Genomic DNA, 142485 nt, shown 5'->3' on the forward strand with positions numbered 1-142485 from the left:
AGGAATCACCTATGCAATGGCCCTGAGGCAAAGCAATCAAATGCTTAGAGCGATGTTTTCAATCTGCAGGTTGTGCCTCATTAATTGGTCATAATATCAATTTACTGGATACCAATTTTTATATATAGTGCAGAGTCAGGAGCAGTGACTCACTTACCCAGCAATTTGGGAGGCTGAGGCAGGAAAATCGTAAGTTCCAGGCCGTGGAGGGTGCGGGGGAGAAGAAACAGTATAGAAAATATCAGAGTACATTGAAAAAAACAGTAAATCTAAGTAGCACTTTGCAAAGCTTATTATATATGTCCACCAGTTTTCATTGTAAAACAAATTTCTTACCATGGACTGCGAACAAATGTTTGAAAACTACATTTAATTTTTTAAAAATATTTTTTAGTTGTCAATGGACCTTTATTTTAGTTATTCATATGTGATGCTGAGAACTGAACCCAGTGCCTCATGCATGCTAGGCATGTGCTCTACCACTAGGCTACAACCACAGCCCTGAAAACTGCATTTTAGAAAGATGAAAAGAAGCCAGATGAGGTGACACACACCTGTAAAACCAGCCACTTAGGAGGCTGAAGCAGGGGGATAGCAAGTTCAGACTAGCTTCAGTAATTCAGTGAGATCCTGTCTAAAAATAAAAAATAAAAAGGGCTGGGGATGTAACTCAGTGGGATAGTGTCCTTGGGTTTGAAAGGAAAGTAACCATGATACTTGGAGCGACCAAGAGATCTTTATTGCCGCAGTGAATGATTGACAGGAGAAAGAGGAAAAAAGAGAGGGGGAGAGAGAGACACAGAGAGAGAGAGAGAGAGAGAGAGAGAGAGAGAGAGAGAGAGAGAGAGAGAGAGAGAGGAGAAAGAGAAAAGAAACCGGGGGAGAGCAAAAAGAGAGAGAGGTGAGGAGAGAATGAGATAGAGAGCAAAAGTGAGAGAAGCAAGAGAGAGGAAGGGGGTGGGGAGAGCGAAGTGCAAGAGAGAGAGGGTGGGAGAGAATGAGAAAGAAGAAAGAGAGTGAGAGAGGAAAGAGAGAAGAAAGGGAAAGAGAGAGATAGTGAGAGGGAGAGGGAGAGAGAGTGAAAGTGAGAGAGAGAGCAAGAGAGGGGGGGCCCAGCAGGAGAGAGTTTTTATAACTAAAATCTAATGGGGTCTCTGGGTCTGCAAGCTGCCTTGTTGGCACATAGTGATTGGATCATACAGTAGTTGCTAAGGGTGTCATCTTCTGCCTTCAGGTAGATGGGGCAGGGGCTAGATGTGGGTTTCCGTTGCACCAGGCAGTTGGGGTCCACTGTTCAGCCTTGAGTGGGGTGGAGTGTTCAGACTTGAGGCAAACAAGTGATAAGGAGCCAGATGGGTTAGGGTGAGGGTGGAGTGTTCAGCCCACCCTGCAGCTAACATTTGTTCAGCCTGCTCAGCAACTAACAGGTTCAATCCCCATTAGTGAAAAGAAAAGAAGGTCATAATAACTGAAGAGTATAGAAGGAATAAAAAAAAGGGTCTTTCTGGCTAAGATTGGAGAGCTTGGCAGGAATCATATCTCAGGTCTTTGGAGGATGCCTTAATGACAGTTATCCTAACAAAAACACTTTTGAGGTTTAAAGCAGGGAGAAGGAATTAAATTTGCATCATGTAAATAGTCACTGTGGCTACTGGGTGGATACTGAATGGTGTGCTGATGTGTCTGCCATCGTTAGTATTTTGGGCAGCGGAGGTGGTCAGAGAAAGGACTGCTCCTGCCTTCAAGGGGCCCAGATTTCATCCAGGGAAAGAACAAGATGTGACAACAACTACATTTAGCAGCACTGGGCATTTCCTTCCATCATCACACTTAGATCACAACTTACAGAATTGTAAAACCCACAGCTAGAAAACTGAACTGGGTCCAGAGACACCAGTGTGGTGTTTAAAACAGTATGACTTTAAGACTTCTACACTGAAAACTACACACCACTGCTGAAAGAAATTAAAGAAATATAAATAAATGAAAGGACATCCCATGTTCATGAACTAGAAGACGATACTGTTAAAATGTCAACTACTCAAAATATACTGTAGATTCAATGCTATCCTTATCAAAATCCCAATTATTTTTTGACAGAAATAGAAAAAATCCATTTTTGAATTTATATGGAATTGCTTTTTTCTTTCCTTTTCTTTGTGGTGCTGGGGATTGGGCTCAGGGCCCTTGCATGGTAGACAAGCATTCTACCACTGAGCTATGCCCCCAGCCCAGGGCAATCTTTTTATCAATCGATGCATGGAAAATTGGTCATCCACATGCAAAAGATTGAAGTTGGACCTGTACTTGCCACCTTATACCAAAATTAACTCAAAATGTGTTAGAGATATTAATATAGAGCATACCACTACAAAAGTCTTAGAAGAAAACAGGGGGAGGAGTTCTTGACTTTGGATCTGGCTGTAATTTCTTGTGTTTTACACCAGAAGCAAAGGCAACAAGAGAAAAATAGATAAATTGGACTTCATCAAAATTAAAAACTTTTGTGCATCAAAGGACACTATTAGAGCTAGGTATGATGGCACATGCCTCAGCTACAGGAGGCTGAGGCAGGAGAATCACAAGTTTGAGGCTTCCTGGGCATCTTGGTAAGGCCCTGTCTCAAAATAAAATTATGGTGCTGTGGCTCAGTGGCAGAGTATGTGCCTAGCATGTGTGAGGCAGTGGGTTCAATCCTCAGCCCCACATATAAATAAATAAATGAAAATAAAAGTTCATCTACAACTAAAAATATTTTAAATATATATATTAAAAAATAGGGGCAGGGGCTATAAAGCTCAGTGGTAAATTACTTGCCTTGCATGCATGAGGCACTGAGTTTGATCCTCAGCACCACATAAAAGTAAATAAAGATAATGTGTGTTCATCTGCAACTAAATATATGTAAAATTAAATTAAAAAGATCTAGGGACTTAGCTCAGTGGTAGAGTGCTTGCTTAGCATGTATGAGGCCTTAGATTTAATCCCTAGTACTGAAAAAATAATTATGCTTTGCCAGATACAAAAGGAGAAATCATGATTCCATTCTTATGAATGTGATGGTTAATCTTTGGGGATGACTTGACCAGGCCACAGGGATCCCAATTATTTGGCTAAGCATTATTTCTAAGAGATATTTATGGTTGAGATTAGCATTCGAATCAGTAGACTGAGTAAAGCAGATTGTTTTCCCCAATGTGAGTGGGTGAGTTAATCAGCTTTATGTCTCTGTGGCCAAAATACCTGACAAGAACAACGTAGAGGAGGAAAGGTTTATTTTGGCTCATGGATTCCGAGGTTTAGTACATGGTCAGTTGAGTCCATGGACTCAGGCCCAGAGTGAGTCCCACCATCATGGCAGAAGGGCATGGTAGAGGTGTGCTGCTCCATGCATGGCAGCCAGGAAAGAGAAGGGAACGGGTTTCTGGGAACATAAACCCTTCCAGGGCATACCCCCAGTGAACCACTTCCTCTACCATGCTCTACCTGGCTACAGTTACCACCCAGGCTATTCAAACTAGTACAGACCAATTAGGTAACAGCTGTCACAATCCAATCACTTCACCTCTGAATATTCCTGAAATAACCCAGGATCTTTTGAGGATGCCTCATATACAAACTATAACATTTCCACTCCTGGCCCCCAGATGCTTATCTCACAATGTAAAATACATTTAGTTCACCTTCAAGAGTTCCATAGTCTTAACAGTTTCAGCATTGCCCAAAAGTTCAAGTCCAAAGTCTCCTCTGAGACTCCAGGCAAAACTTGTGAGCCCCTGTAAAAATCAAAATCAAGTTACCTGCCGCAGTCTGGCTGGGCACAAAATCACGAGCCACTCACCACTTTGTAGATTCAAACAGCGTCATTCCTACTTGGCAATGGCTCTCAGCATCTCCCCCCTTCTGATTAATTAAACAACAAGCAATGTGGCTTAAGGACCGTGCCTGGTAGGTTGTCCAATTCAACATATGGTTCTTACCCGTGATGGGAAAAACTGACCTCTAGGCGTCAGCCTCCTGTCTTAGGTTGATACCACTGCAATTGGATCATACCCGTCACTGACTACTAGTCCAGCATACAGCCATACTTGTGGATAGGCCTATGCACCAGTGGGGGGGGGTGAGGTTCTTTTTTTTTTTTTTTTAAAGAGAGAGTGAGAGAGGAGAGAGAGAGAGAGAGAGAGAGAGAGAGAGAGAGAGAGAGAGAGAGAGAATTTTTTTAATATTTATTTTTTAGTTCTTGGCAGACACAACATCTTTGTTGGTATGTGGTGCTGAGGATTGAACCTGGGCCTCATGCATGCCAGACGAGCGTGCTACCACCTGAGCCACATTTCCAGCCCAATGTTAATGAACCTTTATTTTATTTATTGATTGATATGTGGTGGGGTGAGGTTCTTGCCTCACCTCTGTTGGCCCCCAAATTTAGCCTTGGTGCCAGTGGGGGGGGGTGAGGTTTTTTGCCTCACCTCTGTTGGCCCCCAAATTTTAGACCATCACTAGCAGAAGGGAGGAGGATACAGAAATGCCACGATACCAAGCCAGTTGACGGCTCCTTTGGAAAAATTGCATCACTGGTGACACCATCAGCAAAGATATGCCAACATTACCACAATTCGCTGCACCAAACAATAGTTCACAATGCATACAAGTGATATATAGTCCAGGCAAGTTCTGCAAGCAGTTCAAAGCAGAGGAGTCTATCAATATGTCCATTTCCTCCCAAAGTAAATCGAGTCCTTGATTGAGCATTACTTGTTGAATTATATTCATTGATTCATCAGTTGATACAGTTTACTGTGATAGCTATCATAGAAGCTGTAGTTTGGTTTTATCTTAGTCTTCACCGGCATTGGGATGGAGATGGGAATTCTGGCAATGATGCTAAAGAGACATTATCCTGAACAGGATTATTAAATATAATGAAAAGGAAAGGCGAAAGTAAACAAACAGATCTGTTAACCTCCTTTAAAAACAATCCTTACCTAATTTAAATTAGTAAACAAACAGATCTGTTAACCACCTTTAAAAACAATCCTTAACAGCTGTTTACCTAATTTAAATTAAACCATTTAAATCACGTGAATAAAAATAATAATAATAATTAGGATCCATTTTTTCATGAGCGCTCCTCATATATGAAATATGGACATACACACATACAGACATACAACACAAGACAGAAGTGTGCACACATAACATACAACACATAAGACAATAGTAAAGGCCTTGTAGCTTTACCTAGGTGAAATCTCCATTGCAATGTTTAAAAACTTCACAGTCAAAAAATAAAACTGATCAGAAAAACATTAACCTAGGTTTGTATGAGCTCAAAAATAAAATAGAACTTTATGATGTGGGAAAAGGCAATAATAAAATAAATATTGAAAAAAGCACCCTGGTTAATCAGTGTTGCAGATGTAAGAATAGCCAAGCTGGAGATCTGGATATCAGCTGTTATGGATTTGAGTCAAATCATCTTGTTTTTCTGTAGAAATTGCTTTAGTTAATCTCTCTGGAATCCAAATCGGCTGCTGTTCTCCCTGTGGAAAAACACAAACAGAACCCCAACTCCAGACAATCACTGGGTCAGGACCTTTCCATTGTCCTGTTAGAATATCTTTCCAAAGTATCTTAGGCTTATGTACATTTTTTGGATATGTATGCCTTTCCGCAGCACTAAGTCCTGATGAATCCAAATTTAAAAAGTTTAGGGTAAAAAGGGTTATTTTAAGTTTATCTTTGGGGAATATATACCCCTTAAAGATCCTTTTAAATTTAAGTCTTTCAAAAGCATTCTGCCTTAGTTTTTAGAATTACTTTAGTCCTTTTAATTTTTTTGATGTGGTTTTAAACCAATTTCCTTCTAGTTTAATGTTTTCTAAATTGGCTCTTGTCTATAAATTTTAACACCCTCATCTGAGACTTGTAATTTCTGCACCACCAAAAATTAAAATTGATGGGCTTTTTGAAAAAATCACTAATAATCTCCTTGTTCTTCTATTTTATCCAATATTTGACTTTAAACTTTTCTCTTCTACCTACTTCTATCTTGAATGTCTGTATCCAATAGTTGTCTTAGCCTTTTGCATTTTCTATCTGAAATACATTTATTTGACATTTTTAACCATTTTTATCTTGTTTCTATCTTCTAGTTTTCTTCTAAGGTTTGTACATTCACCCTTAGTTGCTTTTTTTTAATCCTCCTAGGTTTCTTTTGTTTCCTATTTTGTGGGTTTAAAATTCTTGTCTTCCTGTATCTTTTCTATCTTTCTACATCTTCTTTATCTTTTTTTAACTTTCTATACTTCTGTCTTTAAAGTTTTTCACTTCAAATTTTTAATCTTCTTTATCTAAATATCTTTTATCTTGTTATCTTCCCATTTTCATGGGTTTTTTTTCCCTCCATCATGAAGGCATCTTAACTACCTTCAATATAACCTTTTAAAGCCTTTTGCAACTTATTTAGACATTTTACAACTTTTTACTTTACAACACAAAGATTATCTCATTTCCCTCTTTTTGGTTTAATAAGCACATTTTAATAGTTTGACGAGTAAAGCAATCTTTTTTCTGCCATGAAGGTATCTCGACCACCTTCAATTTAACCTTTTAAAGCCTTCCAATTATCATCTATACTGTACTTTTAAATGTACTTTTTCACCACCTACAGCTTCACTCTTTTAAATGAGGCTTACATTCTGTTTAAAGCGCTTAATGTTAGTTTACATGGCTGCCCTTCAACTAAAGGCCTTTTTTTTTTTAATTTACTCCATTAAGAATCTTTGTCTCAATCTGCCGTGTACAAATACCTTTTTTCATCTTTCTTCCTTTCTCAAGCTTTTAAAGTAAGTCTAGTTTCCTCAAAATCTTTTTAAATGGCATTTTACAACTTTCTACTTTACCACACAGAGATTATCTCATCTAGAAACATTTCTTTTTCCTTTAACCTTTTGTATTAAAGTATATTTCCACATCTTGAATCTTTTTATCTCTTTTTTAACCATTAACCCTTTTTATAAATTCACATTCTGAAACAACCCTTATAAAATTTTTGAATTTAGACAAATTACTCCACTTTAATAAGATGAAATACTTTCATGTGGTTTTTTTTTTTTTTGGTACTATAATACTGTAATTGAAACCCACCTGAAACTTTATATACTCTTTGTATATAAATTACACTTGATAGAATCTTAACACTTAGTAACTGTTTTAGCAAAGACACAGACCAAAGCAATATTAAACCTTTTTTTCCATTTACCAATTTATGAAAACACACATAATGTTTAAATATATTACCTTATGGATCTAAATAAGTAAAGAGTACTTGATTTTATATTTAGTGGTTGATATTTTAACACTTTAGCTTTGTAAATTAATCAGATGTCTGTAAAAACCAAGATCTTAGACAAGTATAGTAAACAGAACTAGCCATCTCTTTTTTTTTAGAGAGAGAGTGAGAGAGGAGGGAGAATTTTTAATATTTATTTTTTAGTTCTCGGCAGATACAACGTCTTTGTTGGTATGTGGTGCTGAGGATCGAACCCGGGCCGCACGCATGCCAGACCGGCGCGCTACCGCTTGAGCCACATCCCCAGCCCCTAGCCATCTCTTTCTTGTTGAAGAAAAATCCTTCTACAGGATACCATGATGGTCCCATTGATAGACTTAATAACTCGTCTTTAAAAAGCCATGGGCTACATTTTTGTATTGTATCAACATATGCCCTAGCTGTTCTTGGTCTCACTGGGGTGCCTTCCTTCCTCTAACAATTTCTCTTCCTTGGTGGCGAGCAACTTCAAACCTTGAGTCAACCATTTTCCCCAGTTTGCCTGAGAAAGTCCTAGGAACAGGCAACTTGAAATAAAAACAAAATAGATCAAAACAAGAAAACATTTTTTTTTTTTTTGAAATGGTCACCCATTCTGAAGGAGAGCAATTTCACTTACCTCCAAGTTTCAGACGTTCCGAGTACGGACTACCAAATGCCGCAGTCTGGCTGGGCACAAAATCACGAGCCACTCACCACTTTGTAGATTCAAACAGCAATTCTTTATTCCCGAACTCACACCGGCCCTCTACAATCACGTTCTGGGGAAATCCACGTTCTGCCACAAAATCCACATACTCCACCAGGCTCTAATCAGCAGGATACGCCCTATTCCTGGCAGGGTACACCTTAAACCTGGAACCGCCCTAAACCCAAGGACGGGATACTCCCTAAAACCTGATCCGCCCTAAACCTGGATCCGCCCTCGTCCTTGAGCAAGGTCACCTTACTCAAGCATACATGCAATGTCACTGCAAATGACCTGAGTCTAAGACAAGCCCATTTCCACAATGGAGAGTCCTTCCTCTAAGCAACATGGGGTACGCTGGCAAGGAAATTTTGATGTGTCATTCCTACTTGTCAATGGCTCTCAGCAGTTACCTATATCCAGTATACGATGGCACAGAGTAAATATTCCCATTTCAAAAGGGAGGAATAGGGACATAGAAAGAAGGGATAGACCAAAACCAAACCAGGCAAACAAGTCGCAGAATTTGTATAGTATCTAGGTCATATGGCTGTGGGAGGGGCTCTCCAAATGGCTTAAGCATTCCTGCTCCTCTGGCCTCGCTGGTTGCAGGGTGTGTGGCCTCGCAGACAGTCCACATGACTTGCATCTCTTCATTCCTGAGGTCTTCATTCTGGCTTCACCTTCTCAGGGACAGTCTGCAGGGACTCCAGCCCTGCCTTGCTCTTCCTGGCTTCCCAGTACTTCCTTTGAAGTCTTGATGGAAGCCTTCATGACCCCTTAACTCCAAAATCCTGCATTCCTGCAGAGCCAGGGTTGCTGTTGGGATGTCCAGTTGGAAGTCCAGGTCCTTTGTGTCCTGAACAAAGAGTTGAGAAAGACACACAGAAGAAACAGTCAAAGAACAGCTTTACTGAAGGAGAAGGTCGCACTCTGTTAGGTAAAGTGGAGTGGGCTGAGCAAGAGAGGGATGCTCAAGGCCCCAGTGTCTGGAAATTAGGGTCTTATATAGTGAGCTGTGGGGCATTCTCTTCCCTTTATGGACCTGATTGGAGACTTCACCTCATCTGCTTCCATTGATTACCTTATGATACCTGGTTAGAATATTATCCATTCCCCTCTATTGGTTATTTTAGAAAACCTAATCAGAATACTGCCCACTTTACCCCCATTGGTCATTTTACAATTTAAACCTGTGGTGGGAGTTGTCATGGTGATAAATCCTCAGTGGCAGGAGTTGTCAAGGTAATGGAGATCCATGGTAAACAGGGACAGGACTCATCTCCTTGTTAGTCTTCCAGTGGCTTCTTATCTCTTATACCTTATCTCCACCATCTTGATGTTCCTGAATTCCTACCTAACACCAGCACCACGTGGTTGATGGCAAGGTCTTTGTCAGTTCTAGCTGTAGCTGAGCTCCCTGAGGTCACGGCTGCAATGGCCTGTAAGTGCCTGGAGACTGAGCACAGTGAAACAAATTCTTAGATCTCCTTTCTTTCTTCTGAAAACCCATGAGCACAGTCTGCAGTTCCTATAATCATTCTGATCTTGTGAGCTCCCACCAGAATTTCCCATTAAGCTCTGTTTACAACATTCTACAAGTTTTCCATCCTGAATCTCAAAACTTTCCCAAATTCTTCCCACACATCAGCTCCAAAGGCTTCTGGACCACATGGGCAGATTAGTCAGAAGATGACCCCACTCCTGGCACTATTTTCTGTGTCAGCTTAGAGGAGGAAAGGTTTATTTTGTCTCACAGTGTCAGAGGTTTACTCCATGGTCAGCTGAGTCCATTGCTCTGGGCTCAAGGTCAGACAGAACAGCATGGTGGAAGGGCATGCAGAGGAAAACTGTTCCATTCAGCAGCCAGGAAGCAGAGAGAGGAAGGAAAGGGGCTACTGAGAACATGAACCCTCCTAGGGCACTCCCCAAGTGACCCCCCTCTTGCAGTCCTACTCTACCTGGCTACAGTTACCACCCTGTCCATTCAAACTGGAATGGACGGAGTAGGTTACAGCTCTCACAGTCCAATCACCTCACCTCTGAACATTGCTGCATTAACATAGAAGCTTGGAGAACACCTCATGTGCCAACTGTCAGATCAGTCGGGGCAGGCAGTGGCCAAAGGAGGCAGATTTAAAAGGGCCGCTGAACAGGCTTTATTGATATATCACTCCTGGGCGGAACTCGATCAGACCCACAGAGGGGACAGGGGAAGGGTCTGAGGAGAAACCGCGTGGAAGCTCGACCCGACTGGATTTTTATGGGGCTTACAGCAGGAAGGGAAGGGCTTGGGACAGGAAAAGGTGTTCTTAGAGTCCCTTGCCCCCTTGAAGTTGGTCAGGGTGTAAAGGTAAAATTTCTAAGCTGATTCTAAGCTGCAAAAGCTTGAGTTAAAGTGTAAAAGACTAGGTATTGTTAAAATTCCTCTGCTACCCCCGGAACCTGTAATCTCTGTAGCTCTTAGGACAATACTGGAACTGCCCAGTAAATATTTCCATTGATTCCCTGGTTGTTTAATAGCTAAGGGATCCAAGTAGCCCGGCACGTAGGCATCCAGGCCCCAAAACCAATCAGTTTAAATGTGTACCCTGCTTAGAAGTGACCAATCACCCCTGCCCAGATTGTTCCCGCCAATGAATGTACTAATCATGTCTCAGAGTTGTTGTTCAATTTTCCCACGCCTCATGATGATTTGTTCTGATGTATGCAAAGCCCCCCACCCTCTCCAAAAAGTGTACTTAAGCTCTGCTTGACCTCTGCTCTGGCCTCTGGGCTGCTCTCCTTTCTTGAGTGGGCACAGAGCCCCAGTGCCGCGTCCGGCTAACTGGAACCGAGTCCGGCGAGGGACGATGAGGTTAAAAAATACACAGGACACCAAGGTTCTTCATCCAGGAGTCTCTCTTTATTCTTAACATCCTCCCCTTATTATCCCCCAAACAGCAGGAGTGGAAAATTACTCAGAAAAGGGAGGGAGAGGGGAGAAATTCGGCTACGACATCTGCCATTGTTAGACACTGAAACTTCTCTTATCAGGGAGTCCACCAGAGCAGAAAAAGGTCAAGACGTTCCTGGTGTTCCTGTGGAACACATGTCTCAGGCAGATAAGCAGGAAAACCTCAAGCCTGCTTACATGGCCTAGTGAGCTGGCCACTTTGACATGCATAACAAAGAACTGGGCGCTGGGCCTCAGGGGCCTGGGAAAGGCCTGCTACCTGGGGGCTGGTCCTCAGGGGCCTGGGAAAGGCCTGCTGGCCTGCTACCAGCACCCCAGCATGCTGGTTCAATAAAATTCCCCCCTGCTTATTGCATGAGGCTGGTCTCTTGTGGTCTCTTTCTCTGACGCTCCGCCGGATCCTTACAAGGGGAGTTGGCTGATCTCTAGGATTGGCCAGGGGGTCCTGTTGATTGACAGGCGTTAGTCAGGAGATCTGGCTGATTGACAGGCGTTTCTGCCAGCATCTGATTGATGTTCTTTTCCTGTGCGGGCTGCTTTGTTCTAAGTTGCCACTAAGTCGCTGCCACCGACCTAACACCAACCATAACAGTGGGTATTGTCTAATCCATTGAGTACCTATATCAAACAGAAAAGTGGAGGAAGGAAGAATCTTCTCAGCTTGATCTGGGTTTCTCGGGCCTTCCTGCTTGGACTAGAAGCACACCACCAGCTTTTTTGGTTCTCCAGTTTGCTGATGGAAGATTGTGGGGCTTCTTGGCCTCCATAATCAGTGGCCAGTTCCACCTATTGGTGGATCTCCTACTGGTTCTCTTTCTCTGGAGAACTCTAATACACTGAGTTACCTAGAATAGTCATATTCACAGAGAAAGCAAGTAGGAGCTAGGGGAGGGGAAGTGGGGAGTTTTGTTTAACAGGTTTATTGTTTTAGTTTGGGACGATTGTTTTAGTTTCGTGGAGATGATTACACAACAATGTGAATATACAGCATGTTATTGAACTGTACACTCAAAAGTGTCAAAATGTGTCGGGGTTTTTAGTCCCCCCCCTTCCCTCCTGACCTGTGGGAGAGATTGAGGGAGCACGCCCCAGCTAGGACAGGCCAAGAAAGGTAAAGGTCGACTGGCCGCCCACACTCAGCCCTCCCTCCCTGGAGGACAATCAGAGGTGCCAGGGAAAACTGTCAAACAGGATCTCGTTTAGTGAGAAAACATACACAGCTAATATAATGTACAGGAGCCAACCAGGGTAAAGGCCAGCAGGGTGGGGAGAGTTTACATGTGCACCCATCCTACCGGCAGTAATGGGAGACACGAGCTGTCCGAGGGCAGAAGGGTTCTGAGCCCATCCTAGAGATGGTCCGATTCTTCATCACAACCCATGGCAATGTCTTCTGGCTAATCGCTAAATGCTGTCTTAGCCACCTATGGCCCCAGGACTGGGAAGCGGGTAGCAGCCAGCAAGTTAAGTTTCCTCTTTTCTGATGCAACATGCCCCATGTTACATTCTGCCCTACAAAAATGGTGAATTTTATGTTATGTACCTTTTACCATAATTTACAAAAAGAAGTATACTTAGATCCCCCAAAATGACTTAGGCAAACCATATCATTTCCAGTTTTCTAGTCCCTACCATTCTGTTCTCTATTTGTCCCCTAAAACCACTTGTTGGCAAGTTCTGCCAAAGTAAATAACTTATACACCCAGTTTTAGGCGAATGCCCTAAAGGAAACAAGAGCGACTTTAGCTGGTTGTTTGCTGTGGCGCACCCAGTACCGAAACCAAGGGAAGCCTAAATAAACCTTCTAGCTTCACTTGCTTTCAGTTACTTGTTTTCAGTAAGCTTTGAATTGTCACTGATTTTGGAGTTCTTACAGCTGAGCAGTATATCATTAGTCTCTCACTAGCTCTTGGTAGATGACCCTCAGACACGTGGGTCATGATGATATGGTTGCCTAGGTTACTTATCAGCAACTTGAAGTCTATTTTGGAGACCTCTGACTCTTCACTTGGTCCTACACAAATGTCAAACTTTTGATGTCATGAGGCCCCAAACTCCAGCCTCAGCTCATGCTAACCTCATTTTCTGAAGGCGCATCCCAAGCAGAGCCATGAAGTTTGCTTTGCATGCACAGACTGAAAGAATTCTCCACGCAAAGACACTTTGCCGGGAGAATTCCAATTTTATTGCCAAAGGCTGTGTGCTTATATAGATCTAAGGGAAGATGGCAGGGCTTAGATAAATGGCAGGCCACCCATTTATTGGCAAGCTCTTCCAGATATCAGCTCTGGAGCCCAGGAATTAGTTTTTTTTTTTTTTTTTTTAAAGAGAGAGTGAGAGAGGAGAGAGAGAGAATTTTTAATATTTATTTTTTAGTTCTCGGCGGACACAACATCTTTGTTGGTATGTGGTGCTGAGGATCGAACCTGGGCCGCACGCATGCCAGGCGAGCGCGCTACCGCTTGAGCCACATCCCCAGCCCCAGGAATTAGTTCTTATTGGGGCTAAGTTTCCCCGCCAGCGAGACTTGAAATTGGCACCGGCGGGAGAGTTCACACGGGCGGGAACTTTTGGAGTCAGTGAGAAAAAGGGGACAGTAGGAAGAGGAGGTCGTTAGGCGCCATGTTGGGGTTTTTCTCTGGGGTGCGGCTGCCGTTTATACTTTTCCCAACACAGACCACTGACCTTTCTCCTCCAGGTCTTTTTTTCTTTCTTTTTTAAGAGGAAGGATTTATTTTGGTTCATGGTTTCAAAGGGTTGATGTCATGATTAGTCTGTTCCATTTCTTTGGGCCTGAGGTGAGTCTTTCCCCAAGCCTTAAGTCACCCTGTTACTGAACCCAAGTTCATTTACTTGCCACTTGAAAAGGCCCAATGACTTGAGGACAAGTTGTGAGGCAAAGAAAAAAGTGCTTTAGAAAATCAGCAAACCAAGAAGATAGCAGGCTATTGCCAATAAAGAGCATCTTAACTTAGCATGAGTTTCCAGCCGCTTTGTAAGGGGGAGCGAGTCAGGAGGGTCAGGCGGGGGGGGGGGGGGGGGCGGGGGCTTAGGTTACGCAAGGACTAATAACCGGAGACTTCTAGTCCCCTTTCCAGTAGTCCGAAATGGGATGGTATAGAACCTGTAGTTGGTACTCATATAATCACAAGGTCTTGATGCCCCTGTAAATCTTGAAAATATCTTGGTGCCTTTAGTCTTGAAGGGGGAGGAGAGAGATTAGGTAAATTTAGGGCTAATCAACTTTGTACTACCTGGATGAGCATCCCTTGTGACTAATATCTACATGCAGAGCTGAGCAGAAATCTGACCCGAAGGTTAAGTTGCAAAAGAGACAGATGCAATATGAAGGCAGAGATGCGAAGCTTTTCACCCTGTTTTAGTCGCCCATCAAATACTTTCACAGGCCTGAGTGAACAGTGCTGTCAGCATGAACAACTCTCAAGCCCCCACAGTGGTGCACACCTGCAATTCTGGTTACTCAGGAGGTTGAGGCAGGAGGATCTCAAGTTCAAAGCCAGCCTCAGCGACTTAGCAACACTCTGTCTCCAAGTCAAAAAATTAAAAGAGCTGGGAATGTAGCTCAGCGGCAGAGCCCTTGCCTCACATGCTTGAGGGCTTGGGTTCGTTCGTTCCCAGTACCACACAAAACAAACAAACAAAACTTCAAATGTCTGAAATGTAACCTAGGTAACCATTATTATGGCCCACACGTCAGTTTCAACTTTAGCAGAGCCTGCGGGAGACTAATAACATATTGCTCAGCTGTATGGCCTTCAAAATTAGTGATTTTTTAAGTCTACTAAAAGGAAGTGAAGCTAGAGGGTGTATTTAGGCTTTTGTTTAGTTACAGCCCTGCTTCTTTATCCCATAAGCATCCCCAAACCCTATCCTTGGGAGGTGGATTTGAGAACTGGGACTCTTCTTCTACATTCAGCTGTTTTTTTTTTAAAGAGAGAGAGAGAGAGAGAGAGAGAGAGAGAGAGAGAGAGAGAGAGAGAATTTTTTTAATATTTATTTTTTAGTTATTGGCAGACACAACATCTTCGTTTGTATGTGGTGCAGAGGATCGAACTGAAAGGTTAATAAAATAGGTACTTGTCACTCCGTTTCTCTATATGCTTAACAAAACACTGTTGAAATCTTAAGAACTCTTTGCTAATCTTGTTCTCAGAAATGTGCTGTCCCTAACTGTGGACTGTCTGCTAATCTTGTTCCCAGAATGAGCTGTCCCCAACTGCCAAACTACAAAATGTAACTTCTCTCGCTGCCCTCTCCAAGGAAAGTATATAAGCTCTGCTCAAGCTGTTCTCAGGGCTCTATCTCTCTTTGCTATGGAGAGAGCCCTAGCATGCTGGTCTCCAAATAAACCCACCCTTCTGCTTTTGCATAAGACAGTCTCTTGTGGTCTCTTACTCCGACGTTTCGCCGGACACTTACAGAACCCGGGCCGCACGCATGCCAGGCGAGCGCGCTACCGCTTGAGCCACATCCCCAGCCCAATTCAGCTGCTTTTTGAATAAGCTTCTTTAGCAAAACTCTGTCAGTGATTGGCATATTGGGCAGTGGGCAAGATGGACCTGGTTCAGGAACGATACCAGGCATGTGGCTGGCACTAAGCATTACCTGAAAGAGTATTACTGAGCCACTGCATGAGGATCTGCTCACCATCACTCTCAGTTGGAATCTTTTTAAGCAAGATGCTTTCTTATTTGTGCTGTGTCCTCTCTCAATTGAAAGCTTACAACAATGTTAATAACAGCAAAAACAACATGTTCAGCACATTTTATGTCAGTTGTATTATTTAGTAGCTTCGCATGTATTATTTATCACAAACTCTGCAAGATACACATTACTCTGCATTTTAGAACCGAGGAAGCTAAGGCTCAAGAGGCTGAGGCAGGAGGATCATGAGTTCAAAGCCAGATTCAGCAAAAGTGAGATGCTAAGCAACTCAGTGAGACCCTATCTCTAAATAAAGTACAAAATAAGGGCTAGGGATGTGGCTCAGTGGTTGAGTGCCTCTGAAATCAATCCCTGGTACACACACACACACACACACACACACACACACACAGAGAGAGAGAGAGAGAGAGAGAGAGAGAGAGAGAGAGAGAGAGAGAGAAGAGATGTTAAAATAACTTTTCTAAGATGGTGTATGGGAGGCAAGCTCAGACTCAATCCCCACCTCTAGTCCTTGTTTTCTTGGCTGCTTGCTAGGGCTATTTCTTTTTTCTTCCTTCTCTCAACTCTACAAAGACTATAGAATATTTTTACTAAAAAAGAGATTGGGGATGTGGCTCAAGCGGTAACGTGCTCACCTGGCATGCGCGCGGGGCTGGGTTCGATCCTCAGCACCACATACAAATAAAATAAAGATGTTGTGTCCATTGAAAACTGAAAAATAAATGTTAAAAAAACTCTCTCTCTCAAAAATAATTAAAAAAATAAATAAAGAGATTGGGAGGCTATGACCAAGACACAATTTGCTAAGTGCTGGGAATGTAACTTCCTCAGGCCTTCCAGGCAATCTTGTATGTGCCCTGATATGTCCTATAAAGAATGGATCTTTTCTGTCCCAGATTAGACTTTGTATAGTGGAAAACAAAGAGAAAACAGTAGAGGAAGGGGAAATCCTACCAGCATCTTCAAGGGATACAATAGCATTAACTATATATTGACTATCAGAAAATAAATTAAATACAGAATCTTTGAACATCACAAAAGCTTGTAAAACTGCATTAAGCTCTACCTTTTGAGCTGATTGTTTGGGTACTAAAAATGTAAAAGTTTGATCGGGGTAACTACTGCTGCTGTACCATTATTAGACCAATCAGTGAATATATTTGGAGCATTCATGATAGGTGTTTTTCTTGTCATTTTAGGAAAAACTACAGGATGCTTAGACCAAAAAGACAACAAAGGATTAGATGGTAAATGATTATCAAATGAAACATTAGATTTACACATGATTATTGCCCAAGTATTTAACTCATTAGCTAACTCATCAATTTGATCCATAGTATATGGAGTAATAATTTTATTGGGAGAAATTCCAAACACTCCCTTTGCTGCTCTTATTCCTTTGAGTATTAATTGTCCTACAGCCTCAGGATACCTAGTAAGAATAGTGTTAGGAGAATAAGATAAATGTATCCACAATAATGGACCTTCTTGCCAAAATACTCCTGTAGGAATATTTTTTGTTGGTAGTACAATAAATAATAAAGGCAAACTTATATCAATTATATCCAAATGCATATTTTCCATATATGTCTCAATAATTTTTAATTCCTTTCTAGCTTTAGGAGTTAACATGTGGGGTGAATTTGGATCTGATGGACCTTTTAGAATATCAAAAAAAGGTCCCAACTCTCCTGTTGGTATGCCTAGATAAGGCCTTATCCAATTTATGTCTCCCAGTAACTTTTGAAAGTCGTTAAGTGATTTGAGTTGATCTACTCATATTTCAATTTTTGGTGAATGGACCATGGTTGAGGATAATAGAACTCCTAAATAATTAATTGGAAAATTTAATTGTATTTTATCTATTCCTATCTCTAGATTATAATTTTTTAATAAGTTTGTAAGTGTGGCATAACATTCCAGCAATGTGTTTTTATCTTTGTGTGCTAACAATACATCATCCATATAGTGAAATATTTGTAGTTCAGGATTTTGATTTCTAAGTGGCTGGATTGCTTTGTTAACATAGATTTGACACATAGTTGGACTGTTAGCCATTCCTTGAGGGAGTACTTTCCATTCATATCTCTCATCAGGACCTTCATGATTTAGTGCAGGGATAGTAAATGCAAAACATGGACTACCCTCAGGATGAATTGGAATCGAAAAAAAAACAATCTTTAATATCTATAGCTAAAACATGCCAGGATTTTGGCAAAGCAGACAATTGAGGAATCCCTGATTGAGCAGGTCCCATAATAACCATCTCATTATTAATGGCTCTTAAATCTTGCAATAATCTCCATTTACCAGATTTCTTTTTGATGACAAAAATGGGAGTATTATGGGGAGATACAGAAGGTTGTATATGCCCTTCCGCTAATTGTTGTTTGACCAGATCATGGGCTACTTGTATTTTTTTCTTTAGTCAGGGGCCACTGAGGAACTCACACTGGTCTTTCTGATTTCCAAGTAATTTTGATTGTCTCAGTGGCCCTTTCTGAAAATACAACCCATGTCTGTCTGTTCCTTGATCTATTTGAATTGGTGCTGCTATACCTTGTTCTTGTTCTCCTAATCTTTTTTCTTTCCTAAAACCTTGTCTAGCCCTAGTAGTGGGCGCATTAGGATTGATGTTATTTGTTAACATCAAACCTAGTTGATCTAGGACATCTCGTCCCCATAAATTTATAGGAAGATGATCCAATACATATGGCTTTATAGTTCCTTCACATCCTTCAGGATCCTTCCAATCTAAAATCATTGCACTTCTATGGGGATTAGTCGCCACTCCTAGGCCTCGAAGCGTTTGAGTGGCTTGTTGTAATGGCCAATGTTTTGGCCATTCTTGACAAGATATGATGCTAAGGTCAGCACCTGTGTCCAGTAGCCCATTAAACTCATGTCCTTGAATACTTAGTTTTAGCATTGGGTGAGAATCTAAATTTAAAGACAGCATAGCCCAATCTACACCTGTGGAGCCTAATCCCCTGGAACCTCTTTCTACACTACGACTAGAGGATTTATTATGTAGGTTGGGTATTATTAACAACTGTGCTATTCTATCTCCAGGTGAAATTACTGATATACCTCTTGGAGAACTAGCTATAATTTTTATTTCACCTACATAATCGGAATCAATTACCCCAAGACTTATCATAAGTCCTTTTAATGTAGATGAACTACGTCCCAATAATAAGCCTACTGTTCCTTGGGGAAGAGGTCCTGTGGGAATGATTTGAACTCCCATCTCTGGAGTTAGTACTGCTCTGGCAGAGGCGCAGATGTCCAACCCTGTGCTCCCTCGGGTTTGTCTGATGAGAGATTTAATGGAAAATGTGTCCTGGGCACTACCCTGATGGTGTTGCTAGGTTCCTCCACTGCCCCGTATATTTGTGGTTGTGGGCCCCAGAGCATTGGGCTCCCCAGTCCGTTTTTTGGTAATGGAGCCTGATGCCTTTCTCCATGATATCGTGGGTAAATGCCTGGTCCTTGTCCGTTTTTTGATAAGGGAGTACCCTCTATGGTGGTTTGAGAACAGCATTCATTAGCCCAATGTCTCCCTCTATGGCATCGTGGGCAAATACCCGGTATTCTATTCCTTTGATATCTAGTTTTGTTAAACCCTCCTCCTATGAGGCAACTCCTTTTAAAATGTCCTGTTTGTTCACAATTATAGCATGTTTTTGGTGGTATCTAAAGCCTGTTGTACTGAAGCTGCCAAGACTTGCCCTGGTTCATTAATATCTCTACATAATTTAATATATGTGTTTAAATCTTCATGTCTCCATGGTCTAATAACCTCTCTGCAGCAACGATTTCCTTGGTCATAAGCCAGTTGTTTTATTAATGGCTTGTTCTGTATCCCCAAAAATTCTGGCAGCTGTTTGAATAAGACTATCTACAAAGTCAGTGTAAGGTTCATTAGCTCTCTGTATTACCTTAGATAGCTGACCTTATAAATCTCCATGTCCTTGTAAAGTCTTCCATGCCCTAACTGCGTCTGCAGCAATTGTGCGTATATAGCAGGATCATATTCAATTTGTTGCCGTTGACCCTCATAAGGTCCTTTTCCTAACAACATATCTAAATTTCTTTGAGGGTAACCGGCTGCTGCATTTCGCCTAGCTGTCTCCATGCAAAATTCCTCATTGGCAACCTTCCATAACAAATATTGTCCTCCATTTAGCACAGATTTACACATGCTAGCCCAGTCTGCTGGCGTCATGTCCAAGTTAGTAATGAACTCGACCATGTTTACCGTGAAGGGAGCTTGGGGACCATAGGTTGTTACAGCCTCCTTTAACTGCTTCACTGTTTAAAAATATAAAGCACGGTGAATTCGCTGTCCTCCTACCTGTTCAAGTACAGGGCATGCTAATCTTTGAGGTCCTGTATCAGGATTCCATTTGTCAACTACGGGGTTTGAGGGCCACTCAGCTGTCTCCATCGGTGGGGCTGTTGGTTGAATTATGCCCTCTGGTGATAAAACGGAGTTAGTAACAGCCTCCTGTTGTGGCCTTTTTCCTAATAACCCCTTTTCCTTTAAATTTTCTTCCTCTGTCTGACTAGCTCGAGAGACCTTCTCTTTTGCTTGATCTAAAATGTCTTTCTCCATGGTCTGAACCTCTAACAATTTACTTAACACCTTTTCGGTTTGTTTTTTTACTAATTTCTAATCTACTATAAAGATAACGCAACCCAATAAGATAACACAAAACAAAACCAAAACTGAATGAAACAAAACGGAATAAAAAATTGTTGTATCAATTTTCTCTTCCTCAGGGCCGACAAACTTCAAACCTTGAGCCAGTCATTTTTCCCAGTTTGCCTGAGAAATTTCCAGGGACAGGCAACTTGAAATAAAAACAAAGTAGATCAAAACAAGAACACATTGTTTTTTGAAATGGTCACCCATTCTCTCGCCTTCCCTCAAGGGCGAGCAATTTCACTTACCTCCAAGCTTTAGACGTTCCGCGTACAGGCCACCAAATGCCGCAGTCTGGCTGGGCACAAAATCACGAGCCACTCACAGCTTTGTAGATTCAAACAGCAATTCTTTATTCCTGAACTCACACCGGCCCTCTACAATCACGCTCTGGGGAAAAATTCACGTTCTGGGCAAAATCCACTACTCCACCAGGCTCTAATCAGCAGGATAGCCTTATTCCCGGCAGGGTACACCTTAAACCTGGTACGGCCCTAAACCCAAGGACGGGATACTCCCTAAAACCTGATCCACCCTAAACCCGGATCCACCCTGGTCCTTGAGCAAGGTCACCTTACTCAAGCATACATGCAATGTCACTGCAAATGTCCAAGACAAGTCCATTTCCATGAGTCCTTCCTCAAAGCAACGTGGGGTACGCTGACAAGAAAATTGTCATACCTACTTGGCTAATGGCTCTCAGCAGGTATGGGGTTTCTTTTAAGAATGAAATTGTTCTCTAATTATTATGATAGAAGTCTAATCTGTGAATATACTAAAGACCACCGAATTGTACATTTTTAAATGGGACAATGTTTATTTCAGTGTTTATCTCAGTGTTAGTTACGTCTCAAAAAATTGTTTTTAAAGAATGGTAAGAGGGCTGGGGATGTGGCTCAAGTGGTAGCACGCTCGCCTGGCATGTGTGCAGCCCGGGTTCGATCCTCAGCATTACATACCAATAAAGATGTTGTGTCCACCAAGAACTAAAAAAATAAATATTAAAAAAATTCTCTCTCTCTCTCTCTCTCTCTCTCCTCTCTCACTCTCTCTTTAAAAAAAAAAAAGAATGGTAAGAAACATGCTTAAATAAAGGAGAAAAAATCCCAAAATAACCCATCAGAGAGTCCCCTGGGCCTCCATGGCCCAGTCTTTCTGGTTGCTTGAGGTTGGCTCCACCAGTACAGGGTCTGCACCAGTACAGGGTCCTGGGCTTGACAGTCTCCAGGCAGCCACAGGGGCAGGGCTATCTAGTCCTGGGAGCCACACATGCAACATTTCCAGCCCATTAATAGATTCATGGGAGTCACATTGATAGCTCCTCAATACTAGGCAGGATCTCATGGCAAATTGGAGTAAGTGGCCTCCCAAGGTCCCCAGGTGAGGAATTGAGACACACCATGGGCCTGTTATGTAAGGGTTTCCAAATTTAGCTCTTCACTATAAACTGTGCTGACCTTTTCTGGTAATTTCAGTACTAATGACCTCAGACTTTCGGGTTGATGGCAAATCTTGTAAGGCATTCAGTTGACTGTTGCCACTGAGAAAGACCCTCCCACAGGGATTTAGGAGATGCAGATTTGCTAGAGACATCTGTACAGTCTGGAGCGCTGGAGGAGGGTACACCCCTTGGACTTCTGTTGTGGAAGTCTTCACAGCAAACCATCCAGGCCTGTCACCCTCCACAGACTCTTCTCCTTGATCAGGGAGGCTGAGAGGAAGAATCACACCGTGCACCTGGATTCTGTGAGGAGTTGGACCACACTTGTCTCCCACTTAACCATTCTGGAATCTGGAATCGGGATCCAAAATCACGGATTTACTTTAGACTGGAGACGCAATCTGGTCTTGTCGACTTGGGGAACACAGTTGGGGACTCGATTTTGAAAGGAGTTAGATCTGTTTTTATAGCAGCCTTTCTCAAGCAATACCCAACCTCTCAAATGTACCCATCTATATCCTTGGAGCTACGTTTTGGGAATCATTTTTTAAAGGAACTGAAAAGCCATCCGTGTTCATAGCAAGCACCCTGGAGTAACACCGGGTGGCGCGGATTTACTTACGACGCGATGCAACACTGAGGTCTTGCTGAGCAGGGGCCGGCTTTGCGATGGAATCTTCCAAGAGTCAGAGCTACGGTCCTGCAGGAACCATGCTGGACTCGCGCCCCCCAAGCGCTCCAGACATTTGGTACCTGCTGGAAAATGCGGGAGCTGGGGACACAGCTGGCGCCGCGAAGAGTTACTTCGACTGTGGAGTCACTCAACGGGGTTGAGCGAGACGTTCTGTTCCGGGCAGTCCCTGCGCAGAGCCCGAGCATGAGCCCAAGCCCCGGGCCGAGCCCCATCTGCACCTACTCCCTTGAGAGAGGGCTGTTGGAAACTGGAGGCCGTTGGAGTGCCACGGTTGGAAGTCTCTTGCTAATTTTGTTTTAGAGTCTTGAAGTCTTTTGTTATGGTACATGGGATCCCCTACCCCCACCCCGGTTTCCTAATTCCTGGATTGAAGAAGTGCAATTGATTTTTATTGATTCAACGACTCGTTTTCTGTGTGGTTAACATCATCCTTGCTGCTCCTTATGCCCCTTTGTCTTTTACTTGTTTTACTGCATCTATTAGGACCTCCCCCCAGATATGGAATACAGTGATAGGGGACACCCCACCATATTCCCGATTGCAAAGACTTGCTTCTAAATATCTTTTAGAAAGACTTGCTATGTCATCTTTTTATAAAATCACAAATATTTTGAATATTATCAAAATTCACAAAATGTGAAGGTAACCTTGAATTCCTGAAGTAGCCAATTGTGATGTGATTTGTGTGTGTGTATGCTGCTGGGGTCAAACTTGGCTTCTGCTGGCCAGGCACGCGCTGGACGTCGGAGCTACATTCCCAGCCCTGATTTCGGATGTCATGAATATTTCCTGGATTCAGTTTGCCAATCAATATTTTGCCTAGAACTTTTTGCATTATTGTTCATGTATGGAGAGGGCTATTCTTTTATCTTACTCTCAGTATCTTAATTGTGGCATCAAAATGATTGTATCATGAGAGTTGTTTCCTTTTCCTACAGTCTGAAAAGCTGTACAACTTCCAACTTTGTTGCAGGTTCCTGTGGCTGACCTGTGAAACCTCCTGGGTCTGGTGTCTTTTTTATGAGGAGTTTTCTTTCACCACTTCCTTTTGAGTCTTCTGTTAGAGATACTTCTGCCTTCTTCGGTGTGTTCTTCCTAATTTCTTTGTGCTGATACTACACTGCTCGTTATGTTTCAGACTTGTTTTCGACGTTAACCATTAAAAGAAAATGAAACATTTTCCTTAGGAAGATTTTTTCCCCAAGTTATTATTGTCCCATAAGCATGAACAATGACAGTTGTAAAACCACTATGTGGGTCATTTGATACTACTTTTTTGGTATTTTAGATTCTTTTAATTTAAAAATAAATTTTTAAAATATTTTCTTAGTTGTCTATAGATCTTTATTTTGAGAAAAATATTCTTTAACTGTTGGGTAAAGATTTCTAAAGATATCTTAAATAAAAAAGAAATAGAAACTGGGTGCAGTGGTGCCTGCCTGTTATTCCAGTGGCTCAGGAGGCTGAGGCAGGAGGATTGCAAGTTCAAAGCCAGCCTCAGCAACTTAGGGAGGCCCTAAGCTACTTAGTAAGACTGCCTCAAAAAAGGGTAGGTGGGGAGAGCTGGGGATGTGGTTCAGTGGATAACTGCCCCTGGGTTCAATCCCTGGTACCAAAAAATAGAAAGATTGACTAGATAAATAGTAATGCAAGAAGCTGAACTGGTAATCACTCAGAAGAAAGATACCAAAAGCTAGCAGCAGGATGCAAAACCACAGGGTTGCATTCTTTCTTCTGCATTTAGGAGGCCTGACAAGTTTTTCTTTCTTTAAAATCAACCAACCAACCAGAAACTGTTCATAAAGCTATCAGCACTCCAAATTGAAACAAGGGAAAGAAAGCTACAACATGGTTTTTGGTAAAAATGATTTGACTTATAAATTTATTTGATCATATTTAAAAAAGCAGGGCAGAATCACATTCTTTCTCTTAATGGTACCACTGTAAGCATACTCGACTTCAGAGCCCTTGGTTTGCTCAGAAATGTCTGGAGAGTCGACCACCAGCAGCCTGGCAAGTCTTTCCTTTCTCTCCTGTCCTTTTGGGAAACAGTTTGGTGACACCTGATGCTGGCCAAAGACCAGGTGGTTGAGCTTGCCAAACCCTGCCCGCCTCCTCCCACAGGCAGCAAGTGGCTTAGCTTATTCTCTATGTAAAATTCTGAGTAAGTGGAAGGTTAAACCAAGAATGGAAGGAAATTTCCATTGTAGATAATCCCCAAATATAGGAATGGGTGATCTTGATTTAACTGTCCAGTCCCTGCTTTTGCTGACCAGAGAGCGAAATGTTAGCAATGGATCTCTGATCCATTAATCACCAGTGTAATGTGATCAGTTTCCTGGATTAGAACATTCTGGAAAAGCCATCTCTGGATAGGGAAGAAATTACTTTATTATAATGATGGTACTATTAAAAAAAATCAAAGCAGCACACAGCAGGCAGAGTCCCCGGCCTCTTGAACTCCTGCTGTCATTCCACTCCTACCAGCTTTATAGTCCAAGCAGACGCCATTGGGAGAGCAGAGGGCAGCAACAGGGGCAGAGAGATGAGGAGACCTTCGTCCTGGCGTTCGACCCATTTCAGATCCCCCTGGATTCCGAGCATTGATATCTGCAGGAAGCAAAAGGGAATGGGAAACCCAGTGATGCCCTTGCCCGCACAGACTATGGCCTGAGTGTGGCTGGCAGTGCCATGCTGGCTCGGGGCAGGGAAGACCTCTGACGGGCATGGATACAGGAGGAACCTGGAGAATACAGGAGGTGGAGAAAAGGCCTGCCGGTTCCTTTAGAAAAAGGTACATCTTAGAAAGGACTGAGTGGGCTCTTACTTTTGTATTTGGTGTAGTTACGGGGGATACGATGTTTAAGATTCCATTTTCTGGCCAACGTAAAAAAATGGCATAAACAGCTAATTCTTGTGAGGTATACCTGGGACGAAAAGAGATATCATTGTCAAAGATACCTGTTTTATCACCTGGATAATCTTATGAATTCTGCTTTCAACTGCTTACCAGATCCAAGACCTTGACTCTCACTTCTTCTAAGAAGCACCAATAATGCAAAACAAATTAAGGGCTGCAGGAAGGCAGCAGTCTATAAAACTCTTTTGATTATCTTTTCCCCCCTCTACTAGATTGTATATATATTAGTTTTAAGTGGACACAATATCTTTATTTTATTTTTTATGTAGTGCTGAGGATCGAACCCAGTGCCTCATGCATGCTAGGCGAGCGCTCTACCACTAAGCCACAACCCCAGCCCTTGAATTTTATTTTTATTGATCTCTTACACTAGTGGTTTTACATTGAAGCCATTTATTTTCAAATCTTTTTTTTTCAACTCCAAATTCATGAGAAAATAGGGAATAGAGCAAGGGCAAGGTTTGCAATGAAGATGAGTTTGTTGTCCTGAGATTTCAATATGTTTAGGGAAGAGGGTGAAAATCACTAAATAGAAAAACTCAACCAAACAGAAGGAACAGTGTGTTTCCCCTGACCTGAAGACCCAAGCTCTTTGGCTCTTTGGTACGCATCAGAGGTTATGTTTTTTTGAACACTTATAGTTTGCTGGGTGCTTTATACATATTAGCTCATTTAGTCTTAAAAATAATTTTTTTTTTTGGTACTAAGGATTGAATCCAGGGGTGCTTTACCACTGAATCACATTCCCAGCCCTTTTTATTTTTTCCTTTGAGACAGGGTCTCACTAAGTTGTTGAGGGCCTTGTTAAGTTGCTGAGGCTGGCCTCGAACTTGCAATCCTACTGCCTCAGCCTCTGAATCTCTGGGATTACAGGTGTGCTCCTTTACACCCAGCTAGTCTTCAAACAACTCTACAAAGGTAAGTATCATCACTCCCTTTTGCAGTTGAAAACACCAAGGCTAAGATCAAATCACTAGCTTCTGAAGTCCAAGTATGCATGGAAACAATTTAGAATGGAGCCCTGTGCATGCAGGTGTTCTATGAGCATCAACTAGTTCGATTTTAGAAGGCAGGGTCTTCTGATATGGACATGTGATGTCCCCCAAAACCTGTGTTAATACAAGAATGTTTAGCAGTGGAATGATTAGATTATGAGAGCTGTGACCCAATCAGTGGAGTGCTCCATTTGCTGGATTAGTAACGCGATGGACTACTGGTGGTAACTACAGGTCCCTGGGGGCACGTCTTTGGGGTCTGGACTGAAACTCTGAAACCATGAGCCAAACTACACTTTTCCTTCTCTAAGTTGTTACTGTCAGGTATTCTGGTCACAGCGACAAAAAGCTGACTAACACACAGGGCGAGAATCACAACCAAACTGACCAATGCACTGTGGCTCCTTCCTGTCTGCCAGACCCCACCTGCCTCCCCAGCCTGCCATCCTGGGGTACTAAGACATAACCCAACTGGGTCACAGAGTGTACTGTACTCAGGAGCCGCTGGTTTCCTCACGACCACTTCTAGCCTGGCAGGTCACCGTGGACTGGGCCACAGCCTGTTCCTGTGCGCAGCACAAGATGAGACTTACCACACAGAGGCGTTCTTTTCGAATTGCACCCGCCAAGGTTTGGAGGAATAGATGGCCTCCCCGTTGACATTCATCCACCTGCCAACAGAAAGGAGCCTTTCTTGGAAGATGGGGTCGATCAATCCATCTTTGGTTGGTGCGATGTTGAGAAGATAGTTGCCTCCCAAACTCACAGTCTGAACCAGTTCCTAAAGAAGGACATGATGAAACCCTGGCTTAATGCTTAGAATACACACCGAGCCAGAGAAGAAGACGCGAGGGCACCTCCTTCCTGCCTTGCAAATATCCCTGAACATTTAAAAATCATTCATATTTTTGTTGTTATAGAAGCAGGACGGGCTCACATGAGAAAACAAAGATCCTGCTGTAACATGGAGAACATGTTAACTGAATTCAAGGGCGAGGTCACAGGCTCTTCCCGTGAGACTGCGCTCTCATGGTGCCGGGCACAGCGGGAAGGGTTGGGTCTAGTAGCACAAGGAGAGAGTGGGGCAGGAGAGGAGAACACTCTGCAGTGGCCCGATCCACAGGAGTGTGGAAAGACAGACAGACTGACAGGGAATACAGGGGTCAGACAGGAGAGATTCTGAATGGCTGCTGTGGACACTGGGCTAAGAGACATGCAAGGGACTTCAGGATGTTCATCATGTGGGCCAGAGGGTACCCCTTTGGGAGGACTGCTGTAAAGAGAGGTAGTCCGCGAGGCTCCTGCACTGGGGCCTGTGTGTGTATTCACTCTGACCTCAAGCAAGTGCCCTTCAAGGTTACAGAAAGACTTGGGTTGGATACACAATATTTTAAAAAGGAGAATCCAGCCAGGCGTGGTAGCGCACACCTGTCATCCCTGTGGCTCAGGAGGCTGAGGTAAGAGTTCAAAGCCAGCCTCAGCAATATCAAGGCATTAAGCAACTCAGTGGGATACTGTCTCTAAATAAAAGACAAAATAGGGCTGGGAATGTGGCTCAGTGGTTAAGTGACCCTGAGTTCAATCTCTAATACCAAAAAAAAAGGAGAATCCATTACAGCCCTCCAAAGACTCCACACCACTTACCTAGGCTAGCTCCTTTCAGTCTTTTTCCTGTGCAGTTAATCTTATCTTTATTTTTAGACTTTTCTATTTTTTGGTACTGGGAATTGAACCTAAAGTTTCTTAACCACTGAATCACATCCCTATCACATTTAAATTTTTTTTTTCATTTTGTAGTTGTAGATGGTCAGCATGCCTTTATTTTATTTGTTTATTTTTATGTGGTGCTGAGGATGGAACCCAGTGCATCACAGGTGCGAGGCAAGCGCTCTGCCACTGAGCTACAGCCCCAGCCCCCACTAGCACTTTTTGAGATAGGGTCTTGCTAGATTGCTGAAGCTGGCCTTAAACTTGCAGCCCCAAGTTGCTGGGATTATAGGTGTGCAACACCACACCTGGCTTCATCTATTTTTATTGATTGGTTGATTGATTGTGGTACTGGGGATTGAGTCCAAGGGCACTCTACTCTCTTTTAATTTTGAGACAGGGTCTCATTAAGTTGCCCACATTGGCCTTAAACTTGCAAACCTCCTGCCTCAGCCTCCTGAGTATCTGGGATTACAGGCATGAGCTACTGCACCCAGCTCCCATGTGGTTCCTTCTGTACAGCTACAATACATGATATTTTTTCATTCAGTAACTGAGCAATAGCCGTTTAACATTTTACTGGTTTAAAAAATTCTCAAATTTACTTAATTATCTCTTTATGGCTGCAAGAAATTGAAACCACCCATATGACTAAGTAAAAATAATCCTGGGAGCACATTTCTATATGTAAAACTTTCTTCGGTATTTGCAATTATTTCCTTAGGACAGGTCTCTGTTCCTGGGTTCAGTAGCTCTAGAGGGTTCTATCAACCTGCCCTTCTATCCAGATGCTTCTATCCCACTTGAGGAAAATAGTTAAAAAATAACTTGGAGGGCACTTACCCATATGATTTCAGATTCACTCAAGATATCCGCCATGATCATGTCCCGACGATAGCCCCAGGAGTTCTTGTCGATGCTGGTGCACATCTCCCATTTGTGGTCCAGCAAGCTCTGGGGCCGGAATTTATCTTGACAGTTGTAGAACCCTCCATGGTGACAGGACGTGTTCCTACCCCATCGGTCATTTACCACCACCTTAGCCTGAAGGAGGAAGGGCTGCGTCATTGGAGTAACACCACCTGGTTCCTCCGCAAGACGCAGTTTGATAGGAGAAGAGTCTACTTGGAAGTAGGCACAGTGAACCTAAAGCAGAGGGTCTCAAATACGGACAGATCTGTCCTGGCGGGGCATCTGGGAAAGATCAGAGACATTCTTGGTTGTCCCACCTGGGGTGGTGCTGCTGCCTTCTGGTGGGCAGAGGCCTAGGATGCTGTGACATACCCTATAGGGCACAGGATAGCCCCCCAAACAAAGGAACAGTCAGCCCCAAATGTCACCGGAGGCTGAGGATGAGACCCTGTCCAGAGACATATGATAGACAGCAGAGCCAGGAGAGGCTGCTTTGAGGACCAGCCACTTTCACAAGAGGAAGAATATAGAGGAAAGACTCATCTGAGGTCTTGTCCCTGGGCAATTTCTAAAGCTGGGACAAGGAATTAGGCATCTGAGTCCAGCTCAGGTCACCTACTATTTCACAACCCTAAAGCCAGCAAATAATCATTTTCTTCTTTTAAGATTTAGCTGATTAAGAGAAATCACTACACAGACTATCTTACTGTGACATTTAATATATAGCAGTGTATTTTAATAACACTATCAGCTCTATTGGCAGAAGGACATTCAATAAAAACAAAATTCTACTTTCTTGCCTGATTTAAGGCCATTCACATTACTATGGACATTCTTCCTATGAAGCTAGTTGAGGACCAAAGCAAAAGAAAACATTTGTTATTTGTAGCTAATTTGATTCAAGGTCCTATGCTCAATTATTAATATCCGGACATCATCAGAATTGAAAGGGTCAAGAAAAAAACCAACAACAACAAAATCCAAAACTCAAAGGGTGGGTTCACCAGGGGCTCTGAGGGTCCCACCTGTGAGTCAGAGGAACTCAGGCAGGTGATTTTACCTTGTAAGTCTAGTTATCGGTAAAAACAAATGAACGAAATGTTCAAAAAACAAAATGTTCAAAAAACAAAACTCAACTAACTACAAACCAACCAAAGGAAAATTACCTACCTCCTGGGGACTTTCAAAAGGATAAAAATGATAGCATCATGGCCCTGGCACAGAATGGCTGCTCAGGAAGTCCTCATTCCTGCCTCCTTTACCTCTCAGCCTGAGAGGATCTGCACCCCTGTCTGTATACTCGGTCCTTCAAGGACAGACACAGCCTTGAACTTCTTCATACTCACAGTCTAACTGGGTACCCCACGCTTCTGGCGGATTGTGGGGACTTAGGACACACCTCTGTTGTCTTCCTGATCACCCTACAATGCATCCTCTCACTCTCTTCAGACTGCAGTTCCTTGAGAGCAGAAACCGTCAATTCTGAAACTCCAGGGCTCCACATTCCGTGTGCCATAAAGCTGGCTCCTCATCAATCCTTGAGGAAGTAGGGAGCCATCTACAGTCCCATGTATCTGCAAAGCTGGTGTATAAATAGGTAGAGACACGTCCACGCCAAACGTTCTGTTTGCTATGGAGTTGCTATGACAGCCCAAAAGACTGTCCCCCTGACTGTGTTGTTGTTGTTGTTTCTCCCAGCACTGCTGAGGATCAAACCCAGGACCTTGTACATGTCAGGCAAGTGCTCTACCACTGAGCTGCACCCCAGAGTCTTGATATGCTTTTTTTTTTTTTTTGTATTAGGAATTAAACTCAGGGGTGTTTAACCACTGAGCCATGTCCCCAGCCCTTCTTTTAAGTTTTTTTTTTTTTTTTTTTTTTAATTTTGAGACAGGATCCTGCTAAATTGCTTAGGGCTTTGCTGAATTGCTGAATTGCTCAAACTTTCAATCCTCCTGAGCTGCTGGGATTATAGGCGTGTGCCACTGTGCCTGGCTCAATGGTTTTTTTTTAAACAGCCCTGAGTTGATATTTCTTCCCTTTTCTAATCCTACATCTTTGCTTAATCTTTTTTCTTTTTGTTGTGCTCCTGAACTGCAGAAACTTGACAGTAACCCCACATAGCAAATGACCTGGCTTCTTGGGTATACACCTTGAATGTGTATGTAAAATCCACTTCAGAGAAAAATGGGGTGTTGGCTGGGCATGGTAGTACACACTTATAAACCCAGCTACTTGGGAGGCTGAGGCAGGAGGGTCCCAAGTTCAAGGCCAGCCTGGGCAACTTAAAAAGAAAATAAAAATAAAAAGGGCTGGTGATATAGCTTAATGGTAGAGTGCCCCTGGGTTCCATCCCCAGGACCCTGGAAGGAAAAATTTAAAAAAAGGAAAAAAAAAGAAAAGACACCTGAGGTTTAAACCATCTCCATTCTTGGTTCAGCAGCCATCCACTCATTAACTATTTACTCAGCAACTAGTATAAGGCTCAAACTGTGGCAGGTCCTGGGGTATCTAAGGTGACTAAAATACAGTTGTTGCCCTTAAAGATTAAGCAGAGACTTACAGGAGACAGGTATGTGGACAATTATGACATCATGTCAGTTAATTATGTTAATTACCTAGGGTTGAACTGCACACCTAGGAATCCCTACATTCCCCCTGGAAACCATTTGTAATCTCTCTGTTCACCACACAGGGTCTCTTTCTTCTTTTTCTTTGTGCCCATATTCTAAGTTTAGTAATAGCTACCCAACAAGATCCTTAGAGGCTTATGAATCTACTAACGAATTTTAACTCAACTTTAATTTTTATTTTTTGGTGCTGGGAATTGAATCCAGGGCTTGGTGTATTCTAAGCACTCACTACAGCTACAACTGAGCTACAACCAAGCCCCCAAGCTGGTTTTTTGTTTTTGTTTTTGCAGTGGTTGCTGGGAATTGAACTCAGGGCCTCAAACATGCTAGGCTAGCTCTTTACCACTTAGTCACATTCCCAAAACTGGTTTCAGATTTCAAATTTTTTTTAAAAAATCTACAACAAATCTAGAATATGAAATATTGAATTTTCTATGATCAACATTGAGATTTCTGCTGCTTTGTAAAAGCACCACAACATAAACCATAAATGAGCAGCCATCATGCACTGGCTAATAGTGTTGATTGTGGGGAGCGAGTCAGGGTAGCCAGTATACCCACCAAAGTTTGAATACGAGGGAAAGGACCTTGCCCCTAGAGAATTAAACTACATAACTGATGTAGGGTGGGTGGGACCACAGACATGCACATTTTATTCTCATCGCTTAATTTTTGTTACATATTAATTTTGGGTTGTTCTCATTTATAATATTTGTTTGATAAGTTTATTTTTCTCTGTAAGTGGCCTGAGAACTCTATATGCTATTTCCATTCTACCTGAATTAAATGCCACTTAAACCTACGTTATTAAAACCAAGAATGCAAGGAGAAGAGGGCAGCTTGTTCTCCAGGACTTGAGGGTAAAGGAGGAAGGTTTCACAGCTGTAAGGCGCCCAGCCCTGCCAGTATAGCTCTTCGCCGTTGCTGCTGCTGTTCCTGTTAGTGCTCCTGTTAGTGTTTTCTTTTATCCTAACAGATAAATAAGTCCTGCAATCACCTACCTTGATGGGGCTATCATTGTAGAGCCAAGAAAGAAATCCGGTGGCGTTCCAGTAAGTATCGGGAGACTCCCACTCCCCATCTGACCAGATGATGTCAGGCTTGTAGCTGGAAGACATGTGATCAAGAAGAGGTTACTGTCTGAGTGCATCCATCTTGTGGACTGACCTTTGTTACAAATATTTTAAAAGTCTGAAAGTACCATATAAGTGCTGCTGTGTGGATGATGTAGAAAACTAAAGAGACAGCGACCACACATCAGTTTGTCATCATAACCACTGATTAAAACAAAGAGCTCTCTGGTATGTCTCCTCCCAAACTTTTTCTAGAAAAAGGAGTTGCAATATGCCATCTGGTTTCCTTCCAGCAACTAAAACAAATTAACAGTGGTGCTCCAGCTGGGTGCAGTGGCACACACCTGTAATCCTAGCCTTTTGGGAGGCTGAGGCAGGAGGATTGTGAGTTCAAAGCAGCCTCAGCAACTTAGCTAGGCCCTGAGCAATTCAGCAAGACCCAGTCTCTAAATAAAATACAAAAGGGCTGGGGATGTGGCTCAAGCGGTAGCGCACTTGCCTGGCATGTGTGCAGCCCAGGTTCGATCCTCAGCACCACATACAAAGATGTTGTGTCTGCCGATAACTAAAAAATAAATATTAAAATTCTCTCTCTCTCTCTTAAAAAAAAAAAAAAGAGTTTAAATAAAATACAAAAATGTCCAGAGATGTGGCTGAGTGGTTGAGTGCCCCTGAGTTCAATCCTCGGTACCAAAAAAAAAAAAAAAAAAAAAAAGAGTGGTACATGTATTGAGAAGCCAGGCACGGTGGCACACACCTGTAGTCCCAGCAGTACTCAGGAGGCTCAGACAAGAGGATCATGGTTCAAAGCCAGCCTCAGCAACAGCGAGGCACTGAAACTCAGTGAGATCCTATCTCTGAATAAAATACAAAGCAGGGCTGGGGATGTGGCTCAGTGGTTGAGTGCCCCTGAGTCCAATTCCCAGAACCACCCCCAAAAAAGATGTATTGAGAGAAGGGTGTGGTGGTGCACACCTGTAATTCCAGCGACTCTGGAGGCTGAGGTAGGAGGACTGAAAATTTGAGGCCAACCTCAGCACCTTAGTGAGACCCTGTCTTAAAGTAAAAAATACAAAGGGCTAAGGATGTAGCTCAATGATAGTGTCCCTGGGTTCGATCCCCAGTACAAAAAAAAAAAAAAAAAAATTGTACTAGGCAGCTTATACTCACTAATTCTATTAGTTCTCATGACTCTGTGGTGTATTAACTCCATTTCACAGATAAAAAATCTGAGTTCTAGAAAAATTGCATAGTTTATTCAAGGCCATACAAGATTAGTAATGTCCAGATCTGTCTCTGGACAGGCCCTCTCTAGGCCTCCTACAATGATACTGTTTCCTTAGAGAAGTTCTCAGGGTAGAATCAGACCCAAGACATGTTGTTATTGTCATGGTTCTGAAATAGAGTTCAGACAGAGTGGGCTGCCCCTTAAGTTCAAGGGTCTACCATCTGGTATGATGGCCCCAGGTACAATAAGGGCAACTGGGGATAAACACGGTGAAGACTAGTGGCAAATTCTGAAGTGGAAGGGGCCTCTCTCTCCCTCTCTCTCTCTCTTTCTCATTTGCAGTTCTGCAGACTGAAGCCAAGGCCTTGCACATACAAGGCAAGAACTCTATACAGAGTTATAGCCCCAACTTTTAATTTTTTTTGTATTTGTGGCACTAGGGATTGAAACCAAGAACACTCCACCACTGAGCTAAACCCCCAGCCCTTTTTCTCTTCTTTTCTCTTTTTTGGGTACTGGGGATTGAACTCAGGGGTGCTTAACCATGGAGTTATACTCCCAGCCCCTTTTTACTTATTTTATTTATGAGACAGGACTTTGCTAAGTTGCTGAAACTGGTCTTGAACTTGTGATCCTCTTGTCTACACTTCCCAAATCGCTGGGATTACAGGTACGTGTCACTACACCCAGCACAAAGAATGATGAGCTCAGTAACCTTTACTCAGTCCCAGGCACAGTGACGGATGTATTCAATGTATTATTCTTAAGTCCTACATAGAAGGAATTATTATCACTACCTTACTGAGAATCTGAGACCCAGCAGGGTGACCTGTTGAAGGCTTCTAAAGGACAATAATACCCAATTTGTTAGACCACTCACCCCCTCTCCAAGGTCCTTAATGTAATGAAAATGGAAAGCAAGGAGGAAAGAGAAGTCCTGACTTACTCCCACTCTGGATTTTGGGAGATTGTTTCAATTTATAAAGACAATATAATCACATTACAGAAGTTTCAAAAAGTAGGAAGAAAAGTGTATTTTGCCCTAATAATACAACCATAGCCACCACTTTTACTGTTTGAAATTTTCTAGATTTTTTTCATACCTGCCCTCATTCCTCCTTTCTAAAAAATGTTTGCAGTACTGGGGACTGAACCTGGGAGGGCTCTAAAACTAAGCGACATCCTCAGCCCTGAGAAGCAGGGTCTCACTAAGTTATTGAGGCTCACCTCCAACTTGTGATCCTCCTGCCTCAGCCCTCTGAGAGGCCACTGGGCCTGGTCCCTCCTCCTCTAACAGCCTCCTACAGGAGCTCTGATTTCATTGATAAAGTCACAAGGCCGAAAACATTTCTGTTTCTGTATGTTAACATACCTGTTAACAAGGTGGTACAGCTCTGGAGCTGTTTTTACATTGACAAAATTCTGAGTTTTGAAGCCATTTTTCTTATCCAGTTGGTAGAGTGGATGGAACCACTCTAAGAGTGAGTGGTAGAGGCCGTAGCGCAGGTTCCTTAAACAGAAAGGCAGATGGAAACCGTCATTAAGCAAAGGACAAATAATTTGTCTTTACATTTTTTTAGTTGTCAATGGACCTTTATTTATTTATATGTGGTGCTGAGAACCAAACCCAGTGCCTCACACATGTTAGGCAAGCGCTCCACCATTGAGCCCCAGCCCCAGCCCCAGCCCCAGAGAAATCCACTCTTAAGGGCATGCAAGAGAGAGACCCAAACCCATTTACTTCAATTCTCTCTTCCCTTTCCCTCCCACTCTTTCTTTCTTGTAGGGCTGAGATCAAACCCAGGGCCTCACACAGGGTAGGCAAGTGTTCTAGCACTGGGCTACATCCCCAGCCCTTAGATTATTTCTCCTCATCTACTTAAGCAAAAATATTGGGGTGTGTGTGTGTGTGTGTGTGTGTGTGTGTGTGCACGTGCAAGTGTGCATTTGGGGATGCTAAGGACCAAACCCAGAAGCTCATGTACTTTTTTTTTTTTTTAATTTCTTTTGTTGTTGTTGCAGATATTGTAGTTGGACACAATACCTTTATTTTACCTATTTATTTTTATGTGGTGCTGAAGATTGAACCCAGTGCCTCACATGTGCTAAGCAAGCATTCTACCACTGAGCCACAACCCCAGCCCCATGTACTGTTTTGATAATAAACATAACTACTTTTACACATAGATACCTTAACACCAAAATATCACTTAAGGCTGGGGATGTAGCTCAGTGGTAAAGCACTTGCTTAGAAAGTTCAATGTCCTGGGTTCAATCCCCAGCACCACACACACCCAATCAAAAGTCATTTAAACTATTTTTATGACAATTATTTCAGTAACATATATTCCTTTAAAAAAAAAATGTTTTCAAGCCATGCGCACTGGCACATACCTGTAATCCCAGAAGCTCAGGAGACTGAGGCAGGATTGCAAGTTCAAAGTCAGCCTCAGCAACTTAGCAAGGCCCTAAGAAACTTAGCGAGACCCTATCTCAAAAATTAAAAAAAAAAAAAGAGAGAGCTGGGGATGTGGCTCAGTGGTTAAGTACCCCAGGGTTCAATTAAAAAAAAAAGTTTTCATCATTAATCATAAATATCTATATTGTAGAGAAATTGGAAAATAGTGAAAAGCATATAGAATAAAATTCCCCAAATACTATCACTCTGAAATAATCATTTGTAACATTTTCTACGTAGTTGAAATGTATGAATGTAGGTTTATTATTCTATTTATCTACGATTTACTAATAGTTCTTAACATACCCAAAATAAAATATGGTTAGAATAATCTGTTTCCATATATAAGAAATATTTTTAATTTTTTTTCTAATTTGTCATATATGACAGCAGAATGCATTATAATTCATATTACGAATATAGAGCCCAATTTTTCATATCTCTGGTTATATATTTATATATTTTTTGGTCAGTGCTAGGGATGGAACCCAGAGCCTCACACAGGCTAGGCAAGTGCTCTACTGAGCTTCACCCCACACTGAATGAAGCTTGGTTTGGTTTATGAATAGTGAGTTTCATAGCAGAGAGGAAAGAGAGGGTACTAAGCTAGGAAGGATGGGGATGGGAGAAAAAGAGGGGCTGGGTAACAGGTACAACATCTAGCTAATAAAGAGGAGGAAGTTCTGGTGTTCCCCAGCACAGAAGATGCCTGCGGTTCACAATAGTTTATTACATATTTTATAAAGAGCTAGAAGAGAGGAGTGTGACGCTCCCAACACAAAGAAATGGTAGACATTTAAGGAGATGGGATTGCTAGTTACCCTGATGTGATCATGACACACTGTACACATGCATCAAATTATCACACTTAAACCCATAAAGATGCACATTATGGGTCAATTAAAAAAAAAAGAATGGTTCCATCATGGTGCGAGGAACTTGGGAGGTTGAGGCAGGAGGATTCCAAGTTCAAAGCCAGCCTCGGCAACTTAGCCTAAGTATAGACCTAAGGTCTTAGCCTAAGACCCTAAGTATAGCAAAAGCCTGTCTCAAAAAATAAAAAGACTGGAATGTAGCTCAGTGCCCTGGGTTTAATCCCCAGTACAAAAAAAAAAAAAAAGTAGTGTTACAAAAACATCATGCTGCAAATGAGAAGAAAGGTTAAGACTGTAATGCACAGGTAAGAACTGAAGTTAGGCATATCATCATGTGTCTTGGGACCAATGGCACACAGAAGATAAAAATCCTGGTCTCCAAAGTTCATATCAAATCAATATTTAAGGTCTAATCAACACTGACATCAGGATAAAAGCATAGCATCAGGAACTGAATATGAGTAGTTGACAGGAATCGGCAAACTTGCTCTTAAAGTCTAAGTAATGTTTTAGGCTTTGCAAGCCTGTGGTGTCCAGCTCAACTCTCAAAAACTGTACCTTGAGATTGTCTAACAGGGCATAAATGAACAGGCTCAAGAGTATTCAAATCACACTATGCTTTATACACAATAGCCAACCTACCCCTCAAACAGGACACCACATTGCCAAATCATAGCACAGCTAAGGCTGAGCCCAGCACAAAACCACCTTTCCTCTGTACAGGACTGTAGGATACAAAGTGCAAATATCTGGATTCCAATCCCCACTCCGGGGCTGGGGGTGTATCTCAGTGATAGACTGCGTGCTTAGCATACAGGAGGCCCTGGGTTCAACCTCCAGCACCCAAGAACAAGAAAACAAATTCCACCTCTGCCACTCCCTATCTCTTTGATCTTGGGAAGCCACTTCTTATTAAGTGGCAATATTAGGGAAATTAATTAGCAGCTTTAGCTAACCTCGCCACCCAACCTGGCCTATCATCATCCAAACCCTTCCTGCGTAAAGCTCTATGCTGATGGCTAAGGAGGACACAGAGATGAGAGGCCCAGTCCCTGGTCTCCACCAGGCATTGGTAAATGCCCTGCACTGGAAGGCTTCCCAGGAGGGATCCTCTGCAGGATGCACATGGAGCACTGTAGTCTACGCTGGGTGTGCTTCACCTAACCAGAAGCCTCCATGAACTTCTCCAAAGGTGTCACTGTGGCCATGTGAAAACTGTTAAGACTTAAACACTGGCAATTCAAAGGCTAGAAGCTCTTCAGTCTCTTTGTTAAGTGCAAACTTAGAATACACATGAGCATATTAGGTACAGAACTCTGAAAGAAAAGAGATGAACAGGGTAGCTGTCCATAGACACACACCTACTCCGGACAGCTGCTCCCAACTCACCAACCAAATCACGATGGGGCCCCACGTCCTTAGAGTTCCAATTCCAAGACACAGGACTTGGCCAGTTTGTGAAGCCTTCGTGATGTTTTGTTGTGAAGACCACATACCTGTGAATGTCAAAACCAAATGAGCAAAGGAATTGGCCAACAGGTCACAAGCATGAACTTGCCCAGCCTGCCTGTGGCTTTTAAACTGGTCAGGAGAACTTGACCACAGGAATCGTACTGGGATGGGTGACTAAACTAGTGATACCCGGATGTTGCTGCGGTCACAACACCCTTGGGTATTATTCCAGGACTGAAGCACAGCTGACAAATCAGAGTCTTTGTCTCCAGCCAAGGAGGAGGCCCAGAGGGAGGAGAGGAGTAAGAAAAAAAAAAAAAAAAAGTATACCTCAGCTCTCAGATTCTTCAACCCTTCTGGGTATGAACAATTAGCTTTATTTAACCCTTTGCCCTAAAGGAGAAGGGTCTCTATTGGCAATGGCAGATGGGAGAAATGTAAGCTGTATGTTTTAGCAAGCCTATAGAACCTCTTATGTATAGAGGTAACAAAGACCCAAAGGGCCAGGGAAAAGGGGCAAGTATCGAAACAACCAAGTGATTAAGTATTTCATTTACTTTTATGGCAGAAAAATAGATAATGCTATCACACGATGCATCACTGGAACTCCTGGACTTTGTAGGCCAGATAGTGTTTTAGGCTCATGAGCCACATTCTTCTCTTCTTCTATTACAGTCCTTTGCAAATGTGAAAACCATTCTCACTTTCTCGGCCTTAACAAAAAATAGGCAAAGGACCATTCCGTCTGGCCAGTTTGCAGACCCCTGATGCAGTGGAAAAAGTGTTTACCCTGTAGTCCTAAGGTTTGCAGTCTAGGACATTAGTCCCCTTCCTCTGTCTCTGAGCTACTCACCTTATCCTAGGGGGTTTGGAAAGAGGCTGTCTCCAGATGTTAACTTTATTGTTGTTGTTGTAAATTATGGGTATCTAGCATTGCCAGAAGACAGATTACACTGGCTCTGCTTAAAGCCTTTTATTCCCATACCTTTATTTGGAAACATTAAATGCCAATTGTAATTTCCTTTTAGTATAAGAAAACCAAAAGAGAAACTGAAGCATGGCAGATGACTCAGGAGGGGAGATTGGTCTAAGCCAGGACAGAGGAACCTCGCAGCTTTGGCCTTACTCTATTCAACCCACTTCCCTCTCAAAAAGCAGAAACTATTTCCAGAAGGTAGGGAAGCCACTTCCCGACTTAGCCCGGGTCCACTCAGGGGCCCTCAAGGCTTACTTCTTCAGGATGACCCTGCCTTCAACAAAGAAATGGATCCTCCACCCCTTTCCCACATAGGGGCTCTCCAAACTTCCAATTCTCTGAACCAGCCCACCGCAAGCTCCAACAGGTTTTCAACACAATTCAGACCATTTGGAGCATTTTCTATGAGCAAGGTACTGAGAAGAGCTGAAGAGGGAGAATCCATGCAGCATCCCAAATACACTACACGCTGAGGAGCTGGGCAGCAGACTCCCTTCCCTCTTTCCACCTTAGAAACATTAAACCAACCCGTGCAGTTTCCTTCTGTCACCATCCAAGGAGGCTGCAGGGAGGCTGAAGTTCACAATGGAACTAGGACCTGATCCAGACCACTGATTTAGAATCCCAGTTGTCTTCCGGATCTGGAAGGGGCGTTAGGTACCGACCCCCCTTTGGATAATACAGGTGTAGATACCGAGAGCTTTCCAGACCATCCGGCCTGAAATCTTTTATTTTTAAATCCTCAACCACAAGCACCTTCTCCTTGGGATCAGGTGTGCCACGTTCAATCCTGCATCCAAAACACAAGACCTGAGGTACCTTGAGGTCAGGCAGGCCCTGGGCAGGCGGCCCGACCCGCCACCTCCTGCTGCCCGGGTCAGCCCAGCACTCACTTGGCCCCCGAGGCCATAAAGAGGTCGGCCCACTTTTCCGGTTGGAAGAAGCGCGCTGTGAACTGCGGTCCGAACTCGGGGTAGCTGAAGCCGGGCGGGTAGTTCTCGTTCATGAAGCGCCGGTACTGGGGCAGTCCCTCACCCTGCCAGTGCCACCAGAACCACTCGCTGCCCCAGGCCGGCACCGAGTACACGCCCCAGTGCACAAACACCCCGAACTTGGCCTCATCGAACCAGACCGGCAGCGGCCGGGAGTCCAGGCTCTGCCAGTCGGGGGTGTAGCGACGCGCACTGCCCCAGCGCGACGACTTGGCCACTTCGAGCAGTAGCAGCGGCAGCAGCAGCAGTGCGGCGACACGGAACCGCCACTTCTCCGCCACCTCCGGCATCGCTGCTGGTGCACCCTTACCGACCCCGCTTAACGCGCAGAAGCTGACGAGCGGCCCCACCCCTCTGACTAACGATTGGCTCGGAAAGGAAAAGGGGCGGGCCGACCCAGACGGGCTGTTGAGCCGCTTCCTCCACGGATCGCCCGTTCCTCGAGCGCCCCCTGGCGGTCAAAGGGTGAAAGACGCAAGCTGGTAGGTGTTGAGCTCGCTCCGCTGATGGAAGAATGACAGCTTTCCCCCCAGGGGTTTCACTGCGAGGTTAAATCATGGAGTTTGGGAAAGCTTAGGGGAAAAGTGGGAGTAATTCACTTTGCTGCGGGTAATCTGGCAAGGGTAGGGGAGTCCGATCTTGAGTTCTGTTTAGTGGGCAAATGGGAACCATAGGGGGCTTTTGAGCTGTATTTCAAAGAGAAGCCTTGAGAACATACCAGATTGGAGAGGTGTTGAAACAGCCCTGGCAGAAAAAAACGAAGTAGAGGGATGATAGAAAGAAGCATTATGCAGAGAGCAGGCTCTGCCCTGTCCAGAGTTTCTCCATAGTTTTCAGGCTATGCCTAAACCTGAGTTACCTCATTTTGTAAAGCAGTAGTTTGCCATCAACTACTCCTAAGTGCTGAGGTGGAACGACTCTACACCTTGTTTGTACAAGTAAACAACCACCGTCATCCCAGCACAACCCAAGAGCGAGTGCTGGTAAATCAGTGTGCTAAAGAAAATGACCACCTGTGGACTCAGTGAATTAATCAGAAGCACAAGGATGCATGGGCATACCCAACTCGAATTGGAAAAAACAGACCACTGAATGCAACAGTGACCTCGCTCAAGGTCCACAAAAGGAGGAGTACCAGGAGACTGGACAGAGCAGCACCCTGACCCCGTCACGTGGTCACTCCTCAAGAGCTTTGCCCAGGAAAATCGCCACAGCGATAAAAATTCAAATCTCTGTCTTTGGGCTTTAGCAGAATGGGGTTTCTTCTCCCTGGGATGACCAGGCACTGCCTCAAACTGACACTCCAAGATGACACCCTGAAACTGCCTTCCCTCTGGATCTTTGCCTAGACTAGAATAAGTTCCTGTGCTTTGACAGCTCTGTGCCCTGAAAGAGTTCTTCTGCGGATTCATAATCTTCTCTGACAACCCACAGTGACAGTTTGCTTTTGTGTCTGCTCTCCAGCTTCCTGAACTGCTGTGGTTGCTTTAACCCTTTCTTAGCCTTTCTGTGAACACACACACATACGGTGATGTGTGACTTGAGTGTTATAGATACTAGAAATTAAGGCTGGAATAGAAGAACCTGTGTTTGTCTGGGTTATGACTACCAGGTGACCCGCAGGTTTTCGGTAAACTGCCACAATTCTGCCACTGTGGAAAGACACAGATGTGTTTGGTCTCTGTATGCCACAGCTTGCTTGCTACACCTTCATCAGGGGGTGAGGAGGGAGAAGAGTGGGCATTGAGGGAGAAGGAGCAGGTGTGACCGTTTTGCTGTTGAATTAGCTTGCTTTGGGAATTCTGAGGCATTTCAAAGAGTTCAGATCTAACTATGAAAACGCAGCTGGGTTGTAGCTCAGTGATAGAGTTCTTGTCTAGCCTAGGTTCAACCCTCAGCACTGCAAAAGCAAAACCAAACATGACCCATGTTCAGGTTGCCATCAGTTACACTGAAGAAAACCAGGTTCAGAAAAGTGAGAGGCAAGACAGTGACTCTGGGCGGCTCTGTAGGAACCTTGCCTGGCAGGGAGATCACCTAGGTCCTCTACTGTTGGCACACGTTACACATGCTCAGTCAGGTGGGAAGTAGGCCAGTCAGAAGTCACATGATCCCACGTGGAAGTCAGAAGTCCCTGGTCCCATGTGGCAAATCAGTCCCCAGATTGTTATAGGGCTGGGGCCTTGCATGAAGCTGAGGCAGCAGAGAGGCCCTCCTTTGAACCCCAATTCTTGTATAAACAGGCCAGAAAGATTTCAGACAAGTTGCTCATAGTAACCCCATGATTCTATGAGAAGAGATAAGACAGTGGGAAAGGGGACACTCTCAAGGTAGACAGTGGGTCCTCTCGGAGAGGAGAGGGACGGCATGCCCCTCCTGCCATCCAGTTTTATTGGGGCCCCAGGGAAGTTTCTAGAGAGTTGCACTGAGGTCCACCCCTTGACTTTTGACTATCAGCAGGATGATATCAGACTTTCAAGTTCCCCACCATGTGACAATTCTAGGTCACTTGGGTCCATGTCGACTGGTTCTAACCGGAATGCGTTCTTACAGATTTTATGGTTTGGAGGGATTGTCCTTTTCTTCTTGAGTTCTGGGATCTGGTCTGTGTAAGAGTCATAAACCTGCCCTCAGCCTTCCGCAGGGTAACTCATATTCTTCTCATTTCAGACCTGAATTTCTCCCGCAGATAAGAGATTGTTTACTGGGACTGAGGTTAGGGCTCAGTGGTAGAGAGCTTGCCTCACACATATGAGGAACTGAGTTTGATCCTCAGCACCACATAAAAATAAATGCAAAACTGAAGGTATTGTGTCCATTTACAACTAAAAAATATAAAACAATCACATTTTAAGAAGAAACAAGTATCTGCTGAGGACTGCCACGTCTCCTGTGAACTTAAGCCAGGCTGGGCTGTAGGTAAATTGCTTTTTAGAAAAGAAAGCATGTGGGCTCAGGGAAGCGGGCCCATTTCATAGACTTATTCCTTTAACCTCATATTCCCACCACAACATCAGTCAGTCCCCCATCACGATCAGCAGGAGAACAGCAGCAAGCCGGAGCTGGCCTTAAGGGAGTTTATAGATCCCCGCCATCATCCCTTCCACACTCTTCCCATTTTACAGAGGGGGAAACAGAGGCCCAGAGAGGAGAAGATCAGAAGCTCATTGGGATCAAGAGTGGGACCACCAGGCTGAGGATGTGGCTCAAGCGGTAGCGCGCTCGCCTGGCATGCGTGCGGCCCAGCACCACATACAAACAAAGATGTTGTGTCCACCGAGAACTAAAAAATAAATATTAAAAATTCTCTCTCTCTCCCTCTCTCATCCTCTCTTTAAAAATAAATAAATAAATAAATAAATAAATAAAGAGTGGGACCAGGATGCAGATCTTCTCGGAAGTAGAATCTGTGCCTCTGTCCCCCTGCGGAGGAGGGGCCAGAGCCAGTGTTGACAGAACCAAGCACTTCCTTATTTGGGGAGCAAAACAGAACTACAATGGCTGTAGTATTTTCTTTATTTTTTGTGTTCTTCCTCTGCAAGGTTATGTTGAAATTCTGTCACAAGAGTAAGCACAATTACCTTAAAAAAAAAAAAAAAACCCATACATCTAGTGATGAGAGCATCCTGTGGCCTTTTGTTTTTTAATATTTAGTTTTTAGTTTTAGGTGGACACAATATCTTTATTTTATTTTTATGCAGCACTGAGAATCGAACCCGGGCCGCACGCATGCCAGGCGAGCACTCTACCACTTGAGCCACAGCCCCCACCTTCCTGTGGCCTTGAACAGACAGAACTTGCCTTGGGGGAGAAAAAAATGGAATACCGTGACCTTCATTTGTCCTTACCCACATAACCAAAATGCCAACCCGAGACAGGTGAGAGGCATAGTGGGGCAGCGGGCAGAAGGGCATGACCAAAAACCTGGGATTCTTGCACTGGGCACTGTGCTGGTCTCCTTGGGCAAGACTTGTCCCCTTGTCTGGTTCTGTTTCTTCCTCTAAGCACAGAGGACAACTCTCAGGGATATCCAGGGTCCTCTTTCCTGTCTCTCTCCCCCCACGACCTCTGCTTCTCTACTTGGTAAAAAGGAAAGAAGAAAATGGTGTGGAAGTGCGCTTGATTGAAGGACTCCTAAAATCTAGTTGTATTCATTCAATAAAAATTTACTGAGTGCTGGGCTGGGGATGTGGCTCAAGCGGTAGCATGCTCACATGGCACGCGTGCAGCCTGGCACTCGGCACCACATACAAACAAAGATGTTGTGTCCGCCGAAAACTAAAATATAAATATTAAAATTCTCTCTCTCAAAAAAAAAAATTTACTGAGTGCCACTTTCTGTCACGTACTTGGTCATTTTCTTTGCTGAATGAGGGGGGAAAGCCACCAATGAAAAAGAGAGACATGCCACAATAGGGAACATAAGAAATCACTTGAAATTTTTGTGTCATTTGCAGGGGATGCAGCTCAGTGGTAGCGCACCTGTCTAGCATGCACAAGGCCATGGGCTCCGTCTTTGGCACCAGCAAAAACACAATCATGGCATTTCTTTGCCATAATGTGAGTGAAAATAAAATTTTGGTTTTCCAGAATGCATGTTGGAGCTTTTCAGAGACAATGCAGTTCTACAGATGTTGACCAGGTCCCTTAAGACTCTCTGACTCTTCTCCCTGAGCACTGGGGACACAGAGGCAAGCACAGAGCTCAGCTCCAGAGAAGACAAGCTAGTGATTGTCATTAACACAGCCCAGAGGGGTGGACTTTGTCCCTGGTGGTTGTACTGAGTTGAACATTTTATAGTGTTCCCCAAAACTTCACATCTACATGGAGCCTGTGGATGTGACCTTATCATGCTAGATTAGACACCAAGAGACAAGGGATAAAAAGGCCATATGAATGGGGCTGGGGCTGAGGCTCAGCAGTAGCGCACTTGCCTGGTGTGTGTGAGGCACTGAGTTCGATTCTCAGCACTGCATATAAACAAATAAAATAAAGGTCTATCAACAACTAAAAAAATTTTTTTTTAAAGATCATATGAAGACAACAGACAGAGATTGCCACAATTTAAAGACACTAGGAGCCAAGGAAGTTAGAAGAGGCTAGGAAAAATCCTCCCCTTGCAATTCTGGAGGAATCATGGCCCTACTGATTTTGGACTTGTGACCTCCAGAATTGGGAGGAGATAAATTTCTGTTTCTTAAAGTCACCCAGTTCATGGACATTTGTTATAGGAAATTAATACAGGTGTACAGAATGAAACATGTTAAGAAACAATGCTGAGTTAGGGTCGCAATGGTCTGGTGTTAAAGAAAACTACCATCGTGCCTAATGATCAGTAGCCAAGACAAATCGGACTGAACTAAGCTGAGAAGGTCATGTGTAAGGAGGCAGGCTTTGGAGTAAACAGAACCAGACTGGAAACCCCAGCTCTGGGAAATCAGCTGTCCTTAACCACTGGTTCCGCGTGTGTGAATCCAACAAACCACAGATTAAAAAATAAAAAATAAAAAAAGTTTTTTTTTTTTTTTTTAATTTTATCTGGCCGGATGTGGTAGCACAGGCTTGTTGTAATCCCAGTGATGTGGGAGGCTGAGACAGGAGAAGTGCAAGTTGTAGGCCAGCCTCAGCAATTAAGCAAGAACCTCCCTAATTTAGTGAGACCCTGTCTGAAAATTAAAAAAAAAAAAAAAGATAACAAGGGCTGAGGATGTGCCTCAGTGGTAAAGCTGAGCCATCCCCAATACCCCCCCCTCCACACACACACACCAAGTATGAGGGAGAATGCACGCAGGTTATGTGCAAATACCCCTCTTATATAAGGGCTTTGGGCATCCAAGGACATTGGCATCTGCAGGGAGGGGAGGAGGCCCTGGAATCAATTTCCCCCTTGGACACCAAGGGACAATTACATTTGTTAGCAGTGTGACCTCAGACAAGTGACTGCCTTTTTGAGGCCACTAGGCCCTGTTTGTCAGATTATTATGCAGACTAAATGAACCGAGGCATCTCAAAGCACTTACCCCAGGGCCTGGGACATAGTCATGGCCTGTACACACAGTAGGTCTAGTCTACTTGAAGTCCTCCTGTCCCTTGCTGATTTCCTGTATTGTACCTCCTGTCATTTTTTTTTTTTTTTTTTTTGCTGACTTTCTTCTTATGCAGACATGGAACACAAGCCCCATGAGACTTGGGGTGGAGTCTTGTGGCTGGATTTCCTCTCCCAAGCACGGAGCCCAGCACTTGTTCACAAGATGGATGGGACAGAGGGGGGACGGGGAACATGTTGTCTTGGATAATTAAATGGAAACACGGTTAGTCAATATATTTTCTTTTATTGCATCTGTGTTCCCAAATGACTGCGCCTGAATTCCTTTGCATCCTTCATGCCGCCAACAATTCCCCTTGCCTCCTGTCTGACGCCTGTCTGCTGGGAACCCAGCCTCACAGACACGTAAAGTACGGTCCCTGCAGACCCTCCTAAGCCTGGGTCAGTTCTTGCTGTGGTTCATAGACTGAAAAGTCAGCCTTGCCCCCTCCCACTTGCTGGGCATTCTAGGTGTCTGGTGCAGGCAAAGGGGCTGCATTGAGTGGGGACTGAGAACACTCTGGGACTTAGAGAACCTGTGAATAGCTTCCTTTTCCCTGCAGCTGGGTTACCCTGGAACACTGCTTGCTCCTCATAGCACCACCAAGTGGATGCCGTGGCTCAGTATGACTTTTGGAAGTATCTGTGTCTCCTCCCAGGGATCTGGGGGTAATCATGGCATGAGCAAGGGTGTCAGGGCCTCAGGAGGGCCTTTACCCTAACAGGATGCCCTGAACTGAAGTCTTGTCATTTGTCTCTGCAAGAAGTGGGTCAACCCCCTTGATCCTCATCAACTCACAACTTCTTGGGCCTCAGTGGGAAAGGGTGACCTGATGGAGGGGCTTTCATGCTTCCAGAACAAAGGAGGCCCCGATGATCAGTCAGACACGAGCCCTGGCTGACCATCCCATCTGATAGCCAAGGCCCCGGGACACACGGTCCTCCTCGCATTCCCTCTGAGCCAGCCGAGCCAGATGCTCCCTCCTTCTGTGGTCCCTGGGGGGATGCAGGCACTAAGCCACTTGTTGGGAAGGTTTTCCTGACCCGACATGAAGTGAGCCTGTCCTGGGCCCTGTGCCTTTGATGCCTTTGTCACTCTTCACAAAGCCCCAGACTTGTGCAGGTGGACACGGCCAGGCCACCCTCCAGGAACCAGTCCCAGCACTCCCCAGCACAAAGGGGTCAGTTCCAAGTCCTGAGGCTGGTTTACAAAGGTCGAGAGGGCCAGGACCGCGCTCCTTCATCCGGGGAACAAAATGATTTCTGACTTGGGTTAAAAATGGGAAGAGGCCTCCTCAGCAATCTGAGCAGAATGGACCTCTGACCTGGGGTCCTTAGGTGATTTTCATGTCAGCCTCTGTCTCGGTGACGGAGGACTTGGGGGCTTCTTCCTTTCCTTCAGGACCACGGCCTCTCAGGTAGCCCTTCCAGCGGGCCAGGCTATGGTGGGCCGAAGAGCGGATCTCCCGACTCCGCAGGGCGTAGATGACAGGGTCGACCATGGCGTTGACGAGGCACAGCAAGGAGCAGAAGGCAAAGACCTTCTTGACCTGGTCACTCAGCGGGGCCACCAGGCTGTGGGCTAGGAGGGCCAGTACCGGGAACCAGCATATGACCAACACAGCCAGCAGCAGCCCCAGGGTCTTGGCCAACCTCACATCCAGCCTCATGCGGATCATCCCTGGCAGCTGTCTGTCCTGGTGCTCGGCCAAGTTGACTGCATGCTGATAGGCCTTCCAGAGGACGTGCCCGTAGGTGTAGATAATGCCGGAGAAGAGAATGGCAACCAGCAGGAGCCAGCCCAGGATATAGTTGTCGGGGACCAACGGGATAAGCTGAGAGCAGGGACTGGGACAGCAGGTCCACCCCATGAGAGGCAGGTAGGAGACCAAAGCTGACAAGACCCACATGATGCCCAGGGTTGCCAGGGCCCTCCCATGGGTGAGTAGAGTTTTGTATGCAGGTGGGTAGCGCAGACAGAGGTAGCGGTCAATGGCGGTCAGCAGCAGGCTGCCCACTGAGGCGGTGAAGGTCAGGGTCACACTACCGATCTTCAGCAGGAAGACGGCCTTGGAATCCACGCTGTGGAAGACGTGGAAATTGATAAAGTTGCTGGCGAAGATCACACTGGCCAGGAAGTCAGCTATAGCCAAGCTGCCAATGAACAGGTATGAGGGCTTCCTGCGGAGTCGGCGGGAGGACAGAATCAGGTAAAGCACGGTCAGGTTCTCCAGGGCACTTAGCAGGCTCAGCAGGGTGCACAGCACGGCAATCGCCACCTGCTGAGGACGGCTGAGGACCATGTAATCCTTCATGGGGTTGAAATTCAAGTCATTCTTTGAGCCATTGACTGCCTCCGTCTCCAGGCAGAACTCCATGGGTGGGGGCCCTTCTGTGTCCACTGGCTGGTCCAGAGGGCTCCGCTGCAGGACAAGGGAAAGAGAGAACTTTTCAGTCAGTGCAATCGTCCGACTGACTCCAGTCCAACTTGGGCCTGAGCGGATGCAACCCCTGTTGAAACATCAGCTTCCACTGTGGCTGTATAGGTCGCCCTTGGTCCATTCAAATGGACAGCCAGCCAGGACCACGGGAAGGCGACAGGCAGAAAACCCTCATCTGAACACTTCCTTTCGAAAGCAAGGGGAATCCCCCGGAGGCAACAACCAAGAGGAAAGCAAAACCCCAAAGAAATGGATTCTGGAGATGATGTAAGGGGGTTTCCATTGTGTGTGTGTGTGTGTGTGTGTGTGTGTGTGTGTGCGCGCGCATGTGTGTGCGCACGCACACACACGCCAGTTTTGAAGTTTTAACAACAGTTTGGGGAAGGGAAATAAGACTATTTTTACCCCAAGTGGTGGGAAGATAAGCTATAGAAGATAAAATATTTTATATAAGATAAAATATAGAAATCCAATGAAGCTGGTTGTGGTGACACACATCTATAATCCCAGCTACTTGGGAGGCTGAGGCAGGGATATTGCAAATTTGAGGCCAGCCTCAGCAATTTAGTGAGACCATGTCTCAAAATAAAAAATAATAAGGACTGGAGCTGGGGTTGTGGCTCAGCAGTAGAGCACTCGCTTATCACGTGCGGGGGCCCTGGGTTCGATCCTCATCACCACATAAAAATAAATAAATAAAATAAAGGTATTGTGTCCAACTACAACTAAAATACTTTTTTAAAAAAATGATAAGGACTAGAGATTGAGCTGAGTGATAAGGCACCACTGGATTCAATCTCTAGTACACAAAAAAAAATTCAGTTAAATTTGAATGTTAGATAATGAATCTTTTTTAATAGAAATGTTTGTGATATTGAAGAAAAAACTCAGGACATGTAAATATTGTCTGAGACACCATAGATATAATTAGAAAGCAAGCTAAACATTTTTATAGAGAGATATGCTTACGCAGCTTGCACAAAATTACTACATAAAAAGGCCTGTGGAATTTGGGCTCGACATGTAAAATTTCACAATGTGTGAAAGCAACAACAGCAAGCATTAACAGGAATGTCGGATAACAGAATTACCCTTCCAAGAGCTTTGTAAAGTATAATTATTAGGTAAAACTTACAAAAATGTGTTTGGGATAATTAGCAATAATTAAAAACATGAGCATAGAATAAGAGACTGTCTGGGTAGACATTTAAAAAAATTATTTATTTTTTGGTTGTAGTTGAACACAGTACCTTTATTTCACTTATTTATTTTTATGTGGTGCTGAGGATCGAACCCAGTGCCTCACACATGCCAGCTGAGTGCACTACCCCTTGAGCCACATCCCAGCCCCCTTTTTATTTATCTATTATTGTACTGTGGATTGAGTCCAGGACCTCACACATGCTAGGCTACATCCTCAACCCCTCTTTATTTTTCATTTGGGGACAGGGACTCATCACATTGCCCAGGCTGGCTCTGAACGTGTGATCCTCGGCCTCCTGAGTAGTTGAAATTACAGGTGTGCACCACACCCAGCCTATTTTTTGAGATGAGGTCTTGCTCAGTTGTCCTCCTGGCCTTGAATTTCTGAGCTCAAGCTCCTCCTGCCTCAGCCTCCCAGAGGCAAGACTATAGGTGCATGTCACTGTGCCTGCTGTGGGTAGATTTGAAAAAGAATGAAATAAAATTTCTGGAAGTGAGGGCTAGCCATGTAGCTCAGTGATGGAGTGTCTGCCTAGCATGAGCCGGGCCTGGGGGAAGATCCCCAGCATGGCGGGGTGGGGCTGGGAATCAGGCCTCATCCCTTCCCAGGGTTAGTGCGGCAGCTTCCCACCTGGGCTCCCTGCTTTCCTCCAGGCCCATTTCTGGTTTGATTTTCAATACATCAACCTGAGCGATCCTTCTAAACATGTCAGATCATGTTGCTCCTCTGCCCCAAACGCTACTGAGTTCCCATGTCATTCACAGCTAAAGTCTTAGTCCTGACAGTGACCTGATAGGACTGTGTGTTCTGGTCCTTACCTCTCTGACCTCCTCAACCATATTTGTCTTGGTCACTCAGCTTGAGCCTTGTTGGCTGCTGCTTTGCTTCCTTCCTTCCTTCCTTCCTTCCTTCCTTCCTTTCTTTCTTTCTTTTTGGCAATACTAGGAATTGAACCCAGGGGTGCTCTATCACTGAGCTACATTCCTAGCCTATTATTATTATTAATATTATTATTAATTATTTTTAATTTTGAGACAGTTTTTGCTCAGGCTGGCCTTGAACTTCCAGGGGGTGAGCCCACGGCCTTGTACATGCCAGGCACTTGCTCTACCACTGAGTGATATCCCCAGCCCTGTATTTTTTTGTGTGTGTAGTTACTGGAAAAATCCAAGTGACATGGGACTCCTGTCGTGTCATCGTGGGCAGTGTGCCTGCTGCCTGCAGCCAGCCAGGTAGAGGTTTTCTTCCTCACCTCAGCCCGGCTCCAGGAGCTGACTCCAGTTCCCCAGGAGATTTGCTTTCTGGCCTCCAGATCTTTTCCCCAAGATTCCTTTCCTGGCTCACCTTCCTCCTCCTCCTCCTCCTCCTCCTCCTCCTTCTTCTTTAAATTTTTTCTTTCTTTTTTTTTTTTTTAGTTGTAGATGGACACAGTACCTTTATTTATCTTTATGTGGTGCTGAGCATGAAACCCAGGGCCTCACACATGCTATAGGCAAGTGCTCCACCACGGAGCCACATCCCCAGCCCTCACCTTCCTTCTTGACCTTCCATTTGGGCTCATCTCCTGCCCAGTGAGGACTCTCCCAAGCCCTCAGTCACATGCACAACTCCCAACCGTACTCTGTCCTTCCAGCATGTATGGTCAGGGACCACCACAGGTACATAAGACAGAAAAACCAAGCCTTTAGCTCCTGACCCCATCGTCTATTAAAAGAAAGATATGCAGAAAGACCAGAAAAACATCCGGGACCTTAAACTCTTTTTATGGTTTGCATCTAGAATGTTCCACAAAGGCTCAGAGAGAGAGAGACAGACAGAGAGAGAGAGAGAGAGAGAGAGAGAGAGAGAGAGAGAGAGAGAATAAACTAAATGATTACTGATTTTTATCTTCTACAAAGAAGAAATTCCTGAAAAAAAAATACTATACTCATGACCAGGGGAAATTACCAGACCTTAGTACTGTATCTCCTCTCTTGAAATAAAACCCTACAATTGAAGCTTTCTCTGTGTGTCTGTACCCCTGGCTGATCCCATACAAATTCCATATAGAATATTTTTTTCTATCCATAATCTAATTTCATCTACCTATGATAGAAGATTCACAGGTGGGTGGGGAAAACTATGTTACATGTATATATTAGTATTTCAAAATGAACCCCACTCTGCATCACTAAAATGTACTAATAAATTTGTTTTAAAAGAGCAATTATGTTTGGGGCTGGGGACGTGGCTCAGTGGTTGGAGAACTTGCTCAGTATGCACAGGACCTAGGTTCCATCACCAGCACTTAAAAAAAAAAAAGTCTATTATTCAGTAGTTTTTCAGATTTTTAAGGGAGCAAACACTCTGAAAATTGTAGGACCCCTATTTATAAAACAGGCCACTATGTTGGGAGCTCAGGTTCATCTGTGGAACTGTCAGGCTCCAAGGAACAGACTGAAAACCTCATTTCATCCATCACCATCAACTTATCATGGAGCGAACAGAGAACGGTGGGATGTGATTTGCCCAAGGTCACCCAACAAATCAGTGGCAAAGCTAGAATTGGACTCACACCTCCTGACTCTTGTGCCGCAGGAACAGAGATGTCCCGACCCAGGGAGGCTGGAAAGGGGCATTTCCCTGAGACAGATGCTCTTGACAGAGTGTGGTTAAGGTCAGAAAGCAGCGCTAGCTGAGCTCTCCACCTGGCCACAGTGAGTGACAGACAGTGCCCAAGTGGTGCAAGCTTCCTCAGCTCCATGTCCTGGGCCGCCACCTCAGGGGACAGAGATGCGAGAAGCCCCCTGCACCTCGTGGCTCTCAACAGGGACTCTCTTCTCTTCTTTTCCTTGAAAAACTGCCCCCTCCACCCCGGAATGGTTTACCTCCCACCCCACCCCCAGAGCCCAGCCTGGAAGAGAGACGCTGGGGGGGTGGCAGTGGCTGGCATCTGTGCCTTGCTCAGTTCCAGTGTGGCTGGCGACCTATAGCTACTGTCCAGAGTGGGAAAGGGCAGGAACCGCAGGTATTTGGATGGAGGGCCTTAGAAGACAGCATCTAGCAACAGCAGGACACCCAGGGTGACAGGAAACCCAGCTCCCTGTCCACTGGCCCTTTGGGCAGATAGAAATTCTGGAGTCACAACATCTGGCTTCTAGATGTAGCTGCCTCTAGGCAAGGACAGGGGTCTGGATGCCTGCTGAACGGGGTGACTGCGCCAGTCCCACCTCCGCCACACCTGTGCAAATCCCTGCAGCTTTCTGAGCCTCTTTTCTCATCAATGAAGTGGCAGTGGCGATACCTGCCTCCTCCAAGGTCGCTGGGGCTGACTGATGATTTGTAACCCCCACCAGGGGTGGGCTCTGATGGGGTACTGATGATCCTCCCCAAGTGTATGACACATCTGTGCTTTTTTTTTTTTTTTTTTTAAGGAAAAGGATTCGTACATTTTGTCAGTGCAGGTCAGGGCAGTGTCAAGATGAAACTTGTTAGGAAGCAGCTAGGAATGAGCAGCAACGGGGGACCCTAACGTAGCAGGTCACATGAATTGCCTTTCAGGAACAACCAGGTAACACAGAACAATGGGTGGACTAATCCTGAGGATAAACAGGGGGACACAAAGAGAGCCAGTTAAGAAGTACGTCAAAAAGGAAAGATCAGTGGGCTAATTCCTGGCAGGGTCTACTGAGGTCACTGTACAGCCAGGAGTCATGGTCAAGGTTTCTCAATGTATTTCAGAAGAGAAATTTCTTTAATAGCACAGGTGCACTAAGGCAAACTGTCCAGCCACTGACCCGGATACCCACATTAACATGGGGTTGAGCCTGGTGCCGTGGTGAATGCCTTTCACCCCAGCGGCTCAGGAGGCTGAGGCAGGAAGATTCAAGTTCAAAGCCAGCCTCAGGAACTTAGCAAGGCCCTAAGTGACTTAGCAAGACCCTCTGCCAAAATAAAAGATAAAAAGAGCTGAGGATATGGCTCCGTGGTTCAGCACCCCTGGGTTCGATCCCTGGTACAAAAAAAATGGGGTTGACTTGCAGATGAAGCCCCCCTGAATAGGATGGCTACTACTGCACTGCCCCATGTGAAAGAGGAGTCGAACGCCGGATTGGTAAGGCTGCAGCAGGTGATCCTCAGTTCTGCTAAACGTCAAACAGGAATAATTTTGGAAGCAGAACGGTTTCCTCTGCTGTTCTCTGCTCAGACCACCCACTCTCGCTCTTGAGAGAGCCCTTTGCTGGAGACGACTTTACTTTCACTCATGATAAAATACTCCTACTAGACTATTTTTGCGGGGTGGGGGGGTGGTACTAGAGATTGAACCCAGGGTCCCTCGCCCACTGAGCCACATCCCCAGGCCCTATTTTTATATCTTATTTGATTTAGCAACTCTCACTGAGTTGCTTAGTACTTTGCTTTGGCTGAGGCTGGCTTTGAACTCACGATCCTCCTGTCTCAGCCTCCTGGGACCGCAGGCGTGCGCCACCGCGCCCAGTGTCTTGCTGAACTTTAAATTTTCTTTCATCAGGACACAAGAACCAAGGTTTGGTGCTTCAGCTCCCCCCCCCTCCTGAGACACACCTGATAAAAAGAGCCATGAGGTATGCAAAAACATTTTGTGATCCAGTGCTGTACAGATTAAAAGAGAACCCACTGAGTGTGTTCTCCACTAACAAAAAGTCAAAGGCCAGGAACCGCCTGCGCTCCTTCCCCAGGGGGGCGTCTAGGCTGGGCCTGCCCTCTGGGGGCTGCAGCCTGGACCGGGCTCCTGCAGGCCAAGCCTTGGGAGCTGGGCATGGGAGGCTTGAGGCCTGGGAAAGGCTCAGGAGAAGGTGTGCCTGGGGGTTTTCTGACCTGAAGTGAAAACGTGAAGTGAAAGAAGGTGGCAGCTGCAGACTGTGTGTCAAGTCCTCCTGGAACCCCCACCCCGCCGTGGGAAGCTGAGGTTCCATGCACCAGCCTCATGGGGGGGGGGGGGTTGGTTTGGGTTTTGGTTTGGTTTTGGTGCTGGGGACGGAACCCAGGGCCCGGGGCACACTGAGCATGTGCTCCAGCCAGTCTCCTCTCCCTGGGTTCTGATCACTGCTCTGTCACCGAGTGGTTTGGGGCAGGTCCCTTCTACACTCTGAGCCTCTCTTTTCTCAGGTGGGTTAAGGGGGCTGACTCCTAGGGTCTTCACCTAGAAATTCAGCATGTTGAATCCCAATGTCATGAACTTTGAAACAAGACATTCCTGGACTCAAATTTGGTTCTGCAATGAATGGGCTGTGTGACCTTGGGCAAGTTACTGCATTTCTCTGTGTGACCTTGGGCAAGTTACTGCATTTCTCTGAGGCTCTGTTTCATCACCTATAAATGGGGAGAAATACTACTGTAGAACTTTGTGCAGATCAATGCTAGAAGATTACTAAACTCACAGCAGTGTGCCTGGTGACAGTAGGAGCCTAAGGAAGAGCAGGAAATGCTCACTAGAGTTACTTCATAGGATCCTCATAGGATTCTGTGCCCAAGTCATTCCGGAACGAGGCAGATAGAAAGACCCCCACTTATACGGACTGACGCCCTGTCACCATAGAGGCCAAACCATCAACATTTGGAAACCGATTTGACCTGCGACAATAAGCCATCAGTAACAGATCAAGGTGACCTCTGGACCCGCTACTCAGCAGCGCTGGGTGCTGTCTGTGGACAGCCCAGGAAGGGTGTCTGGGGCTCCCTTCCACCTTTTTCCTTTCTGTAGTGCTAGGGACTGAAGTCGGGGCCTCAAGCATGCCAGGCAAGCACCCTCCCACTGAGCTACATCCCTGGCCCCCGCACTTCATCTTCTAGTCCCCTGGTTCTTGGTTGCCCTTGATCACAGTTACAATAATTTTTTTCTGGGGTTTGGGGTTGTAGGCTGTGGTCCTTGACCCACATCTCATCTATTTTTATCTGTGGATTATGGCTTAGTGGTGGGATGCACGAGGCCCTGGTTCCCTTCCCCCCCACCACAAAAACAAAACAAAGCAAAAAAAAAAAAAAAGTGCCCCCTGCCTCCTCCAGGAAGCTTTCCCTGGTTTCTCCCACGGCTGGCCAAAGCTTGTGGAGTCCTACCCCCTGGATCTCTGTCCACTTTGTATTATTTATGTCCATTCTGCACCTTGCTTTCTGGACAATGAGGTTCTGATCTTGAACTTTCAATTTGGGTCCGGAAGTGAAGTTGTCACATACCCCTAACATTGTGCTCGGCAGCATCTTTTTGGGAGAGAGGGGTATGTGATTTTGGAGGACTTTTTTTTAGCACCAGGGATTGAACCCAAGGACACTTAACCACTGAGCCACATCCCCAACCCTCTTTGTCTTTTATTTTGAAACGGGGTCTCAATGAGTTGCTTAGGGCTTTGCTAAGCTGCTGAGGCTGGCTTTGAACTTGTGATCCTCCTGCCTCAGCCTCCCAAGCCCATGGGATTATGGGTGTCCTCCACTGACTTGGTGGAGGTCTTTTGAGGAGGGGCCAGAGCAAAGCAGCCGTGTGCCCGCAGATGAGGGGCACAGCCAGGTGAGGGGACTAGATGGCCCCCGAGCTGCCACTCCTGGACCCCGTGCCCACGGCAGCGGTGGCTCAGGAGTCCTCCTTCGGCAGAGCTCTAAAGCAGGACATGACCTTGAAGGTCAGCAGCTGTGCAGACTCCTTTGGCCTTGGGGACAGACCACAAGGACAGTCACTCTTCAGGTGGATCCGGCAGAGGAGGGGGGAGAGCATCGCGGGGAGAAGGCACTTGAGATCTCTTCAGTGACATAAGTCCCAGAGGGTATTAATGGAGAGCCAAATACAGAACCTGAATCCAGAGCTGAGGAGCTGCCCCAGGGCTGGCTTTCCTAATCAATCCCTTTAATAAACTCCTTCTGGGATTTCCAACACCTGAGCCAGCAGCAATACTGGGGAAAGCAAGCACTTAAATACTTTTAAATTGATTTATCAAATGAATAAATGAACCAAGGCCTGGTAGGGAAATAGCAGGATTTCTCAGGGAAGTTCTGTGTTTGTTCCGCAATGCCGGGGATCCACCCAGAGCCTCAGGCATGCTAGGTAAGCACACTAACACTGAGCTCCATCCTCAGCCTTTTTTATCTTACTTTGAGACAGAGCCTCACTAAATTGCTGAGGCTGGCCTCAAACTCTCGATCCTCCAACCTCAGCCTCCTGAGTCAAAACCATGGCCTGTGTGCATGCCAGGCGAGTGCTCTACCATAGCCACATCTGCAGCCTGAGGAGGTAGGTGGCTTTTGAAACAGATACAGACATAGATATAAAAATGGATGCAATGTGGGTCAAGGACCACAGCCTACACCCCAGAAGAAAATTATTGTAACTGTGATCAAGGGCAACCAAGAACACAGGGGACTAGAAGATGAAATGCAGGGGCCAGGGATGTAGCTCAGTGGGAGAGTGCTTGCCTGGCATGCTTGAGGCCCGAGTTCAGTCCCTAGCACTACAGAAAGGAAAAAGGTGGAAGGGAGCCCCAGACACCCTTCCTGGGCTGTCCACAGACAGCACCCAGCGCTGCTGAGTAGCGGGTCCAGAGGTCACCTTGATCTGTTACTGATGGCTTATTGTCGCAGGTCAAATCGGTTTCCAAATGTTGATGGTTTGGCCTCTATGGTGACAGGGCGTCAGTCTGTATAAGTGGGGGTCTTTCTATCTGCCTCGTTCCGGAATGACTTGGGCACAGAATCCTATGAGGATCCTATGAAGTAACTCTAGTGAGCATTTCCTGCTCTTCCTTAGGCTCCTGCTGTCACCAGGCACACTGCTGCGAGTTTAGTAATCTTCTAGCACTGATCTGCACCAAGTTCTATGGGTAGTATTTCTCCTCGCGCCTCCTCTCGAACTCACGATCCTCCTACCCCAAGCCTGCGCCCCTGCATCTGGCTTCACCTGCATTCTTGCCGTGCAGCTTAAATAATCATTAAAATGACTGAGCAGTACGGGGCTGTCTGGTGGAACTGGAGAGAATGTGTGAGCCCACAGGAGGAATCAGGGGCTCCCAGTTGGAGCCTGGGCTCTGGCGCCGGTGGCTCCGTGGAGAAGCCCTTTACCCTGTCTTGTTCCCACACTGCCATCCAAAAGGAGGACAGGAGGGTTATGGTGATGGGTCCTGGGCATTGAATTAGCTCTGTCTATGTACTGCCTCCTGTAAGCCTCAAAACAACCCTGCAAATAGGTCTTATTATTATTTTCCATATTTTATAGATGGGAAAGTTGGGGCCTAGAAATATAAAGAAACTTACGCCCAGAGAGGTAGTGCATCCACTACCTGTAATCCCAGCGGCTAGGGAGGCCGAGGCAGGAGGATCGCAAGTTCAAAACCAGCTTCAGCAAAAGCGAGGCGCTAAGCAACTCAGTGAGACTCTGTCTCTAAACAAAATACAAAATAGGGCTGGGGATGTGGCTCGGTGGTCAATGCCAGAGTTCCACCCCTGGTACCGCCCCCAACACACACACGAAAAAGAGATATGGAGAAACTCGCTGGTATCGTTGGGCTTAATTCCTCCGAAGCCCCAGGATCCCTTCCTGTGATTCTTTTTCTCCATTCTCCCCTCTCTGTCTCCAGACAGACGTTGGTGAATTGACTCACTAGTTCAAGATCTGCCCACAGGATGGTTTTGACACTTTTCAAACACCTTCTTCCTCTTTCTGCTATCTTTTGTGCTTCTGCAACTTCCTTTTCGGAGAACAGCCTGATGGAGCCTGCGACCATATCACACTTGATCATTGACACCCCAGCTGTCCAGTGAACCAAGCACCTCTCCTCAGCCAGAGGGGTTCAGAGGGGGAAAGTCATTTACCCAGACACCCACAGCAAGCGGCAGTCTGACCTGGTCATCACCCAAGGTGCAGAGGCCGGCGAGGGGCCCAGCCAGTGGACGCAGACACGTGTTGTCTTTGCTCCCAGAGGAAGATATCACATCCCTCTTCTCTTTTTTGACTCTTTCTTCTTTTAACCAGTTTTGCTCCCTCATGCCTCCCTAGACTTTAGTCCTGTCCCCGTCAGCCTGAATAGAGTCCTGACCTTGAGGATCTGCCTGGGCTGTGGGGCCTTGGAGTCGTGGTTCCGACAAGTTATCATTAGCTTTGTACCCTCGGGTAAAGTCGCTCACTTTTTTCACCTCTTTCTCTCAGTTTCCTCATCTGCAAAATGGGAGCAGCCGAGAGACAGACCTTGCCTCCTGGGTGGCGGCGAGGCACAAGGATTAATGGAGACAGTGCCATGCTTTCCTCAGGGGCGGGCACAGGGAGCCCTCCCCGGCGACGGCTCCAGACATCTTCTGTAGAAGGCATGCTCCTTACGGGCTTCCCCTCCGGGTCCCCAAGCTGTTTGCTGGTTGATAATGAGTGGGAGTGACCCGTCATCTCTGTTGTGCTCTTGGGCTGCAGGGGGAGGGTCAGAGAGGGAAAGGAGAGGTGGCAGGGAAGGCTGGGAAGGCAGAGGAAGAGGATCCTGTTTCTGGGGAAGCCTGGCGGTGACCAGGTGGGACGCAGTCAGCAGCCACCCGCACACCGCAGCAGTCCCTTCTCACCAGGGCGGGTTTCTTTCTTTCTGGTACTGGAAATAGACTCCGCGGGTGCTCCACCACTGAGGGAGGGTGAGGCGCTGAGCACCCCAGGGAGGCCCTGTCTCTAAATAAAATACAAAATGGGGCTGGGGGTGTGGCTCGGTGGCCGAGTGCCCCTGAGTTCAATCTGCCACTGAGCGACTTCTCCAGTGCTCCTTTAGTTTTCCTTTTGAAATTGGGTCTTGCTAAGTTGCTAAGGCTGGCCTCAAACTTGTCATCCTCCCGCCTCAGCCTCCTCCTGGGTTGCTGGAATTTCAGGTGTGCCTCTAGGAGAGGCTTATTTGATGAGCTCTCAGAAGGTCCTGCCAGTCTGGAGGTGGTGTGGTCAGCCACAGCGGAGGAGCTGGCCGGGAAGAGGAGGGCATCATTGCCTGGAACCCCCACTGTGGCCTCAGCCTCCTTTGCCACCTTAAAGTTCCCCGGATGGTACAGTGCTTTTGCTGTGGGTCACGCCTGTCCGTATTGTAAAATCAAATGGGTGATTTAAAAATACCTTTAACTATTAACCAGACATCAGTTCTGGTTTAATAGCCTTAGACCTTTAGAGAGAGTGGATCTCTTACTCTGGCAGAGATCAATATTGGAATTGAGTGATAGTTTGTTTATTTGACAAGCCCCCTTTTGGGGAGTTTGGTGGGGGAGACAAATAGACCCCACCAGCATAATGTGGATAGAGTTTTTTCATTTTTACTCGACTAAGGGAAACTGCTGGGGATTGAGAATACTCCAGCATGGGAAGAAGGAACCTGCGTCTCAGGAACTCGTCTTTTGGGTGTGCACAGCTTTATAAGTTGGCCATAATTCTACTTTAAAAAAGTTTGACTTGTGTTCAGTTTGATAACCATATCCTTGGCCTCAGTGTTTTAAAGAGGTCTCATCAAGCTTCTACAAAGACACGAGGCTTCCGACTTGTACAACCTAATAGTCTCTGAGCTCAGACCAGAAATGTCTGAGCTCAGAGATTATTCTGAGCAAAGAAAATAATGAATGCATACTTATTTAAAGTAATTACAGTCAGAAATGGGTTTAATTTTAACATGTAGCATGCATCCTTTAGCAGTTTAACCTAGACAAACTGGCTAAATCAGCGTGTTTTATTTCCATACTTGATTACATTTAGTTTCTCTATGTTGAAAGGAAAATAACAAAAATCTTTCAAAAGTCCTAAGGGTATAATAGGAAATGGATTATTTTGAATTTCCTTTCCTGTTATTTGGTGGGTCTGGCCAGCCACTTAAAAGCTTTTGGAGTTGGGATGTATAAATTAATGGGGGTGTGTATGACCAATGTGATTCTGCAAACTGTACAATCAGAAAAAAGAGAAATTATACTCCATTTGATTCAAACATATGAAATGTCAAGACATTTCATGTGTATCTAATGAAAATAAAATAAATAAAAAATTAAAAATAAATTAATAGAGGTGTTATTTTATACTACTTTGCATTGGCTTGTAATGGATTTATGGGGAAAAACCTCTTGAGCTGTGAACTTTGATTATAAACAATGTCTAACCATTTCAAAAGCTTTCCTTGCTTTTAGCAGAGAGCCTGTGTACATTTACACGCGACGGCCAATGGTTTAAAAGATTTATTTTAAAAAGTCGTTGCATGTCTTCATGCAATTTGGAAAATTGTGTACTTCAAAACTACAGATTCACAATGAAAAAAGACCTATAAAAGTATATGTTTGAGGATTTTCATAATCACAATAAATATTCAGCATTTTTTCTAAGGAAAATGAATTTTGTTCATGAATAAAAGTATGCATTTTAAAAACCTTCCAGATTTATGCTTCTTATGTGAAGCTGCTGAACTAAAAGTAAAAGGAAGGAACCAAGTGTAGACAGTCCAGAGGGGTGGGGTCGAGGGAGGCAGTTAAGCACACTAAGTTACCTCCTCCAGAGGCTGTAGGCTCCCATATGAGATGGTAAGCCCTTTGAGGACAGGCTATTGGATTTATCTTTGATTCTCCCCCAGCACTTAGCATAGTGCCTGCACATGATAGGCATCCAATAAGTATTGATAGTGAAAAAAAATAACATTTAACAAGCCTATTTCTGTTAATAGAAATAACATTTTTTTTGAAAAATACATTAATAGAAAATAACTCTGAATCTCTATCTTGCCTGGCTTAGGAGAAGGCAGCTGGATTCTGCTTCTGAGTTCAACTCTTTTTTTTTTTTTTAAGAGTGAAAGAGAGAGAATTTTTAAAAATATTTATTTTTTAGTTTTCGGCGGATACAACATCTTTGTTTTGTATGTGGTGCTGAGGATCGAACCTGAGCCGCATACATGCCAGGCGAGCGCGCTACTGCTTGAGCCACATCCCCAGCCCTGCATTCAACTCTTGTTGTGGTTAAAGTATAAGAAGAAATTGAGTCTGCCACTGTGCGCAGGAGTTTCCTCTGTGACCGGTACCTCTGCAACATGCTTATTACACACTTTGTCTCTCTTCTCTCCTGTTCAAATCTATATTATATATCTTTCATTTTTTAAAAATTTTACTTGTAATTGATAAATGATAATTATCTCTCTGGAGTACCAGGTGATGTTATGCTACATTTATCAAAGTTGACAAAAGAGGACTGAGCGCAGATAGTTTATGAGTAAAAGTATGCATTTTAAAAATGCCTGAGCGCAGGCATAGCACACTCCAGGCTCAATTCCCAGCACCAGGAAAAAAAAAAAAAAGAATGTTCAAAGTTTTTAAAAATCTTTTTTTAGTTGTAGTTGGACACAATACCTTTATTTTATTTCTTTATTTTTATGTGGTGCTGAGGTTTGAACCCAGCGCCTCACACTAGCTGGGCGAGTGCTCTATTGCTGAGCCCCAGCCCCAGCCCAGCGGTGGCCTTTCTCAGTGGCCTGTGGTTTCCCTGCAGGCTGATCTGCCTCCTCCTGGCTTGGCCAGATCCCCACCTCAGTCACGATCCTGCTCTGTTGTAGGGCTGCAGGGGGAAGGGGAGGCTGTAAGGCAGGCTGGCTCCCCCCACAGAAGTGGACAGTGGGGAAGTCATGTGCAGAGCCCTGGAGGGAGACTCACCCTGAAACAGCCTGGTGACAATGACCTAGTAGCAGCTGGATGAGTGTTCACTGTGCACTAGCTCAAAATCTTCACTGCAAGACAGGGAGGGCTTGGCTATCACCTTCCGTTCTCCACCTAGTGAGGAATCAGGATCGGTGGAGGGGCTGGCTCGCTGGGCTCTGGGTAGCTAAGATCTAGGAGTGGTGATGACGGGGCAGCAAGGATGCTCCAGGTCGCTGGACAGAGGTCGATGGGTGAACTGATCCTCGAGTGGGTGCTCACACCTTGGGAAGATGAGCAAGGCATCTGGGTGAGAGTCAGTCCTCCTGCATGTTCCACCTGCCCCTTCATCACAGAATTAATGTGCACTTGTGGGTCTGTTTGGATTTTGGTTCTTGGGACCATGAAGAAGGAGCCTGTGACAATCTCTGGCCTGGGATCTGGGATCAGACCCAGCTGTCTTACTACCTTGCAAGGTGGCCCGGTATGGGGCTCCAGCTTGACATGACTACAGCCATCTTGGCTGAAATGCCATTTTGTCTGTCAGGTGACCCTGGCACACATCCCAAACCCTAGAGGACAAACAAAGCTGTTAAACTACTTAGCTGTTGGCTGGGGAGGTAGCTCAATGGTAGAACACAACCCCAGCACCATTAAAACACACACACACACACACACACACACACACACACACACAAAACAAAAGAGAAACCAAAACAAAAGAGAGTCAACTGAGTGTCCTGTGCTGGCCATTCACACCTACACTGTTTTTAAATGGATATTGAACCTGTTGATAACTTTTGAGAAAGGCCAGGTCCATTCCGGAGAACTGTGGCCCACCTTCGTCAGGCTTAGAATATAAACCTCTTTCTTCTGCCTTGGGGCGCAGGGATCCTATCTTGCTGGCACCCAAGACACATGTCTGTCTGGAAGTCCCTAATAAACTGCACTGTGGGCCATCCTGGACTTGTCCACTTCTTTCCTCCGTCTCATGGTCCCTTTGGCCTTCTCTGACTGGCTCTCTACACCGGGATCTAGTTTTTCTGAAACACCTGGATCTCAATTTGCTGTTCCTCCTCCTGTTCTATGGTTCATAGCTGAGCATCAACTAAGAATAAGAAAGAAAGAAGTAGACAAGAGGTTTAAGCGGCAGCTCGGAGCACAGTTGTGAGTTCTAATTCTGCTCCTTATTACTACTGCTGTGGTCTCTTGGACCAATGGCCTTGCCTCCTTGAGCCTCAGTATCCTCATCTGCAAAATGGGCATAATGGAAGTACCTCTGCTCAGGGCTGTCATGAGGATTAAGTGGAACGGAAATGAAGAAATAGAAAATGCAGAGCACCGTCCCTGACTGGCACTTCCATTAATAGCCATCAAGGGATATGTTGTTATGATAGTGTCTATGAGTGCATTTCCTTTCTGGTTCCTTAGCAATTGTTTTAAACCTTAAAATTATATACATGCCCTATGAAGCCAAAGTTTGGCCTCTCTGCATTTTACAGATTCACATGCGTTAGGTTTAACTTAAACTCTTGACAGAAGAAAATACAGGGCTGCTCGACAAATTGTAAGGTGACATTTTATTTGGGACTCAACGTATACTACGGTGGACTGAAATATAACTCAGGAGAGAGGCCTCCTTCATGACCCGAGGGTTTGACAAAAATTTTTTTGTATCTGTTGCTGAAAAAGTTAATTTATACCTTTTGAAAAATAATTTTATGTTGTTACAGGGAGAGATAAAGTCGGCCTTTGGTCCCTAATTGTGAGCACCTCTGTGTGTGCCTTGAAAATATAGATCAAGGGCTGGGGATGTGGCTCAAGCAGTAGCGCGATCGCCTGGCATGCGTGCGGCCCGGGTTCGATCCTCAGCACCACATACCAACAAGGATGTTGTGTCCGCCAAAAACTAAAAAATAAATATTAAAAATTCTCTCTCTCCTCTCTCTTTAAAAAAAAAAAAGAAAAGAAAATATAGATCAATCCTGAAAATTGCACGAAGTTCTAGAATTTCCCTGATATGTCGGGATACCAGGGATATGATGTGATCAGAGAAATGCGACTCATGACTCTTGAGGCGAATTTCCAAAGGAATCGCCATCTTCCCTCTCATTTCCTGGAATTCTCAGCCTCAGAGTTCCTATGCTTCTTATGCTTCCTGCCTTTAATCATTGGCTCATTAAGGGTGTAAGCTAAACAACCAAGAACAAAAACAATGGGAGGTCAAACTGAACCAAAGCCACTCGGGCGCAAATCATTAGCCTCTGGTTGAGTCATGAGGCAATGATTTGTTTGGTCACCTTTGACTGTGGCTTTTGTGAGTAAGCTTTCACATTGGCAAAATATCTTTCTTTTTTTTTTTTTTTCACCTTTTGATGGCAGGCCTGTCCCAGGCTAGCAAGCGCTTTACCACTGAGCTACACCCCCGCCCTGCCCCACATGTTTAAATATTAAAATAATGATTCACGGATTTTTTTAGGCACTGGCAACAGGTGCCGTGGGCTTCGAATGATATACACCTTATGGAGCATCTCTCTGTGGGGGGAAAGACGGGGGAAAGAGATTTGGGCTCCTCTGAGGTCCGGCATTGCCTGTTGTTTCTGAGCCCAGTGGCCCCATCTGTCCAGTGGGCATTAACACTGGCCACGTGGGAGGGAGGACTGAGAGGTTGGGAGGCAGCTTCCTGTGCCTCCCTTGTAGGGCTCCGCCTTGACATGACTACAACCATCTTGGTTGCATTTGCCATTTTGTCCGCCAGGTAACCTTGGCACCCATCCCAAACCCTCTAGGACAAACGAAGTTGTGAAGACGGCCAGCCGAGCGCTTTGTGCTGGTCACTGCCCCCTGGGTTGTTTCTTAGTTGACGTTTGCCTTGCTGACGCCCAAGCCAAGTCCTTAATGAGTTGCACTCCGGCAGTCCTGGATCTGTCCACCTCTTTCTTTGATCTCTTAGCTCCTCCCCCCTCTGGTGGCCATTTCTCAAGCACTAGTTTTCCTGAAACGTTCCTGGTTCTCAGCAAGGGTCTGATCCCGCCTCCCCCACCCCCACCCGGCCTCCAGCCCTATCAGGCTGCCCAGGACCCCAACCCACCCACGGGGAAGCACAGAGGACAGACTCAGTGCGTCCCACCAGAGGCAACACCACACATGCAGCTGCGGTTCTCAAAGAGGAACTATGGGGTGGCCACAACCCCTGGGGAGACAGGGGAGCCGCCAAGAGCAGCAATTTTGGTGTGTGGGGGTTGTCTCTGGTACACTGGGCAAATAGACTACCCCAGGCCACCCCTGCAGTGGGAGCAAGTGGGAAGGAGAGGAGGGGACAGGAGAAGCCACAAAGCTCTCAGGACACCCAGCCGTGAAGTCACTCCTCCCTGTTTGTGTGGGATCCCAGCAGCCCCCACTCCCCCAGCTCCAGCACCACCATGAGGCCCCACAGATCTGCCCCTGTCACTTTCTCTCTTTGGCATTTGAGGTCTTTACTGCATGGGGTAGGGACAGGGCACTTGGTGGAGCCTTTTCCTCCCCAGGATATGGAGGGAAAAGGAAGTGTTTTTGCCCCTTCTGGGCTCTGCTGGCAGACGCGGGGACCCTGATCTTGGTAGGTCACTCCTGGGTGAGCCCCAGGGCCGAGGTGGGGGCTCCGTGCCCTGCTGCGCCAGGCCTCTCACTGTGTGCCCTAGCTCTTTGGTCTTGGCAAAAAAAGTCCCTCTGGCTAGTCCTCAGCTCCCCTGTTTACGTCTGGGGCAGAAGGAAATGCCCTGGTAGGTCCTGGGTGGGGATGACATAAGATAACGCCAGTCGTCCCTGAGCACAGGCAGCCGGACGGTGGAAACGTGGGATCTTCCAGTCAAATGACCAGAGCCTCGGGGCCTGGCATGGAGCAGACCGCACGGTGCCTGGGGATGAGACTGTCCAGAGCTGGGAGGAGGACCTAGGCTAGGCTCCCCTCCCACCCCCAGCTCAGGGTCTCGGGATGTCAGTGCTGTGGTGTCTGAAGGGACAGGAAAGACAGTGACTGTCCTTGAACCTGAATGGCACCTTTAGCACCTGCCAGGTGTTCTCACCACGGTGCAGCAGGGCTCTGGATCCCACCACCCACCAGCTGTGTGGCCCCGATGAGGCTGAAGCCCTGTGAGCTTCTCTCCTTGCAAGGGACGGGCTGCGGGGAAGACCCCGTGAGACCAGCATCCACAATCATGAAAGAGGAAAACGAGCTCTCCTCCTAGAGATTCATTTGGAGTCTCAGGTTCAGAATGTGACGTGACCTGCCCGAGGTCACCCGACTTAACTGGGGAGGGCGTTTGGGGTCTTGGAGTGACCCAGTGGTTGACAGCACCAGCCCTGGACTCCAGGAGCTGGTCTCCATTCACACTGGCTCCTCTCTTTTCTGTCCATGTGACACTGGCCAAGTCACTGCAGCTGCTGAGGCTGGCTTCCCTTATCTATGAGATAGGGCTGTCTCCCTCCCTTCAAAGAGTGCCCTTTGCGCCTCTGGTCGCGGGGCATTTTTGTAGGTGTTGAGGTGAAAGCAGAAGCTATTTGAAAAATAACCCTCTTCCTGTCCTTCATGAGACCGAGCTCAGGGGGAGGGCCAAGACAGAGTGCCAGGGGGCAGGGAGAGAAGAGCGACCAAAGAGAAAGGAGAGATTGCCCTGAGACCAGGGAGGGAGCACTGGCCAGGGCCCCTTGAGTGTTGGGGACCAGGCTCTGCTCCCTGGAGAGAGAAGGAGACCTCGTCCTCCAGGAGGAGCTGCTGGGTGACACAGCTCCAAGGTCAAGCACAAAGCAAGGTGGTCTCAAGTCTTGGCAAATAATGGGGGACCCCAGCGAGCCTGGGAAGTGGGCATAGCCCGACTCCAGGGGATCAAGCCCGGAAGGACAATGGGCATCCACCAAGGGTCCGCATTTGATGCTGGGGCTGGGCAGAAGGAGGTCCAGCATAGACCCAGGCTCAGGTTCCCATTAGCCCAGTAGGATGAAGTCTCCCCCTGAACATGATTCCATCGGAATAAATAAAAGGTTTGATGTCCATTGAGGGCCCAGAGTGAGAGTAAGAAAGGAGGAGAGAGGAGAGGCTGGTGCTGGCGTGACAGGCTCAGCTCGGCTGAGGCCAGCTGCCATCTCGCCCACTTTGACTGGCCAAAGGGAAAAGGGACAGCTCACTGGCCCAGACCGGACCTGTGGCTTGGGGCAGGTGAGGGCGCCACCTCCCTTGAGCCATGAAATGGTTACGGAGCTGGGACCAGGCCCCCTCCCCGGGCTCCCTGAGCTCCTCCTCAGCCCTGTGCTGCCTCAGTCCTGGGCTTCGCGCCCTCAAGGTATCTACCTGCCACCCCTTCTAGGGAGAGGTGGCTTCATCTTACCCTCACCCCTGATCCACAGCAAGGGCAGATGGGGTGAGGTCACAATCTCCACCACAGCCATCACCGAGTCCAGCACAGGTGCCCTCCCCACCGCCACCGTCACCTCACTGTGCCCACGTCCTGGGAGGGATATTCTCAGTTCCATCTTCCACAGAAGAGGAAGCGGAGTGGGACAGTCGCAGAGTGACTTGCCTGAGACCATAGTCACTGGTGGCGAGGTCAGGATTCAATCATGACCCTGGCCCCAAGGTGCACTCATCAGTACCCCTTTTTTTTGAGGGGGGGGTACTAGGAATTGAACCCGGGTGCTCTACCACTGAGTCATATCCCCAGCCCTTTTTTTTTTAAATAATAACTTTTTATTCTATTCATTTATTTTTATGTGGTGCTGAGGATCGAACCCAGTGCCTCACGTGTGCTAGGCAAGCCCTCTCCCACTGAGCCACATCCCCAGCCCCCCAGCCCTTTTTATTTTGAGACAGGATCTCACGAAGTTGCTCAGGCTGGCCTCAAGCTCGAAATTCTCCTGCCTCAGCCTCCAAGTAGCTGGGATCACATCACGTGTGCTGATGCTCTTATTTGATGCCTGTGTGACTTTGGGTAAGTGGCAGCCCTGCTCTGCAGAGTGGGCGATAGAGACAGGGCTCACCATGGACAATCATGAGGATCAAACGAATCCAATCACGACAGGCCCTCGGAGGCATGCCCAGCACGCCACGCAGCTGTAGGAGAGGGTCTGGTGAGACAACAGTCCGTGCTGACTCTTGATTTTGTCTGAAGAGGACCCACCAACCCTGTAGGTATCCTGAGGTGACCTCACCCGCTGTCCCAGACAGGCCCACCCAGCTTCTTCTGATTCTGGAGGGAGTGGGCAAGGCAAGAACACAGGCTTTCTGGGATGAGAAAGATGTCTAAAATAAACCAGCTAAAAATGTGACTCACGTTTGCTGGTGGCTGGACCCTGGGAGCTGGTTTTTGTTCACCCCCAAGTCCTGGTCCTGGGTCCTGTCCGGAGGTCCTGTTGAGCTGCTGCCCTCAGCCAGGTTTTTCTTGCATTTGCACTTGTCACAGATGAGTGAGTGTGAGGAGGTCCTTCCGTCCCTGTTACCACTTCCCCTCTGGGTCCCTGGTGCCACAATGCTCTTGCCCCAGTAGTTGACTTCTTTTTCACAAGGAACTCTGGACGGGGTGGGGCCTGTGCCCACGCTGTGCCCACGCTGTGGAGTTGAGGGACTTGGCTTCTGATCTGGCCTGGAAGTCACGACACTGAGCAGTTCACTTAGCCTGCCAGAGCTCAGTTTCTTCATCTGCAAAATGGGGATAATGGGCCAGCCTGACCTAATTCACCCCAAAGGACATTCCTTTCACTCCAGGACCTCCTCCCTATGAGTCCAGAGCTTAGAAGTGCAAATGCCGACAGAGGCCAGGCAGATACCATAAATGGGAGATGGGTACCAGCAGGGGACAAGAGGGACTGGTGGGGACTGTGGGCAATAGTGGACTACAGGTGCCTAAGTGAGCAGGTACCTCTGCTCCTCCGCCTGGAAGTACCCAACTGCCAGATATTTCAAATTTAATTCTAGAACAATCAGGTACAAAGTCAAATCTTTTAAAAATGCGATGTGAGGGGTTGGGAGGCATTGCTCAGTGGTATAGCACATGCTTAGTATGTGTGAGGCCCTAAATTCAATCCCCAGCGACCCAAACCAAAAACAAAACGCTGTGCGATCAAATGAAAAACAAATTTCGCCAGGCTCGGTGGTGCACACCTGTAATCCCGGGGGGCTCAGGAGGCTGGAGCAGGAGGATCACAAGGTCAAAGCCAGCCTCAGCAATTTAACAAGGCCCTAAGTGAGTGCAAGACCCTGTCTCAAAATAAAAAGGGCTGGGGATGTGGCTTAGAGGTTAAGCAACTCTGGATTCAATCCCCAGTATCAAAAACAAAAACAAAAGCCCCAAAGGAAAAGTTCTTCCTTGTTTATCTGAAATTGAAAGTTACTTGGCCCCTGTACCCAGAGCATTTAGCCATGCTCCGAGACATTTTTGGTAGGGGGGGGGCGGGGGTTCTACTGCTGTCTAGTGGGCAGAGACCAAAAATGCTGCTAAATATCCTTCAGCGTCAGGGAACCCTGATACAGTCAGGACTCACCCAGCTCAAAACGTTACTATGCCAAGGTTGAGAAGCCCTGCTCCAGGCCTAGGCTTGGTCCCTTTGGTGCAAACCTAGTGCTGGGGAGTGCATTAGGAAAGCCTCAGCTCTTGTGCCTCTACCAAGAGCAAGGAATCGACGGTGAGGAATGGGATAGAGAGCCCTGGTGTGCCAAGAGAGAACAAAGAAGACTGGGAGACCCGGACTAGGGTCCTCCTGCAGCTGACTTCTGTAGAAGCGGCAGAGTGGAGACACCAGAACGAGTGGGATGAGATCTAACAGATATCGCGGCCTCCAGGATCCTGATCCCACACCCCAGCTGTGAGGAGGCCCCCCCCACCCCCGTGCTGAGGAAGAGTGTTGAGGACCCCCAAGGCCGGCTCTCCATCGCAGTCTGAAGTGTGCGCCTGCAGCCTGGGTGCAGGATGAGCAAAGGAATGAATGAGGGAAGAAAGGAGGAACACCACCGTGAACCTGAGTCCTTGGGCGGTCAAGTTTTCTTTTTGTCATTTCTTTTTGTCTGGAATCAGTTTCCCCGTTCCTAGAATGAGGAGGTTGAAGATAAGAAGTGCTTCTCAAACTTCCATAAGCAACTGAATCAACCAGAGATTGACCGGTTAAAACACCCTGGGGGCCCTGCCCCCAGAGATTCTGATTGATGCTCTGGGATGAGACCAAAGAATCTGTATCCCTAACCAGATCCTGGATGAGGCCGCAGGTCCTGAGACCCACCTTGGGCAGCGCTAGACAGTGTGGCTGGTGAGGGTGCCCCAGGATCTCCAGGTCCCCTGAGTGCCCTGGCAGGGCGGATGGGCCCACACAGGAAGCCTCTTGTCTTTTCCCTGGCGCTTTGGCGTGTGAGGGTCCAATAGTTGGTCAACTGCAGGAAACCAGCCTCACTAGCCCTTGTGCTGGGAGACGCTGCCACCTAGTGGATGTGTCTGTACTGTGCGGGGCCCAGCGGGCGGCCAGTGCCGGTTCCTGACTGAGGGGGGAAAGTTCCTGGGAGGTCCACTTTTCCTATCAGGAAGCAGCCTTGTTCGTGTCTGGGCCATCTGACCCCTTTGGAGTCCGCTGTGGATACTGATGCCTGGATTATTTGGGGAAAATAAAACAAAATGAGGCTGCAAGCCTAGGGGATCGCTTGCTAGGGGAAACTTGGAGTATAGCTGAGCATAGTGGCCACCCCTGTAATCCCAGTGATTTGGGAGGCTGAGGAAGGAGGATCGAAAATGTGAGGCCTGCCTCAGCACTTAGCAAGGCCCTAAGCAACTTAGCAAGATCCTGTCTCAAAAAAATAAATAAATAAATAAAAAGGGCTGGGGATGTGGTTCGGTGGTAGAACATAGATCAGCACACATGAGGTTCTGGCTTCAACCCCCAAGACCAAAACAGAACAAATGCCTGTTATACTGTTATCTCTCTCTTGAAAAACTAATTGATCTTTGTAATTACAATTTTATTTTAAGAAAGGAAGCATCCTAGACAGCATGATTTCTTGAAATAAATGTACATTATGGAATGGCTAAGCTAATTAACGTATTTGCATCTCCTCATGTACTTCCCATCCTTTTTTTGTTTTCCTTTTTGTAGTTGTAGATGCCTTTATTTATTTTTAAAGAACAGCATGCCTTTATTTATTTTTATGCGGTGCTCGGGATCGAACCCAGTGTCTCACACATGCTAGGCAAGCGCTTTGCCACTGAGCCACAACCCCAGCCCCACTTTTTAAAAATGTTTTAATTTTTAAATTTTTCAAATTTTGAGACAGGGTCTCCCTAAATTGCTGAGGCTGGCTTTGACCTTGTGATCCTCCTGCCTCAGCCTCTCAAGCCATTGGGGAACCACACACATTGTTTTTAACCCAGTCACCAGGTGCACAGTAGATGTCTTGAACTAATCCCTGCTAACTGAAATGCTGTGTCCCTTGACCACCCTCTTTCCATTCCATCTCCTAGTTATCTTGATTTACTAAACATAGATGTTCGTGGGGGATGTTTCTATGGAAAAGGATTTGTGTGTCTTTACATATTTTTGCTACAGATCCTCTCCAAGGGGCTCCATACGCCAATTTTGTTGTTGTTGTTGTTTGTTTATGAGGCTGAATCTCACTCTGTTGCCTGTGTTGCCCAGGCTGGCCTTGAACTTGCTATCCTCCTGTCTCAGCCTCCCAAGGAGCTGAGACAACAGGCACATACCATCACTAGGCCTGGCAAGGCACTTTGAAAATGTTGGTGAAAATATGATATGTCAAGAGCTTTGTAAAAAAAAAAAAATGTTGGTGATTCACTTATCCAATTAGGAAAAAAGGAAAAAGAAAACAATAAGAATATTGGCGAGTATGTGAAGAGGGGAGAAAGACCTTTTGTGTGTGTGTGTGTGTGTGTGTGTGTGTGTGTGTGTGTGTGTGACTGAGTTGCTGGAGCTGGCCGTGAACTCCTGGATGCAAGTGATCCTTTGCCTCCGCTTCCCAAGTAGCTGGGACCACAGGCACCCAGCAAGAGAGAGGCCAGGTACATGCGTCCATGGGAAGGACCTCTGGGAGGGAACTCCCCCTGCAGCCGCCCTGAGCTGGCTGGGGACAATCCAGCTTTGTTTCACTCTCCACTTCTTGGACCTTGAAAGAGGAACTTGGAGACTGTCAAGGGTTCTGAGTTTAATATCATCAAAACCACCTGGAGAGCAAGGTGATTTTCAGTCACAGACTGAGCAAGGCCTGAGATGGGCCTGAAAGTCCCCTTTCTAACCAGCTCCCCTGTCCCAATGTGACCTGTGCAGCCTTGACCCCTCTTGAGCCCCAGCTTCCTTGTCTGGGAAGCTTCGAGAGTAATGTAGGTATCATGTGAGAAAATGTGTATGAAGTTATTGCCACTCCCTGAATGGTTTTAAACATGTCCCTAGCATCGAATCTGTAATCGATGGGCAGAAATCTTCATTAAGAAATTCATTGTATGATCAAAGATGTTCACAGTGGTATTATTTATGATAATGAGAACCAGGAAATAGCCTAAATGCCCAATAAGAGAAGAATTATTTAATTTAATAAGTCATGGTATACCTACATGTTGGAATATAATAAAATTATTAGAAATGGCATTTTTTCAAAAGAGCTCTAATGACTTCAGAGAATGCTCACAGCACTTTTTTTTTTCTTCTTTTTTTGGTACTTGGGTTTGAACCCAGGGGTGCTTTACCATTGAGCTATGTCCCCAGCCCTTTTTTTTTTTTTTTTTTGAGACAGGATCTCACTAAATTGCTGAAGCTGGCCTTGAACTTGTGATCCTCCTGCCTCAGCATCCTAAGTCCCCGGGATTTCAGGCATGTGCCACCACGCCTGGCCACAGCATACTTCTTTTTTTTTTTTTTTTTCCCCTAAAGATTTTATTTATTTATTTATTTATTTTAGTTCTCGGCGGACACAACATCTTTGTTGGTATGTGGTGCTGAGGATCGAACCAGGGCCACACGCATGCCAGGCGAGCGCGCTATCGCTTGAGCCACATCCCCAGCCCTACAGCATACTTCTTAAGGACGTATTCATTTACTTATTTATTTCGCCATGCTGGGGATCCACCCAGGATGTTAAGGATCCTTATCAACCCAGAGTTTCCCCAAATGGGGTCAGCTGGGTTGGGGGTAGGAGGACAGCAGATAAAAGAAACAATCCGTGGGGGGGGGGGGGCCTGGCAGAGTGCAAAAATGGTGAGCCCTAGACTGAAGGGGTCTACTTAAGAAAATAAAGTTTCCCCATAAGGAAGTAATAATTATAAACACTTTGGAAATTTCAAAATAATATAAGGAAGAAACCCAAACTGGCTCCTGTTGTCAGTCAGCACCGGGTGAGGGGACGGTTAGCCACAGCCAGCTTTATATGTGTCTCTCTTGGTGGCCACCAGCTCAGGCCCTAGGGCTCAGGGCTTAGCTTGCTGGTGGGGGCGGAGGAGAGGAGAGATGTGGCCGAGATCCACTGGAGAGCCGAGCCATGGAACCCCAGTGTGGAGCCAGACTTTGGGCTTCCAGGATCTGAAACCTGCCCAAGCCAGACACGTGGGTGTAGTGCTGCCCCGCCAGCCCCACGGTCAGCTCCAGGGACAACACCCGTGGGCTGACCTGAGCGCAGACGGAGCTCTCCGCTTGGACTGTCACCACAGGGCTCAGACAGCAGGACAGAGCACCCTGCCCTCCAAAAGGGTCTGTGGTTGGGGGTCTTCATTCCTGAGGTTAGTGAGACAAAGCACAGAAAACTCAGCCCAGGACAGAAAGATTGTTAACCTTGTTTCCCCCAAAGGTTGGAGGTGGGGAGAGAGGAAAAAGAGGAAAGGAAAAAACCAAGTCAGTTTTAAAATAAGCCACTAGTGGGCTGGGGCTGGGGCTCAACGGCAGAGCGCTTGCCTAGCATGTGTGAGGCACTGGGTCGGATCCTCAGCACCACATAAAAATAAAAAAATAAATAAAATAAATGTCTATCAACAACTAAAAAAAAAAAACTATTAAAAAAAATAAGCTGCTAGTGATCAAGCAAGGTTTATATTTAAAGCATGAAGTGGATCCCTGCAGAAGATTGGATTTGGATTTTCAAAACAGGTTCTGGCCCTGAGAGTCCACGAGGCCCAAGGGCTAAGAGTCTGGGCCTCTCTTGTGGGTTACTTAATGTCCTTAAAGTAAAGCTCAGTTTTCATAATACTTACACTGTCTAGCCATCAAATGTCAAAAAAGAAAAAAGAAAGCACCAGATAGATAACAGGGATTAATGTAAACACAAGATAAATAAGATCCATGCAGACACTTCTACTTAGACTCCTTGTGTTTTCAACTGGGTGTGGACTTTGGCTCTGTCCTGTCGTGGTCTGCCCGGCCCCAGCCATCTTAGCAAAGAATCCTGCTAAACCATCCTGGAACAGGGTCTGCTTCATGCTTTAAATAGAAACCTTGCTGCTTGATCACTAGTGGCTTATTTTAAAACTGACTTTTTTTTTTTGTTTTTTCTTTCCCCTCCCCCCATCTCTAACCTTTGGGGAAACAAGGTTAACAATCTTTCTGTCCTGGGCTGAGTTATCTGTCCTTTGTCTCACTAACCTCAGGAATGAAGAGGTTCAGACCTGGGGGCTGGCACCAGCAGAGGCGACTCTCTAGAGGACAATTATGACTCCTGATAGGCACACTTGGAGCTTTTTATCTTTGTGTGTTTAAAAACCCACCGTTTCTCCAGACAGAATCACAGCCTCTGAGACGTGAGCCCACTGCCTTCTCCTTTGCTAGCAAATCAATAAAAACTTCCTTCTCTTTTTTTCCCCAAAAAACCTTGTCCTCGCTATTGGATCTGTACCAGGAACAAGGATTGCACTTTCCATACCAATCTCCCCACCATGATATCATGTTCTTCAAGCCCCTCCTTTGATGTAGAAATCCTTGGCCTGTCTTTAGCAAGAGTCCCCAACCCCAGATGTCTACAGCTAGTGAATTCCATCCACTGATCCCTCACTCTGCTCCTTGGCTATGAATTCCCACTGGTCCTTGCTGTATTCAAAACTACAACAGCCTTTGACAAAGTCTCCTCCTCCTCTTCCTCCTCCTCCTCCTCCTCCTCCTCCTCTTCCTCTTCCTCCTCCTCCTCCTCCTCCTCCTCCTCTTCCTTCTTCTTCTTCCTCCTTTTCTTCTCCTTCTTATAATGCTGAGGAGCAAACCCAGGGCCTTGCACACGCTAGGCAAGCACTCTACCACTGGGCTATGTTCCCAGTACTTCCTGATCATTTAAAAAAAAAAAAAAAGAAAGAAAGAAAGAGTAATTTTTCCTTAGCATTCCCAATCTGAACAAAGACTTAATTAAACCAAATTAAATCAAAAGAATTAAAATCAAATTAAATAATTAAATACGTTAAATAGATTAAATTAAATAATTAATGATTAAACCAAAGGAAAACTAAATGTCAGGCAGTAAGTCCTGTATCACTGTTGAAAATTCCATCCTACCCAGTACGTGGCACAAATATCCAAACTTTGATAGGATCTCAGAACATATTGGTTGAATGAATAGATGCTGAGTATTCTTAAACAGTTAAAAAAAAATAAGTAATAAAAGTCATAGTATTTAAGAGATCACTCTTATCTGTTCCCTTAGTGCAGAAAGGTGGGAGGGAATGGAGAGAGAGTCCTGAGAGAGACCCAAGTGATTCCTGCCCTAGAGTTAGGCTCTCCTAACCCTGCCTCTGAGTCCCAGTCCCTGTCTACAGAATGAACAGGCTGGGTTCAACAGGAAGTTAAGAAAATTTTCATCAAGGAAAAAAATTAAAGTTTCAAAAAAATTTTATATGAAAATTCATTTTAGTAATGATTTATATATATATATATATATATATATATATATATATATATATATATATATTCTGCAAAATTGCAACATCAATTTCATGAAACTACAATAGTCTTACCATGTAGGATAGGCTATATTTTCCTTGCTATTTTTTTATTTTTAATATTTTTAGTTATAGATGGACACAATACCTTTATTTTATTTATTTATTTTTATGTGATGCTAGGATCAAATCCAGTGCCTCACATGTTCTAGACAAGCACTCTACCACTGAGCCACAACCCCAGCCCCCCTCCTTGCTATTTTTTAAAATATTTTTTTAGGGGGCTGGGGATGTGGCTCAAGCGGTAGCGCACTCACCTGGCATGCGTGCGGCCCGGGTTCGATCCTTAGCACCACATACCAACAAAGATGTTGTGTCTGCCGAAAAACTAAAAAATAAATATTAAAATTCTCGATCTCTCTCCCTCTCTCTTTAATAAAAAAAATATTTTTTTAGTTGTTGATGGACCTTTATTATTCATTTATTTATTTGCTTATTTATTGATATGTTATGCTGAGAATCGAACCCAGTGCCTCACACATACTAGGCAAGTGCTTTACGACTGAGCCATAACCCCAGTCCCTTTCTTGATATTTTTATTCTTTTCTATTCTTTCTTTCTTTCTTTCCTTCTTCCTTTTCTGCTGGGGATTGAACCCAGGGGTGTTCTACCACTGAGCTACATCCCCAACCCTTTTTTTAAAAAAAAATTATTTTAAGACAGAGTCTCACTTAGGTCGACCAGATTGGCATTAAATCTGTGATTCTCCTGCCTCAGTCTCCTGAGTCTGTGGGATTACAGGCCAAAGAAATAATTCTTATTATTCACCTATGGATCACAAACTGGAATCTGGAAGTGCTTGTTGGAGGGCCCCCTCTCTAGGTCTGGGGTTCTGATCTGCCTTACTTCTACCTCCCACCTTCGTTTTCGTTTGCAGTGCCCTCTGCCCTCTGCCCTCTGCCAATCTACTTGGCTTTGACTTCTTCCAGGCCTGACTGGTTCTTCCTCTTCACACATCCCACTTTTCAATCCCTTTTCACTGGTTTGTTTCCTCCGTTGGCCACAGCTGCCCTTTAGCTGGGGGGTATTTATTTATGGCAGCTGGGGTGCTGGGGGGAGACAAAAAGGTGCAAGATGTGTTCAGAGGCTCAGGCCCCTAGTGGGTACCATGAGCAAGACACAGAGAACGGGACAGGAGAAGGCAGCCCCCAGGGGGTGACCACCCCTGGACATCAGGAGGGGTGGCTTTTCCTTATATGCCCCACATGGACCCCTGCAAGAACTCAGAGAAGTGGAGGGAGGATAAAGAGACTTAGGGCTGGGGACAAAAGTTGGCCCAAATGGAAGGGAGTGGCAGAAAGAACCTTCTTGAACAGAGAGGCCAGAATCCAAGTCCCCACACAGCGCTGAGGGGAATGGGTCTGAGGGAGGCTTCCTGGTGCTGGGCTGACTGCGTCAGTGGTGACCGAACACCCTGTTTCCACTCTGCACAGATGCCCACGGGTCCAGACTGGGCACTCCTGACCAGAGTTGGCTAGGGGAGCTGCAGAAGGTTTATCTTGAAGAGGAAAAAAAAAAAAAAATTCAGAAAAAGAAAGTTGCTTGAATTAGTTCATGGTTTTACTTCATAGTCTACGAAGGGAAAAAAGAGTCTGTCCTCAACCAAACTGTCCTCAGAATACCTGAACTTCCCATCTAGGCCTGAGCTTCTGGAACTCTGTTTGTCTCCACTGCGGCCAAGATTACCCGAGAAGCTCAGGTTCTTCATCCTCCACCCCCGTGCCCAGGCGCTGTCCATCACCCTGGCCTGCAGCAGGATCCTGAGAGACCGATTCAGCCAGAACCCCCTGCCCCCCGACATTAGTTTACCAACTTTCCATCCACCGACCCCCTACCCTGCTTCTTGGCTGTGAGTTCCTATTGCTGGTGCTGTTCTGGGGTTGAGCCCAGCCTCTCTCCTGCACTGCAAATCCCCAGTGCAGTGTGCCTGACCAAGGCCAAAGTTCTAACTCTGACTCTGCCTCGGGCCAGCCACGTGACCTTGGTTTGTTTTATTTTGGGGACTGAACCCAGGGGAGCTCTACCAGGAAGAGATATCCCCAGCCCTTTTTTTAATCTTTTATTTTATTTTGAGACAGGCTCTTGCTAAGGTGCTGAGGCTCAACCTCCCAAGTAGCTTGGGCTACAGGTGTGAGCCACTGACTCTGGCTGTTTGAGTCATTTCTGTATCCTCTGGTGTCTGGAACTGTGCTTGGTACACAGCAGGTGCTCAGCTATTACTTGCTGAATGAATACATGAATGGATGAAGGAACGAGGTGAGTCTCAGAGAGGTTAAATAATGCCACTAACCCAATGCTATTTGTTAGCACAAATGATGCACACGCGACCCAGGTGAGAGACAGGAAGCAAACCTCAGATCAGCAAGCTTTTCTTCATTCGGTGTTCAGGGGGGCGGAGGAGTCGATTCGTGGAACATCTGGCATGGCTCATTTTCAGGGCAGAAAATGGTGCAGGGCTGAAGCAAGGGTCTGGGTTATATAGGCTTCATTTAGAGTGGGACAGGAGAGTATTTTGGGGGGTTCATTGTATTGAGGTGAGGGACAGGAATGCTCATAGGGAATTTCCTGGGGCTATTATATTGGGGTCAGCTGATCCATGGGGGGGCGGGGGTCAGGTGCCAGTTCCTTTTTTCACTCTGGCTGAGACCTGGGATTTTAAATGATTTTATCCTAAGCTTTAAGCTTAGGAAAAATGTCCTTGGTCTTATTTTCCATTATCCAGCCAGCAATTAGGCGATAGGAAATCCCTGGAGTTGATTCATTTACTTCTAAATTCTGTCTCTTTCAGTCAACAAATATTTACCAAGACCCTCTGCATTCCTGGTGGGCATTGTGCTAGGTGCTGGGGACAGAGCAGTGAGTACAGCACGGTGCTTGCCTCCCAGGATCCTCCCCCGTGAAAAGAGATGCAGTGTCACAGGACCCGGGTGCCAGGCCCACATACTGACACTGCAGTTACCTGTCCATGGCAGACCTAACCAGTCAATCAAGGCCACACACTTTATCAAAGAGGAAGCCGCCCCAGAGGTGCTCAGGGATGCATCCTCTGAACAGCAGAGCTGGATTCAAACCTGGGCTGTCTCACCCTCCACACCACATGGCCCCAGCTCCGGTGTCGAAACTCCCAAGAGATTGTGCAAGTCCAGGAACAGGCTCTGTAGAGGAAAGCAGGGCCGTGTGCAGAGGCGAGGATTTCCCGCACAGTACTGGGCAGGGCCTTTTTTGAATCCTTCTGGCAAAATTCCTTAAAGGCAAGGCCCATGTCTTTTTTTTTTGTGTGTGTGTGTGTGTGTGTGTGTGTGTGGTGCTGGGGATTGAACAGAGGGCCTTGTGCATGTGAGGCAAGCCCTCTGCCTACTGAGCTATGTTCCCAGCCCCAAGACCCATGTCTTAATTCACCTCTGAACCTTGCTAACATCTAACCCAGTGCTGAGAACTCAACTGGAGCTCAGGGAAAACATTTAAAATGGACTAGATTCCTCTTTGAAGTTGAAGCACTAAGGCAATTATATCTGCTCATAAAAACATACTTGAAAACAAGATCACCTTTAAAAAACACATTTAAAAAATTCCCAACATTCCCGACACACTTTTAATGCGAGCTTTCTATTTGGGGCTTTAAATCCAACTCGACATTTTCTTTCTTGAGAGTTTGCAGATGTGGTCACCAAAGAAGGAGGAGAAAGAGAAGCAAAGAGTCTTGACCGGAGGCTCCCTTGGACCCTCCCTGACACATTCCTGGGGTGGGGGAGGAGGCCTCCCACTTTCTAAGTGTGAGATTCTGACTGGAGGGGAGACGGGGAGGGTAGAGTTATTTGAAACCAAAACTCTGTGGAAACTTGTTTTCACAAAGTTCTCTTGTGTGACCTGACCCAGAAACTCTGAGGAAGTCTGAGTGAGATTTTGAAGTTAGGAGGCAGCTGTCCATGCAATGAGGCCCAGAAGCTTCCTTCAGACGGAGGCCCTTCTTATGGAAGCCCCCCCCAAAACATAAATCGTTCCAGTGTGGCAAGAAGGGGAACTCCCCAATGTGCTTGTGCGAGTGGGTGGCTTTGTCTTTCCTTTTCCACAGTGGGTAGCAAACTTCCAGAAGCTGATACTGAACTACAATCAAGGGATTGCTCCAATCCATTCGACTAATGCTGTTGCTCCCCAGAAGAAGCTCATTGTACTTTCGAGCACTAAACTGAGACTTTTGCAAAAGGTATAGCAAAGCTCTAAATTATAACGAATAACATTTCATGTTCATCTGACATATTGAACAGCATCTATGTGTGCCACAGTTTAAAAGCAGAGTTTTTTGTTTTGTTTTGTTTTGTTTTTTTTTTGGAGACAAGGTCTCCCTATGCTACCCAGGTTGGCCTTGAACTCCTGGGCTCCAGTGATCTTCCTGCCTCAGCCTTCCAAGCAGCTGAGTGTACTACAGTGCCCCGCTGTGCCTGGCAAAAATACAGCTTTGGAGTTGGGCAGACTGGGTTTGAACCCCAGTGTTATCATTTTGCAGGTGCAAGGCCATAGGTAAATAGTCGAATCTCTTTAGGTTTCAATATCCTCTATGACTAACTAGGCATAACAATCGTTCCAGATTCATGGGGTTGTTGTGAGGATTACGTGAGTGTGCATCCACATGATTCAGTATGTTGAATCACCAGTACATGTTAGCTCAGTGGTAAGTAGCCTCTGAAACGTCTCTCAATGGTCCTCGTCTCCTGGGACTCACATCCCTTGTGAAAGAAATCTCCTTTTGAGTGGACCTAGTGACTAACTTCTAGCAAATACAGTCTAGCAAAAGTGACAGAATGTCAGGGACCCCAAATTGCCAAAAAATATCTTGAAAAGAAGACCAAAGTTGGAGGTCCCCTATTTCCTGATTTCAAAAATATTACAAACTACAATAATCAAAACAGTGTGGTACTGGTTAAAGATGGACACGCAGACCAGAAGTATAGGCTCCCTTACCTTTTTAATTTTTTTTTTTTTTTTTTTTTGGTGGTACAGGGGATTGAACTCAGGGGTATTTTACCACTGAGCCATATCCCCAGTCGTTTTAATTTAACTTTTTAAAATTTTGTTTTGAGACAGGGTCTCATGAAGTTGCCCAGTCTGGCCTCCAACTTGTGATCTTCCTGCTGCAGCCTCCCAAATCATGGACACATGAGCCATGGTGACTGGCCTTTACTTCCTTTCTGATTGCAATGACATATATGTGTCCTGGGCTGATGGGAACCTGGACCCAGAGGGTGGCTGGCTCATTCCAGAGCCAGCTGTGTTCTGGGCATCTCTGAGCCAGGCGACTCTGAAGATTGTGCTCAGGCAGCAGAAGGGTTAGGAACAAAAATTTCAGTATCACAGCCGGGCACAGCGGCATGTGTCTCTCTAGTCCCCACTCCTCAGGAGGCTAAGGTGGGAGGATCCCTTGAGTCCAGGCTTCCAGGCTAGCCTGGGCAACACAGTGAGACCCCGAATCAAGAGAAAAAAAAAAAGAGAGAAGGAAAGAGAGAGAGGGGAAGAGAGAAAGGGTGATTTGGGGTGTTTTAGTCAGCTTTCTCACCACTGTGACCAAAAGAGCTGTCAAGAACAATTAGAGGAAGAAAAGTTTATTTTAGGGCTCACGTTTCAGAGATCTCAGTCCCTAGACAGCTGGACCCATCCCTTGGGCTCCAGGTGAGGCAGAACATCATGGCAAAAGAATGGGGTGGTGAGAAGTGGCTCACATGATGATCAGGAAGCAGAGAGAGAGACAGCTCCCTCTACACGGACAAAATACGGGTACCCCAAAGGCCTGTCCCCAGGGACCCACCTCCTCCAGACACACTCTACCTGCCTTCTGCTACCACTCAGTTTATCTCTACCAGTGGATTAATTCACTGATTGGGTTAAGGTTCTCATAAACCAATCATTTCACCTCTGGGTGTTCTTCATTGTCTCACACACGAGGCTTTAGTGGATACCTCAGATCTAAACCATAACATGGGGTAAATCACTGAAACTACCACTCTGAACCTCAGTTTTGTCCTCTGTTAAATGAGGAGAACAATACTGCTGAGCTCAGGGGTGTGTGGAATGCACACAAGTTGCTTAGTCTTGCCCCTAGTAAAGTGCTCAGTGCTTACTGCTGTTATCTAACGAGCAGCCTTTGTAATATGTGGAAGACGGATCTTATGAACTGCATAAGTAACAGTTTTAACAAAGTAAAGACATGCCGGTCAAAGGCAAAGAGACAGGTAAAACTCTTTTCCCATTGAACTGGAATCAAGAGATCAGACTGTCCTTCACCTCCCGGTGCCTTAGAAGCTGTTGGCTGATGGAAAGTCTCCGGGGTGGAAATCACACCATGGTGTCTACTAGACTGAGGGCTTTTAATCATCTATAAAGCCCCCTCAATATGTTTTGTTTTGTTTCTGCTATGACAAAACACAGGCCATTGGGCCATGGAAGCTTGATTCACAGCCTCTTCCCAAACGCAAGCAATGAGCCAGAGGACAAACACTGGCCTGCCTGAGTCAGTGGAAAATTCCAGATGTTTGTGGCTCATTAACTGCCAAATTGACAGCTATGAAAGCTGTCAACTGTGATAAGTAAGTAGACATTATTAGCTCCATGTTACCCTGAAGAAAGATTTGTCCCACAGGCATATTTTATAAAAGGACCATGTATAACATGATCTTGTGAGTGCGTGTGGGGAGGGGGTGCTGGGGCTGACTATACCCGGGGCCTTGCACAAGCACTGTACCACCAAGCTACATCCCCAGCCCTTTTAAATTTTTATTTTGAGACAGGGTCTAAATTGTCCAGGGTGACCTTGAATTTAAGATTCTCTGCCTCAGCCTCCCAAATAGCTGGCATTGCAGGTATGCACCCCCATGCCAGGCTAACACGCATTCACCAACTTCTCTTACAGATCCAATGTCAGAGAAGCAGTAATAAATCACAAGGAGGGGAACAGCATCCTCAAAGCCGGAAACTGGGACATGATTTATACCCAGATGATGGGGACCTCTGTGGATAGGTAGTCTCTAGAAGAAGACATATTTGGGTAATAGTTATCAAAATCCTACTTCCTTATCTACTTACCTTGTGACCTAGTAATGTCACCTTTGGGAACTTGTTTAAAGGAAATTTATTTTAAAAAATGAATATTTGTGTAGGACCAGAGAAATGAAAAATTGTGCTTCATTTGTGTACTATGAATCGAAATGCATTCTGCTGTCATGTATGACAAATTACAACAAAAATTAATTAATTAAAAATAAAATAATATAAAATAACAGCAACAACAAAAAGAAATGAAGATTTATCTATACGGATATTTCACTTAGCATGTAATAGCAAAAATTGGAAAAGTGGAAGATAATAAAATAAATAACAGATAATCATAACAGAAAGTTCTGTGCACAACCACATACATATGTATACATGGAAACGTTCACAATACATGGAGCTTCAAAAGTGAACAAAAACAAATAACAAACAATTCATACCATTTATTATCTTCTTCTTCTTCTTTTTTTTTTTTTTTTTTTTGGTACCGGAGATTGAACTCAGGGGCACTCGGCCACTGAGCCACATGACCAGCCTTATTTTGTGTTTTATTTAGAGACAGGGTCTCACTGAGTTGCTTAGTAGCTTGCTTTTGCTGAATCTGGCTTTGAACTTTCGATCCTCCTGCCTTGGCCTCCCAAGCCACTGTGATTACAGGTGAGCGTCACTGCACCCAGCTCTTATCAGTTTTGTAAAGAGAAAAAAAAAATTCAGTAATCCAGGGATTTCTATGTGCTAGGCATCTTGTGAGTACTTAAGTGAGGTTGATTTAGTTCATCCTTACACTAAATGGTACTCAGTGCTAGGTATTGTTTTTATCCCCCCTTCACAGATAAGACAATTGAATCATAGAGAAGTTACATGTTAGGAAACCAGAGCTAAGACTGGATTCTGAACAGGCTTCAGAGTTCAGTCAACACTTTTGATGCTGCCTCTCAGCATGTTGTAGGGTCAAACGAGGCAAGGCATCGAAGACAGCAGGAAACAGTTTTATTTGGCTGCAGCCAGGCTCAGAGGGCACAGCTTCTGCTGTAATCAATTAATCCCCTGAACCCTGAGTTCAGGGAGTTTCAGAGTTTTATCCCCAGCATGTAAGGGGAGGGGCTCAGAAGTTCACAGTCTGCAGAAGTTCACATAAAAGCAGCTTTTTCGTTCACTGTTTTGGGCAAGTTAACTCTTTAAGGACAACACCAGAGGAGGGGAGAGCTTCTTCTCCCCTTTCTTTCCTCCCCCTGCCAGCTGTTACCATGGGCCCAGTTGTAAATTACCTTAAAAATGTAGACATCTCTGTGAAGCCCAGCTCAAGGCCAGAGGCCTTGTTTGCACTTTTCTACAAAGTACTATACTGAATATGTTTGTGAAAAACTTGTAAGGGAGTGTCCAGCACCTGGAGCACTGGTATCTTCTCAGCCAGTGGCCAAGTAAACAGGGTGACATGAAAATAGGAAGTTTATCTACATTGAACTCTTTCTCAGAGACTCTTTTGCTGACAGTCCTAAAATCAGCCATGGAGAAGTGGGCTTTTCCGTGGAGAAAGGGGGTGCCACTTCGAGCACAGAAAAAATGCTGGAGGAACATTTCTTCAAAGCACCAACAATGGGGCTGGAGGTGCATCTAGTGGTGGGGTTCATGATGAGCGTACATGAGGCCCTTGGTTGGCTGTCCAGTATCCCCCCAACACCCAAAAGTTTAACCATGGTTATATCTGGAAGATGATATGTTGAGTAAGTTTTATGTTATTTTTAATCTGCCTTTTTATAGTTAAAGTGTTATTTAACAAGGCAAAACTTTAATGAAAATGTTTTAAAATACAAGATCTCTGCTGCAGACTTCAACCAGAATCTCTGAGGGGCTGGGGTTGTGGAGCACTCACTAGCACATGTGAGATCCTGGGTTCGATCCTCAGCACCGCACAAAAATAAATAAAAATGAAATGAAAGATATTGTGTTCATCTACAACTAAAATACAAAAAAAAAAGAATCTCTGAGCCTCGGTTTCTTCATCTGTAGAATAGCAGTCACACTATTGGGTAGAGCTACCAGTTGGACAGAATAAAATGATGGATATGAAAGCACTTTGAAGGTGTAGATTGAGAGCAGGTTAAAAGCACAGGGGCTATTACAATATTAAGTAGAAAGTGATAAGCAAATATGTTTCCAAGAATTCAGAGATGGATACTGAGCAAACACTGGTAGCTTGAGTGGTGCCTCCCACTTTTATTTTTCTTCCTTTCTTAATTTACCTTTTAAAATTTTCGGTGCTGGGGATGGAACCCAGGATCTCACATATGCTAGGCAAGTGCTCTGTCACTGAGCTGCATACCCAGCCCTGCCCCATTATTCCTGCACTGGGGATTGCATGTGTCCTCCTTCATGCCATAGGTATGAACAGGTGGGAGACAGGCATTGTCACAGTCTTACACATAAGTAGATGACTCCTCTATTCCATTTTTGTCCCTCTACCAACCTAGTTGCCAGTCTCAGTTTTTCTTGGTCATTCGTCTCAAGTTTACTGCCCAACTCTGGGCTCACCTAGCTTCTGGTCTGAAGGGCTAGATGCTCAGAATCAGAAGTGGTTCAAAAAATGAACAACAGACTAGCAAGAAGCTGATGCAGAGCCTGGGAGTTCACCTCTGTGATTAACACTTTTCAAAGCAAATCTAAACCAGGCCCGGTGGTTATCCCAGTGACCTGGGAGGCTGAGGCAGGAGGCCAGCCTGGGTAGTTTAGTGACATCCTGTCTCAAAATAAAAAATAAAAAGGACTGGGGATATAGCTCAGGGGTAGAGTTCCCCTGTGATCAATTTCCAGCAAAGGGGGTGGGGGATAGTCTAAATAACCCAGGATGTTCAGGAGCTATTTTGTCACTCTCTTGTTGTTTGAGAATTACAGAAGAGGGACTTTCTCATATATGCAGCACTGCACAAATTACCCTTAGAAAAGCTTAGAGCAGTAGTTTGCAACTAGAACAAAACATTGGGAGTAGTGACTTAAAATACCCATGTGCACATCCCCAAGGATTCTGATATTCTGGGATGGTGTTTGAGCCTCAGAGTCCTTTGAAGATCTTGAATGTTGAACTCCTGGGTCAGAGTCACAGGAAGTATGGGAGGTGAGCACAGACTTCCTGTGTCCCATGGAGTAATTGGATTGAGATGATTGTCATGGCCGAAAACAGATTTGCAACTTCTTCAGTGAGTGAGCTTATAGAAGGGAGCCGCAGATGCTTCCCCAGGAAACAAACTCGTAATGTGGGGAGGGATGTGTGTTTTGATACCAGTTTGGCAACAGAACCCAAGCCCTGAAGCTCATCCAAGTATGGGGCAGGTGTTCCATTTTACCCTTTGGCAGATTCCAAGAATTTGCTGCTTCTAACTGAAATAAGCCATCAGCTGACAGACTTGCAATCATTCAAAGTTGACACTCAAAATTCATAGATGAGTTTGAGGAAGAAAAAGGACCAAACCAGCCTTTATTTTGGAATAGACACACTCACAGGGAAATGACCTAGCCTGAAAGCTGGTTAGCCTGACCAGAGATCAGATACCAAGGTGTGACAACCTGGCACTTGTGGTGTCTCAAATAACAAACACTGCAACTTGCTTCAGCTTGCAACTTGCCCATCCTCCAAAGCTGGACTTTTAGAAACAATTTCTTTGTGTCCAACTTTTTTTGTTTTTCTCTCCTTCCTTCCTTCCTTCCTTTGTTGGATGTAATACCTTCATTTTATTTATTTATTTATTTTTATGTGGTGCTGAGGATGGAACCCAGTGCCTTGCATGTTCAAGGCAAGTGCTCTTCCACTCAGCCCCAGCCCCAGCCATAGCCCCTTTGTGTCGGGCTTCTACTTACAGACTAGGTAATGTTGATGTGATAGTTTCATTGATTTTTGACTCCCACTGATACATAATTACAACAGATTCTCCTATGACAAATTTTATCAAGTGCGTGAGTCCCTTCCTTTTAACTCTGTTCCATGGGGACAGAGGTCACAATGTCTATAACCTGCACCTCCTTAGCATTAGCAGGTTAACTTCTAACTCCAACCTGCTAACTCTAATTCCAAGTTAGCAGGTTGATTTGCGTGTTTACTGTTCGCATTGCCTATGCTTGATTCTCAGGGAAGAATGGAGGAAATCAATCCCCAGGCACCAGCTTCCCTCTCTGGTAAATAAGAGTTAAGGGAGCAGCTTTTGATCCCCTTTAGGACCCAGTGGAGCCTCATTCACTGTTGTGTCCCCAGGGCTTGGCAGAGGGCCTGGCACAAAGGAGGCTTGAGATAAATCTTTGCTAAATAAATGCTTTGTATTAAACATGCATATTTATTCTGCATTTAGCTCTCGGTATTGATGATCTACTCCCCGAGGCTGTATGTTTTCCTATTTGAACTGAGAACCACTAATTGGATTGTGTTGGTGGAACTGATTTTAGAGAGCAGCAGGGGACAGGCAGAGGCTATATTGGATGTCCTGAAGAGGGTATTATTTTTCTGCCATCTCTTCAGCTCTGAGCTATTGTGGGTACCTGATAAATATTAAAGAATGAGCTGGAGCTAATTGAGAAGGTGCTAGGAAAGTGGGACATGTTAAAATCCTTAACAATGATCTCCTGAGGGCCATCTGACTTTGACCTTGTGGCAGAGCACCTGGCTCAGCCAGATGGCAGGATGGAGACTTCATTCTACCCAGTTGACTTTGGCAGCCAGGCAACTGTCAGTTCTTCTGGGCTGGCCACAAAGCACCTTTTGGGTGCTGGGAAGACAGATTCTACAGGGAATATGGAACCTGGGCTCTGGAGTCTTAGTGTGTGGCTTTCAGTTTTAAAGGGTCTGAGCCCCAGTTTCTTCTTATGTTATGTGATCAAAACAGCACATACCTAAAAGTGAGAAGTAAAAGAAGTGGCATAAACAAAAAAAATCTGGCCAAGGGAAGGAAGCAGAGTAAGTCTGATAGGTGTTTATAAGATGCCAATGTGTTACATGTGTGTTCATGCATGTAATATTCAGAGGTGATTGAAGAGGTGATAGACTTATTCTGGATGGCAACAGACCTGAATAATTTTCTAAATATTTAGGTTTTATTCTGTATTACAATTTGGAGTCACTCAGTGTTTTTAAAAAGAATAGATCAATAGATCACAATCAGATCAATGGATGGCAGAAAGGGCAGGATTGTGTATATGGGGATACATTTGAGAGATACTTGAGTAAAAAAAGACTTAGAAAAATAAAGTACTCACACTGAACCCAGACTGACCACTTTATAAAAATTATTATACTAAAAATGTTGTAAGGGCTTTTTATGATTTTTTTTTTCCCCAATTTTGAGACAGGGTCTTGCTAAACTGCTGAGGCTGGCTTTGAATTTGCGATCCTGCTGCCTCAGCCTCCGGAGTCACTGGGATTACAGGTGTGCGCCTTCACAGCTGGCCAATGTGAGTCTTGAAACTATTTAAATATAAGCTGGTTATCTGGCCGGATGTCTAAGCAAGCTTCTTGAATTGGGGGGAAACAGATTACACTTTCACTAAAATAGTAGTTGCTTTGCGGTTTATATCTTATTTGAATATGATCAACACCAAAAATTCCCTTAAAATATCTCAAAAATATCTTGTCTTACCAAATTACATTAACGAATTTCATCATCAGAGATGCAGTAACTTTTCTTAAACGCCATGGCTAGAATATAGGGGTCTGGGTTAGATTGCGAGGTGGGGTGGGATTTATAAGTCAGTACCAATAAATTCTGTTAAAAAACAAAACAAAAACAAAACTGTAGTTCTATCTAGATACGCGTGTTCTCACATCCCCTCACAAACGAATTATAAAGTGGTGAGGTTAATTTTGCACCATTCACCCCAAAACTGTTCATATTCGTAGAGAATAAGAGTTCACTTTTACAACGTTCACTTTGGGTTACTTATAAATTCATCACAAACAAGTTGTCCTCTGCCCTTCCCGGCACCTTGCTGGCATATCAACGCAATATTTTCTTTCTCCCTCTTTTCACTAAAAACAATGAGGCAGCGTAGGCCACGAGGGCGCTGCCGTCACCCTCCCACAGCTGGTGGCACACTCAGTAACTTGGCGGTTTTCTGAGCGCAGTTCGAGGCGCGGAGCTCAGAACGGCCCCCGGGTTCGCCCCGATGAGTGCGGCGGGGCAGCCGCGGGCCTCGCAGGGCAACGAGGCGAAGGCTCTGATCGGGCCGGACCCGCGGGATCCGCGGGACCCGCGGGAGGAAGTGAAGGGCGCAATCGAGCGTCGCCGACGCCTCCGCACGGCCCGGCGCCGCGGGCTTCGGGACGCGCAGGAACCATGGGACAGGAGAGGCGGTGGACGCAGGGACCGGCTTTCTGAATGTCTCCCGCCTGTTAGTCCCTCCGCGACGCGGGGACTCGGCTCCGGAGCCAGATCCCCTCCCGCGGCCCTCCGGGAGGCTGCGCAGGCGGCGGCTGCGCCCCGGGGAAGCCAGCGGCCCGGGTCCCACGCGCGGAGGCCTCCGCGGCCGGGCAGTTACTCCCGACATGCTCCTCCCGGAGGATTTCAAACCCTCACAACAGCCTCCCCGCCCTCGCCCCCGGCCTGCCCCAGCAACAGGCGGCGGCCCGCTCCTCATTGGACGGGCCCCGCGCCGCCGCGCGCCGATTGGCCGCGGAGCTCCGGCCCCGCTTCTGCGCTCGCCACCACCTCCATTTTGTTGGTAGAGGCAGAAGGAGGTCGGCTCTCAGACGTAGGGTGGTCAGCAGCCAGCTCGTCGGCTCTCGTGGGCTTTGTTCGATCCTTGCCTCATCTCTCCCTGGAAAGGGAGGGAGGCCTCGACGTCGAGAGGGAGCCGCCGCAGTCCGAGCTTGAAGTCGGTGAGTGGCGGCGGCGCGGCCATGTTGGCTGCCGGGCACCCCATTGTTGGGGACCGAGACGGGGAGCGAGCCGGGCGGCGCGGACTCGGGGGCAGCCTCCCCACCCCCCGGCCGAGCGGGCCGCAGCCGGGAGTGACCCTGTCCGGAACTGTAGTTTATGTAGGTCATTAGAACTGGAAGGCCCTGGCACCCTGGTGGAACGAAGGGGCGGTTTGGTAACTTGGTTCCCGGACCGTCACACGGAAGTGAAGCCCGGGTCAGCTGCTGGTGGACTGGCGTGTGTACGTGTGTGAACGTACGTTGTGGCTTGGGAAACTAGTTATGGGAGTGATGGCCAAAGGAAGCACCTTGTTTGACGGTGCGGACGGTGACGGAGGGGCGGCAGGGTGGTGTCAGAGACTGGGGCTGAGCCCGGGCCTCGCAGCGCCAGGCCAGCCCCAGGGAACTTCAGAAGCGTGGTCTTGAGAAAATCACCCGTAAGCGAGTCCTGCTGTGGCCAACGCCACTCTAACATTTTGGTCACAAATATGTGAGTGAATCTTCTGGGAAGAAGATAAAAACAAAAGGTCGTGAACTTGCACCAACACTTATAAAATTTCTGAGTTCTTAAAATGAAGAAATAATCAGAGACAGATTATTTTCTTGAAAACTTTTTGTTAACGAAGTAGCATTCTTTTAAACAGTTTGTTTAGTGAATTTAAATGATCACTTTCTCTTGTTTTTTTGAATTGAAGTAATCAAGTAATCTTTACTTTTCTAGCTAGGACTTCTCTCAAACTTGTGTGCTGAGGAGACTCAGATGTTGGCCTCAGCTCCTAGGCTGAACTCAGCAGATTGGCCCATGAAAACTTCTGTATTGAGACAAAGGAAAGGATCCGTCAGAAAACAACACCTATTATCTTGGGCTTGGCAGCAAGGAAGAGGACAGGTAGTGGAAATCCTGCAATCCGAAAAGCAGACTGAAAGGTATAAAGCTCACATCATAATGGAGCAAACCTTTTATGATGAACCCATCCTAAACCATACTTTTTGAACAGGTTTTCATACTGATCTGTGGGTAAGCTCATCCTTCTTAGGAAAGGATGTGCATATAATAACGTGGGATTGCTTGCTTTAATTTTTGAGTTAACAACATTGGAAGTACAACCCAGAGGACCAATTAATGCAAAAGGTGTAATCTCTTTTGTAACATCCCCTTAAGCATGTTTTAGCCATTTTCAATCCTTCCCAAGATTTCTGGAGTTTAAAAGAGCTTGAAGATACTTCTTAGTGTTTGAACTTTTCTTACTGAACTTTGACTCAGTATTTGTTTCCACTTAACAGGTGACAAAGAAGCTGAAGATGGGTGGTGGAGAGAGGTATAACATTCCAACTCCTCAGTCTAGAAATGGTAGTAAGAACCAACAGCAGCTTAATAGACAGAAGACCAAGGATCAGAATTCCCAGATGAAAATTGTTCATAAGAAAAAAGAAAGAGGACATGGTTATAACTCATCAGCAGCTGCATGGCAGGCCATGCAAAATGGGGGGAAGAACAAAAATTTTCCAAGTAATCAAAATTGGAATGCTAGCTTATCAAGTCCCACCCTACTTTTTAAGTCTCAAGTTAATCAGAACTATGCTGGAGCCAAATTTAGTGAGCCACCATCACCAAGTGTTCTTCCTAAACCACCAAGCCACTGGGTTCCTGTGAACTTTAATCCTTCAGACAAGGAAATAATGACATTTCAACTTAAAACCTTACTTAAAGTCCAAGTATAAACTAAGATATAAAGTACTAATGTTTAAATTTAGTTTATAAAAAGTTGTCAGTTGGTCTGAAACAAATTACAGATTCACTAGGGAGTTAACCAATTTATGTAAAACTGCTTATTAATGTATGAATATTAATCAAATTTCATCTCATTTGTTTTACATATTGTGTGCACTGTAATATAATGGTGGTTATCAGTGCAACTTAAAATAATTGAACTTGATAAGTGTTCTCAATTGAATAGCTTTTAAGTGAAAACCAAGTTTATATTGAGAATGGTAAAGGAATCAACTTTTTATATTTTTATTGGGGGAATATAGTAAAAGATTCATGGATAAGAAGATTTACTTGTAGTGGATCAGATTAAGCATCTAGCTGAGACAAGGATTGAAAACTAGGTGGACATTTGAAAGTTTAATGTCCCAGAAAGCCAAATTAGTAACACGCCAACATCATAATGCACTGCCAAGAGAATGTGAATTTTTAATAGTTGTATTTTACTAAATGCACAGTGATGAATGCGTAAAGGGCACTTGGGGTTTATTAGAATGAGGCACAGTATACAGTATAAGGTGCCCTGTTTCTTAAATCGCAATGGATAGGTGTATGCCAATAGATGCACCCAAACCATTTTTTATAGAAAAACTATTGAGCACTTGATAGCTTTCAAAAAATACTTTTTTTTTGTATTACAGAACTGCAAAGCTATTCTGACAGTGATCTGGCCTCATATCTCTGCAAAGCTTAAAGTGGGGAGTTGTATAATGTGAAAGTTCAAAGTACCTAGGGGAGAAGAGCCATGTAAATACATGTAATAAATTTGTAGCATATATGTAAAGTCTTGGCCTACAAAAATATGATATTTTAGTATGAATTTGCTGAATGTAAGACCATGGACTGTTTTTTTATACTATGGCCTAATTTTAAAGGTCCAGAATTGTTTTTAAAGCTTGCCCTCATGCTAAAGTGCCAGTGTATGTGTTATGATTGATTTGGTTGTAAACTATATTACAAAGTAAATCCTAATGTAATTAAGTTTTGTATTATAACTAAGAAAGTCTAAGCTGCTAGAAGATTTCCTACTTTTAGGAGGTGTAAAATGCAGTACAGGATTCCTCTACCCTCCAGTCTATAAACCCAAAGATTCATTTTGGCTCTCACCAGTTCTTGTAACCAATGATACAAATCTAAATTGTATTTGGTGCCAGTGAGTTTAATTTTTTTTTTTTTTTTGGTCATAGTAAGTACAACCCAGGGAACCGCTTAATGCAAAAGATGTAATCTCTTGCATAACACCCCTTTAGGTATGTTTTCACCAATCTTAAGGGAAAAATGCTAAATGACAGCCTAAATGGCAAGTTAGAAAAGTACATGGGTCAATTAAAAAGTCCTGATAATGCCCTACTTTCTAATTTCGCGTCTTTGATATAACTATATATTTCACTAAATGAATTTAGACGAACTATTGCCCAAGCCAAATATTGAATATACTAAAGGCAAAATTTATGTAGTACTTATTGTACATGATACGAATTTGAAACATGAAATTAAAAAATAAAAATTTTCTCCCCAGTGGCTCGTTATTATCTGTTATGACTGCTGAATCTTAGAATGTACATAACTGAAATTCGACAGGAATGTTGACTTGAAGAGACTAATATACTGTTTAATAGTTGGTTTGACAGTTATGCAATTTTTGCTAGTTGGACTGAAGCCCCCAAAACTGTACTTGCAGGAACTATGCAAGTTTTGAAAGCCCAGTAAAATAGATCTTTCTATATTCTAAGATGTTTTCAGTTTGCAGAGTAAAATAGGACAAATGAGCTCAAATTGGCAGGAATCCATGTATGTGAAGGAACCCTTTGAATTGGTTTTCTAATGGACAGGCTCCCAACCTATATAGGGTGCCTTAAACTAGTTCAATAATCCCAGTAAAGGCACAGCTGTAAACAAATTTGTAAGTAAGGTACTCATTTTCTTTTTTGTGCATAATTTCTATGAAAAATAGTGCCAAGAACTGCCAAGTTCTCTGATGTAGCACTACAAATGGGGTTAGCAGACTCAATAATGTGTGGGAACCTGAATAAAAAGTCAATGATAATATGAGCATTTCATATTAGAGCTAGTTAGAAAATATTAATTGTGGATAACCTTCAGAAAGTGTGCTGGCATGAAACCAATATCAAAGCTCATGTGAAAACCAGAAAACAGTTTACAGATTCAGTTATACTTCCAGTGGGTCTTTTAATACATCTAATTCCAGTTTGTCCTATGTTTTGATAGTGGGCATGTACAGTAAGTTTAATGGAATTCAGGCCCATAACCTACCTTTAAATCCCAAGTAGTTTCTTCCCCCAAAGAAGCATAAAGTGGCAGTAGGGTGATAAAGGGTTTTAGGCAAGTTTCCCCCAGTGTGTTTTATTTGAATTCTCATAGGCAATTTCTTAAAACCCAAGAGAATATATCTCCAAAACTTCTTAAAACAAATGAGGGGAACGTCTACCACGGTAGTTGTATCTGTAAGGCAGAGCAAAATCTAAAAAAAACAAGATTTGTTGGCTCCTAGACCAGTTTATTATTTCACTCTCCAGCATTCAAAGAAATGTGATCTGCAAAAACTAGATACAAAGGCCTTTTACTTCTTTACAAACTACTGTTATCAATGAAATGAATTTACATGCCTTACTTTTTATTCCAAAAGAAAAAAAAAACTCCATCTTTTAACACAAGGGTGAAACTGCTTTACAAATACACAGAACATCATAAAGATAACCAACACTGTTGGAAGAACGGGTAGAGGAAAAGACCCCAGAAGGCACCTTTTCCAGGACTAGCAGAATGTCTTACAGATGTCAACAGCCGAAGGAAGATAAACAGGTTGCTTACTTCACCTATTAAGTCATCACTATTTAAAAAATGAGTATTGTTCACGCCTGGGGTTCCTAAAAGCCCCGAAGGTCCACTTAGTAGGATGTCATTAATTTATTCCAAACTATTGCTCAAGTCACAGCGTTCCCATTTCAAAATAGAATCCTGGGACTTTGTAAACAATAACATGGAAAAAAATAAAATACAATGAAAAATCTCTTTTGAGACTGGAACTTGGAAAGTCAGGCTATTATGAGTCTGACCCACAGAGCCTGTCAGATATAGCAATCTAATTTATAAAAGTTACCATTAGATTACAAAATTGAGAAATGAAGCAGGGTATGCAAAATTATATCACATGGAAGGTATTCTGTAAATTGACAACTTTTTCACACCTGCAAAATGGGAATAGCATTCATTTTCCAGGTATGTTTTTGGGGTTAAGCAGCAGTATATGAAAAACATATGGTTTGGCAAATTAGGTGCTTGATATTGATAAGTTTTAAATATTATATGGGAACAATCACATATAACAATGCACTGTAATTCAAAAGGTGCTCAAACCACATGGACTTTTTTGTTTTACCATATTTAAAATGCTATTGAGTACTGTTATTACTTATGAACAAAACAAAACCAAAGACTAGTAAAATAAGAGAGGTTATGTGGCCACTAATTTTTTTTTTTGTAAAGGGAAAATCTCAACCAAATATGCAACTTAATTGGAACCCATCAATTCAAAAGCAAATGGAGAGGGAGGTAGAGGACAAAACACGCAGGAACTACACAGATACTGTTTTGAAAGATCACACAGGACCTCTACCCTTAAGAATTACCAATTCAATGTTCAACACTAATGATAAAATTATGTAAGGGTATAAGATCTCAAATCTGTAATCTTTACTTGAAACAAACTCTACATTCCATTATCACTTTTTATCTCCTTGAAAATAAAGCTGCTTTAAGAACATTTTCCAACAAAAATAATCCAAGTCAGAATTTATGGACTCTAACCTGAAATTTTAAGTTCCTGGGCAGGTTAAAACAAAATTTTTCATAGGGATAAAAATACCTCAATTTTAGACCTCCTTTCAGGCTTGTATAGTCTACCATATTTTCAAAATTCTTCTAAATTTAAAGGCTTAAATTCCATTTCCAGATTTCAAGATGAAAATTAAATGTGAGGGAATCAATATGACAAACTATATCCTAATAAGGAACTAAGGAATCCAAAACATTTTGTGACACTATAAAAGGTATTTATTCACTATACACAGAACATGTCCCCTGTAAGATGTACAGGTAAATGACTAAGAAGTATAATTTGGTGAACATTTTTTCAATTACAGAACATACTAAATCAGCTGGGGTAACAGCTGTCTGCCTCCAAATAATCTAATTATAGCACCCAGGATCTCCTTTATAGCTAATGCAAAATTAAATATTTATTTTTGGGATTACTTCCTTATATGTGTGATTGAGGCAGAGTTAACAATTTAGTAACTAGTATATTAACAGTCACTACACAATAAATCAGTTTATTACAAATTAAAACATTTTTCATTATTTGTATTAATGGGATGCAAACAAATATACTTGTAAAAGGCTGAAAACCATAAAATTACTTATCTTTGATAGTATACTGGGCTTTATAATTATATTAGGATATGAATGGTGTAAAATATTGTTATAATACACCCCAAAACAACGAGGCCATATTATAACAATTCACTAGATTGTGCTCAGTAGACATTTATTGAATAAAGGAATTATTATCCATTCTTTCCCCAATTATCCAGTACAATGCTTTGCCCATGATAAGGGCTCAATAAATATTTGCTGAACATACTGACTATGAAAGAGGTGAGAAGAGATGGGCCCTCTCAGTTGGATGTCAAGTATAATTAGAATTTACCTGGGAAACAGAGTGGTTAAAGAAGATGTAAACTGCATGTGGTACAAGTAAATAAACTCAGATGGCAACAAACCAAACAAGCAGAAAACACTGGCACCAGAATAAACAAAGGCAAGACGTGCCAATAATGGCATAAATGGAACTGACTTTTAAGAGATAACCAAGAAAAAGTTTATATTGGACCATACCTTTTCCCACCCAATTCAGTTCGAGACAGACCAATAGAGGCACTGTAAGAGACTATGGCTGTCTTCCTTGATATTCAGACATCCTAGTTTCCAATAATTTATTATGGACCTGTTACCCATGAATCAATATAAACCTGTTCATATTTAGGGATTAGTTTCCACAAGTACAAAGTTGAATTTCCTTTTATTTGTCCTAAAATGCTTACTTTCAAACTCGAAGGGACTTCAATTATTCCATGTAGTTTTCGATAATTCTTTTATCTTTTCAGACCAGAGTCAAAATATTCGTACAGTATTCATACTGCAGCACCTTCCACCCACCCTTTGGTCGCTTGAACTGCCCTTCTTTGGTTCTTTTTCCGCTTTCAGATCTTTCTTGAAGTGTAGTAAGCAGAACTGTACTGGGTATTCCAGCTGCAGTTTGGTCTTAAATAAAAGAAGGATGTTTGTCAGTTTGGTTTTCTTTATTCTTCTCTGTGGTATACAGGATTTTGTTAGTTGAACTGGATGTAGCAGCTTACTGGGTCAAATTTTCAAGAGAATAGTACAGTAGTTCCCAGGTCTCTCCCCTAGGTTGTAACTTAAGAGCTCATACTCTATGTAGCACTATCTCTTTTCTTCTTGCTTACTTTGCTTTAAAAAATGCAGAGGGGTCTCAGGTAAAAAGAGGTGAAATGTTAGCCTCACTTGTGTGTTGATATGACTATTCAATATTAAGCCCAGTGCCAGACACAGAAGATTCTCAGTAACTGTGAAACCCATCAATGATGTGACCCAAAATTAGCTCACTGGTGCAAAAAGATCCTCACTACATATAAGTAAGATCCTAACTATCCTGAGTTCAAATGCAGTATAATCCTTGTGAAGCTGTTAGGTAAGCTATTTAAAAAATAATATAAAAGCTTCTCAAGAAATTGGTGTTGAGTCTAAAAATAAATTAACAAAGAAAATTAAAACATTAGGCCTTCTAATTCTAAACAGACTGAAAAATTTCATAGGCTCTAACCAACTTCTCTCAAATTATAGTCTGTTTAAATCTAATCCTGACTAGTCCTTTACTGCCTTTTCTTTGTGCCTTAGTTTCCCTATCCGTGACAGAGAGACAATAAGAGCATTTTTCTTCTCATAGGGTTTTGTGGAGAGTGAATGAATCAACACACAGGCCCTTGAACAGTGTCTGGCACGTGGTAAATACTTAATTAAATAAATTACCTGCTATCAATGTAAAAGTAGCCAGAAATCAACCCACATAACACCTGCACTATTCCCCCACAGTGGTTATCACTTAATAAATGCTCACCAACATTCAATGAAAAAGAATTTAAAATATTGTCATAAACATAAGGCCCAATGCATCTTGTTTAGGAAGGGGGGGGGAGAGAATTATTGATCCAGCCATCAATGAAAGTATAAATTTAAAACTAGCAGGCCCAAATTTAATTTTAATATGTATCTTAACATTATCAAAAACCTCTTAGGTTAGAGGCTTAATGAGCAATCATGAATGACATACACAAGGAGGCCTTAAATACTATGTAAAAGATGTAGACTTCTGATAAGTCCTATCATTTCCAAAGTAAGTTATGCCTAGTGCAACACTGAATAAAAATATTCCTAAATCTACAAAGGACTGTTTTTATTTTAGAATCATATCCAATACTATAATAATTCCAGTTAATCATTATTTCCTTCATTTTGTTTTTATTATAGCATGTTTGCTTAATTTACAGCAAGCAGAAAATAAGCTGGGTCTTGTTTTGATCCAAACATTGATGTTTTTAAAGGTTGTACACAATATTTGTTAAAAAGAACATATAAAAATACCTTTTTAGAAGCTTCTATAAGAAAGAAAATACAAAGTTTAACCCCACAACTTTCCTCTTTGCTAGAACTGCAAACTACTGCTACAGTTTTAAATAGACTTTTTGTTGTTTAAACTATACATCCAGGAAAATCTAAAAAAATTAAAGAAACGTGCATATAAATGATTGCATAGCAGAACATGAACATTAACTGCAAACAGTAAAGAAATGAAAGTTAGAAATACTATCAAATATACAAAGGTTGTAGAATCAATCCTTTAAACACATTCCACAAACAGTATTTAAAAACCATCTCTTTTGTTCTTTACAGGCTAGGCCTAGATTTCTAAAACCAAAGTTGAAGAAAATAATTCTCTAAAGGAATTGTTTCCCCACAATACTTCTTACTTCTGCAAGCAAGCAAGCAATCTGAGATTTTAAAAGATGCTAGCTTTTTACTCTGAAATGAGACTGGACACTTCAAGTCACTTTTAATTGCCTCCAAATGATCATTCAGAGAAATACTAGAAATTATAGTTAATGATATTACTTCTCAATTTTTAGTCATGTATGACATTGATAATCAAAAACTCAAGAGGTGGCTCTTGCTTAAAACTAACCCCTTTTCCAAAATTATTTTAAATTTCATGGCACCACAGAATCATCTGCCTAGAATGGGAGTGTTCTCTTTCAATTTGCCTCACATTAAACAAACCAAGGTGTGAAGAGCAAGCCTCCCTCATAAAGAGGTAAGCTAATTCTGATACAAATGCACAAGACTAGGGCTCTAAGCATCAAAATTCATTCTTTTACGCTATACACACGCACGTGTACATACACACACACACACCCACACACCCCTACTTTGAAACAATTTACGTGCACCTAACAGCAGTAAGAAAACTAAGCAACAATGCCTCTTAAATTTTAGAGTAACTATATTAAGAACATTCTTTTCCCCTTAAAAATTATTTGTCATCATTGACCTGCTCAAATTTTAAGGGGAGCTTTTCTGATGTTTTCATGTTCCAAACCTTCATAGAAACCAGAAAGGAGGAAAAAAAAAAAAAAAAAAAAGCAGTGAAGGCTCCATGTTTCAGTCAAAAACTTAATCTCCCTGAAAATGTTACTTAACCAAGTTGGCATCATTCCCCAAGACAGTGGGGTTAACAAAAGAACTATTCCACACTGTATCATAAATAAACTATTATCACGGGCCTAGACATCTTGACAAGACATAAAGGTCCACCCTGAACCTAAATGTGTCTGAGCAGTCAGTGTTGTACTGTGGCTACAACTTCACTTTTGTATCATTCCATCTTATTAGCAAGCTACATTTCTAGGTTAACAGTTCTACCAAATATGGATATGAAAGTTTATTTTTAATAAGACAATGTTGCAAATTATGGTCAACCAACATCTTTCCACCAAATACTTCAAGCATAAAAAAATGAGAATCTTTACAAAAATATACAGAGACACCACAAATTGGTAGCTGCCCATAACATTAAACAAACTGGACTCTTAAGAGTGGCTTCTCAACAGCATATCATTTTAATTATAACCATTGCCTGGTACAGGGAAAACTAACAAGTGTTTTTTTACGCATCATTGCAACATTGTATTCCTGATAATTTAAGTATACCAAACTATGAGTAAATGAATGATACATGCCTAAAAATTATCATGGTTTATACTATCAGTGGCCACTGGACTTAGGACTAGTCCAAGACCTTGATCTAGATTTTGACCTAGACCTAGACTGTGATCTTGACTGAGATTTGGATCTAGGTGGTTCTTTTTTCCTTGATTCCTTTTCATATCTTGAGCCAGACTTATAATGTGTTTTGGAATCTGTTTTAGAAGTGCCTCTAGTTTTGGTGTGAGATGCAGACCTAGAACGTGATTTAGCCTTCATTTCTTTCTTGGGCTGGGACTTGGACCGTGATCTTGAATTGGATTTAGATCTTGAAAAAGATCGATTTCGGTGTTTGAATCTTTCAAAACAGAGGAGAGATACAATTAGAGTAAAAATTAGATTCTATATTAATCAAATTTGTTATTTTTAGAGCAAAAGTTCACTCTGAATTGAAAAACATGAGTCTTTTTTCAAAGCAAAGTTATTTACCTATCATTGTCGGAATGGCTTCTGCTACGCCGTGGTCTTCCAGTCGGTCTACTGCTAAAAAGCATATCAGAAAAAGCACACAGTGACAAATGTCTACTTATAGGTCTTAAAACTTTTCAATCAAAACACTATTTTAGTCTCAACAAAGTACTCAACACATAAAGCATACAAAAAGATAAAAATGCTAACGAACACACCCTCTTTGTTTTTGAGACAGAATCTCATTATATTGCCCAGGATGGCCTTGAACTTCTGTATTCAAGCAATCCAACTGCCTCAGCTTCCCCAGTAGGTGGGACTACAGGTCCATGCCCCCATTCCTGACCACGAACACATCTTTTTATTAAAAACAGATCACTGTACAAACTTACTTTCTAGGACTATAAGATCTTCTATAGTTGTAATCAAAAGACCGACTTCTTGACCTCCTCCTTTCATAACTTCGGCTTCTAGAACGTCTGTATCTGTCATAATCATCATAGCGCGAAGAACTGTACACATTCCTCCCTTCCTTGGCTTTCATTTGATTTGGTGCTAGGAAATACACAGAACACAAATATTCAGAAACATTTGAAATTTATTATTTACATCCTTAAATTGTAAGGGGGAGGGAAACAAGCCCACATTCCCTTCTCTAATACCAAAACAAAGGAATAATGTGTTTTGCAATCTGTCTTAGAGATCCCTTTAGTTTTGGTAAGATGCAGATCTGAAAGATGACTGATTGAGCCTTCTTTTCTTTCTTGGGTTTGTTCAAGGTTACAAATATTAATCTTGGGTATTTATTTTCAAAGATGTGTATCACAAGACTACTTTATGTAAAAATGACACCATAATTTCCTTGGCTTATGCTTATTTATACCTATATCTTTGGCCCTCAACTCTTTTTTTTTTTTTTTTAAAGATAGAGTGAGAGAGAGGAGAGAGAGAGAGAGAATTCTTAATATTTATTTTTTAGTTCTCGGTGGACACAACATCTTTGTTGGTATGTGGTGCTGAGGATCGAACCCGGGCCGCACGCATGCCAGGCGAGAGCGCTACCGCTTGAGCCACATCCCCAGCCCCGGCCCTCAACTCTTATCTCACTCAATTCTACATAGAAACTTTATGTATGATTGTATATGTATATATAAAAAACAGGGACTATCTAGGAACCTATCACCCCATTCCAGAACAAGAGAATTAACAACTTATGACTACCTAAGTGCTTTTTTTTTCTTCCAGTTTTAGGTAGACACAATATCTTTATTTTTTATTTTTATGTGGTGTTGAGGATCAAACCCAGAGTTTCATGCATGCTAGGCTAGTACTCTACCACTGAGCCACAACCCCAGCCCTTTAGCAGCTCCCTTAATCTGTATCCTCTAGTATCTTTTCCAGGATCAAATAATGGTTCAGCCACAAGGAAGTCTACTTCACCCGTCTATACTCCTACCTCATTGAAATACAGCTAAAACCTGGTATATGCCTTCCATAATAATAAAAACAGAATACTAAAATAAGATCTATTCTAGGTTTAATCTGGATAGCCCCTCCCAGTCTATCAGTTCACTTCCATAGCCATGCACTCACATAACAATTATACTTTGAAGATCTTTTTTTTAAAGCTTCATTTTTCAAAATACCTTTGGTACTGAGAATCAAACCCAGTGCCTTGCATGTGCTAGGCAAGCACTCCACCACTAAGCGACAACCTCAGACCCCTTTGAAGATCTCTACAACGAAGAAAATGGCTTAAGAGATCCAAAATGTTATAAATTTTTATCCTTCTCAATTTCACTCCCAGTATGTCACAGTTGATAGTGGTACTGATCAACTTTTGATCTTTTGGGGTTGGAACAGAATATATTAATTGCAACAATGGTTTTCTAGAAATGATTTAAACTTATGTTAGGCATAATGGTACTTACTCTTTCGATCTCCCTGTGCAAACTGTATTTCGATTTGACGTCCACAAATCCATTTTCTGTCCAAATTATGTAAAGCATCTTCAGCATCACGAACATCCTCAAATGTGCTAAATGTTAAGGGGCTTGGGAAATTTTGCAAACTTTGATAATGAATCAAAGTTCAGTTGGTAGGTCTGGAACAATTCATAATGTCCTAATATTCTAAAAAAAACCAACCAAATCTTACTTGTTACTTAGGTTGATTCAGCCATTAATATGCTTCACAACATAAAAGTACTTGTGATTTCTAAAGCTAATCTTTTAGAAAAAACACATGAATACATGTTATCAGATCTGTTAGAGCTAAATCACCAAGTTATCCTATTAAAAAATTCCCAGAGTTTTAAGAATTAACTTTATAAAACAAGAAAGAATAAGAAAAACAAGCCAGTGGATTCTATCCTGGGTGCCAAAAATTTCTTGAAACCAAAATAGCTTTCACATATTTGTTTTAAAGAAAAAAAAGGGAAAAGGCCAATAGTTCTTGTGTAAGCAAGCAATATATGCCTTATCTTAGAAAAGATGAAAGCATAATTTCAAATGTATATTGCTATTTTTCCCCAGTTATATCTAATATTATTATTTCACATAGTTGTCTTCCTTGAGCTGCACTAGGAAGACAGGCTGCTAACCACTTGTGGGTATCAAGACAGTCAAGCAATACTCAAAACAATCACTATACCAAATGCATATTACATCCATGCAGATGGTAAAAGCATGCTATCAAGAAAAAACAGAACATGATAAGGATTCCTAAACTGGAAAGCCCCAGCCATGATACTAAATATATAGCTTCCTGCAAAGTAGTTTTGTTTCTAACTTGATAATTTCAAGATAACATTTACCAGTGTCAAATAGGATCTGCTGGTATTCATTTTTGATCTGAGAAGCTAAGTTGCTATGTCTTTCCCACTCATGTCAGCAGAACTCTGAGGGCTAGTTATTCTGTTCAAATGTAGCTCCTTTTCTAAAATCATTATTCTAACAGAAGTCAAATACACATTCAAGGCAGTGTTTGATATAAAAGGTTTGGAAAGGGAGCCAAGTTTTGATTTGGATTATCATTCTACCCCATCAATAAGTAATTAAGTAAGTAAGTAAATAAATAAATGTCCTTAAGTATGTCCATTTCTATTTCTTAAATTTGAAAACATTAGCACACAAGATTTGGAGAGCTTATTTAGTTAGAATTAAAAACATTCCTGAAGTGACATATTCAAGACTTATAATGAGTGTACTTTAATTTCAGATGAAATGGTCTGCCTCAGCCTTACTAGACTTCTCTGTGTTCTGAAAGGAATTAAGGACTGTAGTGGGTCCCCAGATCGCTCTTCCTGGGGCCAGTGTGTAAGTTAAATGGAAGGAGGTTTGCTCAATTTTTAAATAACCTGGCATTTCAAAATGAAAAGGCTGATGAAGAGACTCAGGACCTATAAAGGTTAATGCAGTTGGGATCCAAACTAATCAAAAGGAATAAGCTCGCTAAGGGGTATTCTACTTCTACTTTGCCACCCCAAGAGAGAATACTTAACTTAAAAAGGGCTATAAAAAATTATGGGCTGGATGGCAAGGTTCTACACTGCTCCTGTTAAGCCACGGATAGGAAGAGAAAGCCAATTGGGAAGAGTCAGATAGGAGAGAGCATAGCAGGAGGGGTAGCCAAGTATCACTCTGATGCCAGTTACTAAGAAATTTGTACTTCAGGGTCTTTCCAAACATGAAACTGATAAGCCTGAGATGTATTTCCTTTTTAACTATTTTAAGACCATAGTCAAGACTTACTGAACATGTATTTAAAAAATTATCATTCTTTTCGATTCCTTTGTATAACCACACTTTTCTAAAGGCTCAAATATCACCACTTGAGACAAAAGTACTGCTGTTCTTGGTTTTCACACCATCCCAAGCCACGTAAAATCAGATCAAAATTATAGGTCAGAATGCATCACTACCTTTATTTACCAAGCCATCCATATATAGATATATCTTCTCTTTAACAGTTTTGCAACTAAATTCCACACTTGCTAGCCCTGCAGGAGTAGCTTTGGCTTTTCCCTGTTAATACTTACTAGGACTCTAACTAGAAAGTTCTAAGGGACTTACTGAATATTTTAGTAGTAAGAATTCTTTCTGACCTCAAGTCCACAGCCCAAACCTTTGTTTTTGCAGGGAGATGATTTCACTGAAGGGAAGAAGCAAAGTCACCTGAAACTCTGGGTCAAGGATAGATTTCCCATACATCCCGGTTAGGTATCCATACTAGGGAGAAGGCCTTCTGCAACCCATTCAAGGCTAACTGATCATATGTGCTAAAGCAGTGCAGGGCCTGCAAGCTTCAGAGTTAAGCTCCAGAAGTTAGGAATTTGTATGTTCCCGGAAGCCATTTAAAAATCTATAAGGTGTTTCTAGTGGATCTGACAGTATGTGACCACCAGAGCTGTTTCTAGGTAGTCCCCAATGCATGCACTTGTCTCCCTTTTAAGCAGGGCTCTGTGGCTTGAGCCCAAAAATTCATGCTACTTCAAAGAGCCTCTGACCACCTGGTCCAAAACCAAAATATGCCGAATTTAAGCTTAACAATGTTACATCCGGTTACACTTTAACTTGATAAGCTAAGAGAGAGTGCATTTATACAAGACCACAATCACAACATCAAAGGCCCACACAAATCAAGTTACAGGTTTTGTCACTAGACCAAACCAAAATAACTTTTGAAAATTAACTGCTTATAAACCATTAAAAAAAAAAGAAAGAAAAAGAAAAGAAAAAGGAAAAGTTATTCTGTAGGATACATCAGGTATGACTCCTTTAATCTTGGCCATCATTCAACTTCATCTTGACCTTTAACTCTTTAAGTGCTTGTCAGAAGGACTTGTCATGAGATGCTTGGCCAAATATGACAGATGGCTTTATCTTTAACTTTGAAAAACAACCTTTTCCCCCTTTGTAGATAAAGCGAGGCTTTGTCTCCCATTAGGCTTGTCCTTCTTCCAGCTTTTCTGTATTTTTTCTTTTCCCAAACTCTCCCTTCTCTTCAAGCCTGATCCTTAAGAGGTCTTTGGCTTGTCTACTTGCCTTAAGTGTTGAATTCTACTCTAAAGGTTCTTTCATGCTTTCTCTTTGGGGTCGCCATAACTGTACAGCTTTACATTCTGAGGTAACAACAGAGGACAGCAAATTAGGGGACAATATTAAAGAAGTTTACCTCATTTTTATACAATTTGTTTTTGATCAAGTGATTCAAATTAACAAACAAGAATACTAAACTTTAATTGCTAAGCACAAGAACATATTAACTTTTAATTTGACTTACATTAAAGGTGGTAGCAACCAGAGTGTATTCAAATTTAAATCACACATTATAATCACTGATTTGAGTTTCAGCATCATGAATGGGAATTTAAATATTTAACTATTTTTGGATTAATAAGAAAATAGTAAGAGCAATGTGAGTCAGAATTAATTTTCAAAAATTTGAAGACATAAGACATTTATTAGAGGACAAAAATAAACTGCTTTTTAGATGTTACCACTTACATAAACTTGAATTTCAAACTTCAACACCCCTCACTAATCAGCATCTGAAGAAAGGATATTGAACATAAGCAAATCCTCTTGGCCGTCGAGTGTAGAAATCAAGTGGAACATACACATCGACTATAGGACCATAGCGACCAAATTCACGCCGTAAATCTTCAGACCTAAAACATCATGAAAAGAACTCAAATTTTTATGTTCATGCCTTTAAAAGAGTTTTATAAGTAGTAATTATTTTCCAATATTCTTAACAGAAGAAACTGTTATTAGTAACACTGTGTGACCTTTGGGTCTCAGTTGTATCCCTGCCCTAACTGACCTGAAACAGACAAGCATTCTAAATTTTGACATTAAGAGCCAATTGTAGGACCTGGGGACATAGCTCAGTTGGTAGAATGCACAAGGTCCTGGGTTCAATCCCCAGCACCACAAAAGAAGAAAAAAAAAGCCAACTGTAATACATAAAATGTAATGGCAATATCTTTTTGATAAAGGAAAGCCAGGATCCAAGCATTTGAAAGATAAATGCAGCTTATGAGTCCATTTATTATTTTACATCACAACAGAAAAGACATGTAAGGAAACAATCAGAATTCTTAAATCTACAGCCTTCATTTTTCACAAAAGGTAGAGCGGTAAGGTTCTGGGTTTTTGGTTTTTCTTTTCTTTTTTTTTAAACGGTATCAAATCAACTCTAATACTCTGGAAAATACCGAACAAAATTACCCCCAAATTATAGTGAGTCAATTAATTAGTGGTAGATAAGGTGAGTGGGGGGCAGAAACAAAGCCTCAAATAAAAACAACTTTTAAACATTGTGAAAATGACAAAGGAGAGGTTCTTCTAGATGCTAAAAGAATTATTGCTTTTCTCCCCTACATTTTTAAGACAGAAGAAAGTAAATCAAAAAACGCTAACCGAAAAACACTTTGTTTGCAGGTTATTTGTCAAATATTAAACATCCTCATGTAATAATAGCTTCTCCAAAAAAAATTCTTTAGGCAATTCGAAGCAATTAAGGGGGTTGCTGAAAACAAAGCCTATTTAAGCCCAGTCTCTAAACACTACAAATACATGTATAACAGCGGCGGGGGAAAAAGGATAGCAAATGCTTTCCTCTCCCTCAATCCCGTTATTACAATGCAATTTTCTTTTTTAATTAAAACAAACCAACCCACCCGGCTGCTGAGCGAGGGGGCGTGCACCCCGCGGAACCGAGCTCCCAGGCAGCGGGCGGCGGGCAGGCCACGCGGCCCGCACATCCCGCGCGCCCTGCGGCCGCCCGGCCGGGCCCGACGGCCCAGGGCGCCGCCTCGCTCGGCGCGGCCTAGTTCGGGCGCCAAAGCGGGCGCGGGACCCGCCATCTTCACCCCGCCCTTTCCCCGGCCCGCCGCCGCTTGGTTCTCGGCGTGCGCCCGCGGCCTCCTCGCGCAGGCCCGGAATACCTGCCCTGTACCTACCTGGTGTCGTCGGCCACGTTCCTGACGAACAGAGACGTGTTGGGGGGGCGCAGGTAGCGGGACATGACGGCGGCGCGAGTCTTGGCCAGAGGCAGTAACGGGCTCAGCAAACCGTCCGCGGCTCCGGCGGCGGCTCCTCAGACACAGACACAGACACACACACAGCCAGAGGACTCCGCTACGGCAACCACCCTCTTCTCGCGAGACTTCACTCCCGCCTCCACTCCTCTTTCCACCACGGCGCAACGCCGAGCCCGGCAACGGTTCTTTCCCGCGAGATTACCAGGCGTGCGCCTGCGCATGCGGAGGGCTGGAGCGCGAGCTGCAGCCTCGGTCTCGTTCATTGGCTTCTAGCTCAGCCTCTTCCCCTCCCTTCCCAGCCCTCTCTTTCTTTCTTTCTTTAGTGATTCTTTTTCCCGCCTTTACTGGATTGCACCGCCTTCTCCTCCCCCAGGAAACAAATGGCTTGGCCCCTAGGCCAAATTTTACAGTTATTACTAAATGGACAGAGGTTTTAGCTTTAAAATTCAGAGAGACTGCCCTGTTATGCCTAGGCTTTTATTGGGTTCCTGACCACCAAGATACGAAATTTATCGCTTGTATTGAGTGTGCAAACTTAGGAGGTGTATTCTGTTGTCAGCAGTCTTGGGCACACTCCCCGCGCAGCGGTGCTGGATTGCGTGCAGCCCACACCTTTCTGGGTCGTCTCCACCTATCCCCGCAGTTTCCTCCTGACGTTAGGCCGACCAGTCCTTACCTTCTAATCTCTGTTATCATGTAGACTGTATTGGCTGCTAATGGCTTCCTGGGTGTGCAAAGTTCCTGTGTTGTAGTGGTTCTCAAACTTGTTGGGCTCCTTCACACCCGGAAGACCCCAAAGATAGTTTCTTTTTTTGTTGTTTTTGTTTTCTGGTGGTTGGTTGTAGTTCTGGGACTTGAACTCAAGACAAGGGTTCTACTATTTAGCTACACCCCAGCACACCCTCCCCCCATGTTAAGGGTTTGTTGTATCTACAATTACCGAATTTGAATTTAAAATGAATATGTTAAGACATGGTAACACACATTCCACTACCCTTCATCAAACATCATATGTAGCCTCAAAAACTCCATTCTGCATTTGTGGAGAATATGCGCATGAAAAATGCAAATAATATTTAGTCTACTTTTCACTTCCGAGAACTCCTGAGAATTATTCCTACTCTTATCAGACACGAGGGAGGGGCCTCTTGTTAGAAAATCCCTGGCATGCCAGAACCAAGCAGATAACAGGGACTCAAGTTTTAATTAAATGAACTTTTGTTTTAGATAAAGGCCCATAAAAGAATTATTTTTGCATCAATTAGTATCCAAGGCAATTAAGTGACTTGACACAGGTGGTATAGAGCTCTGTAGCAGAGCTATTGTTTCTACATTGATGTTTCCCCAGAAGCTTTGGCACTTAATTTATTAAAATATTTATTAATTTTAATAAATTAATTAAATTTAATTGTCATATGTTAGACGCCAGAAATTCAGTGATAAACAGCATGCAACTTATGTTTCTAGGGGATAGATAACCGAAAATAAGCAGGTAAACAACTAAAGTAGTTGTAGATTGCAATATGAAGGAAATGGTAATGGGTTTCTTTGTTTTGTTTTTAACTTCTAAAACAGGGGGCTGTCAGGAAGGGCTTGCTGAGCTAATCTTCTCTGGTATTTTATTACATGTTTTTTAGTGGCAAGGAAACAGACTTGTAGCTGGATGTGGTGGCGCATACCTGTAATGGCAGTGGCTCTGGAGACTGAGACAGCAGGATCTCAAGTTCAAAGCCAGCCTCAGCAACTTAGTGATGCCCTAAGTCTCAAAATAAGATTTTTCCTAGGTATAAGTATTATATGGTTATTGTTAAGATTTGGGGAATTAAAAACATTTTTTTTCCTCTGGTACTGGGAATTAAACCAGGGGTGCTTTACCCCAGAGCTACATCCCCAGCCCTTTATATTATTATTACTTTTAAAAATTTTTTTGAGACAGGGTCTTGCTAAATTGCTGAGGGCCTATGCTAAGTTGCTGAAGCTGGCTTCGAATTTGCAATCCTGCTTCAGTCTCCTGAGTTCTGGCAGTATAGGTGTGTGCCACTGTGCCCAGAAGGAATGAATAATTTAAAGAAAAAGAAAATCACCTGTGATTATATTCACAGAGCTAATTACTATTATGTGTTTTTGATGTATTTCTGTACACTTACATAATTGTTAAAATTCAAATCATACTACATGTACAGTTTTGTCGTTTTCCCCAACCATATTTATAAAAAATGTCTTCCCGTGCTTATTTCAGCAGTACATACACTAAAGTTGGAACTATACAGAGAAGATTAGCATAGCTCCTACCCAAGGTTGATGGCAAATTCTAGAAGTGTCCCATATTTTTCAATAAAAAGATGAAAAGAAACATATCTTCCCTGGCCATTAAATAGTTTAATAAATATAATTTTTAGCCCCTAAGTCCCAAGTTTTAAATTCTATGAATATTTCAATGACATTGATACAGGTAAATTAAAATGCATTTGAAATTATAGCCTGCAGCTTATTATATAATTCATCATCACTAATATTAATGATATAATGTTCATTGATATAATTATTAAATAATCATTAATTATTAATATGACTATGGTTATCAGTTTTATTGCTGTTATTAATTATCGCTAATCATTCACCTATTACTTTTCTCTAAACAACAGGATTCTAAAACCAAGGTTACTTCAAAGTAACCATAAGTGGTAAATTTGTTGCTTAATTTAAGTTTTTAGGTGTTCCTTAAATGGGACAATGGGACATAATGGGTTCATAGTGGCTGTATCAACTATCAATTGAGTTCAATTTCTAGCAACAAAATCCTGGAATAATAATAGTCTTGATCCTGTTAGCTAACAGGGAGAACTAAAGGACACAGCTCCTTCCAAGGGCGAATGCACCCCAGGACCTTAGCTACTAGCTGCCAGCTACTAAGAGAGAGGGGTACCCCTCCCTCCTGGGGTACCCTCCCTCCCTTCTCACTCTCAGCCCATGAGCCTCAGAAGCCAGGTACATCATGGAGGCCAGAATGCCCTCGCCATGACCCTCCAACGAACAACACAAAGGACAGAAAAGGGCCACCAACACAGCACATTCCCAGGGCCCTTCACTTCTTGGTGGCAAGACTTGCATTTTCTTCCACGCCTCAACTATGTGTTCTCTTAGCAGCTGCAGGTACACATCCTCATCACAGGGCAAAGACAGACTATGCACCTCCGGATGGACCCCTCTCTCTCCATGCATACTAGACAAGTATGAAATTATACTTGCCTAGGACCTGCATTAGAAAACGTGCCCAAAGCCAATTAGAATCTCTAGACTCCAGCCCACCCCAACAGTCCTCACACAGCAAGAAAAACCAGCTCCCTTCTTTGTCCAGAATTATCTAGACACGTTCAAGGTCAATGCTGTGTCTCTTTTCTCTAACAAACAAGAAATCCCAATGAAGAGTCTGTCCTATGAGGAATGGATCTTTATCCAATTCTTCTGATGAAGAACTTGAGAAACCACTCAGCCGGTAACATAGATGCCAGGCATTTTTCTACACAAAGGGCGAGGATGGTGATCCAAGATGTAGTGGGAGGCTATGGCTTTGGAGGCCATCCTGTTCATAGCTTTCAATTATTGTTATTTTAAGAGGTAAGGATTGTAGCCCAGTGGTAGAGTGCTTGTCTAGTATGCATTGGGCCCTGGCTTCCATTCTCAGCACTGCAAAAAATAAGAAGGAGAATGTCTTGCTTTGCTGCCCAAACTGGGTTTAACTCAAGTGATCCTCCTGCCTCAGCCTTCCAGGTCAATGGAACATAGACATCTACCACTGTGCCTGACCCTTCCTTCTTTATTTATTTATTTATTTATTTGGTACTGGGGATTGAACCCAGGAGTACTTTACCACTGAACCACATCCTCAGAACTTTATATTTTTTATTTCACCCTAAGTTGTTTAGGGCTTCACTAAGTTGCTGAGGCTGACCTCAAACTTGAGATCCTCCTGCCTCAGCCTCCTGAGTTTCTGGAATTACAGGTGTGCACCACTGTGCAAGGCCTTGTTTTTTTTAAGTCACATATATTAACCCATTTAATCCTCACAACAAATTTATAAGCTAGATTATTGTTATTCTTTTTATTTTATAGAAGAGGAAACAGGTCTAAATAAAATTAGGAGATAGAGTTATTTGTTTGTTTGTTTGTTTTTGAATAATGAGAAATCAGAAATAGAGTTCAAGACTAGTATGGCAGCTCTAGTATATGGTAAGTGTCCAGTCTCCATCCAAGCTTCTGTTTGTCTTCATCAGCTCTGTTCTGGAGTTTATATTCAGATTGCCTTGTTGTCACAAAATAGCTACTGGAGCAGCAGGTGTCACATCTATATTCCAGGAAAAGAGAAAGAATAGGAACAGGGTGCAAAAGGTACATGGTGCTCAGTCACCATTTACCCCTTATATGTAAGGAACACCAACAATTCCTGCTTATACTTTATTGACCAGAACTGAGCCTCATGACCCAGTTTATACTCAAGAGAAGCTAACCACCGTTACCCTCAACAAAATCAAAGTTCTGCTTATTAGCAGGAGGAAAGAAGGGGAGGATTTTTTGAGCAGACTAAAAGGGTACATTTCATGTCATGCTTCTGTAGTTGACTTGCATAGAAATGGGGATGATGATGATAAATAAAAGGTAACATTGAATAAGAACTAACATACCAAATACTGTGTTAACTATCTTATCTGCATTGTCTCATTTAATCTTCACTACTTTGCAGTAGGAACTATGACTTCATTATAGAGAAGAAAAAAAGTCTTCAAGACACTATGAAGCTTTCTGATAATATATAAGGTTCAGGGAATAAAAGATAAGAGATTTCCTGTGTTTTCAAGGTGTGTTTGCATCAGCAAAGAACGTGTTATTTGTAAACAAGTTATTTTAAATTAAGTTTCCATAGTTCATAGTTCACTTTGCCATTTTCCTCCCCAGTACTTGGAATTGAAGCCAGGGATGCTCTTCCACAGAGGTAGATACATCTCAGTCCTTTTGATTTTTATTTATTTTGAGATAGAGTCTCACTAAGATGCTGAGGTTCTTGCTCAGTAGCTGAGGCTAGCCTCAAACCTGCAATCCTCCTTCCTCAGCTTCCTGAGTTGCTGGGATTACAGGCGGATGCCACTGTGCCCCGCTCACTCACCAATTTTAATATGGTTAGTTTTAATACCGCTAAACTGCCTATCGTGATTAGGATCCAACCTCAGAGGATAACCACAGGTCAAGTACAAAGGATTGTCTTGGGTTTACTGAAAGGCATCTGTTCCTTTTATGAGTGCCCCTAGGCCTGGGGTCAGAGACTGTTTGAAACAAACACAAAAATTCAAGTTTCACTGACTTCCCCTTCCCTGACAGCAGGAGCAGGGAGTGAGTGCAGTCAAATTCAAGTGCTCACCTCCCTGGTATCCAGCTTAGACCGCAGGGGCCATGATGGCTTCCTAGCCAAGGTCCCTTGCACTCTCTGACTTCCCAGTCCCTGGGTGGCCCTGCCCCAGCAAAGCCTCATTCCCCTCACACCACTGTCTTCCTGCCTGTCTCCAGCCTGAGAAAACCCACGTCACAGGAATTGGCCTCTCACTTTACATTTAGGTCCCAAGTGAGGGCTCAGCACAGCCGGAAGGTTCTGGGGCATTTCCCTCCAATCACTCCTGTTTCCCAGGGTTCTCTTCCCTTTCTTTCTAGCCTCAGATTTCCAAGGCTCTCTGCATCCTCTTCATTCTCAGCTGAATTCATCAAGAAAATAGAAACAGGGGCAGAGGAGCTCCTGTTGCTGCCACCAACAGCACCCCCAGGGCGGGAGCCCCTCGTCCTCTGCCTGTCCTTTTCTTGCAGAGAGGGACTGTCCCTGACATGGAAGGCCAACTGCTTCCCCAGCACTGTGCCCCTTAAACTCCTCTTTCTCCTGCATCATCGATTTCCCTTCCCTTCTGGGTCACTTCCATGAGCAAAAAATACGCAGCCAGGCCAGGTGCTGGTGGGCACACCTATAATCCCAGCAGTTCAGGAGGATCATGAGTTCAAAGGCAGCCTCAGCAACGGCAAGGCGCTAAGCAACTCAGTGAGACCCTGTCTCTAAATAAAACACAAAACAGGGCTGGGGATGTGGCTCAGGAGTCGAGAGCCCCTGAGTGCAATCCCCAGTACTTTCCTGCCCACCCCCCCCCCCAAAAAAAAAAAATAGAGCCATGGCTCCCAGCTCCAAAGTGCTAGAACCTAGGTGGAGCAAGAGAATCTGATTTTGGAGCTAGATTCTGACTTGCCCTGAAACGTCTCCCTGGTCTTCCTAAAAAGTGGATCAGGGAGGGTTTAGAGAATGGGCGGGGCTGGAAAAAAGGGCAAGAACTTTCGTCTTAAAAGATATTACAGAATTGCCAAGGGTTACTGGTTACCTAGGCTGACATGTAACAACTTGTATTGTGCAATAAAGCCCAAGCCAACGGCCAGAGATTTGTGGCTTTAGAGGTCACCCTGTCTAGTCGTTTTGGAAGCCACAGAGCTTGTTTATATAAATTCTTATCAGAAACCAAATCTATAAAGCCATCCCTGGGGGGCTTTCCTCCCATACCTGTTTGGGACCTTCTGTAGTCCAAAAGGCCACCAATCTAGTTCAAGCCCCCCACCCAGCTTTAGAGGCAAGGAAATAGGATCCCAGAAAAGGGAGGGACACGCCCCAGCTGTACACCACTGTGTCGGAGAGTTTGTTCTGGGACAACTGGCAGCCAGTTGTTGGAACTACATATTCATGTTGACTTCAAACTACAGCTTCTTTGAAGAAAATTTGTAAAGGCCCTTAAACATTTTGTGATGAGTTTAGTTAAAATTAGATATTTTAACATTAAGTTTATTGAACTGTAGTTTGCATATGACAGCTTGCACACATTTCAAACATACCTTTCAAAGAGTTTTGAAATTTCTTTTTTTTTAGAGAGAGAGAGAATTTTTTAATATTTATTTTTCAGTTTTTGGTGGACACAACATCTTTGTTGGTATGTGGTGCTGAGGAACGAACCCGGGCCGCATGCATGCCAGGCGAGCGCGCTACCGCTTGAGCCACATCCCCAGCCCCGAGTTTTGAAATTTCTATACCTGGGTAAAAGCTATCTCGATAAAAATAAGGATTTTTTTTTTCCCCCTACACTGGGATTGGGCCGAGGGCCTCGAACATGCTAGACAAGTGCTCTACCACTGAGTTATAACTTCAGTCCTATGAAAAATTTTATTTTGAAACAGTGTCTCACTAAGTTGTACAAGCTGGCCTCCAATTTGTGATCCTCTTGCCTCAGTCTCCCCAGCAGCTGGGATTACAAACCAGTCCACCAAGCCTAAAGCAATGTGGGATATTCCTGTTGCCCCAGAAGCCTCTGTGTTATGTCCCACTCAATTTCCCTTCTACTTGTGGCCCCAAGGAACAACAAATATACTTTCATTTATTATGGTTTTTTTTTAACCTTTCATGACATTTTGTATGTATGAAATCATACAGTATTTTTGTTCTTTTGAGTTTTGCTCAGCACATGCATAAGATCCATCCATTGATCTGTACATATCTGTCATTCATTTAATTTATTCCACTGCCAAGTGGTCCAATGTATAGAGAGGTGGTTATTATATGTGTCAACTTGGCTGGCCCTGAGGTTCCCAGACATTTGGTGAAACATTTCTCTCTGTCTTTGAGGGTGTTTTTGGAGGACATTAACATTAGAATCAGTGGAAGAGAGTCACCCCCATCCAATCAGTGAAGACCTGAATAGAATAAAAGAGCTGAGAAAGGGGAACTCTGACTATCTGAGCTGAGAGTCTACTGTCCTTGGACAAGAACCACACCATGGCTCCCCTGGGTCTGTCTTCAGATCTCGGGAATTCTCTGCCTCCATAAATGCATGAGCCATTTCTTGTAATAAATCTCTTCCTTTCTCATGTTTTCTTCTGGTGTTGGGGATTGAACTCAGGAACACTTTACCACTGGGCTACATCGCTGACCCTTCTTATTTATTTTGAGACAAGGTCTAAGTTGCCCAGAGTCTCATTAAGTTGCTGAAGCTGGCCTCCAACTTAGGATCCTCTTGCCCCAGCCTTCCAAGTCTCTGGGATTCCAGGTGTGCACCACTGAACCTGGCTTTATAATAAATCTCTTTAGGTCTATCTCTACATTCTGCTGGTTCTGTTTCTCTGGGGCAACTCTGACTGCTGCATAGGGCTGTGTTCCAGTTTGTTTATCCACTCACCTGTTACTGGACATTTGGCTTGTCTGCAGTTTGGGGCTGCTGTGAATGAAGCTTCTCATTACATCCTTGCAGTCTTTCTGTGGATTCCTACTTTCCTTTCTCCTGGGTAAATATCTAGAGGTGGAGTTACCAGGTTGCATGGTGGTGGGTCCTCTGGGAAGCAGTTCCCCAGAGGGAGCGAGAAATTCAGGAGACCTACTGAGGTTCATGCCCACGAAATAAAAAGGGGAAAGGGAACAGGAGACAGGAGGGAAGATCTTCAGACCAGATGTGACCTGTGAGAGGAGGGGAGGAAGGAAGAGTGTGCAGGACCCTCAGGGTTTGGTACAGCTCTAAGGAGGTTTCACCAACTCAGAGGCAGCCCTCAGCGAAGCTCACCCAGTGAGGAGTCCTAGGCTGGGTAGGAATGCCAGGCCTAGGACCCCCTCAATCTCTGGCTGGGCTGCCAGGGAGGAGCATAGCCCCAGTCCAAATGTGCCCGTGGACCCCAAAGATGCCGCTGCAGTGCTCTTAGCTGACTACACACCTCCTGGTCGGGCTCTTGTTGAAGGGAGACCTAAGAGCTAGCCAGAATTCACGCCTTGCTCCATGCAGGTCCACTTCTCTTTATGATTGGGGAGCAGTCCCTCCGGGGGTCCCATGAGTCTCTCCTCGAAGGGGGAGGTTAGTGGGATGGACGGCAGTCCCCATAGCTGCCCTTGGTCTCAGATCACAACTGGTATTCATCCTCTCAGTTCTCCATTATCCTCACTACCTCCTGTCACTCTTGTGAATCTTTTTCTTGCGGGGAGGGGTCCCGGGAATTGACCTCAGGAACACTCAGCCACTGAGCCACGTCCCCAGCCCTGTTTTGTGTTTTATTTAGAGACAGGGTCTCACTGAGTTGCTTGGCGCCTTGCTTTTGCTGAGGCTGGCTTTGAACTCATGATCCTCCTGCCTCAGCCCCCTGAGCTGCTGGGATTACAGTGTGGGCCACTGTGCCTGGCACTCCTGTGAATCTTGATGTCTTACTTGGTAGTGGTGGGAGCTCCTGGTCACCATGCCTTGGAAGTGGTAGGATATGCCACCCCCCCCCCATGTCTCTTTTGCATAAGGTTTATTTTGAGCTAAAGGCACTTGAAAAGCATCAGGTGCAGGTGGGGCTCTCTGACCTTCCCTCAAAGCCAGAGAGGAAACTCTGGTATGAAAGATGGCTTCCTGAAGCAGGAGGAAAAAAACATTCTTCTCACTTGAGGTGGGGGTCAAGGGTAGGAGAAATCTATATTGTGGAGGCGCCTATGTTTATGTAAAAACATTGTGTGCTTTTCTCCTATTTAGCTGTCTAATGTCAGTTTGATTTCTAGAAGCAGCTGGACACCCTGAGAGAGAAGTTCTGCTCCCCTTATTTCCTTCTCAGGCCAGAGTTTCTGTCCTCATCCCCTGCTGTGCAGTTGGCCAAAGGGTAAAGATAGTCCCCCAAACAGAACAATAACTCTACCTCTTTCTGCTGACAAGGGCCAGTTGCGACAGGTTATGAGGAATAGTATAGGGGCTCAGCATTGATTTTTTTGTAGCAGCTAGACCAGTGTTAGTAAGTGGGAGTCTATACCAGAGTCAGAAAAGTAGAGCCAGGCAGAATCCAATGCAGCCTGCTTCTGTATGGTTTTAATGTTAACAATGGGTTTTATATTTTTTTAAGAAGTTTAAAAAAAAAATCTAAAGACGAATCTTTCTTTTTTTGTCTTCATTACCTGACTTCTCCTGTTGAATGTAAGTTTCTTTTTCTTTTTTGTGGTGCTGGGTTGGAACCCAGGGAGGGCCTCATGCATGGGAGGCAAGTCCTTTCTTAAGTAAGTTTAGTAGCAGCGGGAACTTTGTTTCATTCATGACGGGACAATCTGGCACAGCCAAAGTGGGCAACAACCTTTTTTTCCCTTTGAGACAGGATCTTGCTGGGTTGCTCAGGCTGGTCTCTAACCCCTGGGCTCAAGGATCCTCCTGCCTCAGTCTCCTGAGTGCAGGGACAACAGGCACACATTGTCACCCCAAGCATGTAATAATGTGTTAATCTACGGAACCCTCATGCGTTGACAGTGGGAGGCAGATATTGAACACTGCTGGGCAGTTCCTCAAGAAGCGAAGCATAGAATTACCATATGACAAAACCATTCCACTCCTGGGTGTGTACCCCAAGGGAGGGAAACAAGGGTTTGAATAAATACTTGGACGTAATGTCTATGACAACACTATACACAAGAGTCAAAAGGTGAAAAGTGTCCAAAGGGCCATCAGTTAATGAATGGTTAAATAAAATAAGGTGTAGTCATACAGTGGAGTATGATTCATCCACAAAGGATTCGAAGCTCTGTTACATGCTACAACAGGACGGAACCTTGAAAAAGTTATTCTAAGTGAAACAAAGTCAGACACCAAAGGACCTGTGTTATATGACTTCATTCATAGGAAGTATCCAGAACAGGAAAATCCACAGAGACAGAAAGCAGATTGGTGGCCACCAGAGGCTGGGGAGAAAGGAACACAGGGGCAAGAAATTTTCTTTTGGGGTGACAAGAAAGTTCTGACCAGATAGAGGTGATGGTTGCATAATACCATAAAGACGATTGCCCCCTGAGAGTACACTTTAGAATGGTTCTAATAGTAAATTGTGTGTTATATGTACTTTACCAAAATTCTAAAAAACAATTTCTATAAAAATAGAAAAAAAAAAGATAACCTGTTATTGAATGTTCAATGCTTGACTGTTTCCAACTTTCAATATTAAAACTAAACTTGATACAGATGCAATGGTGCATGCCTAAAATCCCAACACTCAGGAGGCTGAGGCAGAAGAATCACCAAGTTCAAAGCCAGCCTCAGTCAATGAGCGAGACCCTAAACAACAGGAGACCCTGTCTTAAAAAATAAAAAGGGCTAAAGATGAGGCTTAGTAGTCAAGTGCCCCTGGTTTTAATCCCCGGTACCAGACAAACAAACTAACCAAACAAATCTATGTTTACACAATTGCTCATGAATATGATGGCTTTTCTTGGCTTATCAACCATTTCTATTTCTTCTTTTGCTCATTTTTTGTAAATGTTTTTCTTAGGAGTCTGAAGATTCTTTTTATGGTAAGGATAACTATTCCAGTTATTTTCATGGCAAATGTTTTGCTGGCTTGTAGTTTGCTTAAAAATCTTGTAGAACGTAGTTTCTTTTTCTTTTTCTCCCCCTCCCCTTTTTTTGGTACCAAAGATTGAACACACTGGGTTCAATCTGGGTGCTTTACCATTGAGTGACATTTCTGGCCCTTTTTATTTTGAGGCAGGGTATCTCTAAATTGTTGAGGCTGGCTTTGAACTTTTGAACCTCCTGCCTCAGCATCCCAAGCTGCTGGGATCACAGGTGTGCACCACCACGCCTAGCAGTAGTTTCATCTCTGTTTGTAGAGATACAAGTTCAAGAAATAATGGGTATTAAAAAATAAAGATGAAACCTTACATGTGTATGAAATTGAGCTTAATCAGAACTGTTACCTATGGCTGTCTGGTTGTGCACAACATAGGAGTTTAGTTTACGTAGATTATACTGTGAATGGGACTTCTGGATTTGTCCAGTGCACAACTCTAGTAGTTGTATGTGGTGACCCCTACTTTGATAGGCAATAAATGGTCTTCAGTGAATAAATGGTCTTCAGCATGTTTTGTAACAAGGAGAGCAGAAAGCCATTAAAGATGGTTTTGGATTTTATGATAGAAGGTCCCTTGGAGATTATCTATCTAGTTCAAACCTCTCATGTTTCAGTTAAGGAAACCGAAGATCTAGTGAGAGAAAGTGCCATGATTCATTCAGGACAGAATAAAACCCCCAGGTTTATAAACTCTTTGCTAATTTCCTTTTTTGTTTAAGAACAATATTCACTGCTGGCAGGAGTCAGCACTGCAAATTGCTTTTTTTTTTTTTTTTTAATGCGCAGGGCCAAACCCAGGGCCTCTCATCAACCAGACAAGTGCTCTACGGTGGAGCTGCACCGCAGCCCTGTAAATCACATCATAAAGCCTCTATAGAAAAGAAAAATGTACAACTATTTTGCTTCCTCTAATCTTTGTCAGGAACAATCCCAGGATGCCTATGCAGAAATTGTTTAGCTCTGGGTCTTTGCTTTTCAGCGTCTTCAAATTTTCTCAGGGTGAACAATTCCTGTTCAAGGAAACCCTTGAAAGCATTTTGTTTGCTTCTGTCCTGACATTAGCTGGCAAGCTGTGTGGTTTAGCGGGGTCGTTAGCTTGGAAGTAATCTGAGAACAGTGTCTCTGGAGGCCTGCTGAAGTCTTTTGAAGTTTGCAATGTGGAAATGACAGATTGCTTCAAATTATAATTCAGAATCAAGCAGGGCCTGCGTGGGCACTATGGGAGGCCACAGGAAGCCGTTGCTGGGAATTAAGTGCCTTGGGCTTCAAATTAATAGCCAGCTGCATATTGCCGATTCATTTTCCCCAGGCTCCACAGCCAAACAGTGGTCAGTAGATGGATATGCGGGAGAGGCCGTGCGTGCCCCAGCGTGCTGTGCCCATGCCAGGAAGAAGCCACCCCAGGGAGCCTCGTGGAGAGGGATGGCGACTCTGGGTGAGGGCAGTGTGGCGGAATCCAACCTGAGCCAGGCCTTGACAGCCGCGGATCTGGAGCAGAGGAGTCAAAAGAAGAGATGGGGGAGGCCTTGTGGGTGAAGAAGGTGACAAAGCCTAACGACCTAGAGGAAGAAGCCTAGGAGGTGTGTCTGGGAAACATGGTACGGAGCATGTCATTTCAGTAGTGAGAAGTTACGAAAAGAAGTTCAGTCTAGCTTGGTAGGTCCCTAGGTCTCCAACGACAGGGAAGACAAGGCGGGTGTCTGACTCCAATTCAGACCGGGCTAGTGAAAGACTATCCAAATGGGATTGAGATGGGGCTCAGGAGGATTTAAGTCATCCAGAGAGAAATATTACATGGATTCATTTTTTTTGGGGGGGGGGGCGCCTGTTCTTAGTTGGGAAAGCATGAAGTTGTTACAGTTGTTGTGCGAATATAGATGGATGTGGATGCCGGGGGAGCCTGCTACTCACTTGCCAGTTGCTCTCAGCCCCCATCTGCCCTTTCCGCACTCTGCTGTGTATCAGAGAAAGTCAAATTGTATTTCCCAGTTTCCCTTGTGAGCTGGCTTTTGTTTAGGTTCACACCGAAGGCGTGGGTGTGATAACTAAAAAATGCAAGGAGGAGAGGATCCACTCCCTTTCTGCCTCTGGATTCTGGTGTCCTCTTTGGCAGCAGAAGTAAATTATGGTGACCGCATTGGCTCCAGTGGGCCACAGGGACAGGAACAGTGACTTGGAAATATAGGCTCCTAGGTTCTTGCTCAGACACCTGAACTCCAATGGCAAACAGAAGCCTTAGGGACCCTGTGCCTCTGAGCATTTTTTTTTTTTTTTTTAGGTGCAGTTAGACATAATACCTTTATTTTATTTATTTATTTTATGTGGTGCTGAGGATCCTATCCAGCGCCTAACACGTCCTAGGCAGGTGCTCTACGGATGAGCCACAACCCCAGCTCCGCCTGTGAGCTTTTGGAAACATTTTTGCTCTTATGTCCCAGGTTGATAGTGATTTCCTGAATTTACTAATTTTTCTATCCTTTACCTCCCCTCTTTTGTTCTTTCTAATGTTCTTGTCACCAGTTCCATTATTAATCTGTTCTATCTAAAATATCTACTCTTTTTTTTTTTTTTCCTTTTCTTGATCTTGATTAGTCTGGTACCTACAGAATTTCTTCATTTGGCTTCTAGGATACTACCAGGCTTTCCTTCCATCCTTCTGGATGTCCCTTTGAAGTCTCTTGCTAGATCACACTCTTAAGTCTGACTCCAAATACTGGGCATGAATATTGTTAGTGATTTTTCATGTTAAAAGTTAGTTAACTTTCCAGTGATCCTAAAGATCTAAAGATCTATCCTTAAGGGTTGATGATAGAGCTCAGTTGGTAGAGTGCTTGCCTTGCATGCACAAGGCCCTGGGTTCAAAACCCAGCACTAAAAATAAAATAAAATAAAATAAAAATCTAGCCTTATCTGTAATAATCTAGGCCCATTGGCAAAATCTCATTTTACTTGGGGGCGGGGAATTGAAGATTTTTTGTTTTAACCCTACAGATTATTTCATTAATCCTATCTTTTTTTTTTTTTTTTTTTGTGCTGGCACTCAAACCTAGGGCCTTGCACATGATAGGCAAATATTCTACTACTGAGCTACATTCCCAGCTCCTCCTTAGTGCTATCTTTGTGTGCACGTGTGTGTGTGTGTGTGTGTGTGTGTGTGTGTGTGTGTGTGTGTTGGGGGCCAGGCACTAAGATTGAACCTAGGGATGCTTTACCACTAAACTATATCCACAGTCCTTTTTATTTCTTATTGTGAGATAGGATCTTGCCAAGTTGCCCAGGCTGACCTCAAATTTGTGATCCTCCTAGCTCAGCATCCTGAGTAGATGGGATTACAGGTGTGTGCCACCATGCCCAGTCCATTAATGCCATTTTTAGAGGTAATTTTACATGTTGATTTTTTTACCTCTGAGGCACAGACTTTTCATTTCAGACCGTTATAGCTAAAAGGAGCCCAAGAGTTTTGCTCACCGCTAAGATATTACCTCAATAAATACTCCACAATTGAGCTGGACGTGGTGGTGCACGCCCGTAATCCCAGCTGCTGAGATAGGAGATTATGAGTTAAAAGCCAGCCTCAACAACTCAGTGATAACCTGTCTGTAAATAAAATGCAAAATAGGGCTGAGGATGTGGCTCAGTGGTTGAGCACCCCTGAGTTCAATCCCTGGTACCAAAAAGAAAAAAAAGTCCCATAGTCAAGGTTCTGGTTATCTCCTTTGCAGGTTCAAAAATATTCTTTTTTGTTGAGCCCACCTAAAATCAATCAAATTCAAGAAAGTACAGTAAAATGTTTATACTTTTCAGATGTTTAAAATGAAATGTAAACCACCATTTGAAACAATAAGTTCCTGAGGAAGGGATTCGTGGTTTTAAGGTAACTAAAGAACTCCAATGATATTATTTGTGTCCATGAGCATGGTATATCTTCATTTATTTAAGTCTTCTTTAAATTCTCTTAACAATATTTTGTTAGAGTTTCCAGAATTGAGGTATTTTAAATGTTTTTAAAAATTTAAGGATATACTTTATGACTTGTGAAGTTGAGGCAGGAGGATTGCGGGCTTGAGACCAACCTCAGCAATTTAGTGAGGCCCTCAACAACTTAGGAAGACCCTGTCTCAAAATAAAAAAGTAAAACAGGCTGGGGATGCAGTTCAGTGGTAAAGCATCCCTAAGTTCAATCCCTAGGATGTCCCCCCAAAAAGAATATATTTAAAATATTGTATTGGTGCATTATGATTATACATAATAGCAGGATTTATTATGTCATATTCATACATGCACATAACATAATTTGATCAACCTCATTCCCTAGTATCAAAATAGACTTTTTTTTTTCTATTTTCTTTTTATACCAGGAATTGAACCCAGGGGTGCTAAACCACTGAGCCACATTCTTGGCCCTTTTTAACATTTTTATTTAAAGACAGGGTCTCTCTGAGTTGGTTAGGGCCTTATAAGTTGTTAAGGCTGGTTTTGAACCAGCAATCCTCCTGCCTCAGACTCCCAAGCTGCTGGGATTATAGGCATGCAGTATTGTGCTCAGTTAGAATATTATACAATTTTTAAAAATCTGGCTTTTCTTTGTCTTTCTTTTAGCATTACTTGCAAAGCATCTTACCATGTCTCTAAAGGATTTTATTAACACGAGTAATAGCTGCATAATTCAGATGGCAACTTTTAAACTACTACTATTACTTAATACTTTTTACTTAATACTTTTCCTTAATGATAATGTCTTCACTATGTTTTGTAGCATTTGCTTCATTGTGTTAAATAGAAGGTCTAGTATTTTACTGGGCCCCTTGGGGAATGTAGTTTAGAGTAACGGCAGACTGAGTTCCAAACCCAACACACCAACTAAAGAGGGTTTTCACTGAAAATGTCAGTTTACTTTGAATATTTCCCCATCATGTAATCAGTCTTCATTTCTTCCCAACAATCAATATATTATTCATTTGCCACCTCTTACCTCTTTTAGTTTTATTCCAAGGATTTTGGAGGGGAGTGGGGGTGACTATTGATCAGTCTTAAGGCAAATTTATTCTTGAATTTGATCACTCTATAATACTCCACATTGTTACATGGCTGTGCTAACTGCCATCACAAATAATATAAAACATATCTATCATTTATTCATTTATTTCATCAACAAACACTTTAGTGAGGTGACATCTAGTATGTGCTGTAGGAATCTGATATATTCAGCTCAGTTTCAGAGCTGAGTAAACATGGTTTCTCCCGCCCAGGGACTTTCAGGCTATGGGATTCCACTAGAAACAAATCTTTGCAGCCACTGCTGGCCGTTGCTGGTTGTTCCTGGAGGGCTGGGTCATACCTACTTGCTTTTCTCAGCTTCCTGCTGTATCCAACTGCCAATAGAGTCCTGGAGACTAGATAGGATGATCACTGGGCAGTTTGCCTTGATGAAAGCATCTTCCAAAGCACGCCAACTTAGGACAAGACCAATTTCTGCCAGAATGTTCTGAACCTCTCCCCTTCCCACCAACATACTTCCTGGATTCTGTGGAAGCTTTGTGGCCAGTTGAGTCTGCCTTCCCCCACAACCCTCAGATCCTTGCTTTAATCTCCAAAACACAGGTCTCCCCACCATCTGTCTTCTTCCACACCCTCCTCTGCATTTCGCTCCATGTTGCCTCTTCCTGTTGCTTTGCTCCTCTCAAGTTTCCACTGCACCTGCTGCAGCCTCACCCCATACCAAGCTTATCAGGAATGCGAGCTCTCCCGAGAAGCTCCCCTCTACCTCCTTGTCCAGCAGACACCCAACTTCTCTGAGTTTCTCAACCGCTCTCTCATGAAGATGTGCCTAGGTGCCCACTTCTCAAATGCCCAAGCTCAGGAGTCTTTTCAGGGATGCCTCTGAACCATTTCTAAACTAATCCCCTTGGGGAGCTTCCTGTTATTCTTCCAATCAACTTTCTCTTTCATCCTTTAAATCTTCTTCATTCTCAGATGTCCCATAGGACCTCCTATGTGTTAACCCGGTGTCCTGCCAAGCCCCATTGGCCGGCATCTGGGTAGTAGGGGCCATCAGAGCCACGCCCAGGGCCCCTAGGATTCCTCCATAGTTTGGGCACACAGTTCCTCTGTGCTTTCACTCTCCGCAGCCAGCACTCTGTCCCTGTCTGTGGATTGTCCTTAGGTCCCCAAACTCAGAGAACCAGAGTGGCTCCAATTTACATCTTCCCTCTCCTCCAGGGCGGCTCTTACCCTTTCACTGATGGGTTTAAGTACCTGGGCAATTGAGGCAGGAGACTCCCCTGAAGGATGAGCCCAAGTCAGTGACCCTTCAGGGGACTTTGCTGTCATTGTATGCTTGCTTGACCTCTCTACCTTCCTGGTTTTTTATTCCACTTCACTACAGGTTTTTCCTAGGAGAGATATGTATATTATACTGGAGATTGGAACCAGAAGCACTTTACCATTGAGCCACATCCTAGCCTTTTTTATTTTTTATTTTGAGACTGTCTTGCTAAATTGCTTAGGGTCTCACTAAATTGCTGAGGCTGGCCTCGAACTTGCAATCCTCCTGCCTCAGCTTCACGAATTGATGGGATTACAGTATGCGCCCAGCTTCTGGAATTCTTTCTAATAACTCACTGTGCAGGAATGCTCACCTAAGAGATGGCTTCTGAGACACCCAATCTCAGACAGTCAACGCCTAGGTCGTCTCCAATGAGGTCTCCCTCATTTCTTCTACTGTGGAAGAGACACTTTCCCTTCAATACATGACCCAAGTACTAGCCTTCTCCCTCCTTTCCTGCCTCTTCTCTGCATCAACATGACCTTCCTAGGAAATCGTATCTAATCTCATTGCTGCATGTGCCTTCTGTATTAGTTTCCTATGGCTGCTATAACAAAATAACACAGACTGAGTGGCTTAAATAGAAGCTGATAGCCTGACAGTTCTGGAGGCTAGAAATCCATGATTAAGATGTCAGAGGGTTGGTCCTTCCGAAGGCTGTAAAAGAAAGTTCCATTACTCACTCTTAATTTCTGGTGCGCTGTTGGCAATTGGCATTCTCTCACTTGCAGATCTCTGCCATTGTCTTCATGTGACATTCTCCCTGTGTGTGTGTCTGAGTTCAAATTTCCCTTTATTATAAGGACACTAGTCATATTGAATGAGGCCTCACCCTAACAAACTCATTTTAATCAAATTATCTCTATCAAGACCTTATTTCTAGCTGGGGGCGGGGGGTTGTACACCTGTAATCCAGCTCAGAAGGCTGTGAGGCAGGAGGATCAAGAGTTCAAAGTCAGCCTCAGCAACTTAGCAAGGCTATAAGCAACTCAGTGAGACACTGTCTGTAAATAAAATATGAAAATGGGCTGGAGATGTGGCTCAGTGGTTAAGCGCCCCTATGTTTAGTCCCCAGAACAACAACAACAACAAAAAAAGATCTATTTCCATATATAGGTCACATTCTAAGGTACTGGTTTGAACACAACATACACATTTAAAGGGGATATAATCCAAACTATATTATCCCTAGAGAGAAATTGAATAATTATTCCCTGCTCCATGGGTCAATATCCCAGAGAGGGGAAAATAGGGTTTTGGCATGGTAGCTACTACCCATGAACCAGGTATTGGTTATTTGGAATTTGTTGGAGACTGTTCTGCCCAATCCTTGCTGCCTGTTTTGTAACACATAGCTCAGCCTCGTTGTGTCATGAGCTGTGTATAGTAACATTCAGCCTCTCCTAGGTTTCCCACATGCTCAGGTTAATTATAATGATTCCAACTTCTGTCTCATGTCCCCTCTCACCATGCAGACTCTGAACCTTGAGTCCCATTGGAACAAAAGTAAAGGGCAGGCCCAAGAGAGGAGTTTGCTGTGGTTCAGCAGGAGAAAAGCACTCAGGTTTTACACGTGCACGGGAGGTCCAGGTGAAAGGGACGACCCAGGACAGTGGCCAGGCACTGGGCTGAACAAAGAGAAGCATTCGTGGGAATTTCATCTCCTGCTTTTAAGAAGAAAAGGGAGTTGGGAGCACGCCTCTGGCACCTGCTGTTTCTCAAGAAGTATGTTCAGCTCAAAATAATCCTGAGGCCAAAGTGACATATTTTGAGGTAGCGTATTCTGCCACCCTGCAGTCACCTGCTAAGGTAGTGATGGTTAGAATGTCAATAGGGGTGGGGGGAGTGGAGGAGGCTGGGGTTGTGGCTCAGAGGTACAGTGCTCACTTAGTGTGCTTGCCTAGCATGCGTGAGGCACTGGATTCAGTCCTCAGCACCACATAAAAATAAAATAAAGGTATTGTGTCCACCTATAACTAAAAAAAAAATAAATAAATATATTGAAAAAAAAAAAGAATGTCAAACGCTGAAATTTTGGAGATGTATGAGTCAGTCCATATCTGTTTCAGTCTTGGGCTTTTTTTTTTTTTAAATTTTTGTTGTTGATAGATTTTCATTTTATTTATTTATATGCAGTGCTGAGAATTGAACCCAGTGCCTCACACGTGCCCGGCAAGCGTGCTACTGCTGAGCCCCAGCCCCAGCCCCAAGGGTCTTTAGTTTTTGCAACTGAACAAATTCCTAAGTTGATCCACATCCAAGATGCATCTCCTTGAAATCTCCTTCTCTTCTGATGTTTCCCGGTCAGTGTGTTTGACCTTCATCTACTCAGAAACTGGAGAGTGTCTTCTCTAAGAAGCTAAAAATAATGTGTTTCTCAGCCTCCTTTGAAGTCAGAGGTGGCCAAATGACACATCAGCTTCGAGTTTCTGGGAATGTTGACCTCTAGTCTTTAATCGTCCCTCCCCCCACACATAACCAAACTCTGAGTCTTCTTGATGCTGTTTCTTAAATCTTTCTGTTATGAGGTGAATTTTGGTTCCCAATTTTTACGTTGAAATCCTAACCCCCAGTATCTCACAAACAATTCTACTTGGAAGTAGCATTGCTGATGTAATTGGTGAAGATGAAGTCATCGTTATTTTCTGAACGTTTACACTCCCCAAATTCACATGTTGACATCCCCCCTTCTAAAGAGGCCCCTCCTCCACGGAGGACACAGTGGCGAGGTGCTGCCTATGAGAAGACGGACCCTCAGCAGACATCAAATCTGTTGTTGCCTTGACCTTGAACTTCTCAGCCTGAGAAATAAATTCCTGTGTGTATAAGCGCAGCCCAGTCTCGATGGTGTTTTGTGACCGTAGTCCGAAAGGTCTGACAGCAATACTGGAGCAGGGTGGACCTAAAATCCAGTGTGCCTGTATCAGACACGTGAAGACCGCGAGAAGGCCGTGTGCCCACAGGGGCAACACTGGAGTGAATGTGGATGCAGGGACCATGGCTCCCACCAGAAGCTACACAGAGGGGAGGAAAGATCCTACCCAGAGTCCCTAGGGGCCCTGTTGACACCTTGACTTGGGAACTGTAACCTCTGGAACAGGGAGCAAATACCTTTCTGTTGTTTTAAGGTGCCTGGTTTGTGGCCCTCGGTTACTGCAACCCAAGGAGAGCAGCACTCTCTAATCCGCTGGTTCTCTCCCTGGTCGCCAGGCTCTTGTGATCCTGCAAGAGCCTCTAGAATGGTCTTCCCGCTTCCTGGGTTGTTTCCTTTCCGTTCCTTCTCCAGCAGTTTTCTTCAGCTCCAGTTACTCCCCTGTGTACCCACCTTCCAGGGGCCTCTCGGTACCCCAAGATGGATTCTGAAGCCTCTTACCCCACACACACGCCCCCCTGTGCCCTTACGGCTTCACCCTGTCCTAGATTTTTCTGGTACTCTCAATGACTGCAATGCCCCATTGTTCCTACTGGCTCACCTCTGGCTTTCATTTCCACCTGGGAGATGTTCCTTCTCCCAAGAAGCTGTCCCCAGCTCCTCAAAAATAGTGCCCATGCTGAATGCTTTTGTAAAGCCTGGCTCTTGCCCCTTCAGAGGAGAGATGCCACTTACTGTGACGCTCGTCTGTCTGCCTCCCTAGTCCTTGAGCTGCCCACAGGAAGGGGCTGGGTCATTCTAGTATGTGACATCGGTGCCTCGTGGTGACTGGCGCATTTCGGGTGCTTGATCCATTGAGGCAAACAGAAGGCTATCTCTTTTTGTCGTCTTCTCCTCTGTGTTAGCCACCTTTCCCTCACTATGACAGATTCCTAAGACAATTGACTTATAAAGAAGAAAGGTTTATTTTGGCTCACAGTTTTGGAGGGTTCAGTACGTGATCAGTTGGGCTGTTGCTTTGGGCCTTGTCAGGCAGCGCATCATGGTGGGAACTCATGGCAGAGCAAAACTCTTCACTCCTGGCCAGGAAACAAAACAGGAAGAGGAAGAAGCCTGCTCCTACAGTGTGCTTCAAGGGCAAGTCCTCAGTGACCTAAGGACCCCTGCTCAGCCCTACCATCTACCCATCATCCTGGGGACCAAAGCTTCAACATATGAAGCTTTGGGGCACATTCAAGATCCAAACTATAGCATCCTCTACCGGTTTCACATTTTGAAAGATCTTCACCATCAAACACAAGTTATTTATTCATTCTTTTCTTTTCTTTCTTTCTTTCTTTTTCTTTTTCTTTATTGGGGATTGAACCCAGGGATTTGCAAGTGCTTTACCACTAAGCCACATCCCCAGCCCTTTTTATATTTTATTTTGAGACAGGAGCTCACTAAGTTGCTGGGGCTGACCGTGACCTTGAGATCCTCTTGCCTTGGCCTCCTAAACCTTTGGGATTACATCCAGCCTTTTAAAAAAATGTTATTTTGAAACAGTTGCTCAGGATGCCCTCAAACTTGTGATCCTCCTGTCTCTCGAATATCTGGGGCACAGGATGCACCCCTGTAATCCTAGCAACTGGGGAGGCTGAGGCAGGAGAATCTTAAGGCCTACCTCAGCAACTTAACAAGAATCTGTCTCAAAATTTAAAAAAATAATAAAATAAAAAGGGCCAGGGATGTAGTTTGGTGAGAATGCAGTTCAGTAGTAAAGCATCCCTGGGTTTAATTCCCAGTATCAAAAAAAAAAAAAAAAAAAGATTGAATACCTGGGAATACTAGTGTACCCTTGTGATTGACCACAATCTATGAAATTAATCTTTGTGGACTTATCAGAGAAATTAATTTATTTTTTCTATCGAAAATAGTTGGAATCCTCTCTAAGCTGTTTTCTTTCAGGAGAATAACTGAGGACTTCAAAATCCTGGTTTTTGAATCTATCCTTCCTCTACATTTATTAGATAAGGGAACTGAGGCCAAGAGAGGTTAACATAACTTAGAGTTTACAGGAAGTCTATGGTAGCACCAGGCCAAAATTCATGTTTTCTGACTTCTGCTCCAGGATTTCTCTTGTTCTTTCACAGCAGGTGAGACTTCAAGAGGTCAGAGGTAGCCTGCAGGTGAGTGTGTGACAGTGGCCATCTAGGGGGAGGGGAAAGGGCTGGATCTGCAGCATTTGTGGTCTCTGTCGGTCACCCTTGGCTGATCAGGCTCCCTGTGCGAAGCCTCTGAACATAAGTGCTGGTCCAGGCTGACCCGGCCATCCTGCTAGGTACAGTCATGAACTTGGACATTGGCGATTCATGTTCTCAGGAGACTTCTAGGATCTCTTCCTAAAGGTGGTGCTGGAGGCTCCTGCCCCTTCCAAAGTAGCCATTGCCAGAACATGCCAAACTCGGGCCACGGGACTGTGTAAAAGGCTAAAAATAAAATGCAAGGATCCCAAAGGAATGCCCTGTGGAAATGTGACGGGGTGGAAAACTTGTCTGGGTAGAAAGTGCTATTGGCTGTGTTAGACCCAAAGCCTGGGATAACCTCTGCAGACAGGAGACAGAAACAGGCCCAGGGCACTCAGCAGGCCCAGCTCAAGTGTCAGCCCCTCTCTGGAGCTTCCCTGATTAACTTCAGGAAGGAGTAATTCCTCCTTCCTTGGTCGATCCCACATACTCACCTTCAGTTGCTTTTTTATTTTTAGAATTGCCTGTAGAATAGACCCAAGCTCCCCACTTAATGTGGGGAGACCTCAGGCCCGTTTATGAATCTCTCAACCTCTGTTCCTTTATTACTTTTTTTGGGGGGGTGGTTACTAGGGATTGAACTGAGGGACACTTGATAATGGAACCATACCCCCAGCCCTATTTTTACAGGGTCTCACTGAGTTGCTTAGTGCCTTGCTTTTACTGAGGCTGGCTTTGAACTTGTGATCCTCCTGCCTCAGTCTCCTGAGCTGCTGGGATTACAGGTGTGGGCCATCACACCCAGCAGTTTCTTTTCATTCTTTTTTTTTTTTTTTAATACTTTAATCAATTCATTATATGGTGCTGAGGATTGAGCTCAGGGCCTCACACATGCTAGGCAAGCGCTCTACCACGGAATTACAACCCCTGCCCAGTTTCTTCATTTTTAAGATCCTTCCTTACAAGGTGGATATAGAATAAAATGACTTCAGACCTGTGTGGTGCCCACCACACCACCCAGCCATGTTCAGGATACAAGAAGTACCTGTGCTCTCCTTTTATGGCTTGAACATTTCCTGCTTGTTTGAATCTTTACCTTTTTTTTTTTTTTTTTCTTTTTGCAGTACTGGGGATTGAACCCGGGGGTGCTCTACCACTGAGCTACACCCTAGGCCCTTTTGATTTTTATTTCAAGATACGATTTTGCTGAATTGCTCAGACTGGACTTGAACTTGCCATCCTTCTGCCTCAGCCTCCCACGTTGCTGGGATTACAGGAGTGTGCACCCCACCATGCCAGCTCTTCTTTACATTTTTGAAGACCTGGCTTTCTATTAATGAAAAATCAGTTTTACTCGGTGTCCTAACAAATAATTTGGAGACAGGAAGTTTTTCTGTGGACTGACTATCTAACTTAATTGTCTTTAATATCCAGTGGTTTCGTAGGACTTAGGGTTAGGGTTCAGTTAGACCCTCTACCTAGGTAGAAGGTAAGATCCCAGGCAAATCATGCTCTGGAATGTGGACCAAAGTGCTCAAGAGAGAGAATGAGGGGTCTGCTCATGATTAAGGCTAAAACCAGAAATGACACTAGGGCCCCAGCTATGGGCTGGGCATTTGACCCATAGAATCTTCTTTGATCCTCATATGAAGCCTGTGAGGGTGGAACTATTCCCATTCTACCAATGGGAAAGTGGATGTTCAGAGCAGTGTATGCATTCACTCAACAATATTCCTTGAGCAGCTACTATATGCCAGGTGCTGTTCTAGGAGCTTCAGCGGACCGTGAATGAAACAGACAAAAATCACAGCCCTGGTAGAGCCGAAGGCAATAGAGCCATAAACAAGGTAAAAAAGTCAAGATGTGGAGCATGTGAGGTGGTGCTAAGTGCCTTAAAAAAAATTAAGCCCTGGGCTGGGGATGTGGCTCAAGCGGTAGCGCGCTCGCCTGGCATGTGTGTGGCCCGGGTTCGATCCTCAGCACCACGTACAAACAAAGATGTTGTGTCCGCCGAGAACTAAAAAAAAAAAAAAAAAAAATTAAGCCGAGCAGGAACTAGGGAGTTGAGGGAAGGCTGCAATGTGGTTGAAGGTGGTCATGGAAGGTCTCGTGAAGAAGATGACCCTGGAGCAAGAAAGACATGGAGGAGGTGTGGGGGTGGCCCTTGTGGATAACTCCTTCAGAAACTTGCCTGGAGTTACTAGGAACTGACGGGTGGGCACTGGAGTTATCAACTTGCAAGCAGGTGCTCTCATTTCAACAAGAGAGTCAGTCTCTCTCTCTCTCTCTCTCTCTCTCTCTCTCTCTCTCTCTCTCTCTCTCTCCTGTCTTGGGGAATCAAACCCAGGGCCTTGTGCATGCTAAGCAAGTGCCCTACCACTGAGCCATACCCTCAGATCAAACCTCATTTTCCAGAAGCAGTGCCCCTGTCCTCTGACAGGGATTGTGCATGTGTGCGCATATGCACACGTGTGTGTGGCACCCCGAGGTGCGCTCTGTGTGTCCAGGAACGTGCTGTGTTGACCTTGGGCCCACCCCACGAGGACCAGAGCTTCCCTACTACACGTTGCGGGAGCTGAGGCTTCACCGTTGGTTTTCATGGAAACTTGGCAGCTTCTCTAGTCACTTCAACCTGAGCCCTGCACCACATTCCAGCGGCTTTATTTGTGTGCCTTGGAACCCTGCCAGGCCTGGGCCTGGGACAGGTTGCCATGGTGATCTCCCCACTCTTTCCAGATAACTTCTCAAGGATGTTGCCCTTGGGCCTGAAATAGCTCTAGCCTGCTGCAGCCTGCTGGAGGACCAGCCCTGGCCCAGTGAGACAACAAGGATGGGACACCCCTCCCCTCTCCGGCTTCACGTTTGCACAAACTGCAGTCTGGGTCAGAAAAGTTCTGGGAATCATGCTCCTGCCTGCCCTCACTGCCTCCGTTTTAGGACCAGAGATGGTTTGGCTTAGATGGGGGGACCCTCTTTTAGTGGTTATATTTTGGTTGTTATATTCAGAGCTTGAGAAGAGAGCCTGTTAAAAAAACATTTTTCAAAAAGCTCAACTTCCTTAATGCAGGCCTCCAGTCAAACACCCTCTTTAACTGCAAAGTTCAAAAGTTCTGACAATGCATAATGTGGGGACCAACCACTACCCTCAAGGTATGTGGCCTTTCCATTTCCCATCAGGTGCCCCATTATTCCTGTTAATTTTAGGGCTCACCCCCCTCCCCCACCCTCTCCCACCCTCCCCCACTCCCAGGCAAACCCTGTCATCTGTCATCACAGGTTAGTTTCAACTTTTCTAGAAGTTCACACAAATGGAACCATCTAGTATGAGCCCTTCTGGCCGTGCTTCTTTTTCTTGGCGTGTTTTTGAGATTCGTCCGTGTGGCTGCTTATAGGAGCAGTGCATTCCTTTTTCTTCTTCTTTTTTTTTTTTTTGTTTTTGGTGCTGGGAGTAGGGGGATTGAACCCAGGGCCTGGAGCATGTGAGGCAAGAGCTCTACCACTAGGCCACATCCCCAGTCTTTAGTTCATTCCTTTTTTTTGTCTGGGTCCACTAGGGAGCAACCAAAGTGTTTTTCCTTGTTCTTTTATTGATGGGCATTTGGGCTATTTCCAGGTTTGGTTATTACAAATGTTAAATAAAAATGACAGGAGGCCATTGTTTGGGACTAAGCCCCAGTAGACTGGGCTAAAAATAAAAATGGAGTCATTTGTAGACAAGTTCCACTAAACTGAAACCAAGCTGCTTCTGAGAAATCAGGATTAGAGAGATAATAACCCAATTTCCAAAACAGGGCAATTTCAATTGGTGCCATAATGAAGTTCTCTCTGCCTTAATCCTTATACCAAAAGATAATCTGATGTAACCTAATGTTAATTAAAGAGTTGTGTTTCTGTAGCTCTGTCTCCCTGTCCCTGCCTGAAAAGGAAAGTAACTTTAAAACGACCAATCTGATTTTTTTGTTCTTTGTCGGTACTTTCTTCAGTCTTTTCTGTCTACAGCCCAACCTCCTGCTCAGCTTATTGGAACGATTACACTGCTTTCTGGAAAAAGATGTTACCTGCATATAGAATTGAAAATAAAGTCCATTCAGATCCTTAAACTAAACGGTTGCAATTTTGTCCTTTGAGAGAAGTAAAGTTGCTCTGTACATTTGGATGTAAATCTCTGTGTCAGCATGTCTTTTCGTTTCTCTTGGGTTATACCAGGAATAGAATGGCTGGGTCATATGGTATGTTTAATTTTATAAGAAACTGCAGAACAGCCTGTTCAAAGGCAGCATTGATTGCAATTGTTTTTTTCTTTAAAAAATTTTATAGTGCATTATAATTATACATGAGAGTGGGGCTCATTTTGACATAGTTATAAATGCATATAACGTGTGCATTTCTCCAGTTCGGTTCCCAGTACTACCACTTTCCCTCCTCACCTTTCTCCTCCATCCCCTTTCTTTACTCTCATGGTCTTCTATTTATTTATTTATATTTAATTGATGCATTATAGTTATATATATATATATAATTGAAATGCATTGTGGTACATACATGCACCTAGCATAACTTGGTCAACTTTGCAATTTTTGGTGGGGGCGGGTACCAGAGATTGAACCCAGGGGTGCTTTATTACTGAGCCACATCCCCAGTCCTTTTTATGTTTTTTATTCTGAGACAGGGTCTGGTTGAAGTACTTGGGCTTGTCTCAAATTTACCATCTTCTTGCTTCCAGGCTCCTGAGTTGCTGGGGTGACAGGTGCATACCACCGGGCCTGGCTGCAACTGGTTTTGGAGGGACACAAGGTGAGTGGGATCCTTTACCAGTGAGCTCTTGCCTGCCTCTTTGAGAAAGACCCGAGCACCTACTGGTAGCTATGGAAACAGGTGAGGTAAGAGTCAGGGGGGGCCCTGGCCACAAGAAGTCCTGCTCAGGGCCATGGTTAGATCACGGGGAATCAAGGAGACTTTGGGGAAATGGATAATTGGTCCAGGTCCCCTCGTGCTTTGAACATAGCCCTTGTTGCTCTGAAGTGGACATGTTTGTTTCTCTTCTTCCTCTCCTCTTCCCTGATCTCTCCTCCCTAATCTTCCCCTCTCTAATTCCAGGGGGATCTAGTTGGGGGAGGAACATGGTTGTTGCGGGAGGGATAAGCTTTTCAAAGCCCTGTGTTGGGGAGTGATGGGGAGAATCACAGCCTCTGGGACAGGAGTCCCCTGTGTTTCTCCTCTGCTCGCAAAGCAATGAAACTTCTCTTTCCTTTTTATCCAAGCCCTGCCCTGGGGACAAGGACTGAGCTTTCAGGAACAGTTTCCCAGGATCAACAAGTTTCTAGGGTGGCCTCACTTTCATTTATCCACTCTGGTCCCAGAGAAAGGGAGCAAATGCATGAATTAGAATAACAAAAGACAGATTAACAAGAGAAAAGCCCAACAAGTTCATTAGCATGAGCCTTGGGTACCCCACTGGAGCTCCCCAGGGGAGTGACTCAGAGGGGCAATTAGGACTGGCCTTCGAGAAACATGAGAGACCAGACAAAGGAAAAGAATTTTGTAGGAAGGGAGCCTTGTGGGGGAGCCCAGGGAAGGAAGGTGAGGTTATTGTTGGTTGTGTACATTTTCCGTGGATTCTGCTTCTGGACCCATAAGAGTCTGCAGTGATATCAGCGGTTAGCTTTAGCCTCACAAGTGGAGAGGAAAGGAAGAGCCCACGTGAGTTTAGGTCCTGCTTTTAGGCCTCTAGGGGAGGGCAGAGAGCTTTTCTGCGACTGCCACTGCTCAGCGGCCCTCAGCTGGAAACGGTCCTGTGTGAGAGTGGCGCCTGCCATTCAGGGTGGCCTCTTCTGCCTGCCCCTCTTCATTGGATATGCTCATCTCATTGAATCCTCACAAACACTTGGCGAGGTCTCTGCTCTTCCTTCAGTATTTGAGACAGAAAAGAGTTTTTTGGATTGTCTATAGAAGAGGCTGCTCTTCAGGAGAAAGGGCAACAGCACTGGAGGGGAGACTGAGGGGTTGGCAACACACACACACACACACACACACACACACACAATTGATCTGCACAAAGTCACACAGCCAGATATGGATTTGAACTCTGTTTCTGGACCGCAGTGTCCTCTATTGTCTCACTCTTGGAGTGCAGGGGACTTGCCCCGGGTGCTGGGGTAAGACCCTGACCTGTATGTGCCTTGGGGACATCCAAGAAAAATATATTCAATAAAGGAAGTTTGATCTGGGAATAAAATGTGAAAATGAAATTGCAATTTAGGAAACATCTGTAACCTGGGCTGGCCTACAGTAAGTATGCCTGGAGAATAAAGGTCATGGAATTTTACTGGGAAGGGGAAAAGTTCCCTAAGTGTGGGCCGTCACTAGGTAAAATGTAGAATCTTAAAACCTACTGTTCTGTTAGGTCAGGATTGTGAGGCAGTGACAGGCAGATGCCCTGTACAAACAACCCGCTGTCTCGTGACAGCTCCTGTTAGCGGGCAAATCAGGTGTAAGGGAATCTCTCTTCCTGGTCTTTGCCAGCTCTGTTTGGTTAGGGCTTGACACAGGTGACTCCATTTTGAATCTAACAGCTTTCCCAGCCTGCCAAAGTCTGCTTAAGAAATTAAAATTCCCAACCAACCCGTGTGTCGTGGCACAAGCTTATAATTCCAGGGAGGATGAACAGGAGGATCTCAAGTTCAAGGCCAGCCTGGGCAATTTAGCAAGACCCTGTCTCAGAATAAGACAAAAAGGGCTGGGGTGTAGCTCAGTGGTAGCGCACTCCTGGGTTGCATCTCTACTATGGGGTAGCGGGTGGTGGTGGCAGTGGAAAGGCTCATTGATGTCCCCGGTGCTGAAGCACAGTCTGTCCGTTGAGCTCCCTCTGGGTACGGTGTTAGTTTTATAATTTTCACCGTTTGACAAATAAGCCACATGAACAGGGAGAGAGGAGATGGTGACGGTCTGGTCCAAGGCTTCAGAACTAGAAGTGGCCCCAGATAGGTTAGGCCAAGTCCTTCATCCCTTAGAGAGGAAGAAATGAGGACCAAAGAGGGACAGTGCCACCCCTTCAGCCCCTGGTTCTGTCTATTTTGTTAACTGGCATCTACATATTTCCCAAGTCTCCTCTGTGAACTTCTCCCATATGTCCTGCCTCTGGATTTTTCTATTTGCTCCTTCTCAGTCCCCTGCTCAGATGGCTTTCAGAGCCACTGGTCATGTGGATGGCCTGTTTCGTGCTTGTCACTGATAGACTGGGAGCTCTCTGAGGACAGGGACAATGCCTATTATTATTTTTTAAAATTTTAATGGTTAAAAAAGTATATTTAGAATTAGACAGCTGGGCTCAGTTTGGATTATCTCAGGTTTGCTGGAGACATCTACACCTTCATGATCAGCAGCCACTTGAACCTCTATCAGGCCAATGGGCCACTTCAATGTCATTCAGCTTCTTCACAGCCTGTCTGATGTGCTGCTTGTTGGCTTTGACATCTGCAGCAAACACATGTGGGTTTTGTCTTCTGTCTTCTTATGGCTGATCTTTTTTTTTTTTTTTTTGGTACCAGGGATTGAACCTAGGGCACTTAACCATTGAGCCATATTCTCAGCTCTTTTTATTTTTTGAGATGGGGTCTCACTAAGTTGCTTAGGGCCTCGCTAAATTGCTGAGACTGGCTTTGAACTTGCAATCCTCCTGCCTCAGCCTCTCGAGCTGCTGGGATTACAGGTGTGCACCGCCATGCCTGGCAGTCAGGGGGGATCTTGAGGATGGCCTAGTGATCAAGCTTGTTTCTCTTGGGGGTGCTTTTCTGAGGGTACTTGGGCTGCCTCCAGAGCCACAGTGTCTTGGACCACCAGAAGAGGGGTGACATGCAGATCTTTTTGTGGCTGAGGAGGACTTTCAACACTGCCTCTTTGGCCTTCAAAGCCTTTGCTTTCGCTTTGGCCTTGGGAGTCCCAGGAGATTTCTTCTTGGTTTTTGGTGCCATCTTGGTGAAAAGGCCTGGCTCAGTTTTGATCCTAGTCCCCAGCACAGCGCCTGGTACACAGCCAAGTGCTGACTGAAATTGTTTTGTGAATGTAACGCACATCTGTAAACATTCAAACACATGGAAAGCGTGTCTCCTTCTTCATGGTTCCCTTTCCACCTCCTATTCAGTCGATTGTGGGACCTTGCAGATTTTTCTCTGTATATGCAAAGCCTTTGTCATGTTACCCACCTTTACAAACATGAGACTCATGCTATAGAAATGATCCTGTAATGTGCTTCTGCAAAAATGTCACCTTCTCAGGGTCTCTGACAAGGCCTGAAATTTAAGTTGATGTAGACAATTTAACAGCAGAAAAACCTTCAGATCCTCCTATGGACACAGAAGTCCCTACATGAAAATGAGGATTCCAAGAAGTAGTGATATCCTAAGTCGAGCAAAGAGGAATTGTAAAAAGTATGACGAGGAAAAAGGCCCGAGCTATGGTGTGATGGGAGAAGTGAGATTAGGGTTGATGAGGTCTGTTTGTACAGATTTCTCCCAGCCCCAACTCCCTGTTTCTGGTGATAAGAATATTTCTTTCCTTCTGGAATGTTGTGTGGGGGGGGCCACTTTCACACGGGGAGCTCCATCTGCTTTCAGGAAGAAAAAAAAGGTCAGAGAGCCCTTCCTGCGCCTGTTCTTTGCAACTACCTTTTAACTCAAAATAATCCTGATTTTTGGGGGGGTGGGTTGGGGGAGGGGAGGTGTTCTGCCATCTTCATTTCTCTTTCCCAGTGAACATTATCTTGAGTGAATAAAGTGGCTTATTCTTTGCATCAGTTATCTACTTCTGTACAATAAGGCCCTCTCAATGGTGGCTTATGACTGCAACTACTTTATTTGCTCAGGATTCTGTGCGTCAGCTCATGCACGGCGGGCAGGGCGGCTCTTCTGCTGGTCTTGCCTGGGATCACACACACACACACACACACACACACACACAGAGGCTGTTAGGAGCCTCAGCTGGGATGAGTTTTTGCCCTACATGGTCTTATTTCCCACAAGCTAGCCTGGGCTTCTGTGCATAGCAGGGCAGCATCCTGGGCTTCTCTGAGGCCCTGGGACTTTTTCAAGGACAGATCCTAAAGTGTATGCCATTCTGAGGGACTTCTCCAAAAAATAAATAAATAAATAAACAAAAGTAAAAAACTGTTGCTGGGCACTGTGACGCACATCTGAAATCCCAGGGATTCAGGAGGCTGAGCCAGGAGGATTGCAAGTTTGAGGCCAGCCTCAGCAATTTCGTGAGGCCCTAAGCAACTTAGTGAGACCCTGTCTCAAAAATAAATAAATAAATAAATAAATAAATAAATGAAAAGAGCTGGGGATGTACCTCAGTGCTACCAGTTCTGGATTCGGTCCTCAGTAATACACACACACACACACACTCACACTCACACACACACACCACACACACACACCCATGTACCCAGGGCCTTTAATGAGGCCCATGCATGGAGTGGCCCAAAGCTGGAGCTCCAGGGGCCTCCTGGCACATCTGGTTTTCTCTGCCCTTGGACCCTCTGTGAGCCTTTAAGTGTTCTCCTGTCGTTCTTATTCTCTGAAACTGGCCAGGGAATGGCCGGGAGCAGGGCTCCTTTTCAGTGATCAAGACCCAAGTTCCCTGCCCTTTCCTGTCTCAGTTCTGAGGTCACAAGCAAGCTTATTCCACCCTCATTCTTCTGAATTCATTGGGACTGTAACTTTATGTCCTGAATCTTTCAGGCTTTAGCTTGTAAAACTCAACCCCGCCCCTTTTCCCTCAGACATGGTCTCGGCTGTAAATTTCCAAGGTCTGTTTGAAACTAAGAATGGACCCTTTGTTGCGCTGGATTCGCCATCGCTTCTGGAGGAAGTTGGCTTCCGAGGCCCAGCTGCTTCTCCAAAGGGTGCAAGGACTCGGGAACCAAATCTATAGGGGGACACCCCTGCCAACCAGAGCTGCTGATTCACACAGAGTGAAGGATGTGGACTTGGCTCTCCCGGGGGTTCCAGTTTCCCAGGCAGGAGCTGGATCCTTGAAGCTCAGCTGCAGCAGGATTGGGTTCTGGGGGAGAGAGGACAATGGGAGGGAAGGAACTTGCCCAACTGGGCTCTGAAGGAGGGTGGGGAGTGGGGGGTGGGGGTGTGGCGCTTGGGTGGGATCTGAGCAGACGCTCTCTGCAGAGGGTGTGGTGGTTCCCCAGACCCCTTGGGGGTGGCTCCCAGTTGCACTGGGGGAGGACAGTGCTGGGCGTGAAAGCCAGTGCGGCTGTAGCACCAGAACCCAGGCACTGAAGGAAACCCAGCCCCCCTGCCAGCAGCCCACGGGAAGAGCAGAGTCAGACACAGAGTTGGCAGCAGGTGGAGATGCTGATGGCAGCTTGTTGAGGGCCACAGCGGAGTCGGGATGACGCATGACATTTTGCCAGAAGGGAGTGGTTGAGAGGTGATGCCAGCGAGCCATTGAGATGATAATGGTTATGTTAAGCTGTGTATTCAATTGTATATTAGTCCAGCGGCTCTTGCTGCCTCAGGCCCCCCCCCCTACTTTGGAGTTCCCCCTTGAGTTCTAGAGGGTTTCTGAGAGAGAGTGTGCATGTGTGGAAGGGGAGAGAGTTCCCGGGGAGCGTGTGTGGAGTGCTGGTGGAGTTCGGCAATAAAGAGTTGCTGTTTTGAACCTACAAGTGCTTGGTGGCGGCTCGGTTATTTGTGCCCAGCCAGACTGCGGCAGCAGCTCATGGCAAGAATAGAAGTTGGCTTTAGACAGGCAGGTGGCCAGGGCACCTTCAGTAGCCCAAGGATGGGGGTCTAGAGTGAAGGAACTAAGGACTAAGGACTAAGGATTTGGCCTTGGCGTAGCTTCCAGCTCTTCCCTGGGAAGAGCCAGCCCCCTTTTGAGTTCCTGTCTGGAAAAACTCAAGGTTTTCAAAAGAATTGATGGCTGGTCCTAACCAGAACCTAAAAGAGGCCCTGACTTCCTTCAGAACTTGTGTGAGTGGGCTTCCAGTTGAGAATCTGAACTTTGTCCCTCTGAGATGCTATCTCCTACAGGACCTGAAGACCATTCCTTTGAAGTGTGTAATCCCAGTAGCTC

General features: G+C 44.4%; 4 protein-coding genes, 1 long non-coding RNA gene and 1 other non-coding gene across 15 annotated transcripts; 3 read left to right on the forward strand and 3 right to left on the reverse strand.

The window, feature by feature from the left end:
• Positions 1 to 24875: 24875 nt before the first annotated feature.
• Fuca1 (alpha-L-fucosidase 1) lies at positions 24876 to 41066 on the reverse strand. Of its 2 annotated transcripts, XM_078025597.1 has the most exons (8): positions 40629 to 41065; positions 38669 to 38803; positions 35347 to 35484; positions 32675 to 32780; positions 28972 to 29172; positions 27015 to 27202; positions 25334 to 25433; positions 24876 to 25116 (listed from the first exon to the last, which is right to left on the reverse strand). In XM_078025597.1, the coding sequence occupies exons 1-8, from the start codon at positions 41015 to 41017 to the stop codon at positions 24976 to 24978; spliced, it is 1398 nt and encodes a 465-aa protein (XP_077881723.1). In that variant the 5' UTR covers positions 41018 to 41065; the 3' UTR covers positions 24876 to 24975. The 2 variants fall into 2 exon arrangements, with proteins under 2 accessions (XP_077881723.1, XP_077881724.1); XM_078025598.1 differs by lacking the exon at positions 25334 to 25433 and having other exon boundaries at positions 40629 to 41066.
• Positions 41067 to 47077: 6011 nt separating this feature from the next.
• Positions 47078 to 69547, reverse strand: Cnr2 (cannabinoid receptor 2). Its single transcript, XM_005343004.5, has 2 exons — positions 69369 to 69547; positions 47078 to 49235 (listed from the first exon to the last, which is right to left on the reverse strand). The coding sequence occupies exon 2, from the start codon at positions 49188 to 49190 to the stop codon at positions 48147 to 48149; it is 1044 nt and encodes a 347-aa protein (XP_005343061.3). The 5' UTR covers positions 49191 to 49235; positions 69369 to 69547; the 3' UTR covers positions 47078 to 48146.
• A 9436-nt stretch (positions 69548 to 78983) lies between these two features.
• On the forward strand, positions 78984 to 84361 carry LOC144367934 (uncharacterized). Of its 3 annotated transcripts, none has more exons than XR_013427586.1 (4): positions 78984 to 79244; positions 81061 to 81192; positions 82071 to 83566; positions 83890 to 84361. It is a non-coding gene; the product is annotated as an uncharacterized LOC144367934 (long non-coding RNA). The 3 variants fall into 3 exon arrangements; XR_013427587.1 differs by having other exon boundaries at positions 82071 to 82152; positions 83409 to 84361; XR_013427585.1 differs by having other exon boundaries at positions 82071 to 84361.
• Positions 84362 to 90158: 5797 nt separating this feature from the next.
• Pnrc2 (proline rich nuclear receptor coactivator 2) lies at positions 90159 to 94210 on the forward strand. Of its 2 annotated transcripts, XM_005317599.5 has the most exons (3): positions 90698 to 90885; positions 91646 to 91851; positions 92209 to 94210. In XM_005317599.5, exon 3 carries the CDS (start codon positions 92227 to 92229, stop codon positions 92644 to 92646), a length of 420 nt encoding a protein of 139 aa, XP_005317656.1. In that variant the 5' UTR covers positions 90698 to 90885; positions 91646 to 91851; positions 92209 to 92226; the 3' UTR covers positions 92647 to 94210. The 2 variants fall into 2 exon arrangements, with proteins under 2 accessions (XP_040144043.2, XP_005317656.1); XM_040288109.2 differs by lacking the exon at positions 92209 to 94210 and having other exon boundaries at positions 90159 to 90885; positions 91646 to 91839.
• Positions 94211 to 95306: 1096 nt separating this feature from the next.
• Positions 95307 to 108733, reverse strand: Srsf10 (serine and arginine rich splicing factor 10). Of its 6 annotated transcripts, XM_078025601.1 has the most exons (7): positions 108486 to 108730; positions 107083 to 107189; positions 103450 to 103551; positions 101911 to 102073; positions 101540 to 101593; positions 101307 to 101408; positions 95307 to 98035 (listed from the first exon to the last, which is right to left on the reverse strand). In XM_078025601.1, the coding sequence occupies exons 1-7, from the start codon at positions 108548 to 108550 to the stop codon at positions 97975 to 97977; spliced, it is 654 nt and encodes a 217-aa protein (XP_077881727.1). In that variant the 5' UTR covers positions 108551 to 108730; the 3' UTR covers positions 95307 to 97974. The 6 variants fall into 6 exon arrangements, with proteins under 6 accessions (XP_077881727.1, XP_077881729.1, XP_077881728.1 ...); XM_078025603.1 differs by lacking the exon at positions 101307 to 101408 and having other exon boundaries at positions 101540 to 101590; XM_078025602.1 differs by lacking the exon at positions 101307 to 101408 and having other exon boundaries at positions 108486 to 108727.
• Positions 108734 to 110792: 2059 nt separating this feature from the next.
• On the forward strand, positions 110793 to 110898 carry LOC120891141 (U6 spliceosomal RNA). Its single transcript, XR_005735561.1, has one exon. It is a non-coding gene; the product is annotated as a U6 spliceosomal RNA (small nuclear RNA).
• Positions 110899 to 142485: the final 31587 nt, after the last annotated feature.

Source organism: Ictidomys tridecemlineatus, chromosome 11, assembly GCF_052094955.1.
Source record: "Ictidomys tridecemlineatus isolate mIctTri1 chromosome 11, mIctTri1.hap1, whole genome shotgun sequence".
NCBI classification, from domain to species: domain Eukaryota; kingdom Metazoa; phylum Chordata; class Mammalia; order Rodentia; family Sciuridae; genus Ictidomys; species Ictidomys tridecemlineatus.

What these genes read in the sequence shown, in the direction of transcription:
- Fuca1 (XM_078025597.1), bottom strand. Translation starts at nt 41,017, where the DNA reads ATGCCGGAGGTGGCGGAGAAGTGGCGGTTCCGTGTCGCCGCACTGCTG. An exon ending in GTGAATCTGAAATCATATGG is followed by an intron (nt 27,203 to 28,971) that starts GTAAGTGCCCTC and finishes GTCCTTCTTTAG; the next exon opens with GAACTGGTTCAGACTGTGAG. An exon ending in TAACTACACCAAATACAAAA is followed by an intron (nt 25,117 to 25,333) that starts GTAAGAGCCCAC and finishes TGCTTCCTGCAG; the next exon opens with ATATCAATGCTCGGAATCCA.
- Cnr2 (XM_005343004.5), bottom strand. Translation starts at nt 49,190, where the DNA reads ATGGAGTTCTGCCTGGAGACGGAGGCAGTCAATGGCTCAAAGAATGAC.
- Pnrc2 (XM_040288109.2), top strand. Translation starts at nt 90,174, where the DNA reads ATGAGTGCGGCGGGGCAGCCGCGGGCCTCGCAGGGCAACGAGGCGAAG. An exon ending in GCAGTCCGAGCTTGAAGTCG is followed by an intron (nt 90,886 to 91,645) that starts GTGAGTGGCGGC and finishes TTACTTTTCTAG; the next exon opens with CTAGGACTTCTCTCAAACTT.
- Srsf10 (XM_078025599.1), bottom strand. Translation starts at nt 108,550, where the DNA reads ATGTCCCGCTACCTGCGCCCCCCCAACACGTCTCTGTTCGTCAGGAAC. An exon ending in AACGTGGCCGACGACACCAG is followed by an intron (nt 107,190 to 108,485) that starts GTAGGTACAGGG and finishes ATGATGTTTTAG; the next exon opens with GTCTGAAGATTTACGGCGTG. An exon ending in AGATCTTATAGTCCTAGAAA is followed by an intron (nt 101,594 to 101,910) that starts GTAAGTTTGTAC and finishes TATGCTTTTTAG; the next exon opens with CAGTAGACCGACTGGAAGAC.